This window comes from Lepidochelys olivacea (genome assembly GCF_965140295.1).
Source record: "Lepidochelys olivacea isolate rLepOli2 genome assembly, chromosome: 6".
Lineage (NCBI taxonomy): Eukaryota > Metazoa > Chordata > Testudines > Cheloniidae > Lepidochelys > Lepidochelys olivacea.
In genome coordinates, this window is record NC_140416.1 from 119372339 (window position 1) to 119516517 (window position 144179).

The 144179-nt window shown below is 43.7% G+C and overlaps 1 protein-coding gene across 5 annotated transcripts; it reads right to left on the reverse strand.

Annotated features, from left to right (window-relative positions):
* Positions 1 to 18185: 18185 nt before the first annotated feature.
* On the reverse strand, positions 18186 to 66351 carry TMEM260 (transmembrane protein 260). Of its 5 annotated transcripts, none has more exons than XM_084631277.1 (16): positions 66192 to 66350; positions 56799 to 56830; positions 55893 to 56044; positions 39723 to 39900; positions 36653 to 36766; positions 33887 to 34066; positions 30440 to 30480; positions 29328 to 29411; positions 28741 to 28858; positions 28155 to 28327; positions 27161 to 27332; positions 25093 to 25241; positions 22725 to 22901; positions 21511 to 21564; positions 20910 to 21000; positions 18186 to 19807 (listed from the first exon to the last, which is right to left on the reverse strand). In XM_084631277.1, the coding sequence occupies exons 1-16, from the start codon at positions 66298 to 66300 to the stop codon at positions 19535 to 19537; spliced, it is 2097 nt and encodes a 698-aa protein (XP_084487403.1). In that variant the 5' UTR covers positions 66301 to 66350; the 3' UTR covers positions 18186 to 19534. The 5 variants fall into 5 exon arrangements, with proteins under 5 accessions (XP_084487403.1, XP_084487404.1, XP_084487405.1 ...); XM_084631278.1 differs by lacking the exon at positions 66192 to 66350 and adding an exon at positions 58802 to 58917; XM_084631279.1 differs by lacking the exons at positions 56799 to 56830; positions 66192 to 66350 and adding an exon at positions 44792 to 45005 and having other exon boundaries at positions 55893 to 55995.
* Positions 66352 to 144179: the final 77828 nt, after the last annotated feature.

The following is a 144179-nucleotide window of genomic DNA, read 5'->3' on the forward strand; positions in this document are numbered from 1 at the left end:
CACTCACGCAGATCACTTTCATCTCATTGTTGCCCTTTTCTCCCCCTTGTCTGTCCTTCTGTACTCACTTGTTGCTTCTAATCGTATACATAGACTGTAAACTCTTTGGGGCAGGGACCATCTCTTTGTTACATATAGTCATGGGATCCCCAGGGTGCAGCCTGGGACCGTGGGACCACTGTGCCCCCTTAACTCTCTCCAGCCTGGGCTCTCTCTCACAATGCTTTGCTAGTGACAAGCAGCAAACCCCTCCAGGCCCTGTTATCACTCAGCAAAACAGCATGTGGAGCCCCACACCCAGCTAGATTGCATGAATGCTCCCAGAGCCACTCGTGAATCACACAGAGAAAGGCAACAGCCTAATCCCTCCAGCTCCCAGCACAGTACCTCAGGAATATACCATTTTGCACTGATCAAGATGAGCAGTGAAAATTTATTAACTGGTTCACCACTTCATCAATGGAAAGTGGACATACACCAGCCTTTGCAAACCTGAGCAGATTTACCACACACTTCAGGCAAACTAACTGGTAAAGATAAACAGTAAAACAAATTTATTGACTACAAAAGATAGATTTTAAGTGATTATAAGTCAGGGGTGGTCAAACTTTTTGGCCAAAGGGCCACATCAGGGTTGCAAAACTATATGGAGGGCCGGGTAAGGAAGGCTGTGCCTCCCCAAACAGCCAGGCCACCAACCCCTATCCTCCCCCTCCCACTTCCCATCCCCTGACTGCCCCCCTCAGAAACCCCGACCCATCCAACCCCCCCTGCTCCTTGTCCCCTGACCTCCCCCTCCCAGGACCCCTGCACCTAACCACCCCCTGGGGCCCCACCCCCTACCCCACGCCCCTTCTCCCTGTCCCCTGACTACCCCGACACCTATCCACACCCCCACCCCCTGACAGGCCCCCCTTCCATGCCTATCCAAGCCCCCCTGTTCCCTGACCACCCTCCCCCAGAACCTCTGCCCCATCCAATCGTCCCCCTGCTTCCTCTCCCCTGACTGCCCCCCTGGGACTCCCTGCTCCCTTACCATGCCGGAGCCAGCCACACCGCCACACCGCCCGGAAGGAGCAGTGGACCAGAGCATTGATGGCGCAGTGCGCTGAGGCTGCGGGGGAGGGGAACAGCAGGGGAGGGGCCGGGGACTAGCCTCCCCAGCTGGGAGCTCAGGGGCCGGGCAAGACGGTCCTGTGGGCCGGATGTGGCTCACAGACCATAGTTTGCCCACCTCTGTGATAAGTGATAGGCAAAAAGTCAGAGTTTATTACCAAAAGAAAATAAAACATAAGCACGCAGTCTAAACTCTCAGCCCTATTCGACTGGGCAACATCTAGATTAAGCAATTTTTCTCACCCCAGTGGATATTTCAGTTCATAGTACACAGGTCAGGTTTCACCCTTGAAACCTGGGCCAGTCCCTTCTGTTGGAGTCTTCAGAGTGTCCTTGTTGCTTGCAGCATAAATGGGGGAAGGAGAAAGGCCAAGCATGGGCCCCCTGTGTTCTGTTTTATATTCTTAGTCCCATGTGCTTGGAGAACACAAGTCCAGGCATGTCTGGTGGGCATTGCTGACACAAGTCCAGACAAGGCTGAGCAATTCCCCTGGTGTGGCCTCATGCAGGTGAGTCATTGCATCATAGCTCCCTTGCTGGACAATGGCTGTTGATGGGTTGTTTGACATCCCACCCGGGCGTTGGTTCTTTCCTTGCTGTTGTCTCTGGGGAGCGAATATCTGGCTTATTCCCCAATTTACAGCATGTCTTAGTGACAACCATAGAATCATAGAACATCAGGGTTGGAAGGGACCCCTGAAGGTCATCTAGTCCAACCCCCTGCTCGAAGCAGGACCAATTCCCAGTTAAATCATCCCAGTCAGGGCTTTGTCAAGCCTGACCTTAAAAACCTCTAAGGAAGGAGATTCTACCACCTCCCTAGGTAACGCATTCCAGTGTTTCACCACCCTCTTAGTGAAAAAGTTTTTCCTAATATCCAATCTAAACCTCCCCCACTGCAACTTGAGACCATTACTCCTCGTTCTGTCATCTGCTACCATTGAGAACAGTCTAGAGCCATCCTCTTTGGAACCCCCTTTCAGGTAGTTGAAAGCAGCTATCAAATCCCCCCTCATTCTTCTCTTCTGCAGGCTAAACAATCCCAGCTCCCTCAGCCTCTCCTCATAAGTCATGTGTTCTAGACCCCTAATCATTTTTGTTGCCCTTCGCTGGACTCTCTCCAATTTATCCACATCCTTCTTGTAGTGTGGGGCCCAAAACTGGACACAGTACTCCAGATTGTATTGTATGGTTACTCCACAGTAACCATACAATACAATCTCATACTTTCATATGCATTAAAGATATACATATTTAGAAAGAACAGTGACTTTCAGCGAATCATAACCTTTTCCCTGATACCTCACATGGCCTGCTTTATATGCAATATCACAATTATATACAGATAAGGAATATGGGGATTACAAGATGCTCCTCTAAGGTATAGTATGTCATACATATTTGTATAGCGCCTAGCACTATGGGGCCAGAGTCTCTGGGGGCTACTGAAATACAAATAATGAATAATCGTGACAATCAAACAACAACAGTGACTCTACAAAGGTGTAACTTACTGGGTCTCATTCTCCCCATTCTGTAGCCATTACACCCAATCAACGTGAGTACAAATGCTTGACGTAAAACAGTGGAGAATCTGACTCATAGAAATTAGGCAGCTTCACTTAGTCTCCTGTTAAAAACCATGAACTTTACAACATAATCAAGGTGTGCAGGTTAAATTGATCCTCTGTAGCTTTGTGACTCTAACCCTGCTGCCCTGGCTTATACCTTTTCTTCCATACAACTATCATGACCGGGGAATAAGCAATTTACCAGATGATGCTGTATATTGTCTTCTACCAGTGAAATTAAGTAAAACATACTGTTAGCACAAGTCCAGAGATATTTATGTCTATGACATTCTAATCCACATCCTAAAGATAAGTATGGTTAAGAGATTGGCATTTTGCACTTGGTACACACAACACAATTAAAAACCACAGATTATTTGGTAATTGTTTTAGAACTTTAATTCCAGATGCAGAAGGTTTTTTCACATTGTTCCCATTGGAGGGCTAGGAAGGAGAAGTTTCCCTATGGTGGGTTGCTGGGAAGAAAAAAGGTCTGGCAGTGGAGTGGTTTTCTCCTCCTTGGAGTGCAATTTGGACATAGAAGGGCTTGATTTACTTCTCACCTCTAACTGAAGGGCTATTTGCACAGCCCATTTTCCATGCGATGAAAGCAAAACACTGTGAAGAGCATTTCCAGAAGGAGCCAAGAGTTACTCATCACAGCCTGGAAATGATCAGTACAGAGCCATAATCATTAACCCTCCAAGTGCATGATACCTGGAACTGGAGGGTTTTGAGGTCATGAGAGGGGCATGTCTGGAGTTTGTGGAAGGGTCTCCATCATCCAGCCCAGGTTCAAGTCAGGAGGGGTAGATGAGGAGGTCAGGTAGGGGGGGCTTTCCAAGAACAATTGGGAGGGGCTTGGGTCACTTGGTGGGAATAGCTGAGGTGCCCAGTAGCTACAGACAAGGACATTTGTCGTTAGCACCCAGTGCCATTCTCTGAGGTAGAATATTTTCATCTGCAATCCAATTTACTTGCTTGCAGTGGTCTAGGGGCTAGTAAGGGGACAAAGGTCAGATTTTTACATTTTCTAATTTCTTTAGCCTCATCACCACCACCAACATGCTTAGACAGCACCGAACGCCCATGGCCACATTGTATGTCTTTATTCCAGGCATGTAAAAGCTCCACAGAGTTATTTCTGATCTGGTGCAGCCAGGCTAATTGCGGATGGCCGTGTGACCATTGCCAGTCCATGACTGGGCAGTGTCCCTTCCTGACCTCACATCTAATCTCCAGGGCTCACTGTGCAGGGACTTTGTGTCCAAGATGGGCTGTATGACGAAAAAGTGCCAGCCGGTGGTGACCGACATTGACTTCAATCCTCTTGAGTGGAAAAAGGAAACTGCGGGGAGGGATAGCTCAGTGGTTTGAGCATTGGCCTGCTAAACAGTTGTGAGCTCAATCCTTGAGGGGGCCATTTAGGGATCTGGGGCAAAAATTGGGGATTGGTCCTGCTTTGAGCAGGGGGTTGGACTAGATGACCTCCTGAGGTCCCTTCCAACCCTGATATTCTATGATTGAGGCCAGTTCTTAATAATACATCCCTATTACTGATCAAATCAAACCACCTTACGCCTAGCAGACGTCACCGGCAATGCACTTGAAATGCCTCCAGCCTCCTGATGTCTTGTTTAAGCAACACAGAGTTTCAGATCCATATAAAAAGACTGGAAATACACAGGTTTGATAAATTCGTGCTTTCGTATACAATTTCATCTTCTTTTGTCTCCAGACCCTATACAGGTCCTACATGGCTGAGACTGCTAAACCGATTCTCCTTAGGATGTCTGGCTGGATGTGTCCATTTAATGGCAATTTACTGCCTAGACAAATGAAATCTTGCATTACTTACATGATTTGTCTGGTAGCCCAGATGTCTTGTATCACGACTTTTGCACTGACACTCTGGATATTTGTTTTTGCCCAAGAAATCCTTAGTCCAAGGGCAGCTGCCACACGTTGGAAGCTCTCTAGTGCATCTTTAAGGTCGTTTGTGTCCTGGCCAAACAGGATGACATCATCTGCATGATCCAGGTTGGTAGCTGAACCTACAGTTACAGTATACTAGCATTTCTGGAGACATGGTCAAGGAGCCAATCCATTGTGCGGCAGAACAGCCCTGCTTCACCCTGGATCTTCTGTAAAACCTGTCAGACCTATGGGTCCCTCATCACACCCATCCCTCTGAATCAACATGTAGATCTTGAATTAACCTCAGGAGGATGTTGGGAACACCAGTGCCTCAGAGGTCCTTCCACAGGGCAGCTCTGTCAACAGAATCGACACCCTCAGTCCATGTTAAGGAGAAACTGGGAAACAGCCAAACACAAACTCACAGGCAGGGCCAGATTAACCTTTTGCGGGCCCAGCACCAAACATATTTGTGGGCCTCCATGTAGTTGTTATGGGCCCCTTCTGAGTGTGGGCCCAGCACGACGGTGCCATTGGCACCATAGTAAACCCAGTACTGCTGGAGTGGGGATGAAAACTTTTATTCAGAAACAAAGTAAGATATTTGAAGCCACGCTTGATTGAGAGGTCCACTCAGCCCATAGAGAACAAACTGGGCTAGCATCAGTATACCCAGAATACTCTTGAATTTGGTTTACTTGTGTGGGAGGGGGTTGTTTGTTAGTTTTATCTTTTTTGTGTAAACACTGAGGACCTGCTTGGGGCCCTGAACACAAGTGCTTAATTAGCACATTTATGGGCCATATTAAGCCCGGATGTAGCAGTCAGTTGAGTGGCACCTGCATCTCCCCACCACCATCTCCTCCCCCCAAAGTTGTTTTGTAAATACATTTTTTGAAAGCTAGATTTTCGAGTTTGGTACAATAATGTTTACAAAACTTTTTAAAAAGTTAGTTTCTTCAGCCTATTTCTCACTTTGCCTCACTGTCCCTCATGACTTCAAGTGAATCAGTAAAATTACGGGGGTGGAGTGTGGGGAGGAAAATTGCTGGTGCCCATCTTTTGCAGGGAGAAAGGGCCATTGAGACACACACACACATTTTACCACCAAGGCTACACAATCCATTCTTAAGCCCGTACCCCAACCTTCATAACTGGGCTCTCCTCTCCCCACCCCCTTACTATTCCCCCCACACAATTAACCTCCCCCTTCACACAAGGACTCTCCTCAACCTCCCTGCTACTGCCCATCCCCCACTTTCACCTTAGAACTGTCACCTCCCTCACTTCTACTGAGCCCCCCGCCCCCCCAGAACCAACCCCCATCTTCAACCTGGACTCTTCCCTCCCTCTGCCCTCCACACCCAACCCCCACCTTCAATTCAGACTCTTCCCTCCCTACCTCCCTCTGCCCACCCACACCCAATCCCCACCTTCACACTCCGCTTCTCCTGTCCCTCCTCCCCACAGAGTCACCGCCAGCTGCCCCATTGCACCCGGACTCACCCCACAACTGCCCCTTCCCCCCTGTGCTCTACCCCCTTCGCTCCCCAGAGTGTGGGGCGCAGTTTCTGGGCATTCCCACTGGCAGGGGACACAGCAGCCAGCCCCACCCATCCCAGCTGTCACTGTGCCCCGGCCCCCAGGCACCACAAATAAAGACTCCCCCCCACCTCTCGGCGCAAAGGTGCAGGGTTGAGACGGTGTCCAGGAGCCCACGGCTGGTCATCAGGGTCGCCGGGGTCCGCATGGCAGGAGGCACAGCACCTCTGCTTCCCCCAGCTCCCCTTCACCCCAGGAGAGTGGGGCGACTCAGGGATGGGGGTGGGACTGAGCCAGGAACCCTCACCCCGTGCCCCATGGGAGAGGAGGGTGTGGCAGGATCAGCGCGGGGAACTAGGGATGTAAATAAAAAAAGTAACTGTGTAACTGATTAAAATTGTATCAGTTACACGGTTCAACATTTAACTGGGCGGGGGGGTGCTGCAGCACCCCCATGTTTTATGCAGGGCTCCCCTGCCAGCCCTCGCGCCCCGGGATCCCAGCCCTCGCCACTGGGGACTCTACCGCCCGCTGCCGACTCCACCGCCCGCTGCCACCACCCCAGCCGCCGGCCCTGCGGGTTCTGGGCTTCGGCCAGCAGCAGGGTATAATCGTTAACTGGCAAGCCCAAAGCGAGAAGAGTGATGCTTATCAGTTAACCGGTTACACTTTTACATCCCTACCAGGAACCTGCCCCCTGCACCGTTTCCTCGCTTGGGGTTTTTTTGGTCCGCTCTGCCTGCTTCAACTGGGGCAGCTCGCAGCATGGCATGGGACATCGTGGGACTAGTCGTACAGCTGGCAGCGCAGGTCCTAGGGCCCCAGCAGAGCGCAGCGGTGCATGAATTACACCTCCCAGCACAAACCGCAACACCCAGTTCCGGCTGCACCCTGTGCATTGCACTTCCTGGGCTGCTGAGTGTTTCAGCCCCACTGGGAAGTTGCAGTCGGCCTGTGGCCAGGGCAGGATTAGTTCTTTGGGGGCCCCCATGTCGTCATTATGGGCCCCTTCCACGTGTGGGTCTGGTGCCACGGCGCCACTGTAAACGCAGTGCTGCTCACAGGAAGGGATTGAGACTGGATATGCAGCTTTCACCTCTGCCTGATAGGTTCAATCCAGCCTTGTTTAGTAGTGACCGAAAGCTGTTGCCAACTCATGGTGACCTGCGTGTAATGAGTTTGAGTTCACAGTCCATTTCCTACTGGACAGGGAACAACATCACAGCCTTGCCCCACCACCCCATCCCTGTCAGCACACTCATTAGAGAGGCCAAGGACTGAGCAGACACAAAGGCCTGAGCCCTAGATATAGTCACGTTCAAAGCAGCAGGTTGCGTGGCAGGGTGGTGCAAGTTACACAACTATTGCCCATGTTGTACCAGCTGTTTGTTTATATTGGCCTCATCGCTATGATCTCCGGGTGCATTACGGACTATGCAGCTAACTACTGTCGAGAACAGTGCATTCAGATCAAATCCACTCCCAGCTTCTACCCTCTCTATTCAGGCTTGATGAGCTAAAAACCCTTTGGCAACGTGACCAATTTAAGGAAAAGCCAGAGTGAACAAAAGCATACGATAGGACTTCAATACAAGCCTACATTTAAAGGAAAAAACCTACGTGAACTGCATCCTAAATGCCTTCACACTTGAACCGTGAGAAAGCACAAAAGGCAGATAACTCCAGGGTCCAGAGATGTCCTCCACAAATGTGGTGTCCTCCTTCACTCGGGGCTCCAAAGTGGGAGGAGGCACAAAGAGCTTTCTGGTGGGATCAGAAGGTACAGTAACAGAAGTCACTTTTTGGACAGCCAGGACCCAAGCAATTCAGAAGTTTTTCCTTGCCCATCTTGCTCTTACAGAATGTATGCCATCTGGCTTTCATTCAGAACCATAACTTTCCTCCCATGCCTGGCAAGGTGACCTTAGAATCCAGGTGGAGGTGAGAATCATCAGCATATCTAGGTATAGACACCACACTTATCACCATGGTATCTGAGTATATTCTGCAACTGTAACCCAGAGCAACTCTCAGCCTCCTACTTCGGCTTCACATACACATTAAACAGAAGGTAGCACTGCATATGCGAATCTTAGGGAGTTGGGAGAAATTACCCAATGAAGCTCTTTCAGTCCTCCCCAAAAAGAATAAATGGCACCACTGTAAACCCAGCCCATTCATCCCTGCCAGGTCCTGTGGATGAGTAAAGAGTGAGTGCTTCATAATCAAATATGTCACATGTCACAGAAAGACCTAATAATATGAGCAAGGAGGTCTGAACTCTGTTCATCCCCAGAAGACTGGCAGCCCAAGAAATAAGTGCATTCTCCACAATGAGCCAAGGTCTAATGCTAGACCTTCCCCACTAATCTGCTACAAAAAGGAGAAAGCTGAGACATCAGGAAATTGGCAAGGTTAACAAGAGAAGTTTTCCTGAACAAGAATCTCACCACCATTTGCTTTAGGAGGGTAAACAGCTTGCTCTTATGAAGGGAAGCATGAACAATGTCTACTTATAATGGGTTCAGGCATTCCCCAGAAAGGAGGGGAGGACATCTTGCAGGCAGCTGAGGGAAAAGCTTATTCAGAACATGCTTCTGGAAACTCCTGACGCGTTGAATGAAACTCAGCCAAAGCAAAGGAGCATGGTGACATTACAAGAGAAGGGGTTTCTAGGGCCCACTGTATACCTGGCTGTGGACAGAAGAGGCCTGTGCTGTCCCAGCAGGCTGCATATCCACCTTCACACACCAACGCCAAGCCTTAGCATGTGCCCACCTACGTGAGACAGAAACCACGCAGGTCTATCCCATGGTGATCATGAAACCCATCCCACCCCAAGTCAACACACCACAGTCACCTTCTGCATGGACCCGTGCATCACCAGCACAAAGGGTTTCCAACTCCAAGCAGAGTCACAATTCCTCCTTGCTAGTATCATGGCTCCTAAATTCATTTTATCTCAGGACTCGCATATCCACATGAATCCTCTTTCAAAGTTAGTCTGTGGTCAGGTGTGAACACCCAAGCCTCCTTTTCCCGACTCGCCTTAGGCTGAATCCAGTACCTGCTGGCTAGAACTGCACACTGTTCTGGTGCATAGGTAGGTTCTGGGGCTAAATAGAGGAATGGAGTGTTCAAAGCTGGCAATCTAGCATCTTTCATCAGCACTTAATTCACTAAAAAAAACCCCAATAAGCCACACCAACCCTTAAAAGCTTTAGAGCTGTATTTCTCATGGATGCAATAATACTTACTTACAATATGGACTCTGGCTGCTCTTTATATAACCACTGCTCTTAATCAGCTCAGTATTAGAAGCTCCAACCGGCTCTCATTTGACTTTTTTTATTTTTAAAACACAGATTTACAATCTCTCAGATTCTTCAGTTTTTAAACCACTCTGCAGAGATACTTTAAGAGTCTTATTTAACTCAGACACATTGGAAAATTGCAACCCCTCCCCCCAAAAACAACCCCATAATTGGAAAGCATTGATTTAAATAAATCTAAAACAAAAGAGACTAAAACATGAAAACAGATTTTTGCTATGCAAGTCCAGTGCTAAGCTTGTTTACATGGAATGTTCATTTGCTCCAACGATTCTTTCATTTTATATCTAGAGGAACCGGTAGGGAGCATGTACTTTCAGCGTCTTTTTGAGAAGATTGCTAAGGTGAGCTCTACCTTTAGCAAAACCCCCGCAAGCTTTGCAGTTACAAAAAGGACTTCATGTGTGTTAATTTGGCTTGTTAGAGGATGTCGTTGTTTTCATATCTTTTCCCCCTTCTGATCACTTCTTCATTTGTGAGATAGTTAGGGGGCACTGGACATCATTGTTCGTGTTTTTAAGAACCAGGATCTCCAAATGACATTTTACTATGGAGTACATATTTACTGTATGCTACACTATATAATTTACTTCATGAAAACTATGAGTTGTAGAGTTTAGTTATTCAGAAGACTACATTTCTCTTCAGTTAATACTATTTACTGAATATAATAAAGTACTATATTTAAGGAAAATTTCTATTTTTAAACTAGTGAAGACGACAAATATTTAAACATTTTCTTTCCATGTTTATTGAGGCTTTAATTTAATACTATTACACACTTGTGTTTTTTAAACCCTTAAAATTCTTTTTTCCTTAGAGCATTTTCTCATTTCTTTTCTAATTCAAATATAAATAGCTCAGCCATTCTTTATAGCATAGTATTTGATTTTGGAATTGCAACGATTTACTTTTTTCCAATATTTATTGAGCATCTTGTTATTTTATACATATACATATATACACACACACATATATAAATATATACAAAACAACACACTTTTTCCTGAATAAAATGTGACATACTCCTTTTTCTGCATTCTCCCCATCTCCTAACCTTTTAATATTTATTGAAATTTTCATTTACACTTTCTAAAAAGTCAATTAAAAAAAGAAAAAAAGACCTTGGGAGATTTTTCCTACTAAGGCTTTGAAAGTTTGAATTATATTTAAAAAATAACCAACAAAAATTGCAATAATTCACTGTACTTTAATGATTAAATCCAGCAATTTAACATGGTGGATTTGTAAACATAAAGCTTGCAACAAACGAAAGTCTCCTATGCATTGATAGATCAAAACAAAGTTATAAATCTAAACCCTATATTCTGAATCACATTCCAAAATGTAAATAAGCACACAAGCATGCAGCTACATATTTTTACAAAAGCAATTACAAACAAGTCTTGTCTGATTCTACTAAGTCAGAAATGCACACAATACTGTACTTATCTGTTGTGCCCTCTGCTGGGTAAAGTACACAAGGCAAGTAATATTATTCCTATTAATTTTTGGCATCATCTCTCTGCATCTGCTTTCAGAATGCAAAGCGTGAAATCTGTAGTAGCAGGTTTAATATTTGATCCAGCCAAAAATATTTTTGCTACAAGGACTTACCTTTGGTAGTGTTTTTCCTCCCGCCCTGTTTTGTTTCTTTGCCATCCGGCCTTGTTCACTGTCCAAACCAAAAGATCTGCCACCAAACTCAGTACATGGCAGGACTAATTTCATGCTGTGCAAAATTTATTTAATTTCACATCCTGTAAGAATAATCACTTAGCATAATGCCAATTTAAATATATTTTTATCCGCAAATGCTAATGAAACCACAAAATCCCAAACCATCTTTGGAAAGAATTATGGTATTTAAGGGTCACCCACTCTTCCCAAACAGTGTCTCTCAACAACCCGTGGCTGCACGAAGAATTAAAATGAACTAAACAATGTAACTGTAATTTTAAAAAAATTAAAATCTCAAGGATACAGTAGAATCCCCAGAGTTCTGATAGGTTTCAGAGTAACAGCCGTGTTAGTCTGTATTCGCACAAAGAAAAGGAGGACTTGCGGCACCTTAGAGACTAACCAATTTATTAGAGCATAAGCTTTCGTGAGCTACAGCTCACTTCATCAGATCAGAGTTCTGATGTTTCTAAATAGTATGTTTCCTTTATATGCATTATCAAAGACAAATGCTCTGATGTGGAAGCACTTATGCAAGTGTTTAACTTTACTCATGTGAGTAGTTCCCTGATGTCAATGGAACTTACTCATTTGAGTAAGGTTAATTGTGAGCATCAGCATTTCCAGGATTGGAACATTACAGTAGCTTGCTCTCTTGCATGTTGCAGAGGACAGGAACCAGAGGACCAAACAAGGTTAGATTAGCAGAATCCTAAAACAGAAAGATTCATTACTATGGTGACATCATCAGGTGTAACAGAGAGGGATGAGAGAACCATGTACACAATAAACAGTATTTAGATAGTAAATATGAGTAGTATTAGGCAGTTTGTTTTCTATTCTAGTAGAACAGATAGGTGAATATCTACACCAGTAATGCTAGGTAATGAATTATCTAGGAGTTTGGTAAAGTCATAGTACCCTTTAATGCATAGACAGCATATTATGAGTGGAGTAAAAAAGGATTTTAATTAAAATCTACTTTACTATGGCTACTACCTACCCCGATGTAATAATCTTGCTAGACATTGGATACTACTTTAGTGTTTTTTAAGGAAAATATTCTAAAGCCACGTATTGTCACAGACTCAAATTTACTATACAAATTTGTCAGATCGGCACAGCGGTTATTGTACTGTAGTTTTCCTGGCAGAAAAACAAACAACTGAGGTTAAACTTTAACCAGTTGATTTTTTACATAATATGAAGTCTAAATAGGAAACACTCAGAGAGAGAAGTAATGACAACAACTGAAGAAAAGAACATGTAAATGCATAATGAAAAGTTTCAAAGCAAATCTTAGGAAAAAAAAAAAACAAACCCCTGAACAATTCCAATCATCCCAACATACCACTGTAATGTACTGTTCTAATCTTAAAGCCCACATTCTAAAGTCTCTCACAAAAGGGAGAGATGCATGCCTGTATTTTCTGAAATAATCTCTTTATTTAAAACCAGAATTACTGGTGTTTCAAACTGTCTCAACTGTAAAAATGGGCTTTTCCTACCAAAACCAAACGGAATTCTTCAAAAGAGTTTAAGTGTGGAATTGACTAATCATGGTAATGCAACTGATCAGTTTCCAAGAAAATCAGTTTATGAATGTATGGTTTTTAAAATACATTTTCCCTGCTTCTGAACCGCATCTTTACATCTGTCTGCAAAGTGTTTTTCTGCATGCTGGCAAGAACTAATTCCATATAAAAATGTTTTATGAATTAGCTTATTTCTCCTGTGTTTTAAAATGAAGTAACATCACAAGCCTACATCATAATATCTGGGATGACCTTTATGTTCCTCAACCCCACCAATCATCTTATTCCTCCCCATGCAAAAACATATGTGGGCGAAACATGAGAGTAGATGAAGGTGTTATGAATCACAGATTCACTGATGATCAATATATTCATATCTATACATCAGACAATTTAGTAGCAATACAAAAAGCAAAACTTCAAGATAAGCCCTGTGTTATATTAGGGAAACAAGATTATCTGGCATTAAAAACCACCAATAGAACACATCTGAACCACAACCTCAGCTGATGTAAACTGAGGCAGATCCTTCTCTTCATCTTCGGTCTCTCTCATTTTTTAACAAGTTTTAACTGAAATGTCAAGTTTTTGCATGTAACAAAAAAGTCAAGACATACTAAGACATCCTTTCGGGAGTAGCTATGAACAGTAAAGGGGCTACCTTTTCCTCAGACATCAATTGTAAAGCGCTTTTACATTAAGGCATGAGCTCCTGAATCAAAGTCCAAAGTTAAAAAAAAAAACATACAAAAAATACGAAATGTATCAAAAAAGGTTACAGGTGTGGTGGGGGGGGGGAGGGTTGCTTCTCTTTTATTTATTTATTTGTTTGTTTTCAAGGTTCTCAAAGTTTAGCAGGTCGTTCATACATTTGATCTGCAGCGTTCTCGTGCTTCACCCCTAAGTATCTTGTGGCATATTTAAGAGCATTCATAGGCTTTATAAAGAGAGACCATACTGTGAGAAGGTTGTTTGGATTTGTGTATTGTTTTTCATTCTCTTTGAATCTTAGTAACTCAACTTTAACCAAATGGCTGATTGCAGAAAATTAGGTCTTGCAATTCACACTAATTTCGTTTTAAATTATTTATGACATATACGGACACCAGTCAGACTGGATGCCAACTTTAAAAGTCTGTAACGCCACTGACTTGCCATGAATATGGAGCTTTGAGAGTAGTAAACTCTCCAGATCTGCATTCACGGGGTGGAGTCTGAAACTTGCAAACAGTCACCATTCAGTAATTCTTTTACATCAATAAATCTTGCCCCAAGATTATACGCTGGTTTATTATACAGGGATTAGAAATTAAAAAATAAAAAATCTTACTACAGAATTGCAAAGACACATTTCTTGTGGAAAACTCTTAGCTTATATACACCTCAGACTATCTCCAGGTAGGAACATCGCTCTATGATTGGTGCTTGAATTAGACTTGCCATGCAGATCCAAATTAAACAGACTTTTAGAGGGTACTGACAATGATGTCTTCATTTGATATCATGATCACTGCAGAAGCTTTAGCTGCATGTTTGCTCATGTAATGATGTGCCAAGATCTTGTCCTTTAAATGTTCCCAGAATTCCCTGGAAACATGACTCATTCATTTGTGAGTACAGGCTTTAGAGCTGTTTTGCATTTGTGACAAGTGTCAGGATGAGCAATACGGACAATCCTCCCCCGGCATCTCTTAGTGGGTGCTGCAGTTAACCAGATGTCTTAAAGCAAGCCAGCAACTCATCAGGACTTTTTTGTTCAGATCTAAGCTTGTAAATACCATCCTTAAGGCTGAAGCCTAGTCTGGTAAATTTCCAAAACACACAAGTTAAGTCCTGAAAACCAGAGAAAGGGTTTTGTGCCATAATGCATGACCCTGATGTTTTTCAGGCTGTGCTGGACCATGAGACATTTTTAGTATAAATATAAAAGTATCTGAAACACGGAAACAGTTATTTTCTGTTTGACTTGTGGAGGGAGGAAAACACACCTAAATTAATTCTGTATTTAACACAATCTCTGTTTAAACAAAATATTAGTTTACAGTAAAACACCTAAGTGCCTACAGTTATGGATTGGTTGATTCTAACCCTTTTTATTTGTTTAGTGCAGTGGGGTATGCAGAGGGGTATGCAGAGATCTACCGGGGGTGCACCAACTCCTCTAGATATTTGCCTAGTTTTACAACAGGCTACGTAAAAAGAACTAGCGAAGTCAGTACAAACTAAAATTTCATATAGACAACGACTTGTCTATACTGCTCTGTATACCATACACTGAGATGTAAGTGCAATATTTGTATTCCCATTGATTTATTTTATAATTATATGGTAAAAATGAGAAAGTCGGCAGTTTTTCAGTAATAGTTTGCTGTGACACTTGTATTTTTATGTCTGATTTTGTAAGCAAGTCGTTTTTAAGTCAGGTGATACTTGGGGCTACACAAGACAAACCAGACTCCTGAAAGGGATACAGTAGTCTGGAAAGGTGGAGAGCCACTGGTTTAATGAGATATCACAGTTGTTAGATACGGGGCAATATCCCAAGATCAAAATCATCACTGGGCATATGGAAACTATGCGGTATCATTACACTTCATGTCCTGTATAAATGATTGCAAATGATTGATATCAACTTTTCCACCATATAAAACAATTCCCTGGCCATGGACGTGCGCTGTTTTGAGTGGATAGATGCTTATATTGCATTCATGGCTATTTAATGATAATGCAGACACCCAAAATCCAAGTCAATTTCAGAACAGAATATCCCTCTGTTAGGATTCTGGCACCATGATTATTTTATAAGCAGTGACTGTACATCGTGTAAGCACAGACACGCCCATTTACCAAGTACTTGCTTAACGTTTTACACTGCACTGAACCCTAACAGGTCTGGTTTTGTTTTAAAGTAAACCAAGCATTTTTTGGTTCCTCCCTGTGGAGAAGTTACTTTCAAGTCAGTGAAATTTCTTGGCCCATGATTAAAAGTCTTTGCCAATTAGGACTCAACAACTTCAATTCATTTTTTCTGGTTCAAGATGAGCAGGAGCCTAATAAGGCTGTGATAAAAGGGCAAAAGGCACCGAGAGCCAAAAAGGGATTAATGAGCTCCTCCATTTATTTGTCTTCCTAACAGCTGAACTGTTACAACTATTGACACTCTTCAAAAGGTTCCGCTCTGAACCCTACCCAGACTCTGCAGGCTCCAATGGACATCTTCAAATCCAGAGAATGGAGGGGCAAGAGCTTCCCCTGTGTGATGCCAAAACCAACAAAGCCCCACGGATCAGGTAATGAAACTTCAGCTTTTCCCCCTTTGAGATTTATTTACTGGCAGCTGACAAGGGGCAAATTCAGCTCGAATTGTGTAGTCAAGGCCCTGTCAAGCCTTTAGAGGCACCCTTGTCTTGAAGCACCTTCATGACTGGCATTTCACTCAAAAGCCCTCGGCACTGGTCCTTAACAGCTTATGACATCACAAAGGACACTCCAGACAGATGCCTACATGGCATCCTGCAGCATTTTAAAAGAGAATTAGTGGTTTTAATTATGGTCGTAGTCTGAAAAGGAACCATGCAAGCTCCACAGGAGACCTTTGATCAGACCCTTTTGCTAGTACAATGCCACGGAACTGTGACTATTCCTAGTAAGGGGCCTTTTCTTGCTGAATGACTCACCAGTGATCTTTGAATGCAGACAAGCTTCTAGCCCTCCCTCTTCATTAGTGAGCATTTCTATACAGAGGCCTATATAGTGCTTGGAGTCTAGGAGCTATACAATTGGGGGGAAAAGAATCCCTACAGATTCTGGCCTCTACTTAGGAAGTGCTGAAGGACTTTGAGTGACTTTATTCATTAAAACAGGTTGCTATTAATTAACTGTCATAATAAAATAAAGAACTATTATTTGCATTTCTTAGTGCGCTCCCTTTAGTAATATGTATAAAAGATGCTTGTAACAGAAATGAATTTATAAGAGAAACCCTCAGAAGTCTCCTTTTTTACATTTAGGCAGCAGGAGTCTGGCTAATTATTAGAACCAGTTCTGCAAGAGAACAAATAGAGGTAAAACACACATATGAAAGTAATTAGGAAAATGCAAAATCCTGTTTACTTGGCAACCGATTCATGCAACTGAGACTAACGAAGACTTTATCAGCTTTGCTTGTTTGATAAACTTAGGGTGCCACCTAAGAGGAGCCGATAAAAATTAAACTTCTGCCAGCTTCTCTGAGCATTGCCATTTAGCATGTAGGCTTTGCAACGTTCTCAGAACAATTGCTTTGGGTAAAAGTACCAGCAGACCTAATCCAAATGGTTTTATTAAACGGAATCTTGAAACTTCTGTTGCTTCCGAAGTTTTACCTTCACAGTCTGACATCAGTGATATTTTTCAGCTCTAGATACACACACTATCTATTTCTATCTACCTACATATGCATGCACACATGTATTGGGAGTAGATAATCCAGGGAAATTCCCTCCCAACCCCTTAAAATAGCTGTTTAGTAGCTCCACATTTCCAATAATTTTCCAGCCAGGGAATGTATTTATCTGTGGGAGAATTCTTCTCTGGTCTGCGTTGCTACTTACTAAAATAGAGATGACACTTTATTTTAATCAGATCACAGTTTAAATGTCTGTGTGGCTCTGCTTTTTCCCAAGTAGGCATTAGAATCCACAAAGGCTTCAAATTATTTCAGGGCTATACAGCTAAGACTGGGCATCAAATCAAGATAGAAATTGCCTAACTATATTTGCCTGAACGGATTGTGAATAATATAGGGAACAAAAGCAGTCAAAAAACCAGAGTTTCTAATGTCATCCATTGTGCTGAAGGACGGATCAAGAGAAGGGAGAAGAATGCTTATTTTAAAAGGCTGGTATGTAGGGATGTATGATATACTGTAGTTTTATATGAATGCTTTACTTATACAGTAATTGACAAAATGGAAGGGTACTATCAACCTGAAATCTAGTCAATTGCAAAACAATGAGTTAAAAGCACACCTGAGGACTTCTACATGAAGCCTTAGCTCACGGCAAGCTGAGGTGTAAATCCACCCCACGCTAGCCCGTCATGCACTCAGTGTCTGTCATATGCTAAAAGCTCCCACCTCTCATTTCAAAGTGAGGTAGATCAATGCGGAACAAAGGGAACACAGATCAAAGGAAATTTTTAGTGCGCAGCAGCAGGGTCCACCCGGACACTTGGTGCATGCGCTTAGTGCATTTAGCACCCCAACTTGCTCACAACTAAGTTTTCGTGTAGACAAGCTCTGAGTCACGCTGGCAATTTTTCTGATTTTATAACCACATGTTCCCATTCTTCTCAGTGTTTGCAAATCCCCCACCTCAAACATTGAGCAACTGACTATTCAAAACGTGCTGCCAAATGTACACAGTGACCAAAATGGAAAGAAAGAGAGGAAAATATTTTTCTCTAATATTGTAACGTAACAACTGGAGGGTAAGAACTTTCAGACGGAAGTGTGATCTTTAAGTACTCAGTGTCCATTTAAGCCTTTATGGAATGGAATGAATCTGTTACATTTAAAAACACAGACCAACACATGAAGAATATCTGAGAAATATCAGAGTTCGTAAGTGGAGTAACAGTCCAGAATCACATATGCACAGACAGATATATATATATGGGGCGGAAATCCATATAATAAATTGCAGAGCCATGTGATAAACATATAGTGCACCTTTGACCATTTCTCCTGCACTCTGCTCACTATACAATCTCCACTTCTTCTAAGGTTCCAAACCTCAAAATAGCTTTGATCAGTGGTAATTGAAAAGAAGAAGAAAAAAATATCAACCTGCCACATAAATGTTTCCTCTTTCTCCCCAAAAATTACCTCCACCAAGATTCCATTGTGGGCCAGCGACAGCTTCTCTAAATCTAAAAATATCTCAAGGGCCTGCAAGGCTAGAAACGGGAACATTATAATCACTGGGAAGGTAAAATTCCTACCTTGCCAGTGGGGGCCCAGCACTCAGTTTTAGCCCTTGAAAGACCAAATAAAAAGGAATAAATATCAGTAACAAAATAAAATACAGACCAGCTATTTTAGGTCATTTTTAGACAATTTTATTGGTCCCTTGAGCCTGACACAGTTCGATTCATGGTAACCAACTCACTTGGCTCCATAGGAAAGACGAAAAATAGTTCAGAGAAAATGCTCTAAAACATTCCTAAAACTATTTTTTGTAGCATCTGTGACATCTACAGGATGTGTGAGAGAGTAGTGAGGTGTAAAGGTTTTACCAGAACTCTTTCTGGATAACTTGTGTAACTCAATCATGGCTTCACCCACTATGAATAATGATCCTATATCCCAGACACCCACACACACCCACACGCACTCTTTCTCTAATGGAAGTGTATAATACTGTGCACAAAGATATACAAAATAGAGATATTTTACACAGCTGAAACTCTACAACAGAAAGAACTTTTAGTAGGAAATGAATTTCATATATTTATGAAGTAATTATACATATCAAATAAAATCAATGGACGTATCTACACGCACAGTATTTTGGATTTCCTCACTTTTTTTTCTTTTTTTTAAACACAGTGCTTAATTTGGTAACAAATTTTTTTCTACACAAATCAATGTGAAGGGCGCGCTGGCTACCAGAACTCTTCATCTGGCGACAACTAAAAAAAAGAACAGTGCTACATTTCCATCCAGGAGGCCACTTGATTTCCTTCTGCTATCACGTCTGTCGTATTTAAAAAACCTTCTCATGTTGTTAACTAACAGATTAAATTTTACCTCCCAACTTCAGAATTTTAACACTTCAGAAAGCAGGTCCACAAACGGGTTCTATACAGCCAGCTGCTTCAGATCTTTTTTCATTTTTCTCAGCCCCTGCAGCTCTTTCTTCAGGTGTTTTACAGCCTGCAAAATATCGGCTCGTTGGGGATCATCCTCTGCTTTCGCCGTATAGAGGAGGAAATGTTTAACAGTTTCAGATAACAACACTTCAGGGTCCACATCCACCTTATGCAGACGCAGCATCCTTTCGCAAGCTATTGCATAGTTTTTATGCCAATTGACTGGATGTTTTTTGTGTGAATTGATGATTTCCTTGTACGACTGTAAAAATAAATAAAATATGAAGTGCACACACATTTCTCTCTCTAGTGGCTTTTTCAGAATTTTATAGTGTTAAGAAAACAGACAAGATCAACATCATTTTGATGGCCACAATCTAGAATGGCATGTCTGTGAAATCAATCTAGTAGTAATGCAGAGAAGTATGAGTTGGAATATCATTGGGTGGCAAAAATATGTCATTTACTAGAACTGCTATGTTTTCTTTAGAATGCTGCAAATGAATGATATAACCCCATCCCCTGACATAACATACTTCCCTGAGAGAGTTGTTACACTATGGAAAAAAGATTCAGCTGTAATGCATGGAAAGACATTTACCAATAGTTCAGAAGGTCAGGACATCTTAAACAGGACTTAAGCAGTCCATTGACTTCAATGGGACCATTCACATGCTCCAAAGTTAGGCACATGCTTAGGAATCTGCCTGACAAGGGGACGACTCAAACTCTAAAATGTTACACAGCAGGGAACAATTTAAAGAAAACTATTAATAGTTCATCTCTTGGGTTAAGACGTTCCTCATCTCTACCAACGGAGATTATTAGTTTTGCGAATGTGCATCACTTAATACCGTTACCAATAAGGTACTACCAATGAGCCACTGATGAGGTCACAGCTAATATTTCTAGTGGTGTGAAGTACAGCACAACTTATTTCCAGAACGAAGATTTTAGAATTTTATATATGCTGGCACAGCTGTGCATAGACATGGGGACTAGTGTGCACAGGGAACTTCAGTGCTCAATTGGCATGGGTTAGGAGTACATAATGCGACAAAACAAGGTGCTAGCTAGAGAGAAGATGTTTTGAGCGTCACCTTTATTTGCTAACTGAATGACCATCCAGACATGCTGCTGCAATTGTTTGGGGGCAGGCCTTTAAAGCGGGAAACAGGAATGGATAAAATCTCTGAACAATCCCCTTTTAATTTGCTATATACTTGGATTGGATGAACAAGAACACATCCAGCACTCATGCTATCTAGCTATGTGTATGTGCCCTGGGCACTAACACAGCACTAGAGATAGCTCGCCGACAACAACAACAAAAGGAAAAAAAAAGGTGACAAAAAGTTACCTACGTTGTACGCAAATGTATAAAGTTGGGATTTTATATCTGCAGACACGCTAGCAGTTTCTGCAAGGTCAAAAATAAAGAAGGCTGTTTTCATCCTAGAAAACAGAATAAACTCCATCACGACAATTATAATAATTTTTAAATACAACTAGATCACTTCACATTAATAGGCAAAACCTTCAATATTATCTTATGGAAGATGCAACCACAAAATCCCCTTATAATTGTATATGAAAGCCCACCTCTCCTCCACTTGAAAGTCTGCTGTGATTTACATTTGACACAAATATATTTCCTCACTCTATCTCCAAACTATCCTCTCCTTCATCGAGACATTTACAGCAAAATCCACATTTCTGCAGGACCCCGCAACAGAATTCACTCAGTTCTAACCATTTCATCAAGCTGATGTACAATCCACAGGATGAAGGGAATTTTCCTTATAAGCAAGTCTTCCTCTAGACATTTATTTTTTTCTGAGGGGGAAATACTTCACTTCGCGGCAAAGCAACACCCGTTATTACAGCACCCACTTTGACATGCGTTTCACGGCAACAAATTGAAACCATTAGCCGTGGGTTGCTGGAAAGTGAAGGGAACCTCACCTGGCTTGCCACATCTCTTCATTTGCTACAGCTTCCCAGGAAGATGGATCAAACCTAAAAAATAATTAAAGTGAAATTCAACCTCGCTGCCTACAGCACTGCGTTTCATCCTTTGGACTCCAGGCATATCACCCACTGCACGATCATCTTGCGCTCTATGACAAAACCCCTTCCCCTCCAACTTCTCAGATTATAACTCACCTAGGCAGAAGGAACGGGGCCATGAAGTCTAGGGCACGGCAGCAAGGAATGCAGAATGAACCTGCTCCTGGATAAACCTTATTTTTCTCGCTAGATATAATCTCTTGCTGCTCCTTTTACATGTCTCACAGCGCCCTGACTATTCTCAGCCTGGGCAGCCTGATATAAGCACCCTTTGTAGCTCTGTTTGTGACGCTTTGGGAGTTAGATAAGTGATGTCCTTAATACTCTTGGTCCCTGTGAACAGGGAAAAGAAGATCTGAGCCCAGTGAGTCACAAAACTGGCCTGTGTCTCATATTTTTAACACTGCGGGCATGAAAGAGTAATATAAGCAGGAACTATGGAGATTATAATCTTACACTTTAAAAAAAAACACAATTATTTTATTATTAAATTGGGGAACAGAAGTTGCAATTCAGCACAGCACTTAAGCGTATGTTTAAATGCCATTGACTTCACTGGGATTCAAACATGTGCTTAAGTGATCCACTGAATAGAGATGGACTTAAGGACATGCATTTAAGTGCTCCAGTGACTAGGGGCCTTTGTGCTCTTGAAGACAAGGGATCACAGCACTGACTACAACCGGAAAAGGAGTGAGATGGCTCTTTATAAGAGCCCCTACCCAGCTGTGTGGCTGCCCCATAATTTCGACGTGACGTGCCAACAAATCTATAGTTATGAAATACCCCACCAGTCCTAAAGATCCTCACTAGCCCATTCCCAAGCCTCTCTCCTACAGACACTATCCATCCTGGGGAGTGATGCCACACTCACCATGGTGGAGGAAGACTGTGATGACACCTCTACACCCATTTTCACTTGTGACAGCATCAGTGTTTGAGCCTCTCTGAAGGTGAACAGCTACGAGAATTAACATTGCAGCACACAGCTCCCCCACTGTTTATGCTGGTGGCAGAAGACTAATTAAACAGGAAGACACAGCACAGAGTCCTCATGATTTACGAGGCCAAGACAGACAAATAAGATTTGAAACAGTCGCGCTTCATACCTTCCATAGTCTTCAGTCCAGTTATAGATGTTCCTTGTAAGATGTATCCACTCTCCTGGGTTAAAAACCGTTCCTGAAGAAACCAATTTGTCACAGGAACCCCATGGCCAAAGTGAATGGCTTTTTCTCCAAGTTGAGTCCCCTTCATTAAGTCCTATGCAGGCAAATGCTTCCTTACTGTCAACAAACAGAGAGACTCCGTTATTTGTAAACGCTTCCAGCGTTCACTGCATCGCTCACCACTACAGCGGAAAACAGCTCCTCCCGAGCGTCGCCCAGTACAAAGCACGGCATCTGGGATAAGGCGCAGGCAATGAACCGGGAGAAGATCTGAAGATCTGAAAGAAGTTCAGTGAGTATGTGCTACTTGGGACTGACAAGGAGGGGGGACTGTTGCAACATCCCAGCAGATAATGGCTCCCCTGCCTGGCAGCCATTCGCATCTGCAGCAGTCATGGCGCCAGCGGCAGATGGTTTTGTCCTGAGGCTCCTGTTGGCAGCCGCAGTGACAAACAGGTCATCTGCTGACCTCCAGGCTGGGTAGGTGGGAGAACGGGCCCTGCCGGTGATGGGCTGGGTGATCAGTTGCAGGGATGGGTCTCCCTGACAGTCTTGAAATGGGCAGGACTCGACTAACAGGTGTGTGCGAGAGCGAGGAGGGGGGAACCCCTGTTCCCCTGGCTTGTGTTGGTGGAGGGGGCTCCTTATTCAGTTTCCAGGTGGGGGTCGGGCAGGTGTACACTAGTACATAGAGAGACAGGCTGCAGTAGCTGCAGGACTTCCACTCAGTGGAGCAATACCTTGGCCTGTCTCCTCCTCAGGTGTTCCTGGGGGGCTAACGAAGGAGGGAGGAGTCTACAGGAACAACAACCCCCCTAGAAGAACTGATGTGGGGCAGAAGGGAGCCCAACACACACACACACTGTCTGCTGAGGTTGCGGCAACAGAGGGCGCACTCAGGGAAGGGGCTGCCCAGGGCAGAGTGAATGTAACCCTTTCTATGCCAAAGCGTAGGCAATGACTCCGCCTTCTCCCCATGCAGCTGCGTGTAGGTGTACCTGCCAGTGCTGCGTAATCCACCTCCCCTCCTTCCATTCCATTGAATCTATTAAGGTATTTCTAGCACCCCTACCACTGGGCACCAGATAGTAAACTGGAAGTTATCTTGCAGTCTGTGAGCTCTACAGCTGACCCAGTCAGGCTGAAAGGAGAGTATCTAAGTCTGAAAACACACAGATGCAGACACACACACGCAGAAACAGTTTTTTCCAGAGGTCAACTGTTAAAATACTTACTTACAATATTAAAAAAGGGAAAATTACCAGACCAATATCTTAGGCAAGGCTTTCTATCCCTATCAATTAATGCAGAACAAAACTATTAGAACTTTGGTGTTATGAAACAGCATTAACTGACTTGCTCAGAATTGCAGACGTAGCCTTTGTCAGGACTGAAATCAGAACTCAGGAGTTCCGGGTCCCGGTCCTGTGTCCAGACCACACAGCTCTGTCCTCGAGAACTGCAGCTAGGAGACCTGGCAATTGCACATTCAGCACTATATTGCCTATCCTTATACAACGGTCACCCCTATGTGTGTCACAATCTTTATTCATTAGGTGCACACTGTTATTAGCACAGTGCTGTGGTGTGCACAGCATTTGACTTGCTGGGCTTTGAATATCGAAACCACTGCTGTGTTACACGCCCATCAAGGCCATTTAACTTTAGAAGGGGAGTTTTTGTGGATTAGTCTAATGTTCCATCCAATATTGCACCTCTGGAATGGCTAATACTGGATGCTTCAGAGTGAGGTAAGGAGACCCCTCCAGTGCACATGGCCAACTGGGAACCATCACACCATGGAATGGAAACACATTTCTTCCTGACCACACCTGACAATTGTCTTATGCCTTGAAGCCCTTGCCATGTTTCTCCTGGCTAGTCAAAATGTGGATGCTATTCTTATTCATGTGAGTGTTTAATCCTTTCTTTGCTCTTACTAGGCTATTTTTGTACAATGTTTATTCCTGGAGTACCTTCATTCTATACTACTAAGATGGCTGCAGTGTCATGAAGGGGAAACGACAACAGTTTTCTCTCCACCCGTGGTGATTTCAAGTATGTAGGAGCTTTGCTTTTTTTTAACTGAATTGTGCCAAGATCTTATGAGCAGTCTTTATTAATCACCTTTTATTTTTCCTCCTGAACAATAAAGGTTATAGCTGGACAGTGTTACTTCGGCCTAGACATTCAATTAAATCAGTGGGGGAAGTCAGTGTAGACAAGTGGTCTTTTGGAATGTAATAGCTGCTGCTATGTAAACAATTTTAGGAAAAAAGCTTAAAGGTTTTAGGAAAGAAATGCTTACTGTTTATTTACTTTGAGAAAATGATGGAGATTAAACGTGAGCGCTCCGTCGGGTAATATTCCTTCCACAGGATTCCACCGCCTCCCAGGAAAAGAGATGCCTGGCAAATGCTTAGACATCTTTGGTAAATACCACTCATAAGTCATCATCTACCACAAAAGATAAAGAAAATATTAAAATGATCTAAACTTTAAGACAAAATTCCCCACCCGCACATACACAAAAAAATGTAAGTTTGCACAGATTAAAAAAAAAAATTTGGCTCAAGAGAAAAACCTCTCTGCATGTGTAAATGTATCCACTGACTAGAGATGTGCGAAGAGGCTAAAGTTTGGTTAAACATTAGGCAGCGTATTTTGGTTTTGCAGGCAAATCAAAAAACCTTGCAAAATAGATCATTTTACACATTCAAGGTTTCAGTGCTCATTTGTGACAAAGTGAAATAAGCGATCTCCTTTTCCATGTTAAATAATTCTTTCCTGCTTCTAGGGCTACAAGGGGAATGAAATAAACCCTGCAAACATACCACAGATATAATCATAAAAGGACTCGTTAAGGCAGCTGTATAAAAACTGTACAACTAGGAGCCTGGAAAATCTCACTCACAAGACAGCAAAGGACACAGAGTGCAGGAAAAGAGCCGCAACATTGTACAAAATGCCAAACCCCATCACTGGCATACTATGGTCAGCATCTTGCTTGGGGTGGGGGCCAGGGACCTGCTCCCTTCTTGCAATGCCTTGTGGGGACAGCTGACAGACTTGCTCCCCCTTTTAACATTTTCCAGGTGCCTTTCTGCACCCACGGGAGTCTCTCTCTTTGCTGGCCAGTCACAAGAGGCTTCAGGTCCAGTAACTTCCCAAACAGCACAAATATTGGCTGTAAGTGACATCCGAATATTTTCAGTTATCGATTACTTGGGCAGCCTATTCCCCCTCCACCTCCTGTTGTCTGTGGTGCTGAGAAGAGAGCACCGGAGGTAGAAGCACTGATCAGTGTCCCATCACTGCATCTGCCTCTGACTGAGCTCTTCCTCTTCTCTTCAAGGAAGGGGTATGATGATGTCCTTCTGAGAGCTCTCCTCCTGGGAAACTGGTAGGTGGAAGAAGGGGGGCTGGAGGGGGCAGGAATGGCAAAAGAGGCATGCGGCAAGAGGTACAATCTCACACCAGGGAAGACAGATTGGGCACAAGCGTCGGGGAAAGGAGGAAGCAATCTTTTGCAATAAACGATGAAGCTTCCCATTCAATGGCAGAGCTCCATTGCGGGTGCTGGGTCAGAACCCCTCTGTGAGAGGGCCAATTGCCATGGCTGCTCTCAAGAATCTGCATTTGAGAACATCTCATTGAGCACTTCACCTGCCTCATCAGAATAGCCCCAAACTCTTGTCACAAAAGTAAGTGACCCATGGTCGTGGATTGTGGCTACTTTCTTTGGGGTCCTTTCTGTCATTCCTCTACAAACTGTGCAAGCCCTGATCAATGTTTGAAAGTTACTTGCAGCTAGTCCCAAGGGGAAACCTCACACTGGACAGCTTGTTACCTTGAGAAAATGTATCTTTTTAATTAAATTAAAGTCACATGGCTAACCATGTGGAAACCTCATGGGCCATTGCATAAACACACACACTGATACCGGTATCTCCATATTGACAGGTGAAAAAACACTTTTCTTTTACATTTACAGATGTGCCATATTCTTCTTCACTTCTTCCTCACACCCACTGGCTATTGTGGTACCCTCTTGTTGGCATACATGCTCCACTCTAAGCCAAAAGCACGAGCGATAAAGTTCAAGCGAAACTTCGTGCCACTCTGGAGGAGTGCTGGAGGCACAACCTTGCAACAGAGAAAATGGGCCCTCATGGTTTGAACACGTTTTCTGAGTCAAGCCCAGTCGCTTCAAGTCTCAGAACTTGGAAACTTCAACTAGACCCTGAACGGCAGGAGACTATTTATAAAACAACGTTATAAATCAGAAAAATGAAACATAAGGAAAAAGTGAAAAGCTGAACCTGCATTTGTTTTCTATGACAAAGTTTTGGATTGCCTCCTATGTATTTACCTACCTCCTGATCCACTAATGTGACATCAGGCCTCATTCCCTCACAATAATGAAGGTAACGAAGAGAATTCCCTGGTAGGTCTCCTCTGAGCAAGATTATTGCATCAGGTGGCATGGAGGACAAAAGGTTCCTTGCAAATTTATCGACAACGTAATTGCGGCTTTGGTCACAAATGCTTAACAGAAGAGATCAAAATATAAACATCTTAGAATAGACATTGACGGGAGCTTTAAACAATTTTATTTGATGGGCAGTCAGAAATATAAATGATACCGGCTAGCTATTCAATAGTATTTTTCACCCATAGATCTCAAAGCCTTTTATGACTATCACAATCCCCATTTTACAGATGGGGAAAATGAGACACAAAAGTTGAAGTGACTTGCTCAAGGTCACATAACCATATAACCCATACCAGCGTTTATTAGTTTTAGCTGCAAGTGCCAGTACAATGAAATTCTGATAGTGTCAATTAAAAACCATTTTTCTCGCTTTAAAAAATACCTCAGTGTATTGAGAATCTCAGCATGGGAATATAAAGTCAGCTGGAGAGGGGCAGATTTACACCAGCTGAGGAGGTGGTTGGAGGGACTTGGGTGCTGGGGAGAGGGCCTGCAGGACAGAATGGTGCTTCTCTAGGATGAGTAGGAGGCAAAACAGCACTTGCATGTCAGAAGGTCTTCAAGACACTGCCAAAAAGGCCCTGGACAGCACTGTCTCCAAACCCATCTCTGGATGTGGCCTTTGACCTGCGACCTTCCTTCCCCAAAGCCAGCAAAGAAAACAGCCCCCAGGCCTTTTACTGCCTTTGTACGCCCTCTGAGCCCATCCAAGGAATCACCCCAATTCCTCCACCCCATTGCCAAAAATTGGCCTTTTAAAGTTTGATAAGCATTTGAGAATTGAGCAGTATGGTTAGGGCCACTACAAATCCGAGATGCATGCGGTAACAGGGCCACGAGGTCCCGTCAAGAAGTATTTCTGGGGTATTTGTTACCTGTAATTGGCATAAATTTGACTAGTAACAAGAGCAGCGGCGGAAAGCCACTCCACGCACTGCAGCACACGGTTGTTCTCAAGCACTGTATTTCCGACGGAGACAAGAGAGGCCAGTCCTAGTCCCGCTAGAACAGCAACCACTGCATTGCTCTGCATCCAAAATCGTTCCACCTATGGCTCAAAACACAGCGAGATTGGACCCAGCTGACAGGCATGTCGTTATTATTTATTTGTATGTGGCAGAGCTCACAGTGGGCTCAGCACTTTCCAAGTTCCCAGACAGGATAGTCTCTGCTTGGAGGTGCTCACAGATAAAGGGCAGACAGAGATTAAGGAAGAGGAACAAGAAACAGGGACTTTTTATTTAAATACAGGTCACCTCGCTTCAAACATACATTTCTAGACAACCACCTCTTCATATTTCACACATTTTATAAGAAAGTACACTACTTATTTGTATTTCTTACTAAGTTTTATGTGGCACTGTCTAGACCTGCACCCTCTGATGAAATAAAGATAGATAAGGGTAGCCCACTGAACATGATAGGTGCCTCTTTATAAAATTAATATAACACAAAACTTACCACGCCCATAAAAAGTGGTTTTGTAATATCCAAATTTGCCCTCCAAGCAAAGAATAACGAATAAATGCAGAGCATTCCAGTAAATAGGCATATCATTGAAGACTTCTCCAGCTTAGCCCTAAAAGAAACAACATAGCATTCCACTGAAAATGATTAAAAGGAGAACAGAAAAGTAATACTTATCTTGAAAAAGCAATATATGTATATTTAAGACAATGAATTGGCCTCTAGATAAACTCAGTCCTGCCATGAGTGCAGGGGACTGGACTAGATGACCTCTCGAGATCCCTTCCAGTCCTATGATTCTCTTTTATTACTAAAGATAAAAGTTCTCTCTTTTCAAAGTGCACCACCAATGGAAGGATTCCAGAGCTACACATTAAACACTAAGTTTAATTTAGAAGAATCACTAGGTCATCAGCAACAAGTAAAGTTTGTCTAATTAAGGCACAGCAGCAGCAGATTCTCTGAAAGTGGGCACTGTAATTAAAAATGGTCGGTACTGGCACAGTGCTGAAAAATGTTACTCTAAACTATCATTCAGCTGATAACCAAAGACAGAATAGAGCATATTCACTCTGACTTACTGCATTCCTGTACGTAGCCACGCCACAATCGCAAGGGCTGGGACAGTAAAGGAAAGTTCTGTTTTCATGTGTGTTACCTGCGAACTATGGAGAAATCAATGGTTATTTCATCCCCCCAAATCACAGTTGGCACAAAATATTGGTGACAATACAGCATAAGCACAGTGTCATGGATTCCTGTTGCGCTGTGATACAGCTGTATGAAATTGCAACCAAGATGTTTTGTATTTCAAAAAGTGGAACGAACATCATTTCAGTTGACGCATCCCACCATCGGGGGACAGAGAGAAAAGGAGAAACACTGTCGTTTCCTGCCTTTCTCTGATTCATTTCATTATACAGCGCAGTGCCCATCCATTTGTCTGGGTGCGTCTCAAAAATGCAGAAGAGTGCCTTTAACCTCTCACACCACCATCTCCTCACTACAGAGGAAGGCAAATCAGAACAAAGCTCAGTTCCTTATGGCTGGCTGACACCAAAGCTACTCTGGGCTAAGCCTGCTCTAGCTCTCAACTAGCTGCCCTGCTCTTGATGACGGCGACTGGTGAGTGGCGGAATCGTGATTTGCGCATTGTAGCGATGAGCTCTTCTTACCTGGGATGGGTGGGTGCAGCAACCACAGGTTACTGGAGCCCTCAAGCTGAAGTAGCTGCCAGAGAAATAGCTCTCCTGCCATTGCAGAGGCTGGTGGTAAAATTACTCCCTTTGCAGGGCACTCCAGCACCCAGCCTAGATACTTGGACTGCGTGAAGCAAACGGAATTTAGCCCTTCCTGCTCCGGAACAGCACTTTCTGACTTACACAGCATATACCACGTCTGCTCGGCAGCAGGAAAAAATACCAGCGTCCCACTGAGTAGGCATCCACCCTCTTCCTTTGGTATTTTTATTTAATAGAGAATTAATGTCAACAGCTGTCATGTGCATCATCCCAGGGCCAAAGCTGGGCCTAGACACACATGCCAACATGGCCACATGCTTTCTAGACATCCCCTGCCCAAGCTATGAAGTCCATAAACTCAGCACTTTAGGAAAGGAATAATTATTACAAAGAATAATTGAGGGAACAGGGATGACCCCACAACTTCGGGGTGCGTTAAAGTTTTTACTCACAGCAACATCTCTCTCATAGTGGATCCTGTCTCTGATTTGGCCTAGACACAAAAGTTAGAAAAAACATATGCTTAGACTGTGCACTGTTTGCAATGCTGCCTGTGTTTTCACTGTGTAGGTGCAGAGTGCTTAGTACAATGGGGCCCCAACTGGAGCCTCTGGGCATGACCATAATACAAATAATAGTGATGATCTTATATTTTTGAAGACAAAACTCTAGTGGAAGTTTTGCTGTGATATAATCTTCCAGCAGTTTACATTCCTTTTGACATCCAGTTATAAATTGTACTGTATTTCATGCATGCAATAAGAACTTTCTTCATTTCAAATACTACAACATTACTGTTTCTTCCACCCTTTCAGAAACATATTATACACCTTAGCAGAATCTTAACTGCATCCTAGGTCTGCTTTGTGACTGTCCTGACAGTCTGTGTCGTACGTGGGTGTTGTCCCGTGTCTTAAAATACACAGAAGCCATTCACAGACAGTAAAAATATCAGCTCAAATGGGAAATTTGTTACTAAATGATCTATTTTCTGGGACTTACACCTCCCCCAATTTGAGATATTTGGGCTGCACTTCTCTTCCTGAATACTGGCAGCAGCTTGTGTTTGTCCACGTGTGCTGAGGGCTTGGCCATGCCCCTTCTTCCCTCCTGCCACCCCGTACAAAGCTGCACAGAAGTCCGGGATTCTTAGCAGCAGAGAAGAGTAAACTCTTCACAAAAGCACTTTATTCAATTGTATTAACTACATACATGGACCTGAGAAGAGGCTATTGCAGATGTACCAACAGAAACTACCTCGCCTACGTACGTAGTCGGGGAGAGAACAGTCCCAAAAAGGAAATAACCACCTAACAGACTTTCCATTCTAGACCCCAATCCCCACCCTCCTAATATGAGATATTCAGGATGTCATGAGCAGTGAGGAAAAGCTAACAGAAGAAGAAATAAATAGGACAGGAAAAAGATTCTCCTCTTCCCTACAATTAGCAGTATTTATTTTGGCATCTCTGCTTGGAACGATTTCCTGCTGGAGGATGCTGCTGCTGAAGACTGGACATCAAGCCTCTAGTGTTTTATAAAAGGTGTTAGTGGTTGAGTGCATGGTAGCTTTGTTGGTTTTCTCTGTGGGGGATGATGGCCTTCCTGCTCCGGGTGATGCAGTGGAAATGTGCTGAATGGGTTAAATCTCTTTCTAGAACTAATTTCTATGCAGCTGAATATGTATTGATTCAGCACTTGATCCACCCAGCTATGGAGGATTTACATGTTTTCAGACCCATACACTGAAACGGAAAAAAAAAATGAATGAAGATGACATTCTCCTGAAGTGGCTAGTTCTACTTAGATAAATGGTAGCAGCTCCTTTTTCATCTACCAGGCTTTTTCGTTTGAGTGTTGAGACTTTGGGATAAATGAAGGAAGAAAGCTTTCCTGTGAGCTATGGAAGAAAGAGTTTATCTTGGTAAAAAAAATTACACTGGAGCCCGAAGAATGACCTCACCCCTTGCGGAATCATGGAATCAAGCAAGGATCATGCTTTCCAAGAGCAGAGGTTCTAGAGAATCTTTTTGTCAACATGATTATGACGAGCGAGCACATCTTTACGGAGAGAAACCACAGGAAAAAGGATGCTATCAGCTCAAAAGGAGTGTTATCTAGAACTCATAACACTGTGGTCTGGCCCCAGGTCAGGAAAATAAGCCTGACTTTTTGGCTGGATACACGTTATCCTTCAGTAGCCTTGAACAAGCAGGTGACTACCAGACACTTGGATGTGCCAGCGGTTTTGATATTGTGCAGAGCTGAGATGTGGGAGGGTCTTAAGTTCAAAACTAGGCCATCATGTGAGAAACATAAGAAACCCAGAAGAGCTGGAACACTGTTTTGGGGGGTTTTTTTTCCCCTTTTTTTTGTGGAATGTGTGTTTTATTTTTTTTTAAAACACATCATTGTGTTCAGTTTTACACCAGGCTTCCCATTTGGTACTTGCTGTATCAAGTAGTAAGTTACAGATGTCCCACTTGTGGTTTGTTTCAGAATCTAGACAACTATTATAGTTTTATTCATCAGCCTGTTGTACTGTTCCCTTCTCGGAAACATAGATACATCCAAGAATTTTCTGATATCCTTGTTCTTGACTGTTGTGGCCTGCTGGATGAAGGCAGCTATTCCTAACTTGACATAAATAAGAGGATCTTGTTCAGTCTCTTGCCATCTATGAAGGGGTGGGAGGCCTGAAGGAGGCTTCCAGAGTATGTATCACCCTGGGTGAGGATTCTATCTTGGCTAGGCTAAGCTGCCAGATGCAGGTAACCCGTGGTGTAGGAGCAGGCCATGGGGTAAGTTGACCGGGGCTCAATTCCTGGGTGTCCAACTTGAGATGGCTTAAAGGGGCCTGATTTTCAGAAGATGGTTGTTGACAGAGTAGATCTGAGGGAAAGCTGAAGAAGCCTCCAAGTCCCTTCTGAAGGTAGCTTCTATCTTCCTACCTGCAAGATCTCTGGTGAATAAACTACATTCGTCAAGCATTACAGCCTTTGCCAGAAACACTGCACCTACGCTGTCCTTCGGTAAGGTTGTAGTGGTATTCTTTATAGCAAGGATGGAGCTTGTACCAAAAAGCTGTGATGAAGCTACTGTGCACATTGGACTTTTCTACACAGAATCTTTGGGTTCTGGGACCCTATGGAGTTTGCCAAATGAGACATTAGTTTCCCACTCTTCTCTATTTACTTTTGTGAAGGAGGCATGAATGCAGGGATGATAACCAACCACTCTCTTCTTGCTGCCAGAGGCAGAGAACCTGATGCAAGGATGGAAGGGGCCTGGCCAAGCCCCAAAGCTCCATGGACAAGTATGAACTAACTCCTGTATTTGCAGGAAGAGGGGCACAGTCAAAATGTTTCAGACTGGGGGAGAGGTCAAGAACCAAAAAACTCCTTTCATTTTATGTAACATTTATACTAAGAAATACATTAGAAGTACATTCTTTTATAAATAAAATGAATGAATGAAAACTGCTTGTGACACTTTTTAAACAGCTGAAATTTCCCCCAAGTTTTACAATTAAAAACCAACACAACTGAAGCTGTGTAATTTGACTTAAGACAGGGTCATTTAAAATTTACTTTTTAACCTTTCTTAACTATTGTTTATTCTTCATGCCAATACACACTGGTAACAGGACTGCAACTGAATGTACTTGTACATTTTCCAATAAATAACTGTATCCCGAATAGCATGAAGGTAGATTAAATTATTTTTCTACTCTCCAAGCCACCTTAGCGATCCCAAGAAACAAGCTCAGGAATAAAGTGCTAGAAGGTTAACATTTTACGTCAATTCTCCTACAGGACACTGACCTAAATGAATGCAAAGGCTTTGCTGTTGCATAACTTCAAGAAGACTTTTCTCTTTTAGAAAATGACCCTATTTACCAGACTGAATGTCCCATATTCTTCCCTGAGAAAGTGGGTCAAAAATCCTTGAAAAGTCGTCTGGTCTCCCCAGGTCCAACGTGCTTGATTTAGGTAGGACGAGGCAGGCAGATAGAGATAAGGCAGCAAACCAGCCAAGAAGCATAAGCCCAACTTCATCAAATGGCCAAAGGACAATTCCTGCACCAAAATGTGTCATATTGCACAACAATGTTTATTTTAGTTTAATCACACTGGAACTTCAAGAACAGATAAAGAAAAACATCAAATATATTTACACAGAGTTGATCTCTCAATTTATAGTAAGTCCCTACAAAATGCTATGTTAAACCTTACAATTTTGTGGATTACTAGGAAACTGCATCAAACTGATCTCCTTTGCATGGCAGGGTGAAATTTAAGTGAAGCAAATAATATTAGCTAGGACTCATGAGTATCATATGCATTGCATCTTTTACATTTAAATCATGTCATGACATGCATAGATGGCTGAAGCACTGCAAGGCTCAGATAACCCACTTTCCAGTGATTAAGAGTTGGCTGGTATTCCATCTGGCAAAAAAAAAAAAAAAAAGCTGTTCCCATGTAACCGCTTACATCATCATCAGGAGTCCGTTCTGCCATTTACTTTATCATGATCACACCGGCTAAACTGGGTCACTCAACTTCAGGGGTGGGATTTTGAAAACGCCTAAGGGAGTTAGGCATGCAAGACTTTCAAATGGACTGCTGCTCCTAATTTCTTTAAGCACTTCTGAAAATCCCACTCTTGAATATTTCACACTGCTTTTTTTTGGGGGGGGGGGTCATTCATTACATTTTAGTCAAACAAAAATACTTCCTTTCATATTTGAGTTTATTTGGGAGAGACAGTGTTTAAAACAACCTTCCACATACTGAAATGTAGTTTAAAAGTTGGTGGCTAAAGTTCCTTAAGACTGAGGTGGAGCAATCTCGGAAGACATTTTACTATATCAAATAACTTGTCAATTATAGGGTTTTCTGTCGCCCGGAACACCAGGATATCTAAAGCATTTCCGAGGTACATTGAATCTGCATGGCAAGCTCCCTACTGGAATTCATGGAGCTTTCTATTCTTCACCCACCTCTGGTTTAAAAAAAGGCTTTGCTTAGGGAATTATGTTGATTATAAAATTAAATGGTCATCATGCCAGTTATGGTGGAAACATTTTGGCAAAAAGGGCTTCACAAATCGTGCTGAATATAGTCAGGTTCTGTATCGTTCCTCTAGAAAATGAGCCCCATGGAGCCAGAACATCTTATCCCCAGCTCCCATACATTTCACCCTGGGCTCAGTACGCTGCCTTGTCCCAGAGAAGAACAGCTGTTTTATTGGGTCATGGATACTGATGCAGTCAGGACCTGACCAGTTGACAGCTTTGAAGGTCAGGATCAAGATCTTCAACTGGCAATGGAAGCAAACTGGGAGCCAGTGGAAGGATTGAAGCCACAGCAGTGATGTGCTCACAACATCTGCCTCTTATTGTGCTTTGAGACCTACTGACGAAAAGCACTATGTAGGAGCTGGTCATTATTATTTTTATTGAAGTGGGTCACCACATTTTGTGCAAACTGAAGCATCTGCATTCCATCCATATCCAGGCAGAGGCAATGATTTATAGCAATCCAGTTTGGAAGTGAGAAATGTTTGATCTCTGGCTGGATCCTGACCAAGGAGGAATGTGCAAAGTTTCCTAGCAAGCCGGAGGTGGGAAAACACCACTGATGTTACCTGATTAGTGATACTTAACCATGAGTCTAACAGAATCGTGAGATTTTATACAACTTTGGCAAACAGGGGACTTTGACGGAAAGAGAGGACAGTGTTTCAACTAGTTTTTAAGACAAGCATCACTTTGGTCTTGCCCAGGTTGAGTTTGAGCCAGATGCTTTTCATCTGAAAGCTGATCTTTTGCAGACCTTGTGGCATCCTTGAGATGGTGCTGTTTGCATTTGTGGAAAATGAGATATGCAGTATGGTGTTGCTGATGTATTGTTCACAGCAGAGCCTATGGCATCTCATCCCCCTCTCCAACCAGTTTCAGATAGATGTTGAAGTTGAGTTCTTTTGGAGAGGAATGACTGGAGCCATTTTACTGCTGTGCTGTCTACTCCAGCCATGCCATATGTGTGCAGAGAGGTTGTGCAATACTGAGATGTGAATACCAGGAGAAAGTCAGTACATGGAGACTAGTCCTGTGGGTTAAAAGGATTTCCATGCCACCGTCAGCCACCAGGAGCTCTGAGTTGTGAGGGCCAGACTGCTCCTACACTTCTCTGATCTCAAGGGAGTACAGTCACCATCAATTTTATCTACTCTTCTGTCTGAGGAAGGTCATTTTACACACAGAATATGCTCATAATTCCACACACTCGGAACTTCCACCACTCTGCTCATCACAGTACTAACAATGCTCTAGCTACATTGTAGATGGTCAGAAGACAGGGTCCCTGTCCCAAAGAGTTTACAATAGAAATGGACGGCTCTGAGAATGCTCATGTGACTGACAGCTTCAAAATCCTTCAAAGACATAATCCTCGGCTGGGATGCCAGCCAGATGGATTGTGACTTTACGTTGTCAGTGGATCATGATTGACTAGCTTAGGCTAATCATGAACTGTTGCCATCCATACACACATACTTCAATATAAAATCAGTGTCGGAAGAATTACCATCTACCCTTTGAGTATACTAGAAAAACGACACTCTTTAATATTCAACTCAGCAATAGACAAGTTACCTACCTTCCCTTTGAAAAGTTGGAACAGAACCCATAGTACAATGCACAACACATAAAGCACTATGGTGTGCTGATTGCACAAACTAAGCCCACAGCAAAAGGCACCAACTTTCGATATCTGAAAGGAAGAAAGTACTTACAATTATTCTGAAAAATCTGCAATTTATACACACAGTGAAACTGCATCAATGCTATGCGGGGTATTCTTACAATGGAAAGGCAGCTACCTTGTGTGTAATGTTCAATAAATATTTACAAAGAAAATATCACATATGTCTAGATAGAGGTAAGCTAATTATTTTACTGGAAATCTATAAGAACTATTTCAGACTCTGTTTTTTTACAATGGTTATATCTTGATATCTTTATAGGTAGACAGCATACGCAGATATGTGGTGGTAGTATTTATGTCATACCATGTACATGATGGTAATATCTATATGATAAATTGCAGAGCCAGAGTGATAAGCTGCAGATCCATGTGGTTAACTGCATGTATCATGGACCTCTGATCACCTTACCTACCCACTGTCTACTGGGAGTGCTTCTACCATCCCCAATCTCTCAGCAGCTTCTAACAACCTGCCTTCTTTCCCCCAAACATGCAGTTTCCCCTAAAATTACATTGGTCTGAGGCGCAGCATAAATAATATTCAGTCCTGCACTCGTGACAGGTGTGGGGTCCAATATCTCACAACCCATGAGGGCTAGAAAGAGAACTTTACACTGCTGGAAAAGGGAGATCGCTCATAGTACTGAATATTCCCCAGCAATCAGATTCTAAAATCATGATTTTACTACAGACAGAGAAACTACTTTAGGTTGTTTCAGTGGTTTTAAAGATTTATTGGTGATGATTTTTTTCTCTCCCTCTCAGGCGTGCACAGCTGGCATCAGAGTTTAAATTTAAGCACCTTTGCTTCATGAGCTAAGAGAATTCAAGACAGTACCAATAAAATGCATTAAAACATTTCTAAAATAGTTTTTCTATAAAAAAAAATAGCACATCCAACACATACAGCTTAGACCCAAGATTTTAGTGGGGTTGCTTACGACTACACGACTTTGTTACGTGGCTACCCCAAGCTCCTGCTGATAGAAGACCTTCTCCCATGCCAGAACATCACGTGTTCTGCATGCCCCCAAACATGCCCCACTAAAATCAATGGCAAAACACTTGAGAGTTTCTGCAGCAGCCTCATATGAGCATTGGGTCACCACCTTTAATCTTTGCCCCATGAACCATAAACATTCCCGTTATTTGAATTCACTGTCTACTTATCACCTTTGGTCTTTTTGTCTTACGTTTTGTCTGCAATATATGCCTACCACCAGCCTACTTCTATTCAGTGGGGTGCATCCTCAGCTGGTGAAAACCGTCAGAGATTCACTGAAGTTAATGACGCTACAACAATTTACCAGATGAGGATCTGCCCTATATCATCTGCCCTTCCGCACTCCTCTGACGGGTCAGGCGCTGTCGTCTCTTGCTACTCAGGCACTTTTAACATTGAAAATGGAACCATGGCATGGCTTTCTTTGATAGTCCATTAAAATGGAAGAGATGCGCAAGGCGAATGTTTGCTTTCACTGAGTGATGAAATAATATCAGCACGGATGTGAGTTTCTGTCAATAGTCTAGCATTTTCCTTTGAATATGATTTCCACCATTAACAAAGGATTTTTTTTCATCATTGCAATACTAATACATCTGACATTTTCAAACCTGCTTAACAGGTTTGGACACCCAGACCACATTTTTCAGAAGTCACTAGTGATTTTGGGTGATGAGCTAGAGGTGTCAAATGGGTGGGCCTGAGTCCCAGGAAGTGCTGAGCACCTGCCTTCTAAATACTAACCCCCTTTCCAGTGTACATAGTAGGATACCCAAAAAGTTGAGGCCACCAAAACCATTAGTCACTTTTGAAAGGGCACATCCATTGCATTAGAAAGGTAAGAAACTACTGATATTAAAATAGGAGTTGTGTGCTTTTATTCGTAGAACAAAAAACGTTCATTATTATTAACTTTTTTTATTTTGCATTTTTATCCAAAGCACTTTACAATAGTTAGCTAACGGTACAAACAACATTTGGAAAGATCATTAAGTGGTCCGCTGAGACCCTCAGCAATTTTCAAGTGGTCCGCAGGGAAAAAAAGTTTGAGAACCACTGCGTTTGGCAGCTCTGAAAATGTCAAATGACATCATTGAGGAATTTAGCAGTCAGCGATCCAGAAATGGTAGTAACCAATAAAACAATTGCTCTTTGTGATGTTTAATGCCAAATAAAAAAGCCCTCATCTGTTGCGAACCAGAGAACAGGTATGGTTTGAAGACCATACCATTACAGCAGCACAGAATTAGTCTGAACTTCAAAAATTCTGGGCTACTTTTATTAAAAAAATATTGTATTCAGAGAATTTACAGTGGTCATAAAAAGACAGCTTATAAAAGAAGAATAGATATGATGTCCCCATGCTTAGGGAGAGTGGAGAGAAACATTATCCATTTTTAAAAATTGCTTGAATGTGCCATTTTTATGAAGTATGTAATGTGAAATTTATGGGCGAGATTTTCAAAGCTCTAGGGCTGATCAAAATTTCCCATCCAGACTTTCAATAGAACTTTGGGTTTTCAACTAAACAAGGATTTTTGTGGTTAGTTTCTGGTCTCCATCCAAAATACAGTCTTTTAACTGAAAAATAAGAGCCTGAAAACCAAAAACTTTTCAGCGTTTTGACAAAAAGTTGCACTTTTCTGCAGAAAATTTCAATGAAAGCCATTTTTTTCTTTCATCATAATTTTCCACCCCACCTCCTGAACAGCACTCAATGATGCCAACTTAGACCCTTAGTAAGCGGCCGTATTTTTAGGAGCTTGGCACCTACCTAGTGTGGCCAGAGTCTCAGAAGTGCTCAGCACCCAGTCCTCCCATTCAGAACAATAAACGCTTAGCACTTTTGAAGATCTGGCCCTTAATTTTTAAACCAACCAAAATTATTAAAAACAAACAAGCTCACACACACAACAAATACATTTAAAATCAATATTCACTTTGATCCAAACAGGTTACCTTTGATCTCTCCTTCGCAGTGGCTGCCTCCTCAAAATGTACAGTAAGCATCATCAGCAGCCCCACAAACAGATTGTTTAAGCTAAAAACCTCTGCTGTGATGGACCACTGCCATGTTAGACGAGAAAATGAAAACACCCCCGCAGCAAGGATTCCTCCAGCATATGAGCCAGAAAGCCTGCAAACACAGATAACATGAAATCTTCTTTTCCAACAAAAAGAGCCTACTTCATTGTCCTTTTTTTTTTAAACATACTGTAGCAGCAGAAATTATGACTGGCATCCAGCACCCTTCCAAAACATTATATGGTTAATATGTCGCTTATAATAATTTCCTTGCACAAGATTTCACTTAGGAAGGCCAGTTATTAACCATACTGTACACTATGCAAGGTAGTGAATGCACTTCCCTCAATGACCAATGGCTAGCATGCCACCCACAATAGTTCTTTCAAGCACAGAGGGTAACTTCTAGTATTCGAGTCAGTTTGGAAACCTTGATGAGAGATGACATAGTGGATCATGGCACACCAAGCCAGAGAGTCATGCTTTCAACGAGATACTCTTAGCTGAAAGAATTTTGAGCGACAGTGCAGTCTTAAATTCATCAAGACGCTGGATAAAAAATGGATTATAGATATTCATGACAGTGGGTATTATAACGCTTTCCTATGGGGGAGCTTTTAGTTTCGTAGGGCGGGGGTGGGAAATGAAACACTGAGGGCGCTAAGAAGGAAAAGTGTATTTTGGAGCTGGGAGTGTGGCCAGGAAAGAGAGGAAACAAGTGTGAATCGCAATGAGGAAGCAAACACAAACACACGAAGCACCCAGCATTTGGACGTTTGCAACCTTTTCTGTCAAACCAAGATCCCACGACAGTAACCACTGCCTTTCTGACTTCCAGACTGGATTACTCCATGCACTTCCCATGAAGCTACATTCCGAGACCACGTGGATGCTACAGCTGTTGCAGAAGGCCCATTAGATGGTATTTAGCCCCAAGAAACATATTCCGTCAATTATTCAACAAGTACCCTGGCTTCCTCTCCATTTCTGGGCCAGTTTGTTATTTAATTTGATCTATAAAATCCTGAACTATTCAGAATTTGGCTATCTGGGAGACCTGGCCTCTCACTGAGTCATCATGAAAGTGTTGTCGGGTGACGCACTCAAGCTAACAGTCCCTAAGATTTACGGGGTGGCAGCAGGGCATTCTCAGGAGAAGACTCTTGTCCCAGAAATTCACTTTCCGAGCTGGTGTGACTAAGCCAGAGTTTATTGCCTTTCAGAGCATAGTGTAATGCTCATCTCGTTGCTCAGGATTCTGTCAGAGAGGACGGCTGTTAGTTTATTTGGGGGATTGTCATCTCTCTGCCACTCCCACTTATATTTTGTTTTTTAAACTTTCTGCATGTCCCTTAAGATGGGGACTTGGAACATTTGATAAGTTAACAAAAGAAAGAGATTTCACCAAGCTGTACATTGTTGTTAAAGGTCTACTGTAGCCTCTGATACTGACATGGCTTGAATCAAGTCATTGGTTATTCAACCTCAATTGTTTCGCTTGTTAATGACTGCAAAATACATCGACGCAATGTTTGCTTCCTAAATATTTATTTTAAAATAGTAACATTGAGATGAGTGGGGGGGCACCCCCTCTCCATTCCCTCACTGATATAAAAGAGAGGGAGCAGCTGGCAGAACATTCTCTACACAGGCTTCTTTCCTCTGAGATGCTCTCCCTCCCCTGGTCTGAAGCAGCCCAAACCCATTAACCTTAGCGAACGCTGCAAAGCCAAAGGATTTGAGCAGGCTCAGACAGTTGGGGTGGAAGCTTTAAGCCACAGTGGACCAATAAAAGATGGGAGGCAGTGTGGTCTAGTGACTAGAGCGCTGCACAGGGACGCAGGAGACCTGGGCTCTATTCTTGACTCTGCCACTGGTTTTGGTGGCTGACCTTGGGCAAGTCACATCACCCCACCCCACCCCACCTGTGCCTCAGTTTCCCCATCAGAAAAATGGGGATAACAATAGTCACCTCCTGTGTAAAGTGCTTTCAGCCCCATGGATAAAATGTGCCGTAAGAGCTTGGTATTATCATCTACTCACTGCTGATTGGTTGGAGGGGGGGGAAAGAGAAGCACTGTTGTTGCTTTGACTTACTGTGTAACTCTTTTATTGGGTTTTAAATAAATAAGGGCCCTCACAGCTCCTTTCTTCAGCATGGAATCCAAAATCGAAACACAGAAAAGTCCAGATCTGTTTGTTTCATTTAACAATTGCCCCCTTCTCTCCCAGACCACAAGACTCCACAGTTAAACAAACTTGAAAAAAATCCAGATTTTGTCCCAAAATAGATTTCATCATAAAATGTGCTCCCGAAGGGGGGATCTCCCCTCCCTGAGAGAAGATACTTCCATGAACATATCCAGTAAATTGATTCCTGAAATTGGTAGGGAAATAAAATCAGACACTACCATAATTTCGATTTGCAGGAATAGTACAACAAGGCCTTGATCCTGAACCATTGCAATCAACAGGAGCTCTCCCGCTGCTTTCAGTGGATCAGGCTTGAAATGTTTGCAATCGGAACAACTGGTAACATTTAGTGGGAAGGGGAGAGAGCTGGCTCAAAGGGACGATGCAAACTGAATTCAAATCCTTGCTTTGCTCACAGGGGAATGTGAATTTGATCTGACCCAGTATCCCCATCACAACATTACCATGCAACCTGGCATGGCCGCTGAGAGAGGCAGAGAACAGGAATGGCAGCAGGTTGTTTTACACCCCAGGACTGAGAAACACTGGCACAACTGGCTGAAGCTTGCATAATCCTGCTGGCATTGTGCTGGGCTCCTGACAATTAGATCAAACTTCACTGATAGTATTTGCGCTCCTGAAGATTTTACATGCTACCTAATCCATGCAAAGTATTTACTGTAAGTGCCAAATGCAGGGCTTTTTTTGTTTAATACTCAAAATCATTTAAGGGCCAACCTAGTAACACTTTTATTGTGAGTATCACAGCTGCACGGCAGAGCCACAGTCATGGGCCATGCTTACAACCTCAGCACTACAGATTTGGGCATCAAGCTTCAAAGGGGATATTCTAAAACAGTGGCTCTGAACCTTTCCAGACTACTGTATCCCTTTCTGATTTGTCCTGTGTACCCCCAAGTTTCACCTGACTTAGAAACCACTTGCCTACAAAATCAGACATAAAAATACAAGCGTCACCGCACACTATTACTGAAAAATTGCTGGACTTTCTCATTTTGACCACATAATAATAAAATAAATGGGAATATAAATATTGCACTTACATTTCAGTGTGTAATATACAGAGCAATATAAATAAGTCATTGTCTGTATGAAATGTTAGTTTGTACTGACTTCGCTAGTACTTTTTATGTATCCTGTTGTAAAACTAGGCAAATATCCAGATGAGTTGATGTATCCCCCAGAAGATCTCTGTGTACCCCTAGGGTACGCACAGCCCTGGTTGAGAATCTCTGATCTAAAACATAAAAATAAGATTTTAAAATCCCACCTTGACAGTGGTTTTTTAAACTAAACTCAGATTGTGACTATGGAGGGTTATACATGCCTCGGGAAGAGAGATGCAGAGCCTGTAAGGAGGCTCTTTCTGGGCTGTAGAAGCTAACGGGAATGGAAATCACGAAGTCCTGAAATAACCCTGATGGCTAGTTAAATGCACTCACCCATTCATGACCCTATTGTGCAAGGTCACCCTGTCACAACTGACGAATGTGGGCATAGCAATCATGCCTCCTTAGAGTGGATGCATGCTCAACCTGGCTCCTTCCATAGGCATTTTGGAACTGCATTTCACCACCTCTGCAATGCAGGAACGTTTTTATCACATTAGGCTGAGACTGTCAGAAGCCTGAGGGAGTCAGGCACCCAAATCCCAGTGAAAGTCCGTGGAGATGGAGGCTTAACACTGGCCCTTTTGAAAATTACAGGTTTAAAATATTATAACGCTCAGCTCTGATATAGCACTTTTTATCTAGATCTCACAGCACTTCATGAAGGAAGGTCAGTATCACTATAACCATTTTAGTGATGGGAAACAGCAATAGTAGCTGCTGAACTTCCTATGTGCAAGACACTTCTAAATATGTTCCCACGCAGCTCAAAGATGTTCTTGAAGAAAAAGAAAGGTGAATCCATACTAACTAGAAAATAAGTAGATGAATGTGGACACATTTACTTATTGTCTTCCTGGCCACAGAAAATTCAGTGTAGATTTCAAGATGGGTTGGTTGGAACTGGCCATACAATTTGTTGCATACGGTGTTTGTTCGGGTCCTTTGATTGGCTGAGTCTATCTCACGTAACCAGGAGGTGCAGCACAAGCTATCTGAACTGTTTATTTGATGCTGACAGCTATGTCTTTCTATAAAATTCTCATATACATACCCAGGTCTGTACCTCTGTGGAACAGTGCCCAGGCCAGTCACTGTGGTAACTATTTTTTTACTTGTCTCTTACAAACTAGGAAGAAAATATCTATTCTGAACATGTAGAAAAGTCCCCTGTGCACAATAGTTGAATCTCAAGGGAAGATATATATGTATTTTAGGGCAAATGCCATCACACCTACAAGACTAACTACTGCACCCTTACCTAAATCACCAAAGTAGTGAAAGCAATTTTAAGGTGAGGTTCCGACTCTGAAAAATAACTCCTTAAACATGGCACTATGGGTTTCCATATCAGGTATGCTCTGTTTCTAGTTGCCATCCATGCAAACTCAATATGAGTTCCCTTCCTGGTCAAGTTCAGGTTCTGCAGGCCAAATTCTGCTTTCAGGGACACCTAGGTAACTGCACTCTCTTTAGACTATGCACCAGGTAACACGTGTGTAATTCCACTGATTTCAAGTGGTTTGCACAAGTGTAACTGACTGTTGCTTTGTAAACGATCCCGTTGATAATGCACTAGAAAGAGTCTAGAAAAACTGATTTTTGTCACTGAAGTAGGCAGACATGACCTGATACACACAGAGAACTGATCTGTTCAGCAGAAAAGGAGTTTTCTCACACCTTTTGTCTGTCTTGCCCATTTGGGTCCCAGTCCTGCAATGAGGTCCATGTGGGTACACCCTTGCAGAGCTCTATTGATGTCAATGGAGTTCCACACAGGGGCAAGAGGGTCTGCCTACTGTGAGATCTATGCACGATCAGGGTCTTCAGTAGTCAGCTGCTATGTATGTAGGAGCACCCAGCACCATGGGGACCTGTTTGGAGCCTCTAGACACTATTATAATACAAAATACAATAAATGATAACAACAACAACAGAAAGGTGCCATTTTACATAATTACTTTTTACAGTGAAACAGCAATTTAAAATCCTTAACAGATAAAATGCAATTCTCTTAGTACTCACAGTAATTAATCATTAAGGTATTCTACCACCAATAATGTAATACAATTGCAGGAGTCCTTTGACAGACACACAAACATGGTACTAAACAAAGTTGAACTCTTCTCTATGAACTTTGACTGTGCAATTCTGATAGACCCATCTGGAAGCACTGACTCACTGGATGTCATCACATGGACAATGGGCAGAAACACCTGGCAAAGGTTTCGGCCCTGAGGACTCCCTGATTTTGCTTTCCTCCCCAAAAACTCAAGTGATGTGGCAGTCAGAGTGGAAGAGGAATGATAAGGGGGAACATTACAGAAATTAAACAAACCAAAGGTAGCGCCTACTCCTCAACCAACCTCCCCGCAACCCAATGGGGTTGAAAAAGTTGTAAGAGCAGGAGGTTCTGATCCAGCAACATTGCTAAACAGTGTCTCTACGTACTCTTGGCTGGATCTTTCTAAAATTCTCATTTCTTTCTCCCTCCAAAGAAATAGCCTTCTAAACCACTATAGAATCTTTTCTGAGAATTCAAGCCATAAGATAACCCTGTGCTATACACTTCTGAATGTAAAACAAAGACTGAGACAAATTTCCCATCATATTTATTTACCAATTTATTCTCATTTTATAAGCAATAGGTCCTTCCTTGGAAGAAACTTCAATGCTGTGTTAAAACCTACATGAGATTAAACAATTCCCCGTTTCCAGGTAGACAAAAAAATCTAAAACTTTATTCTACTTTATGGAATAAGACTTAGGCAGTGGCTGTTAAACCCAAATGTTAGAGGCTTATCCTAGATTGTGAAGGGTGGAGCAGGATACTGTCCTTTTTTCCCTTTATCTGAACAGCACCAAGCACAATAGGGCCTTGACCTTTGATTGGGGTCCCTAGCTTTTACTGCAATAAAAACAAAAACAGCTTTTACTTTCTATTCTAAAGTTCATGATTCCTCATTTAGAATAGATTTGATTTTTCCAAAAGCTGAAACAAGCCTTAACATGCTTAGCAGCTTCTAGGATGGATATGATTCTTAGTTCAGAACGTGCCTCAGTATACACGTGGTTAGAAACACAGGATAGCAAAGACCAGGGTAAGGATTCCCATCTGAGTCACTAAGCATTAGTGTCCAATGTATCAGTAATACTTTGAAATAAGTGATACCGAAGCAAACCCCATAGGGATTTTATGGGAGGCAATGAAGACTTGATTTTCAAAAGGGATGAGCACCGAACAGCTCCCTAGCCAATCAGCTAGAGACAGACTTGGGAGAGCAAGACTGCTGGAGACAGACGTTTAGAGCATCACACTTGACAAATTCCCTGCCATCGATGCACCTCGGTCCCTCCTGTTCTCCCCTTGTGGCACACAATAGTTTAGTCTCCTCAGGGCTCTAACACTTGGTTTAATTCTGGTTGTTGGTCTGGGTACAGGGGTGGCTGGGTGGTGTTTAGAGGCCTGTGATATACAGCAGGCCAAACTAGATGATCTGATGGTTCCTTCTGGGCTGAAACTCTATGACTAATGAATGCAAAGTAGCACAGACAGAACAGACAGACCCAGGAGATGTGCGTTTAAGTGGCTCTCTATAAGAAATGTTCCTTGCCCACCTCCCTAGATTTATTAGCCTTTTCTCTCCTATTTACCTCTTTCGTTTTTCCTTTCAACCACAAAGGAGCAAGGGCATGCACCTGCAACTCACCTCCATAGAACCAGAAAGGGCTGGGGAAATAAGGAGAGAGAGTGGAACCTAAAGGCTTCAAAGCCAAAACTTTTGCCACCACATAACTGCAGCATCTTCCTTTCTGACATTGGTCGCTAATGACCCAAAGGTCTAGAGGAGTGTATCATGAGGAAGTTCCCTAATTCTAACAGATGCAAGGCCTGAATATATTAACAGCAGACAATGAGCTTCTCTCCTCAATTAAAATATTTGGACCATCATTCTTTTAATCACCACCTTTTTCTTCAGTGCTTCTTTCTAAAAAAAGGTTTATATTCTTTTCCCGATGATTAGTAAAAATGGAAGCAACTCAAAAGTGCTCACGCTTATTTTAACTACGTTATGTATTTCAATAATAAAATATAAGTACTTTAAAAGCAAATAAAAGTGAAATACGAGTTTAGAAATTCTTTTCTTTTCGCAATAATAGCGATTATACAAAACCAGCTCTTCTGTTTGAGTGTCTGCTACATGCATCTTCTAACCACATTTACTTTCTGAAAAAAATCAAGTTTCTACAGCTCTTAGCACTGAATAGCCAAAACAGATACTATAGGGAATACTATATTCGACAGCATTCTTCCTTGAGTATCTTCAGTTGAATTGCCACTTAAGTTCTGACCGCAGAATCTATTGCTCAGGAAGAAGTAAAAGGCAGAGAGTACACAGCTTGAGTTTCACATTCCAGGTTGAATCTTCAGGGCTGACACTCAGAAAAAAATATCTTTTGACATATAAATAACACAAATGAAAGAGAAGCACAATGACACTTTTGTAGTCACTTTAACTATAATCACAGGTTTTAAAATGAAAAGTTTTCCATAACATAACTTAGCATTGAAAAAAAAACATAATTACCATAAATTAGAGAAATAAGAAATTAAAATTTAGTCTGAGTGATCTGTCATCAGAATTTGTTATTGTTATTCAATGGGGTTTGTGGGGGGTGTTGTGGCAGTAGTGATGGTTGTTTTTAGTTTTTGTTTTGTTTTCTTGATTGTCCACATTAAATACCCTTAAACTTGTCCAACCCACAGAACAATTTTCAGCCAGGTCAACAATATAAAGGATCACCAAAAGAGACTCTATGGTACTGAATTCCTTCCCCCCTTCCTGATCCAATGCTTGATTCAGCAAGGTCAAAGGAAGAACCACTTCAAGCTGGCAGAGCACACTGCTAGCAGCAAAGGTTAACATCACAAAACAGATGAACCAACTCTTACAGAGTTTCCTCACTGCCCTCCACATACCCTCTACTTCTTTATCTTGTAAGGCTGCTGGTCACTGGAGGGGTGGAAAGGACTTCTTTGTATTCAACCAAGAACCTCAGACCCCCAACCATTTTTGTTATTTTTGTTGCGGGCAGCACTAGTATAATGGTGATAGATAGATGGGACTGGACAATGAACTCCTCTATTTAGAACAGGTAAAAATAAGGGCGGTGGCATTGTAAGTTTCTCAGCATTGCGCTAACATTTCTCGTCTCCAGAGATGAGCAGGTAGTTTAATCCCGACACGAATTCAAACCTTAGCATCTGCTGACACTGCCAATAAAAATACTGTGATGGTGGTTTTCAACCTGTGACACATTAACGTCAGCCACTGCCTCAGAGAGTAAATCATAATGTAGGACCTAAGGGACAGATTAATGTCCTCAATATGCACAAGAGACACCCACTGACAGCACTAGGAACTCCGGGTGGAATCCTGGCCCCAGTGAATGAGAGTTTTGTCAGCAGGGTCAGGATTTCACCTTCCGTGCACCAATCAAGGGAAATTCAGTTCCCAAAACAACACTCAACTCAGGTTATTTCCATTATTGGCCACCAAAAGGAAAAGTACAGCTATTTTAAAAGCAGACACACAAACCCTAATGGACAGCGTATGCCCAAAAGGCACTGCCCCACTTGAGACAATAGCTTATGACATGAAGAGTGATAAGAGAGGAGTCTTACACACAGCATCCCCAACTTCCTTGTGTCCATGTAACTAACTGGTGCTTAAAGCCAGTTAACCTGTCCTCTCCAAAACAATCTGATTAGCTTGCCTGCTGGGCTACTCCGTGCAAAATGTTGTAAAATACACAGCTAATAGCTTTGAGTTGCAATAATGGAAAACAGTTGGGTAAACTCAATGGTTGGTCCTACTCCAACTTAAAAATGGCCAGACCAAGCTCAACATTTGTAATAAAAAAGACAAGACACCCTGGGACTAGAGTATTTTATTCCAATTTCTTAGAATCTAAAGTCGTCAGGGCAGAGAGCAGGTCTTTGGAGATGTTTGTACAATGGGGGTCAGATATTATGGTGGAGACACTTGTGTGCTGAAGTGACAGGGGCAATATAAATTCCTAGATTAGGGGTTTGCAAACTTTTCCATAATGGAACCTATCAACCAAACCCTCATCCCTATCTAACAATATTTGACGGGTAGGGTGGTTATGGTAGAACGCCCATGACCTAGATAGGTGGGAAGTATCTTCTAGCTGCTACTGCAACATGAATATTCAACAAGAACTTTCAGCCTGAAATGAATGTTTTTAATGCAGGTATGTCTACATACCATGGAAGACAAGCCTTTATTATGCAAATCTTAACAGAAAATTAGTTTTAGTTATGTCAATGGGCTTTATTGTACTATTCGTAGAGAGAGGACGAGACAAACCGCTACTACCATAGGCCCTGATCCTGCAATTGCATTGTCACTGGGACTCTGCAGGGGCAGAATGATCTGCCTGCATGGATCTGATCACAGGATTGTGGCCTGAGGGGCCCGATCTCGCAGACTTTTGTAATCAGTAGTAAATGGTTGCAGATCAGGCCTACAGGTAAGGACTAGTTTGCACTAAACTGTTCATATCCCAAGGACTTTAATTCAGAAAAAGTCTTTGAAGTATATAATTATTAACACAAAAATACCTGTTTATTACAGCTATAAACTTTCAAAGAAGTAAGGCAGATGAATGCTTAAAATCAATGGCTTGACACAAACTATACTGAAGCAACTTAATGAGCAGCATTAACCAAAACAGTACAATACTCTGCACATATGCTGAACTTCATAAAGAAAAATATTTCACCGTTAATAGCTTTCTATTATACAAGTTATAAGAACAGTATTTCAAGTCACTAAAATTCAGAGGGGAATTGCTTTCTTTATGTCTTTGTAAACAGCAAGGGCATATTAGTTATGATCTATTATTTGATTAATAAATTTTTAAAAAAATCTTTAGAAAATGTACATTTATCACTGCAACCATAATAAGTGGTGTCTGGTTCCAATGGCAGAAACTCTGTAGGAAACAGATTTAGCAATTTAAATGTTTTATAAGTTTTTGTAATTGAAGAAACTTTTCATAATCTGACATTTGTTAAAACCACTTATTAGAAATTATGCAGCACAGTAGCTGTGGAAATATGAGCTCGCTTCACAATTATAAAGTCAGCCTATGTAGCCCTTTCCTATTGTATGAAGTGGCATAAACCCCACGGCGGCCTATCAGCTAACTGGCAGGCAGGGGGCTGCTCTATTCAAAGTGAGAGATACAAGCTGCAGGGCAAAAACCTGGCAGCTCCCATCTGACCCCACAATCCCCTACTGGTGACAGCTCCAAGCTCCATAGCAAATTAGGCCTTCTCATATTACAATTGGAGAAGACAGATTCCATTAGCAGTATCTGAAATTGAGTGGAGAGCTGCACTGTTATCAGACTTGACTCATAAGCACTGCTATTAATCAGAGCTATGATAGCATTTATATATTTCAAGCTATCTGCTGCCGCTGTGATATTCTGCTACAAAGGGTTGATGGGACTTAGGAAAGTGAACAATAGAGCTTTCTGGGAAAAGCAGAGTAAATCAAGAAAGTCTATGACTTCCGCACATTCTGAAGGGATTGCGGTTTACATAAATTTTCTCCCAATTGGAGATTGAGCTCTTCCTCATCTTACACATGGGATTTAGTTGTCACTCAATGGTAACAGCTGTGAAAAGGTGAAGCGGCCCACCGCTCAGAATATTGCCTTCGCTTTTAAAGCAATTAACCCATGAACAGGAGGATACCTGGTGATATCAAAGGGATTAAGCTAGGCAGTGCATTATTAACATTTCCTTGAACTAATTCTAACTCTGACTAGCTGTCAGAAAAGACTCTTCAGTCTTTAAAAAAAAAAAAAAAAAGGAGTTTTGCCCTGCTTTTTTCTTCAGAATGAAGCACAGCTATTTGAGCCTAATGTGCCTACTTTATAACAAAATGCAAATGAACAAATCGGTTAATGTCCTTAAACAGCCTGAACTCAATGCAATTTTATAACAAGTATGAGAAAAAAATATATGATCAATTAGCCAGGGGTCATGGTAGATAGTCTTCTAAAAGGAAATTAATACTTGAGTACTTTCCATTCTACTATCCCTATTAAAACTCGGTAACTACTTGTTACTTATGCATAGCTGCTTTGGAAATTGTGAAGATCTTCATATTATGCTACAATATCAATGATCTAAAATAATCTCTAATCTGGAAAATCCAAATATACCTTAGTCAGAAGATTCCTCATTCTCTAAGGTACTGTATTTTAATTTTCTGTTCTTTGCTGAATACGTCAGTGGTCAAGAATGTAACAATTGAAAAAAATTAGGCTTTCTGACTTACTCCAGATTAATAAACTAAATTTCTGCATTATAGCTGTGGAATATTTAAAGTCGCCCCGGATCCCTATACTACCTGTAATGGAAACGTTGATAAGTCAATTTGTCTGAAAATGAACATAATCAAAATGTAAATGTGTAAAATGCTCTAAAATATAATTTCATCAGCTCAGTGTACTGAGGGTCAATGTAGTAAAGGAACCTTTATCTCTCTACTGTATATGGCTGCTTAGTTTCTATGCTTTTGGGTTAACTTTGACGTGCAATAAGGGTACACTTCTCTCTTACACTTAGGTCTCCTTTCAACTTCATCGAAAACGTTCAACTCCCCAGTGACTATTCCTGCTGGAGCAAAACTGATATGTGAAGCACCCAGGGGGCGGAGGGAGGGGTTCCCCAACAGTTGATGGCCTTACGGCTCTGTTTTTGTTTTAAAGAAGCAACATATTCTGATAACAAAACTGCAAGATAACTTTCACACAGTTTTTGCTTCTGCCTCCTGCTATTAACCACACAAAGAGAGCACAACAAATATCACAAACTTTGCTAACTTTCCAACTCACAAGATTTGCAAGACTTCTTCTCCAACTAGAGACCACAAGTCCAGAACATAAAATATGGTGCAATAAACCTCAGAGTGTTTAATATATTAGGTTCCATCTACACACTACAAAGATGATTTCATAATAAAGTGTTACTTTTTTAGGGAGGGCGCTTTGTCTCAGATTTTTATTTATGATCACAGTTTCTTACAGCATGAATTATTTTGGAAAAATTTCACATTATTCTAACTTTTGACATATATTTTGAAGCACTAGCTGAAAAAACCCTCAGCTGCTCAGTTTTACATGAGAGTTAATGCAGATTTTCTCTTTTTAATAGCTTAAATGAACTTCACATAGTGCAACATCACTTCAGAATGAAGCTGCAAAACTTAAAAGAGACACTTTTGAAACAATGACTTTTACTCTAACACTGTGACTGCAAGTATAACTGCTTCTCTAAAGACTACTACACACTAAATATGCTAGTCAATATAGGTAATTAAAATACCCAACTATGAAATGAATACATAGAAAATATATACCTAAAGCAATGAAATGCATAATATTGAACTTCTCTCTGCAATAGAGAATGCATCTTCTATGCAAAAAAATTACACTTTGGAAATCATATTATGCAAACACAAAAGATTTTTTTGTAAAATGAATAAATATTAACTTAAAAGAATCATTAATTCTTTCTACATACTGAAATTATAATATAGTTTTTCAGTATCACAAAGCAAAAATTAATGAATTATTGACTTCTATTATCAACAGTCTAACTAAAGAATTCTTTCTAAATGCCACCTTATGGACCTTAAAAGCAGTATGTTAAGAAATGTAAAGAGAAAAAAACGATATTTTGTAATTGTAGCTCTAAAGAGTAAGCTGCTCATTCAGTAAAAGTCTTGCTTACTGAAAACAGCTTTTTACATCAACACATTTCAAGTGGCCTTTGTTTTAAGAAACAAAATCTGTGGTAAAAAAGAAACAGGAGTTCTTTATATCTATCCCAGCAGTCAGTAGAGAGAACACCATGTGAACAATTACCTGGTCGAAGTATAAATCTGTTTAAAGAATAAATGTACTGAACACCATTCAACACTAATCCTGTATGTACTGTAATGTCCTCTTAAATAAGAAAGAATGCCACTATTCAGAGACTCAAAAGCCTCTCATTAAACATGAAAATAAATTGTTCTGACCTGTGAATGAATAAACTCGTGAAATATCTCAAACAAATGCCTGACAAAGGAATAACCCGGATAAAGGAATACATTTCCAGTACACATATGCCGGAAAATAACAAAACACAACAAAAATTAAAAAAACAATGCTTCACTGTAGTGGATGTATAAGCAAGCGTGCCCTGCTGGTGGTTTTGCGTTCACAGAAGAAAGGTTTTTAGAGGTTAAGTTCAGGTCACACGACAAATGAAATTGTAACAACCCAACTGACATTGTATAATGTCTTCTTCCACTCAATCAATAGGGCACTGTTAGTCCTATTTCCATAGAGATGGCTTGCTCCTTTCTGAAGGGTGCCTATTGTTTGAGGAGAGAGATTTGCCACTTGAACTGCGTTGTTCCCAAAGGATACATACTTCATCAATTATTTGTATTCTTAACATCTACATATTTTCATATTAACATCTGCAGCATACATACAGCAAGCATGAGCACTTAGCTGTTTTTCTCTTGACCCTGACAGGTTTTCAGAAGCCCCTGAACAATCAGCTAAATTATAATTAAGGCACAAAGATGTATAAGGATTTGATACACTGTTTTAGAGAGCTCAAGGTGTCTAGAAACCTGGTTAAAAAAAATGCAACAACCCATAAAATTTTAAAGCTTCTAAAGTAGATTGTGCCCGTACATTTTCAGAAAAATGTACAAATGTGTAACAGACCCAGACAGTAACAGCTTTTTTGTTAAATAAATGTCTTTAAGCACTAAGAACTGATTTAATAAAACACCACCAAACCATACTTTTGAAATATATTTGACACACAACGCCTCAAAATATACTTTATCAGTTGGCACTGCTGAGCTTACATGATGTTAACAAAGATAGCATATTATTAAGAGTTATGAAAAGCTACTTCAGAGCCAGAAAAGATTATGGCCGATTGTTGACTTGACCATTTCAAGGGATTCTTGCTGCTCTTTTAAATAAGTTTTAAATATGACTGAATGAACCAATTTAATTTTAGAATCCCTGGTTTTCCTTTAAGAGTAAAAAACACCCAAAACTAGTTTGCCATTTTAATATTGCTTTCCTGTAAGAAAACTTTTTTTAAGTTGCGGGGGGAAACGGGGGAATTACAAGGCTTCATAGGCCAAGTTTCAGCACATAACAGATGTCTGAGTTATAAACTAAGAACCAGGGAAGACCATTAATGACAGCGTAATAATAGGAGCTATAATAATGATCAAAAAGATTTAGAGCATGAAAGAAAGTGTTGTTCTTGCTAATTAATTCAAGCATTATGATGTTTTGTGCCCTGACACTGTGCATGGTGCTGTACATAAAAGAAATTAGAATACTTCCTGCCCTGAAAGTTTACACTCTAAATATACTGTTACAAACTGAGAGTCTTTTAACTGGAGACATTAACTAGATTTATTATTAGTTAAGGATAAAAATGAAGGAGCTAAATTTTATTTATTCACTATTATAGAGAACTATCTAGCACATAATATAGCTAAAGATATTTCAATCTATAGACGTACACTTCGGGGTACAGTATGAAATCATGTATGAAGGACCATGTTTGGTTTTAAGGTACATATCTTATGTTAAAATATCAATTTCTCTTTAATAAAAGAGAGCTTGTCAAACAACGGGGGCCATTCCTGTGTGGAGCTGAGAGCTCTCAACACTGACTGAAGTTTGTCAGAGTTCAGGATATTCCAGCTCCCGGAGGCTCAAGTCCATTGTTAATTTCCTTATACATATTTTAAGTGACATTTTGTGCTTCCACTCAAAGAACGTATTAAAAATTCTGATATGATTTGGTAACATTTTCAAGTCATGAAGTATGCCCTATTTTTCTCTGTAAAAGAGAATTAGAAATTGTTTATATCTTTTTCCATAATCCTCTCCAATATGGGTCAGGCTAAGGTTAAGAGTAGAGGGAACTACCACATCAAAGACAACCAGGGTTAACAAAATCCAAAACCATGTGCAATTCCAGTTGTCTTCTTGTTACAAGGTTAGAGGTCTAGAGAAAATGGAGAGGTTAGAAGGTTCTGATTCTCCTGCAGACTGCAATGCTTACAGTGGGAGAAAGCAGCAAACCACTGCGATAGATACAGCAGCCAATATTGATCTTTGCTGTTCACATTTTCCTTCTTGCATGTATTCTGAATTAAAATGAATATCCATTACAGTGATGTAACTAGAATGCAGCACAAGTATAAAGACAAATCAGGTACCAGAGACAGGCATCTGCCCATAACCGCTAACATAAACAATTAAATTAAATTTACAGTTTACCAATAGGTGAAGCTCATCTTGCTAATCTAAATGGACCATCTGCATCTTTATATAATGACAAACTTCATTAGTTCTGGTTAGTTAATCTGATCAGTGATTTGTAATAATGAGACTGAAAAACTTGTCAATCCTTTTTAAGAAGAGTGCTGGGTTTTTTTAAAGAAACTTTTGTGAAGGGACCTAGGCCAAATTTAGATTAAACTATGGCTAGTTTAATCAGATGAATCTATTACAGTTCAAAACTTAAGGGAGAAAATTATGGTTAAAAAGGCCCAGAGGTATTGCTGGTTAATCTAACCCACTTTCTGAGATGTGGAAGAGAGCTGAGAGAAAAAAAGAATAATACTAGCAACTACTTTACCTGAAAACTGTATAATAAAGCAAAGATGCTGCAGCTGCTCCCAATAAGCCACAGAAAAGATTTACTCGGTAGGCAATGGAACCAAAAGGGAATAGACCAATCACCAGTTTGGCCAGCAGAGTGAACAAAGGGTAACCAGGAGGATGGGCAACCTATGGACAAACCAGTAATAGGTTCACAAAGTTTCCATACAGCTGAAGTAAAGATAGCAATGACATTCTAACTGAGAAGTATCTTCTTTATTAGCCTGGTATTATACACTATGGTCTATCATCAATAACTAGGGTCTTTGAACAGAAGCTTCTCTGTAACAATCTTTTTGTGCCAATTTTAACTTAGCAAATATTTTCTTTAGTAGATTTTGCCACACAAATCACCCATAATAATGACTCACTTAGAAAAGAGGTGACACATTTCATTATGATTTCTTAAACTGCTTGTTGTATGGGGTCACAGTACATTAGGGTCATTCAAAAGGCTGTTTTTAAAAAAGCAAATTCTGAACTATTTTATTGGTTAGCAAGTTGAAAGACCACACTGCTATCGGATTACCACCATGCTGACAGTCCTAAGGTCTTGCCTAAAGGGATCATGCACCATAATAAAGTTTATTAAATAATAAAACTTATTAAAATTGTTAACCCGATTTATTTTATTCTCCCCAGCTTATACAAAATTTGGGTTGATAATAAGCCAGCTACTGTATATACAGTAAAGCCTTTGCTTTATAATTTAGTTTAATTGGATTTAAAACTTGAAGTAAATTGTCGCGTGCTGTACTTATAAGTTAGTAAAAACTGTGGTTTGAAAATAAATTAATCTACTTTACTCCATGCTTAATTAAACTTCCTTAATTCCTAAAACTGTTAATGAGAGCATTGATTAAACAATAAAACTAATACTTACTCCAAGCTCATATGCGGCTGTGATCAGCTCCCCTGTGAAAAAATAATGTAAAACCAATAATTACTATTAGGAAATGACACTCCTCCAAAGTTTTCAAAATCCAAATGCTTGCATTGGGGTTTTGCATTAATTTGACTGGATAAAACTGTAAATCTGTAGAGATTTAACAGCATGAAATTTTCTAAGAATATTTTCTCCCTCTGATGTCGTTGCACAAAATATCTATTGTATGTTTTTTCGCAAGACTCTTACGGACAGATATGTGAAGGTGTAGGTAGGCTGCATTAAAGAATGGCCTGATACATTCAAGTTACAAGCATTATTTAAAAAGAAAAAATTAAACCGAGACTGCTTGTTTCAATAACTTTCAAGAAAAATAGCATTACAGTTTGTATAGTTTATACTGCATTGTTTCTTAACAACCTGGTTATTTCTCATGAAAAAATACGGCTTTATATTTTTAAATAGGGCAAAAATAATCTGTGTGCATGTATGCCTGGGTCAGTTTATTCAGGAGACCAGCTATAACCTGGTGCAATTTGACTTTGCATCATTATTTATTTAAAAAGTGACCCTTGTTCCTGCTAGGGGATATTAGACTCAGCCGACATCTTCATTATATAATATAATTTAGATTTTATATTCCGTTTGTATTTCCTGTGATTTAAAAAAAAAGCCAAGAAAGAATTGTGTTAGTGTAATAATACTTAGCATTTCTACAGTGCTTTACATCATTAAAGAATTTTACAAACATTATGCAGTCATATATATTAAATATATTCAACACACATAAATACATTTAAATAACATGAAGGCAACAACACAAGTAGTCCCGAAATTCAAAGTTAATGCTGATATTCTATCACTAAATGGAACATCAAGAATTTAAGTCACCTTGGATAGTTTGCTGCCTGACATTCTAAATCAGTGATGTGATCCTGCCTTGAATTTCTATTCCCTTTCTTAAATGGACAGCTGCAGTCTCACTGTTGTACTGAATATTACTGGTCATTATTATTACTATTATTATAGACATTTTAAGGTGCTTGTGCAGTATTTTAAGGTGCAGTATGTATGGCCAAATGATACATGATACAGACATAATATGAATTGCATTGCTCCTTGCCATATAAATGGCTAAGTGTATGTTACAACAGTATGCTTTTTCATTTGCAAATAATTCTAAAACAGAGATCAGAATTATAAAAGAAGTTTTTAAAAAACATCCAGTTACAGTGCACAATTAGGAAAGAGGTGATAGTCAAGTTACACTTCCTGTTAGTCACTGATGTCAAATCAGGGATCTCATCTAGAGCATTTGAGAAACCCCAGAGCCAGCCCCTGATAGCATAAAAATCTTCTGGCTCTTGGTTTTGTAGTGATATGAAGTAAGTGCTATTTTTATTACTACTCTATTTTAGGAAAGTTTCCATGCAACCTATGATCTACAAAAACATAGTTTGGATTTGGAATTTACTCATCCCCAAATGTAATTTAATCCATAATGGCTACGGCAGTTCTGAGGTATTAGAAATCCAGGGAAGCCGGCAGGGCTTGGTTCTGCATGAAAATGAGCAACTCAGAAGAACTGAGCATTCTTGCTACCCAGAGCATACTCAATAGGGTGCACACCTCACTGCAACTTGCTAAGCCAGGGTTGTCTCTTTTCTTCTGCAGAGAATTAGGTAGAGCTGGGAGTGGGTTTAGAGACCTGGGGTGGAATCCGGAACTAACAGGAGTTTTGCCATTGACTTCAGTGGCAACAGGATTTCACCACTTGTACTTAAGTGTGAATCCATAAATTTAGGTTCAAACGCCAGCAGTTTTTTGTTCCATAAAAGTTACTAGAGATCTCACCAGGCTGAAACTCCTCCTAGGTGCATGCTCAGCAACACGACTAAGACGTTCTGGAAAGCACAGTGCAAACCCCAGTACAGACAGTCTAGACAGCACTGGCCATAAGCGATCGTAACCACAGCCTGAGGCACGTTAGCAAAGCAAACCTCTGTAATTTGTTCCAAGTGATTCCCCGATTTTGACTATGACCATCATCTAAGGTGCTCCTTGTTTTCCTTTGCAAACAGAAATGTATGAACACCTGCAGCACACTGCGTCCTGGAAAGCAGGCATGAGGATCAAAATTAGCAACTACTGTGAATGTGGAAAAAGGTCACATTAATAAAGGAACCCCTGAATCAGGCTTCCTGCCACTTTAAAAGCGCTGTGATAACTGCATACCGGCACAGTTGCTAAGGAAGCTGAATTATCCAGACTTCAACTTGTTGGATTAACAGCAGGTAAAACCAGGCTCAGAGTTGGATGTTGCCAATTTTTGCACTCACCTGTAGCCAAAGCCACAGCCCGCAGGACTGAGCCAAGAACAGGGCAGCGTCTGAAACAACATCACGGACTGTATCTAAGAGATGGCTAGGGACTCAATTAAATCTTTCTAGGATATTGGGTAATTTGTTTAAAATACCTATTATTGACAAGAAAGATTATGCACTACTATGTTGATAAATATTACTATGGTATTGATCCCTACTGTGGATAAGGACATCAAGACAATATGTACGTAAACTACCAAGAAAAGTTGTGTGAAAAGTTAGAGGATGTATAGCATTGTCAATTTTCAAGCATTACGACACAGCTTTTTAAAAAGTGTTTACCGGAACAAATACCAAAACCTCTAAAATGCTTTAGGCACCAACCTTCATTTGAAAAATGAAACAATACAAAAGAGACAAAGAAAGTGCTGCTACAATCTTGATGAACTACGAGGGGTATCAGAGTAGCAGCCGTGTTAGTCTGTATCTGCAAAAAGAAAAGGAAGCCTTGTGGCACCTGAGAGACTAACAAATTCTTGACGTCTGATTTGTGTCCATTTATGTAAAAGAATAAATGGACACAAATCAGACGTTAAGAATTATAACATTCAAAAATCAGTCGGAGAACACGTCAATCTCTCCGGTCACTCGATTACAGACTTAAAAGTGGCAATTCTTCAACAAAAAAACTTCAAAAACAGACTCCAACGAGAGACTGCTGAATTGGAATTAATTTGCAAGCTGGATACAATTAATTTAGGCTTGAATAAAGACGGGGAGTGGATGTGTCATTACACAAAGTAAAACTATTTCTCCATGTTTATTTCCCCCCCTCCATGCCCCACCACTGTCCTCACACGTTCTTGTCAACTGCTGGAAATGGCCCACCTTGATTATAACTACAAAAGATTTCCCCCACCACCACCACCACCCCCGCTCTTCTGCTGGTAAAAGCTCACCTTATCTGATCACTCTTGTGTATGGTAACACCCATTGTCTCATGTTCTCTGTGTATATAAAATCTCCCCACTGTATTTTCCACTACATGCGTCCGATGAAGTGAGCTGTAGCTCATGAAAGCTTACGCTCAAATAAATTGGTTAGTCTCTAAGGTGCCACAAATACTCCTTTTCTTTTTACTAGGGGTATGTGATTTGTCGGTCTGCACACAGGACAAGGAGCCAGGAACAACTGGATTCTAATCTGGCCTCTGACCCTGCCTAATTTTATGACCTTGAGTGAATCATCAGCCACTTAATCTCTCTTCCTCAGTTTCCTTGGCCATCTGTAAAATGTGGATAATAATTACCTACCTCACAACCATGCTGTGGGCATTAGTGTTTACAAAACACTAAGTATTATTATTACATAACAGGGTACATGTGACACTGATATAAAATCAGGACATGAACATGAGATTGACTTTAAAAACACGGTGTGTCTTGAGGCTCAGAATGTAGGGTGCTGCTGTCTGAAACAGAGAGAAAAGTTCTTTTCAACTTGAGTTTATTTGATCCATTTTAAGCTGGTTCAATGTCTGCAGATGTTTTTGAATTAACTGTAAATTTTATTCTCCCTCTTTTTTTATTATTATTATACCAGCAATGGCAAAACACTATGAGAAAGATGCCACTGAAAAGATCTACATCATTCCTGGTATTTACATTTTACGATTACAACACTTTAAGGACAATTTTTAAAAAATATAGTGTTTCGAAAATATTGGGCTGTCTTTCAAAACTATGTATGATTGTAGACACCAATCCTGCAAATACTTAAGCACTTGTGCAACTTTACTTACATGAGTAGTCCCATTGACTTCAGTGGAACTACTCTCATGACTAAAGTTAAGTGCTTGCAGGATCAGGGTCTTAGAGCCCAGATGCTCAGAGACAAAATTTACAAAGGACTTGTTTGTCCAGGGGTGGGGGAAGGGAACTGACCTGGTCCTTAAGCGGAAGTGCTTATCACGACTATAGTACTGCATTTATTGATTCAATACGCTTTAGTTTATCGCTATCAGCCACTGTTTTGGAAGGAAAAAACCTGATCCTCCCAGTGGGATGTGGTGTGGAAGTGCTGGGACCCTAGATGCACCTATTCAAATATTTTAAGCAGAAGCCCGTGTAGAAGGCTAGGAAGAGCTGAGTTGGAAATGACCTGGCCTCAACAAGATCCAGCCGCAAAGCCCCAAAAGACACGGATGGTGTAACTGATTCAGAATGAAATGGAAAGAACAAGGGAAGAAGAGACACTATCAGGCAGACTACCAGAGGGACATGCCACAGGAACACATCTCACATTAACTGCCACATCTAAGGCATGGTCTAGCTCCCCTGACAGGGTGGTTCAGAGTCTCTGTGACTGCTCAAGCCCCACAACACATGCAAAGACTGTCACTTATGTCTTTGTCTTACTCACAACCTCAAGTGGAATCTATTACAGACCGCCTTTTAGGAATCTCTCTTGCAGTGTACCAAAGGCAATTCTCTGAACCGAAAGCAGGCATTTCCCTGCGGCTCTCTTGGTGGCAACACTCTTCTTATTAAAGTTCGGGGCTTCTTATGATCAGAGTCAGCCAATCATGCTAAACTAGGCAGCGGTGCTGTGACACATCATAGCACAGTAGCACCCATAATACGGGAAGTTATTATGAGCAGAATTGTGGTAGTACCTACAGACCCCAATCACAGACCAAGTCCCCATCGTATTAGGCGCTGTACAAACACAGAACAAAAAGATAACGCCTGTCGTGAGGCATTAACACTATAAAAATATCACCAACATAAAAAGACATGGGGTGGATAAAATAAATACAACACACAAGGAAACAGGTCTAAGGGATGAAGAACACACGCCTTGTTGTTTCTTGGGTTTTGCTGCTGTTGTTTTTGATATGCTCTAACCCATCAGACGTAATCAACACCCAAAGAACTAAACTCACTTTAATCAAATTCCGGTCAAATCAGGAAGCAGTATTGTAGAATCGTAGAAGTGTAGAAGCGTCTATCCCCCTGCACTGAGGCAGGACTAAGTAAACCTAGCCCACCCTGGACAGGTGTTCGTCTGATTCTTAAAAACCTCCAGTGATAAAGATTCCACAATCACCCTAGATAACCTATTCCACTACTTAACTATCCCTATAGTTAGGAAGATTTTCCTAATGTCTAACCTAAATCTTCCTTGCTACAGATTAAGCTGATTACTTCTTGTCATTCCTTCAGTAGACATGGAGAGCATGTATATCACATTTGTTAAATTTATTTGCATCCTGGATACAAAAAACTGAGCAAGATCACAATCAAAACAGCACAGAACTGTTCCAAAAACTGTAAACATGCATTATAGCTATGACCCACAGGCACTGTCTAAGGTAATACAGGTATGTATCCCATCAGGAATTATTTTAGAAGATGAAAAGGTTATTATTGTAAATATATTATTAATTCCAGATTAACATAGAATATGGTTAAAATATGGAAACAGGCAAAGGAAGATGCTTAAAATTAAAATAAAAAATGTTAAACTGAATGAGGAGTCATCAAGATGTGCCAGAGCTAGCCAATGAAATGAGACAGTTACCCCATTTGTCTCTCCCTTCACGCTCCCATTGTCTGCTGAATTCACTTCTTCCATCTTGTTTTAAATATAGTTTGTAAACTCTTTGGGGCCAGGGACTATCTTTTACTCTGTGACTATACAGCATTTAGCACCACAGGGGCCCAGCCGTCATTGGAGCCTCTAAGTATTGGTATAATAATAATTACAGCCCTGCAGCCAGGTTACTTACAAGGCATGCAATGTACCTGGGGACCCAAATGTGCACTTTATTAGGAAGATTTTTGTGAAGTGAAACAATTCTGTTTTGCACTGTCCTTAAATCAAGTACCTATCACTTGAAACATTATTCAACTTTGTATTAGGGTATACACGGTTATGCTAAGAATATATTACCTTAAACTTACAATACTGCCAATAAAAAGGAGTACTTGTGGCACCTTAGACACTAACAAATTTATTTGAGCATAAGCTTTCGTGAGCATAAGCAAAAGCATAAGCTTTTCTAAGGTGCCACAAGTACTCCTGTTCTTTTCGTAGATACAGAATAACACGGCTGCTACACTGAAATACTGCCAATGTAAAACATCAACATATTACACAGGAAATATTGTACTTTGCATAACTATCAACCGACTGTTAAAGAAATCCAAGATAATTGACCACAAGTCTAGGGGAAAAAAATTGAAAAAGTATAATTTAAGATGAAAATTAAAATATAGCTCTAATGGGTTTTCATTTCTAAAATTACTTTCTCTAATTAAATCCTAATTTCCAACAAGGGGCAATGTCAGTTTAAACAGAGACGAGAAACATCTTAGATGCAGAGGTGAAGAGGCAAAGCATTGAATAAACTGCTCAGCTCTTTTGGGGGCTGGGAAAGAGAAAGCAACTTAGTCTGTAAGTACCGTTAGGTAATTAATACACCATCCGACACACACAAACTCAAACTGCAGCTGTACAGGCAACATGCTAACCAGAAGTTTAAGCAGGACCAGCCTTACAATTTGCAAGTTCCCCAAGGAACTGGAGGAGAGATGACATTTTCCCTTCCTATTGGCAGAAGAAGAGTGAGTTTGTTTCCCATTTTCCCCCAGTTATACTACTAGAAGGACAAATCAGCCTAGTCAATACACTGCCATGTCAAATATAGCCGGACACACGCTCAAAAGAGTAAGAGCCCAAGCAGTCCCATATTGCTTGCAACACTGGCTGGTCTTGGACACAAATTGTCCCCCCAAGGCTGCTTTCTAAATCCCTCATTGAAAGGCAGGACACAGACACAACACATGTCACAAAACCGGACGCCACATGAAATCAGCATGGTTGGGGTGTGGCTCCAAAATAAATCTCAGGGAGTAAACTGAGGTCCCTAGAGATTTCAGGAAGCTTCTCCACTGCAGTAGAGCACAGCAATTGGGCACAGAGGAAGCGACCACCCCCGACCCTGAGACCCCATCCCTGGAGTGGAGGGAGCATGAGGCAGGAGATGCAGATGGACAGGCTACAAAGCGGCCGGACAGCAGTCTTCTTAAGACTGGTTACCGCTCATTACTGCATGGCTATGGGAGCGCAGGGGATGGGCATGGGAGGGCTCCTGGACCTGTTAGGGAGACAGCCCGTATACTCTTCTCAATTCTCACTTGCTGGGGTGAGACTCTCCTCATTCATTCCCTCCCCAAGTCTCTCCCAGGGGGAAAGGGTCGTGGGAGCTGCACAGGGTCCTCTGCTTGGTGTCCCTCTGTAGAACCCTGACTTTGAACCTCTGACTCAGACTCCCTGCCTGTTTTCTCATTTGTTGTGCCTCAAAATCAGCTGATCCCTCTGTTCTCTTTTGGCCCTTCCTCTCTGAAGAGGGGCAGGCCCTTCTGATTTGGTAGCTAGATCGTCAATGGCAATCCATAGAATCATAGGACTGGACGGGACTCAAGAGGTCATCCAATGATGGAAATTTTGCAACCTCCCTAGGCAATTTATTCCAGTGCTTAACTACCTTGACCATTAGGAAGTTTTTTCCTAATGTCCAACCTAACTGCCCTTGCTGCAATTTAGGCCCATAGCTTCTTGTCCTATCCTCAGAGGTTAAGAAGAACAATTTTTCTCCCTCCTCTTTGTAACAACCTTTTATGTACTTGAAAACTGTTATAATGTCCCCTCTTAGGCTTCTCTTCTCCAGACTAAACAAACCCAATTTTTTCAATCTTCCCTCATAGGTCATGTTTTCTAGACCTTTAATCATTTTTGTTGCTCTTCTCTGGACTCTCTGCAATTTGTCCACATCCTTTCTGAAATGTGGCACCCAGAACTGGACACAATACTCCAGTTAAGGCCTAATCAGCACGGAGTAGAGCAGAAGAATTACTCCTCGTGTCTTGCTTACAATATTCATGTTAATACATCCCAGAATGATGTTTGCTTTTTTTTTTACAATGGTGTTACATTGTTGACTCATATTTAGCTAATGATCCTCCATGACCCCCAGATCTCTTTCTACAGTACTCCTTCCTAGGTTGTCCTTTCCCATTTTGTATGTGTGTGTCTGACAGTTCCTTCCCAGGGGAGCGTTTTGCATTTGTCCTTATTGAATTTCATCCTGTTTACTTCAGACCATTTCTCCAGCTTGTCCAGATCATTTTGAATTTTAAACCTATCCTCCAAGGCCCTTGCAACCCCTCCAAGCTTGGTATTATAAGCTTTATAAGCGTACTCTCTACGCCACTATCTAAATCATTGATGAAGCTACTGAACAGAACCGGACCCAGAACTGATCCCTGCGGGATGCCACCCTGCGGGACCCCACCAGCCCGACCGTGAATTACTAATAACTGTTCTCTGGGAACGGTTTTCCAACCAGTTCCGCACACATCCATCTAGAAAACAAGGGACCATCCAGAGTTTTCTGCTTGGTGTCCCCATCCAGAACCCTGATTTTGACCCTTTGACTTCACTCCCCTTCCTGGTTTTGCACTGGCTGCCCCCAGTACTTCACTGTCCTCCGAAGTCTCTCGCTCTCCGCTCTGGATTGAGGGGGGAGCCTGGGCCTGCCCTTCCCAGAACCCAAACAGACCCGGCGGGAGAAGGGGGACGGCTGTACAGAAAAGCATCCCTGGGGGGGCTGTTTGTGCTTGGCCGGCACCCCCTTCGCGGACGGGGGTGTGTGTGGGGGGGGGGGTAGTTCAGTCTCTCCCCCTGGAGATCTAGGGCGGCGAGGGGGGGCAGAGCCGCTGCACTGTCACCGCCCCCGCGGTGTGGGTACCCGGCCGCGCACCGCAGGCGGGGGGAGCCCGGCCTCGGACAGTGACGAGACGGGCTGGACGCGGGCACCGCGGCCTGCGGAGCGGGGCAGGAGCCATGGCCCAGCTGCAGCCCCCGGACAGCGCGGGGCCGGGGCGGGTCCCAGCCCCGTCTCCCCCGCAGGGCGAAGCGGCTCGCGGGCCCGGACGCTGCCGGCGGGGCGCGGGGGGAGGGTCCCTGCGCCGGGGTCGCGGGGGCGGCCTGGGTACTTTACCCGAGTCTCCCCCGGGCACGGACGGCGGCAGCGTGGCCGCGTACGCGGCAGCCACGGCAGCGCCCAGCGCCCCGGCGAAGCCACCGGCTCCGCGGCGCTGGGGGCCCATGTGCAGCCTCCGGGCAGGCGGCCCCCCGCTCCTTCCGGGAGAGCCGCGGGGCGGGGCGGGCGGTACCACTGCCGCAGGCCGCGCGGGGGGGGGGAGGCCCGCAGCGGGGCAAAGGGCAGGCGCTGTGGTCCGCCCCTGGCGTGCTTTCCCTCCCCCCCCCCGTGTTGGTACATTCGGAAAGGGTGCGGAGGAGGGGGCGCCGCTGTCTCCCTGGGCCACGCGCTCCCTGCGGTGGGGAGACGCACTACGGGCGGGAGAAACCACTGAGTGGGGGGGGCCTGGAGAAACCACTGCGGAGGGGGAGGATTGAGGAGGCTGGAGCAGGGAGGAAGGAGATGAGGCGGGAAGACAGACTGGAGGGAAGGAGGGGGGGAAGGGGCACAAGGAGAGAGTGGGGGAGGAGAGAGTGATTGGGGGAGGGGCACAAGGAGAGAGTGGGGAGGGGAAAGCGGCTGGGGGAGGGGCACAAGGAGAGAGTGGGCAGGGGAAAGAGGCTGGGGAGGGGCACAAGGAGAGAGTGGGGCAGAGGAAAGCGGCTGGGGGAGGGGCACAAGGAGAGAGTGGGGCAGAGGAAAGCGGCTGGGGGAGGGGCACAAGGAGAGAGTGGGCAGGGGAAAGAGGCTGGGGGAGGGGCACAAGGAGAGAGTGGGCAGGGGAAAGAGGTTGGGGGAGGGGCACAAGGAGAGAGTGGGGAGGGGAAAGCGGCTGGGGGAAGGGCACAAGGAGAGAGTGGGGAGGGGAAAGAGGTTGGGGGAGGGGCACAAGGAGAGAGTGGGGAGGGGAAAGAGGCTGGGGAGGGGCACAAGGAGAGAGTGGGGAGGGGAAAGAGGTTGGGGGAGGGGCACAAGGAGAGAGTGGGGAGGGGAAAGAGGCTGGGGAGGGGCACAAGGAGAGAGTGGGGAGGGGAAAGAGGCTGGGGAGGGGCACAAGGAGAGAGTGGGGAGGGGAAAGAGGCTGGGGGAGGGGCACAAGGAGAGAGTGGGGAGGGGAAAGAGGCTGGGGGAGGGGCACAAGGAGAGAGTGGGGAGGGGAAAGAGGCTGGGGAGGGGCACAAGGAGAGAGTGGGGAGGGGAAAGAGGCTGGGGGAGGGGCACAAGGAGAGAGTGGGGAGGGGAAAGAGGCTGGGGGAGGGGCACAAGGAGAGAGTGGGGAGGGGAAAGAGGCTGGGGAGGGGCACAAGGAGAGAGTGGGGAGGGGAAAGAGGCTGGGGGAGGGGCACAAGGAGAGAGTGGGGAGGGGAAAGAGGCTGGGGGAGGGGCACAAGGAGAGAGTGGGGAGGGGAAAGAGGCTGGGGGAGGGGCACAAGGAGAGAGTGGGGAGGGGAAAGAGGCTGGGGGAGGGGCACAAGGAGAGAGTGGGGAGGGGAAAGCGGCTGGGGGAGGGGCACAAGGAGAGAGTGGGGAGGGGAAAGCGGCTGGGGGAGGGGCACAAGGAGAGAGTGGGGAGGGGAAAGCGGCTGGGGGAGGGGCACAAGGAGAGAGTGGGGAGGGGAAAGCGGCTGGGGGAGGGGCACAAGGAGAGAGTGGGGAGGGGAAAGCGGCTGGGGGAAGGGCACAAGGAGAGAGTGGGGAGGGGAAAGAGGCTGGGGAGGGGCACAAGGAGAGAGTGGGGAGGGGAAAGAGGCTGGGGGAGGGGCACAAGGAGAGAGTGGGGCAGGGGAAAGAGGCTGGGGGAGGGGCACAAGGAGAGAGTGGGGCAGGGGAAAGAGGCTGGGGGGGCACAAGGAGAGAGTGGGGAGGGGAAAGAGGCTGGGGGAGGGGCACAAGGAGAGAGTGGGGAGGGGAGACCGACCAGGGAGGAGCACAAGGAGAGAGGGGAGGGAAAGAGACTGGGGGAGAGGCACAAGGAGAGAGTGGGGGAGGGGAGAGCGACTGGGCAGGGAGACAAAGAGCTAGGGGAGCTCAGGACTAGGCAGGGCAAAGGGTGGGGATGCATGGGGAGTGCTGTGGGTACCGGTCTGGTCCAGTCAGGCTCAGCTGTCACCTCCTCACCCCATCTCCTCCTCTGTGGCTTGTCTGGCCCTGCCCCTGGCACATGTACCTGGCTGCTGGGCAGCTCCTCACAGCTGCTTTGCCAGCCCTCATGCTGCAGGCTGAGCTGAGCCCTGATTTACACCTGGGTGTGCCCAGCTGACAATGCCACAGGCCTTCCCCTCACCCGCAGCGACAGGATCATCGGAAGCACCATTCCTGCGGCTGTTAGAGCCTGCTGCTCCCTCCACTGCAGCTCCTGTCAGTCACCGGTTCCTCATTGTCCTGCTGGCACAACCCTAGCTCATGTTCCGCTCCTTTCCTGCCTGGCTAATCTCCTCCCTGCTGGGCCACTCCTCTCCCATCTTCAGTAGGAGCAAAACAAAGCTGCCATGAGCATCACCCTTTCACCACTCTGATCACATCTCTCTCCCTCCCCCTATTATTATTAATGGCAGAAGAGGGGGTATGTAGGGCAAATTCAACAGCATAGTAGACAGCTGCACCCATATGGGGGTGGTTTGCTTGCAGTTGGCCCTGGTGCCTCACTCATCTCGCACTAGTGGCTTCAAGCAGCTGCAAGTGCACTGTCGTGTCATCACCCCTGGCACCTTGCCTCAGCTTGGCATGCGAAATCTAGTAGAGGTAACTAGCTGGGGCAACAACAAATGAAGGACACGACAGGTTCTCCAAGTGCATGCCCAGGAGTCGTGGTCAAACATTAGACCATAGAAACCAAAAGAAGAATGGAAAAGACTATTTGGCCCCCTTGTCGTTGAGCTGACGGATGGGGATTAAAGAAAAAGAAAGGCAAATGGAACCATTAAATTCATCTGGTCTGAGTTCCTGCATAGCACGGTCCATGGAACCTCGCCCCGTAATCTCTGCATCAAGCCCGTAGCTTCTGTTTGAGCGACATCATAAATGTTAATATGTACAGTGTTGGCACCTAGGTTTCCAAGTGATGGATTAAGGCCCCGTTGTGCTAGGTGCCGTACAAACACAACACGCTTTTCAGTCTTTGTACAGACTTCTTTTGGTTTTCTGCATAACTTACAAATTCCTCCTGAATTTTTAAAGTGCTCTGGAGCTCTGATTCTGCCTATACCACAACGTGATTCCTTCCCACAAGCCCTTCCATTCCCAAGCTTGTCCCCAAAGATCTCATCTTCCTATCTTTGTCTTCTTTCCCCAGCCTGATTTCATACTTTTTATGATGCCGCTTAATATTGGAACATACTCCCAAATAACATACACTAAGGGTACCCCCATTACTTCCTCCTTCAAATCTCTTTTGGAAACACCTGCTCCATGAAGTTTATCTCTCTTACTGCCCCCTACCATTCTGGTTGTTATACGTACAGTTCATGACCTTAGACAGACAAGATAGGCTCCTCTCATCTGACATGCACCTGTGTAAATCAGGAGTAAAATCAATGATGTTGCACTACTATTAGGGGGTGGACAATCAGGGCCTTAGAGCAAAGTTTCTGTTATGTGGTTTTTGTTTTGATCATCTTACTCACTGAACAGTTAAGGTGCTATACAAATAATAAGAATTTATGCCCTGAATGGACGTACGTTGTAAAACGCTGATCAAGGAAAGGATTGCAGGCTACAGTGTACAGAATATTAAAAACACCAGCTCACCGTGTGGTAGTTGTTAGGGAAAGTAAATAGAATACTGAGATGTATCGATAGAAGAATAAAACACATCTGCAGAAATCATTATGGGATTGTACAAAAGACTGGTGAGGACATACCTGGAGTATTGAGGCAGATTAAAGAAGGGCTTTTGAATACAAATGTAAAAGGTATAGACGAGGGTAACAAGGATGATAAACAGTCTTATGGATTATATCTAAGTGGAGACGTTGGGAAAATTAGGTTTGCATTCATTAAAAAAAGAGATTAAGGATGGACATGAATGAAATATTGTGTATCAAATTCTGAGGGGCACAAAGAAGGTGTATACTGCAAGAATATTTTAGAGCATAACCAGCTCGAAAACAAGAGGACATGAATTGAAACGAAGAAAGGTATTCAGGGAATTTAGGAGATATTTCTTTACACAGCATAACTGGTGTGCAGAGACAGCAAAAGAAGCTGCCACTTTACCATATTCAAACAGAAGTTAGGTTGTTAGAGGGAACCAGTATTTCAGGATATAAACACTGGCTGAGTAAGATGATGGGACCAAATGGCTGCCTTCCCTCTACAAGTGTTACTCCTTGGTCACCAAGTGTGTTTCAACATATTGAATTCCTTGGCCTGTTTCAGATGTTAGTGGATGAGGCTCATTGGGAAGAAGGAAAAAGTAAGTCGCAGTCCTCAGCCAACCATTGTCACTATGGTAATGAGAGCAAACATTGTTCTTGCACACATTGTGCCTGCTAAAATGTAATGTTAGCAGCAAAGTGAATGGTCAGTTTGCTTATGTATACAGGTGGGGGTGAGGCTCTCTCGCAGAAGTGTTTTGGGTTTTTTTGATTCCTTTGTATTTAACTTGGAAAAGGCATCAACCGACAATGTTAATCATGAGTGATTACATTACTACCACACCATCAATATTTAGGTGTACAGTAGGACAGTGGTTCTCAGCCAGGGGTCCGAGGCCCCCTGTGGGGCCATGAACAGGTTTCAGGGGGAGCTGCCAAGTAGGGCCGGCATTAGACTTGCTGGGGCCAGTGGCAGAAAGCTGAAGCCCTGCTGCATGGGGTTGAAGCCCAGGGCTCTGAGCCCCGCCACCCACGGCTGAAGCCGAAGCCTGAGTCATGTAGCTTCATGGGGGCCCCATGGGATGAAGCCCCAGGCAATTGCCCTGCTTGCTACACCCTAACAGTCACCCTGGCTTTTATATGCAGAAAACCAGTTCTTGTGGCATGCGGGGCCGTGGAGTTTTATAGCATGTTGGGGGCGGGCCTCAGAAAAAGAAAGGTTGAGAACCCCTACAGTCGGATATGGTGAGGACAAACTGTTCTTTAATTGTCCTGTAAGTTATATTTGTCATGCAAAAGCTACCGCGTTTAGAGCACCAGTAACAAGGTACGTTGATCCAGCATTGGAGGGAAGGCTCGTAGAAGCCTTTATCTTACTGAATAAATACTACATTTTCAAGGGCAAACATATCTTCACTATTGGCACATGCAGTTTGGAGAGTGGCTTTACATTTTGATTCAGAAAACCAAAATGTGATGATCAATGACATTTGACTTTGTGCCTGATCTTTCACTTTTTTCTCAGACATCACTTCCACTGAGGTCAATAGGAGTTTTACCAGAGCAAGATTTGCAGGACTGAACCCTCTATTTTCATTTTGATCAATGCTATGAGCTATGGAATTTTTACCAGTGCATTTTGTTTGTGCACAGAATAATGTTCCTGAACCAACATTATTATTAGTTCATCTGAATAACCTTGAACTCATCTCATTGTCCCTGAACAACTCAAGCCAGCCCCCTGGATTTTAGGGACATTTAGATTTGAACTTTGGAGCATGAATCTATTTCTACTAAAAAGAATACTCAAATAAAAAGCACAAAGACAACTGAAAACCTTTCCAGATATGTCCTCGTGCTGTACACATTGGTAAAAATTCTGGATGTAGCACTAGAGCATACTCTAGTGGTAGGTAAGCAAAGTAAATCCTTCTGGTTGTGTACAGTTTGAATGCTATATTGGTAATGGAATGCGTTCTGTGTTGAACAGGAGGGTAATTCCTTTTATTTCTCCTGTTACAATAAAGCACCTTTGTACTTTTCTCTCAGCATATTAGGAAATATCCAAGGCAAAAAGAAAGTAAACAGGAATGTGTAAAGTAATTTAAAACCCAGCTTGAGAACACATCTCCAAACATGGCTATGTACTTAGTTCTTTTTATCAGGGTCTCTTGCAGATTTACTCATGAAAGACACAGTTTAGAAGAGGCAGGAGATAGAAAGGAAAGAGTAATACTTAAAGCAAATTCTGTTCACCCATGGCAGTGTCATTACAAAGTTGAATGAGCACAATTATTGAAAATAAACAAAAACAATGGACCAGAACCAGTTTTACATAAGAAAATACTGAAATGCTATTCAATTAGTCCAAAGCTTTAGTTAAACCTTTTCTTTTGCCCATCAGTTGATAACGTTAATACAGAAAGCACTCAACTGCTGTACTTGTGTAATAATCAGCATCCATTTAATGACCTTACATATAGACGCATTCAACAAAGCTTCAATATTGTTATCATTGGACTGGTGCAAGAATTTAAGTAGCAAAATTTAACTAGCCAGTCCATTTTTAATTGTTAACCGTATCCTTATATAATAAAAGCACCTTCTAGTGAACAATTGTAACACTATAAATTAACATTGCTTATTTAAACAAGACATTTAACATTCTGTGGTACTGATACAGAAAATACAGGACTGTTTTAAAAGAACTAAAGAGATTATTATCTTTGAGTTTAATTTGTTTCAATAAGCATCAATTTTGCAGATCAGATAACACATGTGACTGACAACTATTTTGACATGCTGCAAGTTGTACCTGACCTAAAAGCAACCGATTGACTGAAGAAATGTGTGGTTGAAATGTCTCAGCAAGCATCATTCTGACCTCACCCACAAGAAGCTGTCTTTGATCTTGGGTCCCAATCCTGCAAACACTGATGCATGTGTTTGGCTTTGCATGAGCTTCATTGGCCTCAATGGGACTACTCATGTTGTCAGATGCCACTGGTGTGGTGCTCTGCTCTATCCAATGTTGATAACAGTCGGCTGCGTGAGTGTGTTCCCTCTGTGTGCTGCCCCAGCTCTGCACAGATAGCTGACACAGCAGACCCCGAGAGAACCCTCAATGACCACAGACTCCGATAAGGTACGAAGGCACCCAGTCAGGTTTATTGCCAAACGAAACACAGTCTCTAGCTCCCCGGATCAGATGTCTACAGTTCTGCTAGTACATATGTGCTCCCTGACAATGGACACAGCTCAGTCAGTGGCGGGACACCCCACTGCCCCTTAGGCTGGACAAAGACACCGCCCCAGGGATGCATTCTTAAACACAAGTTACACATGACTCCTGACATCTTGAGGTGCAACCCCTCTACGTAGCAAGATAGAACCCCTCTACTGAGTAAGATGCCGCCTCTCACCTTGTACATGTTGGTTTGAACAGAACAACTCTATCCATCATATTACCCTTTTGCCCCTGTCTTTAGGATGGGTCCGCCTGTTCTTTGTTATCTCTGTGTAATGTGCAAGTATCGGAGTGTTCTGGTATCGTCCTGGCATATGTTTGTATTTCTAGTGTCCAGTACCTTTTAGGTATGTGTATTTTTGCAACATCAGCCCTTTCTTTGCCAGCTTCTGTGAGCAGGGCCTGCCTCTGGCTCACAGCTTAACTTTGCTTTGTGTTAGCAAAGTCTTGACCATTACTTTAGCTCAGGCCTTAGGCCTCATACTGGGCCTCTGATACAAGGGTTTATGTTTCAGGGCCTCATCTTACTACAACTCGTATGTGTAAAACTAAGAGCACACAACAGTGTTTGCAGGACTGGGGTCTAGTTTGTTATATATGTTTTGTGATATTTCAATAAGCAATTTAAACCTCCTCCTACAACATGAAATAGGTTAACCTTATTTCTCTAGAGGCAAATTTTATTTTCCATACATTTGCAACTTCATAAAATCCACTTCATGGCCTTCTTGTTGTGTACTACAAATGACTTCTTGTGTGCAGCTCTTTACATGTATCTCAATTAGGGGCCTGATTTTCAGTGGTGCGGAGCTGTCACAGTTCTCATTGGCTCAGCTGGAGTTTTGAAAGCTCAACATTTCTGAAAATCAGGCCCTAAATTTTTACACATGATTTCTGTAGCCATGTGTAACTTAGTTTTTTCTGCATGCCTTAGTTAAATAATTTAGGGCCCGATCCTGGTGTCTGATCTACTCAGACAGAGCCCCATTAACTTCACGGGCACTCCGTATGGGCTTAAGCATGTGCCCACATAGATCAGGTTGCAGGATCGTGGTCTTCGATGGCAAAAGAACTGACCATTTCCAGCTGCAACAAATAAGATCTAGTCGTTCTCAACCAGGGATACACGTACCCCATGGCGTATGCAGAGGCCTTCCAGCGAGTACATCAACTCATCTAGATATTTGCCTGGTTTTACAACAGGCTACATAAAAAGTACTAGCAAAGTCAGTGCAAACTAAAATTTCCTACAGACAGTGACTTAATAAGTGCAATATTTCTATTCCAATTGATTTACTTTATAATGATATGGTAAAAATAAGAAAGTAAGCAATTTTTCTGTAATAGTGTGCTGTGACACACTTGTATTTTTATGTCCAATTTTGTAAACAAGTAGTTTTTAAGTGAGGTGAAACTTGGGGCTATGCAAGACAAATCAGACTCCTGAAAGGGGTACAGTTTTCTGGAAAGGTTGAGAGCCACTGATCTAATGAACTAAGCAAGATTATTGGAAATAGATACCTAAAATCCCCATAATCCTCAAGCGGCCAAACCCTGCTTGCTTTACTCATGTGAGTAGTTCCATTGAAGCGCGAGTGGGACAATTCACACAAGTAAGAGTTTATCACAGTATAATTAGCCACTCTTTCTTACCAGGTTTCAGAGTGGTAGCCGTGTTAGTCTGTATAAGCAAAAACAACGAGGAGTCCTTGTGGCACCTTAGAGACTAACAAATTTATTTGGGCATAAGCTTTCGTGGGCTAAAACCCATTACAAAAACTAATTTCTCCCTGCTGATACTCACACCTTCTTGTCAACTGTTTGAAATGGGCTACCTTGATTATATTGGCCTCATTAGCACTACAAAAGTGATTTTTTTCTTCCCTGGGTATTCACCCCTTCTTGTCAACTATTGAGAATAGCCCACTTCCACCTTAATTGAATTGGCTCGTTAGCACTGACTCCCCACTTGGTAAGACAACTCCCATCTTTTCATGTGCTGTGTATTTATACCTGCCTACTGTATTTTCCACTCCATGCATCTGATGAAGTGGGTTTTAGCCCACAAAAGTTTATGCCCAAATCAATTTGTTAGTCTCTAAAGGTGCCACAACGACTCCTTGTTGTTCTTTCTTACCAGATTCAATGGAGCAATGCCAGTTTATAGCAGCTGAGGATCTGGCCCAGAAATTTAATATTATGTTAGTTAGATAGATAAATGCAATTATTTTCAAAAGATCCCCAATTCTTCTGATCTGCTCTTTATGGGTGAAATTCATACCCGTTCAAAGAATCAGTACCTAAGCCCCCAAAACAGGGTGAAGTAGGATTTCAGTGGTACATTAGCCTTGTGCTGATACTCCACACAGGGAGTGAGTTTCATCCAGTGTCGACAGTTACATTCTCTCAAGAATCATTCTCCCCTAGAATCATAAGGTTAGAAGGGACTGCAAGGGTTGTCTAGTCTAATCCCCTGCCACGATGTAGGATTTGTTGTGTCTAAACCATCCAAGACAAATGGCTCCAGCCTCCTTTTGAAAACCTCCCGTGAAGGAGATTCCACAACTTCCTGAGGCATCTGTGCCATTGTCCTACTGTTCTTACAGTTAGGAAGTTTTTTCTGAGATTTAATCTAAATCTGCTATGCTGCTGTTTGAACGCATTGCCTTTTGTCCTGTCCTCTGTGGCAAAAGAGAACAACTTTTCTCCATCTTTTTATGGCAGCCTTTCAAGTATTTGAAGACTGCTATCATATCCCCCCTTAATCTCCTCTTTTCCAAACTAAACATACCCAGTTCCTTCAGCTTTTGCTGACATGGCTTCTTTCCATCCCTTTGATCATTTTTGTTGCTTGCCTCTGGATCCTTTCCAGTTTCTCCACACTCTTTCTATACATTGTGACCAAAATTGGACACAGTACTCTAGCTGAGGCCTAACCAGCGCCAAGTAGAGTGGTATTATCACCTCCCATGACTTTCATGCTATGCCTCTGTTAATGCAACCCAAAACTGCATTTGCTTGTTTTGCAACAGCATCACATTGTTGACTCATGATGAGGTTGTGATCCACCACAACTCCCAGATCCTTCTCAGCAGGGCTGCTGCCAAGCCAGTGTTCCCCCATTCTATAGTTGTGCATTTTGTTTCATTACCCTAAGTGTAGCACCTTACATTTGTCTTTATTAAATTTCAGTTTGTCTACTTGTGTTTATTGCTGTCTTTGCCGGACCCGCTTCTACATTTACTCACCATATTTGTGCTGTGTTCTGGTTGAGTTTAAAACCCTGATCCTACAATTGCAGGTTCAGTGCCTTAGATCAGTGTTTCCCAAACTTGGGATGTCGCTTGTGCAGGGAAAGCCCCTGGCGGGCCGGGCCGGTTTGTTTACCTGCCGCGTCCGCAGGTTCGGCCGATCGCGGCTCCCACTGACCGCGGTTCGCCGCTGCAGGCCAATGGGGGCTGCGGGAAGCAACAGTCGGTACGTCCCTCGGCCTGCGCCGCTTCCCGCAGCCCCCATTGGCCTGTAGCAGTGAACCGTGGCCAATGGGAGCCAAGATCTGCCGAACCTGCGGATGCGGCAGGTAAACAAACCGGCCCGGCCCCACAGGGGCTTTCCCTGAACAAGCAGCTTCCCAAGTTTGGGAACCACTGCCTTAGATTGTAAAGCTTCTCCTGGCTTACTATCTTGTCTGTTACCTGCTTGGAAAGTCCTGGAGCTTCAGAGTCAATTCAATAAAATCTGAGTCCTCCATCAAAGCCATTATATTTGACACCTTCCCTTGCTGCAAAGCCAATGATTATTTCTTCTAACTTCTTCCCCAAAACATCCTGTCATATTAAGGTTCATGGCCAGGATCATATGGAGTAGGAAATGTATCCAAATCTGGTGTATGTACTTGTGGAGAGTGTAAAGAACAGTGGGTAGCATTTTTCTGTTTAGCATGAGGATGATGTGGGAGACTTCTTATCAACACCACCGAGATCTTAGCACAAAGCATCCGATAGCCTATAAACCATGCACTCTGAAGTACGAGAAGCAAAACTTTCCACTAACACTGCAAACTGTCCCATGCGAGAATAGGAGTCCTATGACCTTAGGGTCCCCTTCAGCTGCAGGCTTGTCAGCTTTGTCCCAAGAGCCTTGGGGGACTACATTTCTAGAAATATAGGCAGTGATGCCAGCTCTGCCTATAGTCAAGGTTGCCTGAGACTTCCCCCTGGAAGTCCCTGTTCTCAGTTGCTTATAACTTCATCAAACTTGAATCGTTTTGGCTGAAATGTTCCATGCCAGGTATCCATCTCAGGCTCTTTTTGGAAAGCTTAAGCTAAAACAGCACAGCTGCTTCTGAGAGTGAGGATAGAGACAAATACCTGTTTTTGCCCTTGTTAACACTCTTATAACATTTTGTTGGGATGCTCTAGTGTCTCCATCTTTTGAAGCAGGGACTTGGAATTTGGTGGGGAAGGTCCCCGCTGTCAGAGATGAGCCTTTTGCTCTCCCCACGTGAAAACTTGTGCAAGTTAAATGCCTCCAAAAACAAACAAACAAACAAACAAAAAAACCCCAACCCCCCACTTCAATTTGCACGTGTTCGACACACCCATATTGGAGTTTGGCAGCCACATTCCCTGAAGATACCAGCTGCAGCAAGCGTACGCCAACCCCTATGCACCACCTCAACAGAGTGATCAAGCATGCTCCGACCCAAGGCTGCAAGGTCTGTGCAGGACTCTCCCTGTAATTGCTCCTCTCGGCAATCAGAGAGCTGCTGGGGCACTGGAACCAGGAAACGAGAGCAGGGAGACTGTCTTTCCTGTGCTGTTAATGATCCCCCTGCTGGTGCCCAGGCAGCAAGAAGGGGAAGTAGAAAGTGCCTGATATAATGAAGATGGGTGAGAAATGGGGGAGGGGATGGACAAGGGGGAAGGGGCAGGGGGCAGGAGCAAGTAGATGGGGATGGAGAAGGAGAGGGGCGGCAGATAAGAGCAGTGTGGGACAGGTGCTGGGTGGGCTGGACTTAAGGAGATTGGGATAAAAGCAGAGGGGACCATGCAGGTGTCATGGGGCAGAAAGGTATATCCACTAAAAGCTAACCCCCTCCAAAACCTGGAATTGACCCCAGGAGACTGGCGTTTCTACATTCCTCTGTTGTCAGCAAATAGCTGTGACAATCGCTGGCAAAGCTGATGTCTCAGTCCCCTCTAGTGGCTGGTCCACATAGAGGATAACAGTATACTACTACAGTACCAGTTATTTGGTTAGGTCGAGCTGCAGAGGTCCGTGCTGTAGATCTAAAGACGGGGTACAGCGTCTGCTACAGACCACCAGCTCACACTAGGGAACAGCATGACCACTCTCCTACACACCTATCTATAATGTGCAGGGAAAAGAAATTGCATGATCACAGGAGACTTCAATTTGAGTGACATAATCCGGAGGTCTCATGCTGCCAGCACTAAAACACCCTTGGAATTTGTAACTATTAAATATGACAATTTACTAACTCAAAAAAGTGTTGCAGTCAACACGGGGGGATTCTTTATTAGATCTTGTCCTAACTGATTAAGAGGAACTAATCAGTAATCACAGAACTAAAAATTAATGGTAGTGTAGGTACAAATGGCCATGACTTGATCACATATATCATGTGCAAGCAAAATAAAGTCCAGACCAGCCATATATATACTTGGTGCTTCAGTAGGGCCAATTTCACAAAGCGGACAACAATGATGAGGCAAATCAGCTGGGAGGAAGAATTTAATCAGAAAAATGTGAATGATAATTGGGAATCATGTAAGAATTCCTTACTAGATGCCCCAACAGCCATAATCCAACAACTGAGGAAGAAGTCCTGCTGGTTAAAAAAAATCCTGGTTTAGAGGGGAAGTGAAGGCAGCTATAATTTTTTTTTAAAATGTAACAAATGGAAGAAAAGGGAATTTGATAGTAAATAATATAAATCAGAAGTTAGAAATGGTAGAAAATTGGTAAGGGAAGCAAAGGGACATACAGAGAACCGTATGACCAGCAGAGTTAAGGATAAGAAGGAGATTTTAAATATATTAGGAACAAAAAGGATAATGATAGTGGCATTAGTCCATTACTAGATGGAAGTGGTAGAATTATCAATAAAAATGTGGAAAAGGCAAAAGCGATCAATAAATATTTCTGTTCTGTATTTGGGAAAAACACATGGTGTAGTCTCATCATACAGTGATGATAACACTCATTCCATTCCACTGGTATTTCAGGAGGATGTTAAATGGAAACTGTCAAAGTCAGACATTTTTAAATTAGCAGGTCCAGATAATTTGAATCTAAGAGTTTTTAAAGAGCTGGCTGAGAAGCTTCTTGGACCATTAATGTTGATTTTCAATAAATCTTGGAGCACTAACGAAGTTTTCCAGAAGAGTGGAAAAAAGTTAAATATAATGTTGTGCCAATTTTTAAAAGGAGTAAATGGGATGTCCCAGGTAGTCATACACCAAATCTGGAGAGTAACTCAACCAAAGTCAGTGAATTACACCTGATTTATGCTAGTGTAACTGAAGGCAGAATTTGGTCCCTAGCATTTAGTTATTTTCTGCACCAGCAGTTCCAGCATTTGAAAAATGAGATTCCTTTTTCTCATTTTGGCTTGTGAGGACCCAGAATATACCATGGCACAAAAAGCAGAGGAGGTGAAGTTAGCAGCTCTTAAATTATAAGTAACAGCAGTTCAGGTGCTTTATCATAAGCAGACTTTGAATGGACTCCTCTCTCACATAACACCGTGAGGCCGTCCTAGCCTGGGTTCTTAAATGCAGGTGGAAGCGGCTTCCATATTAATGAATACCGTGTTTGGTCTCCAAGGCTACGTCTACACTCCCCTGAATGACATAAGTTACCCTGACAGAAGCGCTTGTGTGCACAGTGCTATGTTGATGGGAGAGCTTCTTCCACTGACCTAGCTTCTGCCGCTCGCGGAGGTGGTTTTATTTATTATCTCTCCCACCTTCACCGTACACGCTACAGTGGCACAGCTGCATCGGTACAGCCCCAGCACTGTACGTATAGACATGACTTTAGGTTCATTACTTAACCTAGACACAAATCATAATGGTATTTCCTTTTGCTATGCTTGAAATAACTGCTCTAGGAAATACCCCCATCTCCTGCAAAGGCCTTGGTTCCTGGCTTTATGCTAAAGGTTCTTTTAATGGCATACTTGTTAACACCTATGTGATGATAGAGAGGAGCCATTGTATTGTTATGTTACATAAAAACTTGCTAAAAGAATGTTAAGGTTGAAAAGTCAAGTACTCAAAAACTTAGGAAATGCCAGGGTTAAGGTTTCCTGAAACAGTCTTTAATTACCTGATCACATACTATTTTTTTTCCCCACAGGAACCCGGCCTCATTCAATGCACAAGATGGATGGTTATCGCTGACTGGGCACCTATTCAATATTTTGTTTTATCCTCATTGTTCAATGTGTGGCCCCAGGCCTTATTTACTGCTCACTATTCAAACCCTGCTCTGAGTATAGAATTATTAATTTCCTCGTGGGCTTTTCTATGGTGTTCTATACGGTAACATCCAAGAGCTTCGCGGCCATTAATTAATTCATCTTCACAACATCCCTGTGGTGTGAGAGGGGGGTACTATCCCCATTTCTCAGATACACACAATTAGTGATCACCTGTTGAGAGTATGGTTTAAGTCTCCTGCCTAGCATCACATAAGAACTCTGTCACAGCTTCATTAACTACGGATCGCTAATAGGGAAGGGGTCCTCTGGGAAAAATAGTATGTGATTATGTAAAGACAGTATCACAATATATTTGTATAAGGGAGTGAATTAAGGTTGCACTGGCAACCTTAATTCTGGCACTTCCTAAGTTTTGAGGGTTTGACTTTTCAATCTTAACAGGTTATTGTGTGATTTCCTATTTAAAAACAAACAACATGAAAAAAACAGAATGTCAGTTTCAGAGAGTTAAGGCCAAAAGGGACCAACAGATCATCTAATATGACCTCCTGTATACAAGTCATTAGGCCATACCCAGATACCCCTATATTAAGCCCAAATACTTAAATAGCCCAAATTTCTATCTTCCGGTGGCTACTGAAACCAATCTGAGAGATTTTAATAGGCTCTAAAAGTCTGGTCGGCAGCGCAGCAGGGCTAAGGCAGGCTCCCTACCTGCCCTGGATCTGTGCAGCTCCCGGAAACAACCAGCATATCCAGCTCCTAGGCACAGCAGCAGCCAGGGGGTCTCTGCATGCTGCCCCACCCTGAACGCTGACTCCGCAGCTCCCATTGGCCAGAAACCATGGCCAATAGAAGCTGCGGGGGTGGTGCGTGCAAGCAGACGCAGCGCACAGAGCCACCTGGCCGCCCCTGAGCCAAGGAGCTGGACATGTCGGTTGCTTCCAGGAGCTGCCCACGGTAAGCACTGCCCGGCCGGAGCCCACACCCCTCACCCTCTCCTGCACCCCAACTCCCTGCCCCAGCCCTGAGTCCCCTCCCGCACCCAAACACCCTACACCCCCCTCCTACACCCCAACCCCCTGCCCCAGGATCAGCCCGGAGCCCCCTCCCACACTCTGAACCCCTCGACCCCACCCCCCAGCCCAGAGCCTGCACCCCCTCCTGCATCCCAACCCCCTGCCCCAGCCCGGTGAAAGTGAGTGAGGATGGGGGAGAGCGAGCGACAGAGGGAGGGGAGATGGAGTGAGGAGGGGGGCAGGGCCTCAGAGAAGGGACGGGGTAGGGGCATGGCCTCAGGGAAGTGGCTGGGCAGGGGGTGGGGCAAGGGTGTTTGGATTTGTGCGATTAGACAGTTGGGAACCCTAATTCCCTTGCAGAAGCCACAGTGCGTGTATAGTTGTGAGTGAGACATTAGATAGAAGAAACACAACATGGGTGTCACGATCTAGAATGATAGACCCCCTACTAGACATCCCCATCACAGGGGTAGCTATGGTGCAAGTGGTGTAATCATGCTGAGGCCCATGAGGTTCTAGGGGCCCAACCAGCAGTGGGTCCCTCCAAACCTCCGCTAATGCTAAGCCCCTCCAAACCTCTGCTAATGCTCCCTGCTGCAGCCCTGGGACCAGGCTGTGGTGGGGGTCAGAGCTCCTAGGGGTGGCCCAGGCTCAGGGCTCCTTTGGGCTCCAGCTGGGGCTCGGGGCTGCTCCGGGTGCTGAGAGCGGGGGGAGGAAGGGGGGCAGAAGGGGTGGAGCAGGGGGCTAGCCTCCCTGAATGGGGAGTGCACGTGCGGCCCATGGATGTCCATGTAAAATCTACAGGAGCCTTTTATGAACCCATCTACACAGTTATCTAATAGGTTCTCATTAGCTAACAACAATATCAGAAAAACTGTGAAAGAAACCTTTTAAAATGTATTTAACATTAGTGCACAAATAGCTTGGAAACATTAGCCCTTCAGTTCTGGGGGATAGGGGATTGCTATTATCCCCATTTTGCAGATGGGGAACAGAGAGACAAAGTGACTTGCACAGGGTCACGAAGGAAGTCTGTGGCAAAGAAAAGAATTGAACCTAGATTCCCCTAGCTCCCAAATCACAGGATCATCTTTCCTCACTGATCTCAAAGCACTTTATAAAGATGACAAATATAATGATCCCATTTCACAGATGAGGAAACAGAGAGGTGCAGAGACTTTCCCAAGGCTACTCAGCACACCAGTGGCAGAATACAACCCAGGTCTCCGGAGACCAAGAGCAGTGCTCACTCCACTAGGCTGCACTGACTCCAGGTAAGCATCTATTGACTCTAATTTGCCCCGTGGGAGTGAAGAGCACAGCCTTGTGCAGATCAGGCTCACATTTACCTGTTCTCCAGTTAAAACTGGACAAACATCAACAGGCATATCGTGCCAGAGGGAATGGGGAACATTAATTCTCCTAGAACATAATTTTTAAAAAAATGAGAAACAACTGGAGCAAAAACTTTACTATTTCCCAATAGGAGACCTTTTAAATTTAGAGCAGAGAATTCCAGATTAATTCCTCAGTTACCAGATCGATTTCTTATGAGCTGAAGCAGAGCACTGGGACAGCCGTACAGCCTTATGGCTATCAGAGGTTCTTCTGTTGGTCATCTGATCACAGAAAAAGACAGTGCCATAAAGTCCATGGGGCCTGATTCTCCTCTGAGACCACTGCAGCCCAGCTGTGATGCCACTGAAGTTACACAGGTGTAAAAGCTTGCAGAGGTGAGAGGAGCATAAGACCCCCATGTCTCTAGCTGCAAGCAGCCTCTTTAATTCTTTGCCTCTATAATCAGTTTTAAAATGGCCATCAAATCTTCCCTTTGCCTCTAATTGAAAAAGTGATGTCAGCAATAATCTGCTGCCCCTGTTTATCTCCATATATTTGGACAGTTTCTGCTAATGCAGTGTTTCATAAACATATGTTCTAACACACATACAAAAAGAGAAAGTCCCCAACTCCCTGTACCAGTTATGGAGCCTAAATGCTTTAAATATTACTTTTAATACTAATGTCAGATTATTAAAAACATAATCCAGTCTACTGATTGGACCTCATGTAAGCAGGAGGATAAGAGGGTTTCTAGCCATGCATTAACACATTTCATGTAGAGCAAAGCCACTTTCTTCCCACTAAAACATAAGGTCATGAACTAATAGGAGCTGTACCTCAAGTGAGGTTTTTTTACTATTATTATTATTATATATAAATAGTTTAGTGAAAGTTAATCTGTCAAATGGACGAATATTTGTTGTGCTGTAGCAGAGCAAACAAGAAATAACTGTAATTTATGTAAAATTTTGCTCTTTTGCTCTTAAAGACCCATCCGGGCTCTTAAAAACATGTATGTTTAAATAGAACAGCGACCAACACTAAGAAGCACTCAGCCCAAAGCAGCTTTATTTAAATATGTTGTAAGAGACTAAAATAAAGTAAGCTACCTAAATCTCTCAAAGATGGACTGATAAAGGGAGAAGGGCTCTGACCCCAGATGCTTTTCTCCCTCCTGAAAGGGAGTTGTTGCCCTTTTTCTTTTTAATTCTCTTCCACCTCTTTCGTTTTCCCTGACTTTCTCTCTCTCCCTAGGGACTAGCCCATACATCTGTTTCTGCCCAAGCAAATGCCCGCTCTCCTGGACTGTTTGGCAGAGAAGGCTGGGGGGGGGGGCAGCGTTATTGGCATCCTTGTCCTAGCGCCTGAGCTTGTCACCTCTCCATTCTGCTCGGCGTCTGCCAGCCTAGCGCCTGGCAACCTGAGCATGCCCTCGGGCCTGGTTGTTTTCCTAATTCCCAGGGCAGTGGGCTGCGGTGGTTCCAAAGACTAGCTCACTGCTCCCATGTCCTTCGAATTGAAACATGAGAGTGATTTGGAGAACTGGAGCAGCTGGTAATACTGTATGTACCCAGAAAGGGTCTATTTTGTATGGGAAACGCCATTTTAAAACAGACAAAATGCACAACTTTCTGAAGGTCGCTAAGGCCAGCTGATTGACCCAATTACAGCTCATTTAGTTGCTTAACCAGGGCTTCAGAGACTGGCAGAGGTTTCTGAAGCTGAGGCCTTGGCTCATGGAAGCAAAGCTGTCTCTCGCTCCCTCTGCTTAAAGGACTTGCTTCTAACTGGTCTACTGAATGGCTCCAGCACCCAGGTCCATTCTGTTCTCCTGAGTCAGTTGCTGGGGGAGAAGGGGGGCACTGGGTGGAAGGAACACCTGGGGTCAGGGTGAGCAAAGAGGGATTTAGCTGCTCATGTTGGTGCCCTGCGGGAGCTGGCCCTGCAGTTTCCAGCCACTGCCAGTGCTTTAAGCTTCATAAACAGGCACCTGCAACCAAAACGAGATTTACAGCAAATAAATTTTGTACATTCAGAAAGGGGGGAAGAAGTCTCCACAGATGCACAGAAGCAGCATAATGCACATATGCTTATTACAGTTTGAGTTCAGATTGAAAGATAGGTTACTTGCATGCAGGATAGGAGGGGAAAAACTAGACCACCCCCATTCCCTCCCCTGTAATGTCCCTCATTACAAAGGTCCTTTTTAGCTTAGATGCATCAGAGATCATTTTTATTATCAGCTTTTCCCTATGGACCTTTTCTATGTTAAGGCTCATACTAACAGTAAGGCAGGATGGCCCTGTGATTAGGCACTAGCTTAGTACTTGGGAGACCTGCAGTCAAGTCCCTGCTCTGCCACAGCCTCTCTGTGTGACCCTGGGCAAGTCACTTAGTCTCACCATGCCTCAGTTTCCCACCTGCACTATGGAGATTAATCTCCCAATATCTATGTGAAGTTAAGATTTTGAGGCACTCAGATACGATGGTAACATGGACAGTATAAGTAGACTTAGATAGAGACTTAAGGAGGGCTCATTTTCAGTCTCAGGTAAAATGCTGCTTTGTAAAGAAAGGCAGGACTTTATAAATAATAATAAATAATAATAATTGTGCCCACATATCTATTCAGGGGACACCATCACAGAGCCTAATAACATCAGCCACACTATCAGAGGCTCGTTCACCTGCACATCCACCAATGTGATATATGCCATCATGTGCCAGCAATGCCCCTCTGCCATGTAGATTGGTCAAACTGGACAGTCTCTACGTAAAAGAATAAATGGACACAAATCAGATGTCAAGAATTATGACATTCATAAACCAGTCGGAGAACACTTCAATCTCTCTGGTCACGCGATTACAGACATGAAAGTTGCTATATTACAACAAAAAAACTTCAAATCCAGACTCCAGCGAGAAACTGTTGAATTGGAATTCATTTGCAAATTGGATACAATTAACTTAGGCTTGAATAGAGACTGGGAGTGGCTAAGTCATTATACAAGGTAACCTATTTCCCCTTGTTTTTTCCTACCCCCCCCCCCGCCCCAGACATTCCTGTTAAACCCTGGATTTGTGCTGGAAATGACCCACCTTGATTATCATACACATTGTAAGGAGAGTGGTCACTTTAGATAAGCTATTACCAGCAGGAGAGTGGGTTTGTGTGTGGGGGGGAGAGGGGGGGAGAAAAACTGGGTTTGTGCTGGAAATGGCCCAACTTGATTATCATACACATTGTAAGGAGAGTGATCACTTTAGATAAGCTATTACCAGCAGGAGAGTGGGGTGGGAGGAGGTATTTTTTCATGCTTTGTGTGTATATAAAAAGATCTTCAACACTTTCCACAGTATGCATCCGATGAAGTGAGCTGTAGCTAACGAAAGCTTATGCTCAAATAAATTGGTTAGTCTCTAAGGTGCCACAAGTACTCCTTTTCTTTTTGCGAATACAGACTAACACGGCTGTTACTCTGAAACCTGTCATAAATAATAAGATGCTCCTGTGTTTAAGCACCGGACTAGGACTCAGGAGAGCTGGGTTCTATTCCTGGCTCCTCTGCAGGTTCCCCCTGAAACCTTGGCACAGTCACTTTTGTTCTCTGTGCCCCATTTGCACCCTGGCTACGTCTACATTGCAGCTGGGAGCGAGCCTCCCAGCCCAGGAAGACAGCTTCGTGCTAGCTTCCCATGAGCTAGAGTGCGAAAAAGAGCAGGGTGGACCCCGCGGCCCGGAGGGCAGCTCAGGCTAGCCACCCGAGCGTGGACCCAGGGGATCGGCCAGGGTTGGACTTGGGCGGCGAGGCCCCAAGCGCCTCCCATGCTGCAACATCCACACTACTATTTTTAGCACGCTAGCTCAAGGGGAGCTAGTGTGAGTCTGTCCTCCCAGGCTCCTAGGCACTGTAGATCTACCCTGAGTGTACACACGGTGCTAATACCAACTGTATTGGTCTGTACAGAGTGCTTTCAGACCTTGCACGGGACATGCCATGAAAAGCATTCTTAAAGGTTTTGATTTAGTAGCATTTCATTTGCAAGTCGTGACATGTCCTGGAATGGACAAACAGCAACTCCCCGCCTCCACCAATCACAGAGTTCTCTCATCTCAAGGCGGCAGCAGGAAACGGATAAAAGTTGGGCAAAATGCAGCCACTGCACGTTTCCAACTTCGTTGCTCAACCGGACGAAGGCATTTCACTCAAGGTTGCCAGGTCTCCTGACCTTGTTGTCACTGGCTGGTGTTCGATGGCCTACTGCCAGCTCCCACAAGGAAGAGCACAGAGTCTGGGCAAAGCAAAACTTGTCTCTTGTCACCACTATGGACAGTCAGAGACAGACGCAGGAGTGGCGAAAAGCTTCCTAAAACTGGCGGGGGGGAGCCCCTGGAGCCCAAACTGTGGCCCTGCCCCCTGCTCTGCCCCTGCTTCCCAAGCCTCTGCCCTCACACCACCCCTTCCCCTGAGCCCCCGCAGCAGCTCCTTCTCCCCAAGGCCCTGTCCCACATCGCCTCTTCCACCCAAGACCGCTCCTCCTGCTCACTCCTCTCTGCCCCCCGTTGCTTGCCCTTACAGCCCCCCCATTCTGGTGCCCTTGGGCAGACTCACTCAACAAGAAACATAATTTGAATTTTCAGCAGATGCCCAGCTCCAGAGAGCCATGCTACCGATAACTTTACAGAAGAGCCATTCAGAATACAGAAAAAAAGCTTAAAGCGATTAATTCCCTACAACAGGGCCAGATGTTGCCACTTGCACGCATAGTGACACCAACGGCACTGCTCACAGATTACGTACTACTCACTGGGGGGAGCAAAGGCTGCTTGCCATGCAGCTCGATTTACAGGCCATAGAGTACAGTAGATTTTTTGTTGTTGTGATAAGAATCAGAAACAGCAATATAGATAAGTGCCTTGAAATATCTTCTTAGAGGCCCAAATCCTGAATTCTTTACTTAGTCCTTATTTATTTTTAAAATTAATCACGTTTATTGGAATCCTGCCTATGGACAGCCCGAGAATGGGGCCCCATTGTTCTAGGCACTGCATAGACAGAGAGACGGTCCGGGCTCCTTACAATCTAAATAGCCAAGACAGATACAGGTTAGGAGAGAGGGGTATAACATACAATTTAACTCAGGCAAAACTCCTATTGACCAGTTAAGGATTCAATCCAGAGATTTTAGCACATTTTCCCCTGAAGAGTAGTTTATAATGCACGTATCCATGCACAGTGCTAAAGTTTTGAGTATTTTTTTTTCTTTTTTTGGAGGGAGAAGGGGACTTTGGGATATGTACAGAATTCATGAAGTTCCAGCAAACAATCACTTTTTTATAATCATTGTACATTTTTCCAAGCAACTTTTAAATTGTAGCTCAATAAGTTTAGCTGCGGGTATCCCTAGCTGAGTGAATGGCTGAACTTACCATTTATACACCATCCTTTAGGAGCTATGAATTGTACTTTGGCCTTGGTCCGAGCCAATTCCTTTTGAACGCAGTGGAAGGATTCATTGTTTTCAATGAGGGTTGGGTCAGGCCCTAAGGTCCAGTTCCTCAAAGGCATTTAAGACATCTAATTACCATTGGACTCAATTGAGTTAGGAGTTAGGCACCTAAACCCCTTTGAGGAACTAGGCCTAAGTTAATACCCAAACTGGCCGCCCATGTATGCTACACTCAGCATCTGACTGATTCTTGGGAGAGCCAACTCCACACTCCAGCCTCTTTTTGTGGTGCTAGGTATCCATCTGTCCATTGTACCGATGGATCCACCTCCACAAATGGTCATTGAGGTTTACCTTCTATGGAAAGTTCCCAGGGCAAGGAAAGAGAGCTAAGGACAATGCATAAGCCAAACACAACTGCCACCCAAGCGATGAGGTAGCAACAGGTTGGGATATGAAGTGGGAGATGGTGGGTTCCAATCACCAGGCCATGGAAGGTTGAGCATCTAGTGCAAAATATGCTATGATGGTCCGAGGGCAGCGATTCATACATTTGTGAGCTCCAGGCTGGGCTACTGAAATGCACTGGCCCAGATTCAGTGCTACTTCTCCTGAGAGATGGGGCCCGGATTGTGCAGCCTGGGAGATAGTGGGGAGAAAGAGGTCTTTATGCCGTGTTTGCACTGCGTGGATCGAAGCTGCTGCAGAGGCCCAGATGGTTCCTGGAATAAGTTACAGCGGCCCTTGGGGTTATTTTATAGACACCTGTCCCTGTCTGGCCATGGGCTGCTTTGCAGCCCGGAATCTCCATATCACCAAGCACTCCCTTCTGTGCATGGCCCCACCGTCTGTTTGACGGGAGAGCAGAGTAGAGTGTCAACCCCGTTCTGCACCGGCATGGGTGGAATTCTCCCTGACCCCTTGCAATGAAATTAGAGCCCCTATACGGCTGGAAGAGTGTATGGGACCCAAGTCATCTCTTTTGCATATGAGAATGATAGTGCTTGTTCTCAAAAAGCTCCAGCTAGTGGGAAGTGCAGCAGCCCACCTGCTAAACAACATGTGTGCACATCTCACTTCTCACCAGTGCTCCAGTCACGGCGCTCGCTACCTACTGAACACCAGAGCTGGTGCGAAGTTCTGGCCCCTTCCTTCAGAGTCCCCGGTGGGATGGGGCTAGGCCACCTACCCAGCCATCTCTTTCCATGACCTCCCACAGCTCCTACATTCTGCAGGAATGAGGGAGTTATCAGCTGTACAGCTGGGGCAGGACACGGAGCTCTCTCCATGGCTTGCTTTCCACAGGCATCAGAACTCCCAGTGCTTTCAGCACTTACCTCTATGGCTTAGCTTTCCCACTGGAATAATCCTACCCATTTGCCCCTCACAGGTAAGGCAAGAGGAGAGACCCAAATACAGAGTGATGGGGAGTACAGTATATGTTGGCTAAGGTATTTTTAAGGTAAGGCACTCGGATGCAATGGTGATAAGCACAGTATGGATGGACACATGGCATAGAATCATAGAATATCAGGGTTGGAAGGGACCTCAGGAGGTCATCTAGTCCAACCCCCTGCTCAAAAGCAGGACCCATACCCAATTAAATCATCCCAGCCAGGGCTTTGTCAAGCCTGACCTTAAAAACGTCTAAGGAAGGAGATTCCACCACCTCCCTAGGCAACGCATTCCAGTGTTTCACCACCCTCCTAGTGAAAAAGTTTTTCCTAATATCCAAAAAAGGGTCCAGGCACTGCATGGGTCCAGGCACTGCAACTGCACAGCAAATTGATACCCATTCATTTCCATAGTGCACAGTCCCAAACTCCCAAACTCCCAAACTCAATTCAGCCCAAAGAGAAGTGTCACCAGGAATGGAAGGACAGAAAACACCAGGGGAAAAGGAACAATAACAATCACATGAAAACACAAGCTGTTAAGTTTAAAACATTAACAAATTTGGAAATGTATCCTATTCAGCAGATCAGTGAATATTGAAATGAAATGGGGCCAGAAGCTAATTATATGGAAATATGTCTATTTGCACATTGCACTGGAAGGCAAAGCAGAGAGCACATCAAATATAGCTTCACAACTGACAAGAATATTAAGTTTCCTGTCATTTTCCCAGCTCAGCTACCTTTCTCAGCATGCATTCTGGACTAGTTCCTATTAAGGTGAGAACAGAATCAAACTCATTAATTGTCTGCATTTTAGATATGATAAGAATTTAGTAGCTGGTGTTAATTAAACTACAAAACAACTCTTCTTGCTGTGGTGTGCATTCCAAGTTGGAGCAATTAATTCACTCACTTACACTGATCAAGATTTAATTACCATCACTTTGTGCAATTACTCCATAATTAAAGTAATTTGGTTCATTCCACTTGCTGACAGTGTCATTGAACAGCCATTCATACTACCAAAAGAAGTGATAATTAACTTATAGAACAGCTCAAGGCAGTTTTACGCAGTGCAGTTCACTTTTTGTTATCCCTGAATGTACCTGTGCCAGAGAAAGAAACACCACAGAATACAGACGGAAGACCTATTAAAGGATCTGGTGGTTTTATTTAAAATAAGACTCATGTACTCTAACAGATCCATAGCCACATAGGGCTTCCTGGTTGTCGCTATACTGCAAGTTGTATAATTTAGAATTCCACTGTGACAGTGGGAATAGAACCGACCTTTCTGCTCCATAAATACAGACTTGTCCTGATGGAGCTAAAGGAGACTCTTTGTTAGGTATGGGATACACGTACAGATGTCACCTCGGCTCCAACCGCTAAGAAAAACCAGGCTTTGCGTACAAAGAGCTCTCCAGCCATCCAAGGAAGACAGACAATCCTTGCTGGAGATTCAATACTTAGAAGACTTGAAAGAGCATTTTACAAGGGACAGGTGGACAAGGTGGACAGGGATGATGTTCTGCCTTCCTGGAACCAAGACATGAGACATCACTTTAAGATTGTATAGGCTTCTGAAGTTGACTGCCAAGGATCCACTGGTGATGGTTCACATTGGCACTAACGACACTGCATCATGGGATATCTCACAGATAGTAGATGACTTCAGGGAACTTGGAAGAATGCTGAAGAAGTCCAAGCTATCTTCTCAGAGATCCTTCCTGTCTCCTGAGCAAAGGAAGGCAGAAGAGACTGGAAGTGAACGACTGGTTAGGTAAAGGATGGAAGGTAGAGGGTTTGGGTTTTGTAGAACATTGATTCACCTTCTATGATGAGAGGGGGCTGCGTAGTTTGGATGGCCTCCATCTCAGGAGAAGGGGGCCAATTCCCTGGGGACAGGCTGGTTAGAGTACTCAGGAGGGTGTTAAACTAATATCAAGAAGGGAGGGTAAAAAGAGGGAAAATATGAGCCCTCAGCATGAAATTCAGATGTTGAGAACAAAATTAATCAAGGAATCAAAAGACATGAAGAGAAGAAATTCTGGAAAACGTGTTTCAGCTAACATGGGAGAATTCTTTATTAGACCTTGTCTGAATAGGAAAAAAAAGATCTGATCACAGAACTAAAAATTAAGGGTAGTTTAGGGAAAGTGATCATGATTTGATTACATTTACAGTGTGCAAACAGAATAAAGTCCAGACCAGTAATCGTGTGTGTGCACACACACACAGAGCTTTAATAGGGCCAGTTTCACAAAGTCAAAAACAATTATGAGCCAAACTAGCTGGCAGGAAAGATTTAATCAGAAAAATGTGAATGATAATTAGGAAACTTAAGAATACCTTACTAGATGCCCCAAAAGCCATAATCCAGCAATCAAGAAAGAAGGCTGTAATGGTTAAAAAGAAACCAAATGTGTGCAATTTACAGCCGTTATAACCCTATTACGTCTACACAAGTGTGAGTGCTTCACAAGTTGCCAATAGGTCTAATTGTTATTAAAATATCACTGACTGTCTCAAGGTTTAAAGAGTTTACTCAGACCATTTATACTAGGAAATACAATGATAGGTAGTAAAGATATCACATATGTGCTGTGCTTAAAATAGATGATGATAACATAGACAATGAGATATGGCACACAAGTATTTCCATATGTACCAATGAGTATTTTAAATAAAGAACAAATTCTAGTTTGTTAGTGTTACTGGGAAATTTCTTTCAGATCCAATTTCGTGCTTGAAAATTCTGGAAAATGTTTGCTTGCAGGAATATTCCCTGAGACACAGAATTTTGAGTAACTTCTGTAGAATATTTTCAGAAAAATTACGCTTATTCAATCGAGGAACAGAAAAATACCATGTGATGTGTGCATCCAGCCAAAATTGCTCAAATTTTAAATATCAAATATTCGCTACAAACAGCTCTTGAACAAGCTACAGACCAGAAATTATGCAGAGATAATAAGAACATAAGAATGGCCGTATTGGGTCAGACCAAAGGTCCATCTAGCCCAGTATCCTGTCTTCCGACAGTGGCCAATGCCAGGTGCCCCAGAGGGAATGAGCAGAACAGGTAATCATCAAGTGATCCATCCCCTGTCGCCCATTCCCAGCTTCTGGCAAACAGGCTAGGGACACCATCCCTGCCCATCCTGGCTAATAGCCATTGATGGACCTATCTCCCATGAACTTATCTAATTCTTACTTGAACCGTGTTATAGTCTTGATTTTGAACAACAAATAAGTTCAAGAAAATGGCAAACTATTCATGGAGAATTCACAAGTGTCAAGTAAATTATTCATTGCAATTTATTTTCCTAGCCCCAGTATACTGTGCATATCATTGTACCTAAGCAGGATCCTGGAGGATCGGAGCTCATGTTATGCACCAACAAAATTTGCAGATATCAAGAAATCTGCGACACAATGGTCCATGTGAGCCTATTTCAGATTCGAAATAGCCAGACAACCTATCTTCGGTCTCACTAAGTGTCTGTCTACACTATCGCACTTAATGGTATTTAGAGCTATTTTCAAACATTCAAATAGATTTCTAACTAGAGCTCTGTATAAGCTTAAACTCTTGTCTCTCACCAACAGAATTTGGTCCAATAAAAGATATTATCTCATCCATCTTCTCTCTCTGGTATCCATATCTAACACAGCTAGAAACCACATTCAGAAACTGTGCCATACTATAGATTACTGGGTGCCTGTAGCTTTATGAACTGTGACAATTTCTTCAGTGCTTTGCACATATTAGTTTTGGAGCTTGCTGTCTCAGTGGCAGAATTCAAAATGGGGCAGCTGGAAGTGACCTCTGACCCTTGGCATGGTCTGCATGGCGGCTAGAACACACACACAAAAAAAAGGAGGACTTGTGGCACCTTAGAGACTAACCAATTTATTTGAGCATGAGCTTTCGTGAGCTACAGCTCACTTCATCGGATGCTCAAATAAATTGGTTCGTCTCTAAGGTGCCACAGGCACTCCTTTTCTTTTTGCGAATACAGACTAACACGGCTGTTACTCCAGAACACCCACAGCCTCCCAGTCTGCCCATTTTGAGTCATGTGTTGATGTTATTGTCTTGTGACCTCATTTTTTTGTTATATAGTTAGCCATTTTGTTTTCTGGTCAGGCGTGATGGCTTAGTAGGTGTGTGGTGACCATATGGACTAGCTGCTAGTGTCGGGCTAAGGTGCTGGGTGTGGCTGAAGAGTTCAAAGGGTCACTCCTCACGTAGCAATGCTGGGTGCTGAATGCTGACCAGAACCCAGAGCTGCATGCAGCAGCCAGGCGCAGGTTTCTGGTTTGCATGCTGTGAAGTGTTTACTTAGCACACGTTCTTCTTGCCTGAATGGGAAGATCATCACAGAAACACAACTACTCATAGAAGGGCAAACAGTCTGACTTCACTGATACCGGCTGCTCAGTAAAACACCTGTTCACAATGGGCAGGGAAACCAAGCTATAATGATAACAAGTGCATTGGCGGAGAAGTGCAGAAGCATGTTTAGAACATGCTTGTTGCTAGCATAACACGGCTCAAGCTGTCATGTGGTCAGGACATAAATAACAGCCAAAAGGACAATCTCCTTTTATTTCAACAGGCAATGCAAAATTTTCTGAGAGATCCTAGTTATAGAGAACATTATTCTCAGACTTTTACCATTTATACAGTATGAGGGAAAAAAGCTGGTATTTTAGCAGAGCTCACAAAACAATTATGTGTTAGCCTTCTGTTGGCTGAGCACTAGCCATGTCAGTATTATCTCTACACAGAGGCAAAAAAAATGAGTTTCCCTTCAATGAAAAAAGACATTTATTTTTAAGCTTCTAAAAGGGTATTACAAAAGAATGAAAAGCAAAAAAAAAAACGACCCCAAAATAAAAACTGATTAGCAGCATCGTTTAAAAATAGTCAGCAACATAATGCAACATGTGGCCATTAATTCATGCTAACCTTGCACACCTGAATACCATTAATTCATCAAAACTAATAACATTAATTCTTTCAAAAATGAGATTAAAGACAGGCACCCCTTGCAGTCATAATCTGTGACTGATGGCACTAAAATGAAACCTACAGTATACAGGGCTACCAACAGAGATTTCAGAATCTAATAAATCGCAGCTAACAACCAATACATGAATCCTCCAGACAATGTACATTATCTTTAAGGAAGCGTGTACTTGCATACCAAAGAAAGCAAAACAAAACAAAAGACTCTTATGATTTATCCAACTAATTATTTGTTTTCATAAGAAAATTCCTCCATTCAGACTTAACTAAATCAGTAAGAACAGTACAATGTTTAGGACACACTGAAATCACTAATCTGACCTCTCAGTCCTCATCCTCAAAGGACATCTGCACAACCCCTTCAAAAGAGGCAAACTTAAATTCATACCTACTCTAGACACCAAAAGTCAAGGACTTAAAGACCCTGGATTTTTGGCTCATTACAACACCCACTAACTCTCCTTTGTCCTGCAACTGTAAAGATATTAACTGTCCAATTCACCATGAATGATCTCCGGCAACATGTGTTTAAACTCCTTATCTGTTCCACCTTGTATTTAGCGGTGACGTTCGAGAACCTTTCCCAGACCTGAAGGAGACCTCTATGTGTGAGCTCAAAAGCTTGTCTCTCTCACCATCAGATGTTGGTCCAATAGAAGATATTACCTCACCAGCTGGGTTGGGAGCTTAATGGAAGTCTTTAAGCCATGGAAAAGGTGCAGAACAGGTAGTGATAGTATAAACTATGCAGTGCAGTTTTCATCTCTAGGGAGTGAGAATGTAGTTTAGTATCCCAGCCCATTCATTTATTTGAACTTTATTTTTATATAAAATATAAACACATACACAAGATGGAAACAGCATATAAATAACAAAATTCAACATTCATTATTTGCAAAACTGGGGGGGGGAACTGAACCCGTAGAGGTCATGCGGGACATCAATTATTAAAGTGACTAAATAGATAAATAAGTGAGAACATAACCTTTGAGTATTGGACACTGATACTGTATATACTAACTGCAAAAGCGTGAATAGTTTCATGTGTGACCAGACAGCCTCATTTTTTCCCAAGTGTTTCTATTCAACAGTCATTCTTACCATTAAGGCGGTAGTAGAAAGCTCATTAAGCCAGTCTGTGTATGAGGGAGGAACTGCAAATTTCCATTTTTCTCAAAACAGTTCTTTTGGCCACTAATCCATTTCTTAATGTTAACTGGTAATAACAAAAATACACAAGGTTGGAGGAGGAGAAATTGCAACACAAAGTTTTTGAGAGAGCTCCAGAAGACATGCATTTTTTGCCAGGCATAGAGGATGTGTGAAAGGTTGGCATGTGGCTGTTTGCATCTCCAGTATTTGCTGCGTGTTGCCAATCTAGCTGTAAACAAATGTTCTGGAGTCCAGTAGTACCTATTAAATATCTTGTTCTGGAAGAATCTTTCACATTAAGCCAGATATCCTCCTAGATTTCTATTGTGATAATAAAGCTAAGTTCTTTTCTCCATTTTTCTTTAAGGTAGAGACTGAGAGGGAAATGCAAAGCATTAAGCCATCTATAAGTAATTCCTACAAAGAGATTTTTGTTTCCATATTTCTTAACATATTCTTCTAGAGACGAGAGAGTTGAAACAGATCAATTATCCCCTACCTTGAATGAATCCTTGAGCATAGCCACTGAAAGAAGGAACTGAGAGACAGTGGTAGCTGATATTTGTTACACGTGTAATCAAAGGATGCCAGCCTATCATCTTGTATTATATCTTTAATTTTTGATAAATCCTTTTTTCCATCCAAATTGTCTTCAGCGTGCAATTGGCCTTGATCCTGAGGCATGGGTTATGCCATAGTGGTATGAGCAGAGTTAGTAAGACTGGATGCTGTAATCATGTTAACGGGTTACAGGATGACCCATGTAGATGCAAAGACTGGATATTTCCTTAAAGGTGTAGGTAGCCGCTTAGGGTATATAAAAGAAGAGAGGAACCAAACGGCATAGTTAAGCTTTTTCTGGTCTCAAACCAGGCCGGTGTGTATACAGAGAGCTACTGGAGGGGAACCACCTTACAACAGGACATATTTGGAATGCTAGATAATATAGATACAAATTGAGCAACCCCCTACCTCCAGTTGCCCAAGATTTTTTTAAGGGTCTTGTGTGACAAGGGAGGCTGTTTTTTATCCCATATAAATTGCATGATAAGCCTATTTGAGCAAAAAACGAGAGAGCAACATTGAAAGGCAATAGGCTAATAATATAGAATCAGTCTTGGGCAGATATTTATTTTGGCTATTTCTATTCTCCCCAGGAAGGATAGAGGGAGGAGACACTACCTCTCTACGTCCTTGGAAATATCTTTTAATATATAGTCCCTATTCATAGAAACAATTTTGGGAAGATTAGGACAAATCTGAACACCTAATAAGTTATTTCCGTGCATATTTGACATGGAAAATACTGAAACTGAGAAGGATCTGATCTTTTGGATATATCCTTTGCTTGTGATTAATTCCAGTTAATGCAAAAACCAGAGATCTTTCCAAAAGTATCAGCTACATTTAATAATGACTGGATTGATGAGGATGGATTAGTCAATAGTACAAAAATGTCATCAGCATATAAATTGATTTTGTACTGTTTATAGTCACACTTTCAATGGCTGAGTGCTGACATATATACATTGCCATCAGTTCAAGAAAGAGATTAAAAAGGAGGGTCGAGAAGGGACAGCCCTATTATATCCATCTTTCTAGTTGAAAAGTGGGAGAAATAATTCCGTTAGTTGATAGTGAAGGGAGGAGAGAGTTGTATAATACACTAGCCCAATTCACGAATATTGGTCCAAATCCTTTTTTTTTTTGTTTTAGAACAGCCGTTAGGTAAGGCCATTCAACCCTATCAAAGGCTTTCTCTGCATCTAGAGATAAGACTGTGGAGGGAACATCTGACATCTGAGCTTGCTGAATCCAGTGAGTGATTTTTTTAGTATTATCAACAGCCAATCTGCCTGTAACGAAACTAGTCCTATCTGCACGTATAACTGATGGGATGATGGTGTTCAGTCATGTTGCTAAAATTTTTGCAATTATTTTGCAATCTGTGTTCAACAGAAATATGGGGTGGAAGCTGTCACAGTTCTGACAATTTTTGTTCTTCTTTAATATGAAAGTAATTCAAATAGTTCTCATGTCACGAGACTTTTTTGGGATGTTTCAGTGAAGACATGAAGTCTCATGTCACGAGACTTTTTTGGGATGTTTCAGTGAAGACCTTTGAAAGAATAGAAGACAGGGCCTTGTCAGAATTCTTCCTCCCCACCCCCCCACCCCCCATTTCCTGTTTGATCTTGTTTTGAAAGTGTTGTGCATAAACAACACTTGTTCTGAAGTTAAAGGTAGGCCTTCAATGAAATGATCAGACGTATTAGAGTCAAAGTGGTTGTCTGATCTAATAAAGCTTGACGGAATGGCTTAAATTATTTGTATCTATTGGTTCAAGAATGGCACTCCTGTCTTCTTGTAATATGGAAGAAATGTTATTGTTGTCTAGTTCCATCTTAAGTCTCCTGGAAAGAAGTTTACCTGCTTTATCTACCCATTCATAATATCTTTGATCCTGTTGAGTGTAAATTTGACTTGGCTGGATAAGCATTCATTATATATATATATGACCCTGGTTAGAGAACATAGCTTTTTCATTATTTGGGTCATTATCTTGTGTGTTCTTTGTAACTCATCTATTTCTTTGGCCAGAGAGTCTAGTAACTTGAGTCTCTCCTTTTGGGGGGCACGCTTTATGCATTCACCCTCTACAGTAGCTTTCAGTGCTTCCCAAAAGATGGTATCTGAGGTATCTGAGTGCCTATTTTCTTGTATGAAGTTAGAAATGTCTGAATCAACTGTGGAACAAAAGTTTGCATCTTTTAGTAGCAGAGTGTTCAGCTTCCACCTAGAAGATTTTAATGATGTGTAACTAGTGTCTATGGTAAGTATAATTGGAGCATGATCTGAAATCCTCAACAGTTGCTCCGAGGCATGCTGGAATCAGGTCTGAACAAACAAGAAAAAAGTCAATACTGTAATAAGATGTATAAATATAGTAAGATGTAAAAATATGTATAGTCGCACTCCTTGTGGTGTCAGTCTCCACATATCTTTTAAATCAAGTTCATTCATTAATAATGAGGGATAGGCTATTGTGTTTTGAGATCTGGGTCTCATGTGATTGGATTTCTCCAAATATCCGTCTAGTGCTGTATTCCAATCATCTGCCAGTATTACAGGAATGTCTTTCTTATTAGAAAGAATGTCTGTAATGTCTTTGAAAAACTCAGAATTACCTCCACTTGGATGGTAAATGCTTCCCAGCCCATTTAGTCCTTTGCCTCTGCTGAAACTGTCAAGATTAAGATGCCAAATAGTGCCTAACTGGGGCTGTGGATGTGAATACATGTCTATTGGGAACTGGTTGAAGCTCCCAAACTCATTTGACATATTTCAGAGTAACAGCCGTGTTAGTATGTATTCGCAAAAAGAAAAGGAGTACTTGTGGCACCTTAGCGACTAACCAATTTATTTGAGCATAAGCTTTCATGAGCTAGCTGTAGCTCACGAAAGCTTATGCTCAAATAAATTGGTTAGTCTCTAAGGTGCCACAAGTACTCCTTTTCATTTGACATAGATCACCACACTGCCATCAGGTGGCAACAACTTTCAGTCATTACCAACCTGGGCTGGATCTTTAACTGGCAAAATAGAAAGGAAGGTCTCCAGTGGTGCAATCCAAAACCCAAGTCAATTGAAAAATTCCCACTGACTTCAATGGGCTTTGGGTCAGGCCCTATGTCCCTTTACCAGGTTCTCCACATTCATAGACTCACTAGATTTGAAGCCCAGAAAGGCCCACTGTGATGGTCTGTTCTGACCTTCTGCACAGTACAGACCATGGAATGTCCAATTCAAAGTGTATTTTCCTTTTAATGCTAAAGTCTAAATTCTAGTAGGGAGTTGGCAATTACTACGGCATGAAGAAAACATGCCATACATAATTTTATACACATTTGTATCAGCTATTTTCAGATATAGCTCTTTGCTGAACTACCCAAACTTACCCTGTACACTTCATCTCTCCCTCTTTGCCCCTTAGCTGCTACCTCCTCTAGTGTCCTGCCTTGTGAGTCAGAGGTGATGTGTGGTGGTGGGACATGTGGCATTACGTGACCTCCCAAAGTTGCTGTTTGGTTTGTACTGAGCATGCTCACATGGACTGAGCTTGCTAAGTAATATCTGCTGCCCTCACTCTGTCTTCCCCCTGCCCCTCATTATTGGCAGGTATGCCATCTCTGCTTGCGATTAGTTAAGGCCTTGATCCTGCAAACATTTAACACAAGTGCGTTACTTTATTCTCATGAATAATCCCATTGCAGTCAAGGAGAGTGTTTGTGCGCTTGAGTACAGGACGTCCCCTCAGCCTGTTTTGCAAACTGGAGTGACTGCAAGGGTGTAGCTTGGACTTCCCATCTACTGTACCTGAGCACCTCATCTGCTCCATCATAGAGCGGAGCAGTCTCTCTCCAATTCTCATTACTTGTACTTCAGGCCCCAGGTCTACATGAGTGATGACAGGATGCTATTTTGCTAGATATTTATAGTATTTGCTGTAGTAGATTAGTGTCTCACAATATTTAATGTATTTATCCTCAGCATTCCTGCGTGGTAGGTACGTGTAGATACGAACCTAAGAATGGCCATTCTGGGTCAGACCAGTGGTCCATCTAGCCCAGTGTCCTGTCTCTGACAGTGGCCAATGCCAGGTGCTTCAGAGGGAATGAACAGAACAGTGCAATTTCAAGTGATCCATCCCCTGTCGTCAAGTCTCAGCTTCTGACAGTTGGAGGTTTAGGGTCACCCAGGGTATGGCGTTGCCTCCAGAAGCGACACCTGACTGCGGATAGTGTGTGTGTGGGGTGCAAATGAAAGGCTCTGTGGGGGCACATGTCCGCATCACTCGTTGCCTCTGCTTCTCCCCCGGAAACTTGATACGTATGTCGACAACATACACTAGCAACTACCTGTTCCTCCTCCTGCTCTCTGTCCTGTGGCTGCCCAGCCCCTTGCTGTGCTTGCAGGCATCCCTCCCAGCCCGGACTAGCTCCAATCAATTTAGCAAGTGTTCAAAACAAGACCAACACAAGGGACAACACAGTTGGGCTGCATCGTCCCCCATTCGCCCTCAGGGTGGGTGGCGCCAGGGTGGGATGGAGCTTGGCACTGGATCATCTCCGTTAATGAGAAGTTAGAGAATTATCAGTCACTTTTTTTTGGAGGGAGGAATATGACACCCCAATTTGCCATCTCCTTAATAGGCACATTGGGGGCTGCTGTTGGGGCTGCATTTGAGCAGCAGCAGCAGGGTCCTCCCACCCTTTCTCACTTCCTCCCCCCTCCGCCTGCTCCCATCAGTCACCCCCAGGGCTCTTGGGCTGGATGGGCTCCACCTGGGTGGCCTGGCACTGAGCACCACATCACAGTTCCTCTTCCCGATCCCTAAGATGCCCCCCGACTCCCCACAGTGAGTGGTCTGCAAAGCAGGCCACGGGAAGCGCTGGGGCTCCCGCAGCAGGGAAGGAGAAGCTGCCCCATGTAGCAGGGCGGGAAGGGGGAGCTCAACCCACAGCCAATCACCCTGCTGCTTCCCCCCTCCCCACTCTAAAGGTCAAACAGTGCATGATGCTGCCAGGGGGAGCCGCTACCTCCTTGCTGCTGGGTGTCCTGGCAAGAGGCATCCTGAGAAATCAGGGAGGGGGCATGACCCTGCTTGCTCCTGCATGCATCGCCTCCTGTTGCCTCCCTGACCATCTCAGCTAATAGCCATTGATGGACCTTTCATCCATGAATTTATCTAATTATTTTTTTAACCCAGTTATATTTTTGGCCTTCACAACATCCCCTGGCAAGGAGTTCCACAGGTTGACTGTCCATTGTGTGAAGAAGTGCAAGCAGTTCACGGCCCTCAGGGTCTGTCAACACTGCATTAAAACCCCTGTAGCTGGCCCATGCCAGCTGATTCAGGCCTGCAGGGTCCCAGAGTCCAGCCTGAGCATCTACACTGCAATTTTACAGCCCTGCAGCCTGAGCCCAAGCCTGCTGCAGGTGTTTTATTGCAGTGTAGACATACCCACAGAGACACAGTACAGGCTCTTGAGGTCAGAGAGGCTGAAGGGGCGGAGCGAAGGGAGCTAGAAAAGACTTTCAGGGGGGTACAATAGAGCAGTCCCACCCAGAGTCTGACAGTCTGTGTACGGTTAAGGAGGAGGAAAGTCTCAGGGAAGGAAAGCATCAAGATGGAGCAGAGGGAAACAATCCCATAGTTGGGACCCTCCTTCCAGCTGATGTGATGGTGTCCCCTCGCACTAAGGATACCCTTGCTGGGGAGGAAACGCCAGTTACTAGGAAGACCCAGGTAGCAGCAGAGGGGGATTAAATTCTTAGAAATAGAGATAGCTGGGCTTATGATGACTGGGGAACAGCAAGGGGAGTTGCTGGCTGGATGCAAAGGTTGCAGATCTCATGAGCCATCTAGACAGATTTACATGCAGTGCTGGGGAGAAGCTGGTGGTTGAGGTACAAGTAGATACCAATGACATAGGGAAAGGTAGGGGAGAGGTCCTGGATGCCAAATTTAGCCTGCTAGGTAAGAGATTAAAGGCCAGATAGGAAACTGAGTCACAGCCACTTGCCCTAGGGCACACATGAAGCCTTTGGGCAGCACGGAATTGAACCCAGCTCTCACAAGAACAAGGCTAGTGTCCCAGCTATTGGACTATCCTTCCTCTCAGTGCCAGTCTCCTGTACGAACTGGTCTTTAGTACAGGACCTTTTCCTTTCTACTCCCCTCCATTGAAAAATAAATAGCTGGTTCTTACCGAGCTTTTAGCTCCTTTCTGGAGGACGTAGCATCAGACAAACATCCTCGCCCAAGGTTCTGTTTTATTGTGACAAGAACTTGGCTAAACTTGCCTGCGATAGTCTGCTGATTGTCCCAAGACAGTGTAGTGTGGCACTCAGAACAATGAAGCAACAGCGATTCAAGAAGTAAACGAGGCACAAGTAGAAACTGTGAGAAGAGCAGGAGTACAGAGGGGCTGAAGTTAGACCCCAGAACAGCCCTTCCTTTTCAGGTAAGTTACTATTTAAATATGACTTTTTCATCCAGCGCATATTGTTGCAGGAGACAGATTTCCTTAACAATGGTGGCTTTTATTAAATGAAGTAAGTGTGAGTGCATTGTAAATATTCAATACGTAGCTACTTTCATCAATGCAGGTGTCATTTTCAGGCTCTAAAATAACTCAGGCCATGATCCTAGATATGGATTTGCGTGCACAGATCTAGTCTCCCAGGCTGAGTCTCGTTGACTTCAATGGGACGCTGCTCAGCAGCAAGAATGCTCACATGGAGATCTGTTCACACAATCAGGGGCCATGGCACAGCTCCTCAGAGGTAATTAGGTACCTACCTCCCATTAAAATCAATTATTTCAAAGGCAGTTAGGTACCTAATTACCTTTGAGGATCTGGGCCTATATTATCATCTCCACAAAATGAGGTCTATTTATATGCATAATTCACTAACAGTACTTAACATCATAGAATATCAGGGACCGCAGGAGGTCATCTAGTCCAACCCGCTGCTCAAAGCAAGACCAATCCCCAATTTTTGCCCCAATCCCTAAATGGCCCCCTCAAGGATTGAACTCACAACCCTGGGTTTAGCAGGCCAATACTCAAACCACTGAGCTATCCCTCATCAATGTGCCTAATATCAATCCTCTCCATGCTATGGGTGGTGGTTTGGGAAAATGTATTTGCAGTGAATCTGTGACAGTAAAACCTCAGATTAAGCCTACTGGTTAGGTCCTGGGCTAGTTTCCAGTCAAGCCAGGAAGATCTTCTTTATGGAGGGCGAACCAGAGGATGGAATTTATTAGAATAATGTAGTTGATTCAGAGATTCTGAGGGCAGATGGGATCATTGTGATCATCTGGTCTAACCTCCTATACAACACAGGCCAGAGAACTCCCCCAAGAATAATTCCTGTTTGACCTAGAGCCGATCTTTTAGAAAAACATCCCAGCCTGGCTTTAAAAGTTGCCTGTGACGGAGAATCTACCATGACCGCTGGGAAATTGTTCCAATGAGTTAACTCCCCTCACAGTTAAAAAATTGCAGCTTATTTCCAGTCTGAATTTGTCTAGCTTCAACTTCCAGCCACTGCCTCTTTTCATACCTTTTTCTGCTAGATTGAAGAATGCATTACCAAATATTTGTTCACCATGTAAGTACTTAAAACCTGAAATCATGTGACATCCCCCCCGGAAACCCCCCCAATCTTCCTTTTGTTAGACTCAAGGAGCTCAGTCTATTTAGTTTATCAGTATAAGGCATGTTTTCCAATCATTCTCATGGCTTTTCTCTGAACCTTTTATCAACATCCTTCTTGAATTGTGGACACCAGAACTGGTTACACAGTTGAGAGATCACATGCAAGGGAGGGGGAAAGCAAGTGACACACTTACGGCACATCCAGGCAAATTGCCGTTATCCATTCTCATACATAAACAGTTTTAAACTATTCAGCTACTAAATATGACTTATTATCAGGATACAGTAAGTTGAGTATACAGGCTCAAGTTGCTTTTTGGATCCAGGATCATTTCTTTGTTTGGGTAAATTTCTTCTGTAATTACCTCCTGTGTAACCCAACATGGATTAGGGTGAAAAATTGCTCATAATAACTGAACAGTAGAACTGAGGCAAAGTTGTCTAAAAAACCAGCACTTAACAGATTGTGGTCTATTACATGGGTTCCCAGTAAAATGCCACATATTGCCAACAGAAGTACCCAGAAGGCTTATAAATATAGCCAAAGGAGAGTATGGATTATTAGCTCCTCCACTCAAATTATTTCAGAAGCTTAACAAACTGTCAGGATGTGCATTAGCACTAGTATGACATTTCGCCAAGACTCCTACACTAATGGACATGGTTCAGAAAGGAGACAAGAACATAGTCACCCAGCAGATGTTTTTTAAAATCCTGTGTTACTAATGGAGAAGTGATAGAATGATTTTTAAGCCATTTTAATCAACTGCATTTTCACTTGTAAGCCTGTCGAACGGTCTACCAATAGCTATCAGGGGAGTCTCCGTCCACTCAACACATGGAAAATTCAATCCGTTACACTGAACCTTTACATAAGAGAGTCAAAACAGAACTTTTCTGCACCTGCTTCCATCCTCTTGCGGTACCTACTATCTCTGGGCCAAATGAATTCTGCCCTCAGGTGTGTATGCACAGGTTCTGCCAAAGTCAATTGGAGTTGCAAGAATATGTGAGCTTTAAGTCATTGCTTTGTTTTAATCCGTGAAAAAAATGGAAGTGCAATTGTGTGTGTGCACATGCATGTATACATAAATGTATCCATGCATTCACTGTTAGAAATATATATCCCACACACGCGGCAGTATGTGAATATTTAAGTCAGTAGAGTTTTTTCTGCCCTATTAGAGAACTCTTGTTCTCATTGCCTTTTAAAGACCGACCAATTTTAGTGAAATTTAGAAAAAGTCTTTGGATCCCATTAGAATGGAATCATAGAATCATAGAACATCAGGGTTGGAAGGGACCCCAGAAGGTCATCTAGTCCAACCCCCTGCTCAAAGCAGGACCAATTCCCAGTTAAATCATCCCAGCCAGGGCTTTGTCAAGCCTGACCTTAAAAACCTCTAAGGAAGGAGATTCTACCACCTCCCTAGGTAACGCATTCCAGTGTTTCACCACCCTCTTAGTGAAAAAGTTTTTCCTAATATCCAATCTAAACCTCCCCCACTGCAACTTGAGACCATTACTCCTCGTTCTGTCATCTGCTACCACTGAGAACAGTCTAGAGCCATCCTCTTTGGAACCCCCTTTCAGGTAGTTGAAAGCAGCTATCAAATCCCCCCTCATTCTTCTCTTCTGCAGGCTAAACAATCCCAGCTCCCTCAGCCTCTCCTCATAACTCATGTGTTCCAGACCCCTAATCATTTTTGTTGCTCTTGGATGGTAAACCAATATAGGAAAGAACAACGTCAGTCACAATAATTCAGGGGATTTATAGTTCATGTGTAGAATTCTGTCCAGGATTAGATATAGCATTGAAACTGGCACAGAATTCAATGTCTTCTACGTATTTTTTCCTTCTAATGTATTAGCAGTTCAATGCCTCCTCTACTGCTATCCTTGGTTTTCTGTTTGATAGTAGCTCTCATTGTAACTTCACCAACCCACTCTTCATGCATAACCCTATGGTGGGCTGTGATATTACTTGACTGTGTGGCATCTTTTCACTTCCTATTGACTGGTTGTGTACTTCCCTTGCGTTAATCCCTTGTTAATGGACACTTTCTTTGAGCCAGCTGAGATCTGAGTTACGTTGGCTTTGTGGTTCTGGCAGATTTTATTACTTTGATATCTTTGTTTTCATTATTTTGAGATGTGGGGATTTTGTTTGTTTCATTTAGATTGATTCTCCCAGTCAGAGACAGGCTAGCCTCCCACTGTTTGTGTTTGTATTTGATCTAGGAACAGTAGGAGGGAATCCTCTGGCTGCAAATATTTTAGTTCTACACTTCATCTGGGAAAGCCAGAATAAGAGACATCATCCACTGCTTTTGCCACTGAAAATAGATGGAGGTTGCTTTAAATATTAGCCAACAGGCCAGCTCCTTGTCATTTAAGCAGAGTCTTAATGTTGGCTTGCATGGTCACAGGCTCATTTCCAAGACAAAGCGACTCTCCAACGAGCTAACCCTATTGTGATCTGTGTTAGAGCCACTAAAATTTCTCCTCACGAGTACTTGCAGGTGAAACTATTTTAAACAAACAAAAAATAAGTGTTGTCCAATCTTTTAAAAAGCGTGAATTCAGTGAAAATGGGGATATTCTCTTTTTTGTGAATTAGGCCAAATTAGAAATTCTCCCCTTTCTCAGTAAAGTGATTGTTTTTCCCTTTGCAAACTCCACCTCTCATTTTCACTCAATAATGTCCAGCTCTTGCCAAAAACAAATGATTATCCCCCCATAGGTTGCAATTTCTATGTTTGGGGTAAGAAGGGTGCTCATGGTTGATGGTTCATAGCTCATACGACAATTTATAAAATGGCTGCAGATCTATTGAAGTAATTGATGTGGCAACACAGTGATTTGGGAGCACAGAAAGGTACCAGTAGTGACTGATATCCTCCCTGGACCAATATTTGCCACTCTGTCAGGTGGAAGTTTATATTTACCTGGCCCAGAATCAAATTACATCTGCTGGTACCATCTAGTGGCGAAAGTTAGGTATTATACCAGCTGGCTACATAAAAGTGTTCCGGTGAAATAATGGGCCAGATATTCTGGGAGTATAAACTGGCATAGCGCAAAGGAGTTACTGATCTGCACCCACTGAAGAGCTGGCCCATTGAATTGAAGTATATCTTTATGAGTACTCTCCCTCTCCTCCAAGTGAAAGAAGAATGAACTTGTGACTAAGACACTTGATGGTGCAAGGAGCCCTTGATTCTAGTCTCCTTGTGTGGTCTTGGTCAAGCTACTTAAACACTTGATACCTCAGTTTACTTAGTTGTAAGATAGTGATAATTCTGCTTCCCTGTCTCACAAGGGTGCTGAGTTGCTGGAGTAACTGATCATGCCGAGGCTAGCTGAGATTCTGAGACGGAAGGTATTTATTATTATAGCTATCTGGTCAGATTCTCCACTGCACTCAGTTTCTGCTGAACACAGCAGAGTGAGGGGACACTGGGGTGAGCGTTAGGCCTTCTTGATTCTCTGCTCCAACTGGGGCACTGGTGCAGATTAAAATTGAATCCTTCCAAGCCTGCCTAATCAATGTCACTTTTACCATACACAAGCCAGTGCATTAAAAAATATTTCCATCAATATTCAACTTTTACAGATGATAGGCACCACAAGAAAAATGCTGATTGAGAATTTAGGGTTTGATTTAAGGGTATTTACTTTGTATATTTTGACATCCGAAGTTGACAATTTACAGATTATAAAGCTTTAACTTTTTGAATTTCAATGTTAGTCATTAAATAATTAAGGAGATGCCAGTGCGGGGTCTGGAATGCAGCACACAGGGCCAGGCAGTGACTCCTCCTGAATATTAAGAAAAAACATGCATGAAAGAAGAATTTGCTTGTTAATTCTCGTGTATCTCTTGGGGATGCTGGCGGGTGGATTTTGCCTTCAGGCTGCTACAGTTCAACTGGAGACCAATTTCTGTGAGAGGGTGTTACTTACGGAGTGTGGTTTTGTTTGTTTGTTTGTTGCGACCATTGATTTCTGCATTTAAAGCCAATTAACAAAAAAAGTCCAAAATTTGTGCCCCCAGTTTTGTACCTGCAAAACCCCCACATTGACATATGCAAATCAGGTGAGAGGTTTCATGACCTGAAGTGTCTTCTATCTGGGCAACAATGTGAACCCAAATCTTGATGCCAAGTCGTGTGCCCATGGAACTTTGGCCCACTATTGCTGTTTTGTTATGGTTAGTTTTGATTGTCCCTGGGTTTAAGTTTTCATATGGAACAGTAACTGATTTTTCTCTTAAAGGGGATAAAGGAAAATTATTCTGACTTATTAAATATATCTGCACTTCACAGGCTCACCTTCCCCTCCTGTTAAGTCTGTTGTTGTGAGCTGATGACACCTTATTTTTCCCATCCACCCTTCAATGTTACATGCCCCATTCCCATCAATACTTGTCAATTGCAGATTTGCTGGGGCTCAGGCATGTTATGAGGCTTCAGAAACACAAAACTCCAGTTTAGCAAAGGCATTAGCAGCCCAGGAGGGGGGAAAGATGTTCGTTGGGAACACACCGATGTGGCTAGTGATTTGCACAATTCCTGGTATTTACATACATTTTGAATTCAGCGCTACAGGCTGGCTTTATGCCACTGAAGCCAGCATCTGAGCCATTTGTTCTGCACAGCTATGTTTGTTAAAGTCTAGAGGAAAAATCCCCTTTAAAGCCTCAGTTTTCCTGGTCGGGTGGAAGACTGTGTGTCAGAGAGAGACTAGAATGAGAGCATTTGTTATGCTAAGTGAAATATGCTGCATTCAAACTTTGTAGCATAATCTGGTGATGCACAGCCATGGCAAGTGATCAGTGGCCCAAACCCAGATGGTACTGAGTGGAACGGCCACTGGCTCTTTCGCCAGTTAACAGGAAGCAGAGAGCGAACATGTTCCTAGTGCATTGTGAAGCTGCTGTCATGAAGGATGAGCATGCCAAAGCAAGCCAGCAAATTCAAGGAGTTTGTTACACTCCTGATGTGCCCCAGGGAGCAGCGTCCAACAGAGAGAACCCCTAGTGGAAAGAAGATCCCACAAGAGAGTTCAGCAAGGCGGGAGGTCTCCCACAGGGTCCATAGCCCAGAGGTGGTGGAGAAAGGCAGCAGTATGAGGAGGCAGAACATTGCCTGTTCTATGGATTGTGTATTAATTACTTAAGAATTCCCAGTTACCTCTGAGGTTTGATAGGTTCTTGTCCCAAGATCAGGCCCAGTATTATTGTTCAGGTGGGAACTCCTGTGTGCATGGCTGCAAACACCCACACTTAGGAAAACCCTTCTGAAGTTGTCATAGTTTTATTAATACAGGTAGCAAAGTCACAAACACTCTAACCTAGCAAGGTAGGTAGAGAGAATACAGAAGGTACACCTGAACATCCATACACTCACACCATCCCTTGACTAATATTTCAGGTTGTTCTGCATCACCTTCCTCATCACCACCCCCAGTGGTTGTTATTCTGGCACCTCCCAACGGCTACATCTCTCCCTCTCCAACCACACAGGCTGGGATGCAACTTTTATAATGTTTACACTGATGCCACTGTGCCTAACGCATATTTAGTAAGGGTTTCGCCCCTCTTACTTGCATTTTCTAACCCTACTAATGTTGGGATGTCTTTCACCTATAGGTTAGTATATTAATGATCTCAGTTTATTATTGTATGTCCATTTGTTGGCAAGGCAAGTTTGTGGTTATGCATCTGTGGATGTTCCTCCTATCCTAAAAATATCCAAAAGCTGGTATCTTCCCATTGTGGAGAGGCTTCACTGCAGAGGATGTGAGGGAGATTCCCACACTTAAGCCACTAATGCATCCGATGAAGTGAGCTGTAGCTCACGAAAGCTTATGCTCAAATAAATTAGCCCCTGGTTAGTCTCTAAGGTGCCACAAGTACTCCTTTTCTTTTTGCGAATACAGACTAACACGGCTGCTACTCTGAAACCTCTTTTTAGGTGACAAATCTGAGGAATTGTCTCAGATTGAAGTGTCAACGGAGGAAGTTTTGAAACAAATTGATAAATTCAACAGTAATAAGTCACCAGGACCAGATGGTATTCACCCTAGAGTTCTAAAGGAAACCCAAATATGAAAATTGCAGAACTTCTAACTATGGTATGTAACCTATCACTTAAATCAGGTTCTGTATCAGATGACTGGAAGATAGCTAATGTGATTAAGATTTTTAAAAAAAGGTTTCAGAGCGGATCCTGGCACTTACAGGCCAGTCAGCCTGACTTCAGTATTAGGCAAAATTGGTTGAAAGCTAAGTAAAAAAAAGACAGAATCGTCAGACACAGATGAACATGATTTATTGGGGAAGAGTCAACCAGGCTTTTGTAAAGGGAAATCATACCTCACAAGTCCAATAGAATTCTCTGAGGGAGTCAACAAACCTGTGGAAAAGGGTGATCTGATGGATATAGTATACTTGGACTTTCAGAAAGCCTTTGACAAGGTCCCTCACCGAAGGCTCTTATGCAAAATAAGCAGTCATGGGATAAAAGGAAAGGTCCTTTCATGGATCAGTAACTGGTTAAAAAGACAGGAAACAAAGGGTAGGAATAAATGATCAGTTTTCAGAATGGAGAGAGGTAAATAGTGGTGTCCCCCAGGGATCTGTACTGGGACCAGTGCTGTTCAGATTAATAAATGATCTGGAAAAAAGGGAAAACAGTAAGGTTGCAGATGATACAAAATTACTCAAGATAGTTAAATCCAAAGCATACTGCAAAGAGTTACAAAGGGATCCTACAAAACTGAGTGACTGGGCAATAAAATGGAGGATGAAATTCAATGTTGTGTGATACAGCATGGCCAGAAGGCAGCAGGAGAGTGATATAGTAGAGATATGTAAGTCCCAGGATGAGGAGAAGCCTTATTCCCTGTAGAGGGAAGAAAGGTTTCTATAGATTAATTAAAAGCACCTGAAGCCAATTAGCGCACCTGAAGCTAGTCACCTGATAAAAAACCCTGCTTCAATCAACCAGGGGAAGGAGTTGGAGCAGAGAGCAGTTTGGAGAAGTGCCATGGCTGGATAGAAGACCAAGACCCTAGGTAAAGAGACACCCGACTTGTGCAGAGAGAGAGGGCAGGGAGCCCCACAAGCTGAAGGGCAGGAGAGGGAAGTAGCTCAGGGGAAGGAAGCACTAGTTCAAGTGATTTACCACTATCCCTGGGGCCCCTGGGCTGGGACCCGGAGTAGAGGGCGGGCCTGGGTCCCTCCCTCTCCACTACCCTTCTCTGGGTTACTAGTGGGACAGTAGATACCCTAGTTCAGGGGCAGGAAACGGCACCCTGAACCCGCCCCCCAAGAAGAGGAAGCGCGGGACCCATCACAATTGTAACGGCAATTTGCCACAGTTAATAAATGCAAAGTAATGCACACTAGAAAACATAACCCCAACTGTACATACCAAATGATGGGGTCTAAATTAGCTGTGACCACTCAAGACAGATCTTGGAGTCAATGTAGCTAGTTCTCTGAAAACACCCACTCAATGTGCAGCGGCAGTCAAAAAACTAACCGAATGCTAGGAACAATTGGGATAGATAATAAGACTGAAAAGATCATAATGCCACTATATAAATCCATGGTAAACCCACCCCTTCAATACTGCATGCAGTTCTGGCTGCCCAGTCTCAAAAGAGATATTAGAAATGGAAAAGTTACAGACAAGGGCAACAAAAATCATTAAGGGTATGGCACAGCTTCCATACAAGGAGAGATTAATAAGACTGGGACTGTTCAGATTAGAGAAGAGCTGACTAAAGGGGATATGATAGAGGCCTATAAAGTCATTAATGGAGTGGAGAAAGCCAATAAGAAAGTGCTACCCCTTTGTATAACACAAGTACCAGGGGTCACCCAATGAAATTAATAGGCAGTAGGTTTAAAAAAATACAAACAAACAAAAGGAAGTACTTTTTCACACAATGCAGTCACCCAGTGGAACTCATTGCCAGGGGGTGTTGTGAATGCCAAAAGTATAACTAGGTTCAAAAAAGAATTAGTTACCTTCAAGGAGGATAGCTCCATCAATGGCTGTTAGCCCAGATGATCAGGGATGCAACCCCATGCCCTTGGGTCCCTAAGCCTCTGACTCCCAGGTGCTTGGACTGGATGAATCACTTGATAATTGCCCTGTTCTGCTCATTCCATTTGAAGCACCTGGCATTGGCTGCTGTTGGAAGACAGGAAACTGGGCTAGATGGACCAATTTTCTGACCCACTATGGCCGTTCTTATGTTAATATTCTATGGTTACCTGGTATTATTTTCCCCAGAAATCCCCTAAAACTAATATTCCCAGTTCCCCAGTAACTCAGCCACTGTTGGGTAACTCACTCATACATACAAAGGCCTCAGTCTAACTGCTCAAGCAGTTAGATGTCTTACAGGATGTCTTACAGGATGTAAGAGTAGATGTCTTACAGGATGTAGGCCTGTAGGTTTCTTGCATTACTGCTACATAAAATACCATTTAGCTAGCTCCATGGGCTACAGACTAGGACTGTTGATTAATTGCAGTTAACTCACATGCTTAACTCAAAAAAATTAATAGTGATTAATCGCAACATTAATCACACTATTGAACAGTAGAATACCAATTGAAATTTATTAAATATTTTGGATGTTTTTCTACATTTTCATATAGTATTCTGTGTTATAATTGAAATCAAAGTGTATACTTTTTATTACAAATATTTGCACTGTAAAAATGATAAACAAAAGAAATAGTATTTTTCAATTCACCTCATACAAGTACTGTAGTGAAATCTCTTTGTCGTGAAAGTGCAGTTTACAAATGTAGAATTTTTTTTGTTACATAGCTACACCCAAAAACAAAACAGTGTAAAACTTCAGAGCCTACAAGTCCACTCAGTCCTACTTCTTCTTCAGTCAATCGCTAAAACAAACAAGTTTGTTTACATTTACAGGAGATAATGCTGCCCTCTTCTTGTTTATAATGTCACCAGGAAGTGAGAACAGGCATTTGCATGGCAGTTTTGTAGCTGGCATTGCAAGGTATTTATGTGCCAAATATGCTAAACATTCGGACGTCCCTTCATGCTTCAGACACCTTTCCAGAGGACATGCTTCCATGCTGATGATGCTCGTTTTAAAAAAAAAAAATGCATTAGTTACATTTGTGACTGAACTCCTTGGGAGAGAATTGTATGTCCCCTTGCTCTGTTTTACCCACATTCTGCCATATAGTTCATGTTCTAGCAGTCTCGGATGATGACTCAGCAGCACATGTTGTTCATTTTAAGAACACTTTCACTGCAGATTTCACAAAACGCAAAGAAGGTACCATTGTGAGATTTCTAAAGATAGCTACAGCTCTTGACCCAAGATTTAAGAATCTGAAGTGCCTTCCAAAATCTGAGAGGGACGAGGTGTGGAGCATGCTTTCAGAAGTCTTAAAAAAGTAACACTCTGATGTTTAAACTACAGAACCCGAACCACCAAAAAAGAAAATCAGCCTTCTGCTGGTGGCATCTGACTCAGATAATGAAAGTGAACCTGCGTTGCTCCGCACTGCTTTGGATCGTTATCAAGCAGAACCCATGCTCAGCAGGGATGCATGTCCTCTGGAATGGTGGCTGAAGATGAAGGGATATATGAATCTTTAGTGCATCTGGCACGTAAATATCTTGTGTCACCGGCTACAACAGTGCCATGAGAACGCCTGTTCTCACTTTCAGGTGACATTGTAAACAAGAAGCGGCAGCATTATCTCCTGCAAATGTAAACAAACTTGTTTGCCTGAGTGATTGGCTGAACAAGAAGTAGGACTGAGTAGACTTGCAGGCTCTAAAATTTTACATTGTTTTATTTTTGAACGCAGTTTTTCATACATAATTCTACATTTTTAAGTTCAACCTCATGATAAAGAGATTGCACCACAGTACTTATATTAGGTGAACTGAAAAATACTATTTCTTTTGTTTTTTACAGCGCAAATACTTATATTGATTTTTTATTACAAGGTGAGCACTGTACACTTTGTATTCTATGTTGTAATTGAAATCAGTATATTTGAAAATGTAGAAAACATCAAAAATATTTAAATAAATGCTATTCTGTTATTATTTAACAGTGCAATTAATCACGATTAATTTTTTTAATTGCTTGACAGCCCTACTACAGACCCAACAGCGGTAAGGAAAGCTATAAGACATGTAGGAACTCCAGGTGATATCTCTTAAGGGTTCAGTGCACAGCAAGGGTATACCCACCAAGCTGGTAGCCATACAGATAGAAAACGTGAACTCAAAGGTGGGTTGTGAAGGTCAAGCAAAGGCCTCAGAGGGAAGAGAAAGGTGTAGATAAGGGGTCAGATCTTCCAGACCAGACCTTCTCCTGGCATATCTCAGAGGAGTGGAGGGGAAGAGAGCAGGCTGTACAACTTTGATCTAGCTCTGTGATCCTCAGGCCATTGGGCACTAGTCCAGTCTCAAGGGACCACTTAGAGCAGTTGCAGGTCTGCTTTAAATTATGCCAGCTGCAGCAGCCTCCATAGGGTAACAGCAGCAATCAAGGAATTGCCAGAGTTCAGCGGCATTCTGGCTATGTTCCTTATGCCCGGGAAGTGGGGGGGAGATGGTGTAGAGTCTCCTGAAGATTCCACTGATGTAGGAGGAGAGGAGAAATGTAGGTGTGATCAGAGTGATGCAGGATTTTGACAGCAAGGAGGAAGAACACTAATCTGATGTGGAACTGGAGAGGAATCCAATGAAGGAATTCTGCAAGAAGAGCAGAATCGACCAGCGATGAGAGCTAAGATTTAGGATGTCATTTGGGGCAGAGGGAGGCTGCAGAGCTCAGTTGCTGTTGCTCTTGCCAGGAGAATTACAAAGGAGATGAGATTGTCTAGTCAGCAGTGGCGTGTGAAGCTCTGCTCTACCTGTTGTGTGAAGCCGTGTATTAGGTCCCACAAGGATTTGCTTTGACTTACTGAAGGTCTTCTGTACTGATTGAGCATAACATGAACCCTGACTAATAAAATGTTCTATTCCATGCATACAGGGCCTGATATGCCACCCTTACTCTCCTTGAGGAGCAGTATTTTACTTCTACACGGAGTCCCATGGAAATCCAATGGACTCCTTCAAGTCAATACTACTGAGAGCACTGGTGGTAGACACTGGTCCACAGTTAAGAATATTTGAAAAGAAGATCTTCTAAGAATTCAGACCTGATGATCAGAGATTATGGACCGATTCGTTAGCTGGTGCAACCTGACATAACTGTATCAACTTCAATGGAGCGACAGTGATTTACGCCAGCTGAGAATCTGGCCCTCTTTCTTTCAGAATGTAATGCAAGACAGCATATGAGATAACTACTCCCAAGTGCAATATGTTGTTTTAGTAGTGAGCACTTTACCTTTGCTCCATTTTGCTCTCTGCACCCACGCCTCAAAATATAGAGTTAAAACATCTGATATTTTGATGCTTAATGATAAAAGTTACATCTGTCACAGTGACCTTTCGGTTAAACAGCAATAGCCAATTTTAATAAAAACAGCCATGAAATAATAGGATTAATCTAATGCAGCTGCCATTTCATCTTGCTCTAAGTGAATTGAAGTTCTCAGTTGGGGCACCCCACACTCTTACATGTGTGAAACACTGATACCCACAACATCAATCACCCCTCCCTTTCTCCTCCTGAGACTGTGAGTGACAGGAAAAGGCAGCTCACTGTCAGGAAGATAATCCCGCTCCAAGTCATGGATACAGGTGATGGAGTTCAGGAGGGTTTGGGTCTTTGCATTTCTTTAAAAACAATAAGCTTTCTACACTTCCTGCAAGCCTGTGGTTGAGAGAAGCAAGTTTGGCCTCTGTGAATGTAGAAATCCACTGTAATTGTCAAGGCTGACATTTTTATCTATAAAATTTAACAGGGTGCTATTCTCGGACTAGCATCCCACAATAGACTGAGGCTAGGTGCAAAGCATCTGAGCCTTGATCGAGCAAAGCACATGGATCTCCATCCTTAGAGGTTTTTAAGGCCCGGCTTGACAAAGCCCTGGCTGGGATGATTTAGTTGGGGTTGGTCCTGCTTTAAGCAGGGGGTTGGACTAGGTGACCTTCCACCCCTAATCTTCTATGATTCTATGAGCACATGCTTAACTTTAAGCAAAAGGGGTGATCCCACTGAAACCAATGGGATTACTTAAGTGCTTTGCTGACCAAGGCCTTAGGCATAATTGGGAAGTATAATATCATCTCACTCTTCTCTTGCTACCTCTGTTGGTTAGAAGTACAACTAAGGCCCTGTCTACATTTAAGCTTGCAACGGCACAGCTGTAAGATCACTCGTGTAGCCACACTATGCTGACGGGAAAGAGCTTTCCCATCAATATAATAAAACCAGCTCAACGAGCAGCAGTCTAGCATTTACGTCAGCAAAACTTTGGTCACTCAAAGGTGTGAAAAAAACCATCCTCCCAAGTGACATAAGTTTTGCCGGTATTACATGGCCTAAGTTATAGTGGGTGGTTAGAAACTCCAAGGGCGACTTGTCTGTTCCTTCTGGCCAAAGGTTGTAGCTACCACATGAGGCATGTTTGACAGAGGGAGAAGTGAGAGGACTCAAAGAAGTAAAACAATGGCATTCCTTTCCACCCCCAAACTAGTTAATTACTCAGCAAGAGGAGGAAAATGAAGTGTCTTAAGTTAACTTTGGAGTTTCTTGATGTTTTGAAACTTCATAAAACCCAGCTGTCATACCTATATGGCAGAGCACCTTTGGAAACCCTTTCCAAGTTACAGCCAGGCACGGCTATTGTCCAGCTTGTGCAGTTCTACAGAGGAGTGACCCAATTTAGAAGATTGATTTCCTTCCACAGCTCCCACTGCTTTCCCCAGAGCCCCTTTTTAAAAGAGTCAAGTACATGCATCTCCCCTTTCGCTCTAGACACCTGATCTCTAAGGCTGGGTATCTCTCTTCAACACAGAAGAGTCTAAGGTACCATTAAAAGAAAAGGAAGACTTGTGGCACCTTAGAAACTAACAAATTTATTTGAGCATAAGCTTTCGTGAGCTACAAGCTACAGCTCTGTAGCTCACGAAAGCTTATGCTCAAATAAATTTGTTAGTCTCTAAGGTGCCACAAGTCCTCCTTTTCTTTTTGTGGATACAGACTAACACGGCTGCTACTCTGAAACCTAAGGTACCATTGTCCAGTTCTACTGCTGTCCTCCAGGACTGTGTCTACTTCTTCAACTCATTTGTCCTTTACAAGGTGCCGTGATTTAAGAACGGGTGTTAAATCTTCTGCAACAATCAATTCAAATGTACAAGTTTGGCTATTCAAATTACTTTCCCAAAAGTACTTTAAAATGCATTAAGTTATTAATTGCCTGCTGGCACTTTAATCAAATGGGGAAATTGACATAGCCAGAGGCATGTATTTTTGTGGAAAGGAAATTTATTTAAGAAGAAACAGCAGCTCTTACTGCTTAATTTAAACTGAGAAAACTGTGGAAAATCAACTGCTATGGAAAATTAATAAAACATTTCCAGCTGCAAACAGTGACTAATTGTACAAGATGAAGACTGCCTGGAATTAATAACTTGCAATCTTCTGTATGAAGAACCCCCCACTAGTTCAATTTACTGGGAGATTAAATTACTTCTAAGTTTGCCATATTAAAACAGAACATGAATAAAATGTTAGTGAAAGTGCATCTATTATTTACTGTCTGTGATATGGATATAATTATTTCCAAACAACCACAATGTGACGTGACCAGCAATATTTAAATTACTCTCTAGCAAATGTAGTCATACGACCTCGGTTCCTATAAAAACAGCCCAAATGGGCTTCTACAGATGGCACTTCCCTGCCACAGTGGATTATTTGCTGCCTTCTGAAGTGTGATGCTCAGCGTCCACGTCTCACTTGTTCTTTTAGCACTAAGTCTGATCTTACAGCACTTTCCCAAAGCCTTTACCTCATGTGAACTTACAAGCTCATTTGCTTGGACTGATTTTAAAACAGTAGCTAGCGGATTCCACGGAACAGAGGGGAAAAAATAATGCAAATATAAGCATTAAAGGCTTCAGATACTGTATGGAATAATCAGAAAAATGTTTTTCCTACCTGAATGGGTTCATTGCTGAAAGAGCCCCAGAAAGCTCACCGGCGGAGATAGCAAGCTCGCACTATCTCTTGAAAAGCTTGCCAAGTTCAAGGGGTGCATAAGCCTATTTTGTAGGAGCAGAACATCATGAGGGAAAGGGCAAATAAAGCAAGGCAAGAGGATTTAAAAAAAAATATAGGATTTTAAAATAGTCTAGGAAATCCAGGAGACATAAAGGCCATTTGATTCAAGAGATCTCAGGTGCTACATGTAAACCACAAAGTACCCTAGGATATAGAGGGGTCGGGAGAGTGACTCCCCGAATTGTTCATCCTTTCAAAGGTAAGCGTTGAACTCATATTTAGTCACTTGCTCTTGGATATTGAATGCAAAGGAACTTGTCTAATACATAGTCTAAGTGTAGGAGTTTTAAGTGCATAGTTTGGGGATTGCCATAAAGTTACAAACAGTTGCTCTGGGTATTCTATTAGCATCGAGCGATGCCAACTCTGTAGTGCTAGGCCGGGGTGGGCAAACTTTTTGGCCCGCAGGCCACATCGGGGTTGCGAAACTGAGTGGAGGGCCGGGTAGGGAAGGCTGTGCCTCCCCAAACAGCCTGGCCCCTGCAACTCCCCCTCCCCATCCCACTTCCTGCCCCCTGACTGCCCCCCTCAGAACCTCTGCCCCACCCAACCCCACTGCTCCTTGTCCCCTAACTGCCCCCCCGGGACCCCACCCCCATCCAAACCCCCCTTCTCCCTGCCACCTGACTGCCCTGACCCCTATCCACGTCCCCGCCCCCCGACTGGCCCCTGACAAGCCCCCCGGGACTCCCACCCCTATCCAACCCCCCCGTTTCCCATCCACTGATCGCCCCCCCTCCGGACCTCCACCCCATCCAATTGCCCCCTGCTCCCTGTCCCCTGACTGCCCCCCGGACCCCCTGCCCTTTATCCAACCCCCCGCTCCTTGCCCCCTTACCAGGCCGCTCAGACTGGCAGGAGCTCGCAGCCCCACCCCCGGCCGGAGTCAGCCACGCCGCCCAGAGCGTTGGCAGCGCGGCAAGCTGGGGCTGCGGGGGAGGGGGGACAGCTGGGGAGGGGCCAGGAGCTCAAGGGCCGGGCAGGATGGTCGCGCGGGCCGTAGTTTGCCCACCTTTGTGCTAGGTGCTGCATAGACACTCATTAAGAGTCAGTTCCTGCCCCAAAGAGTTTCCATTCTAAGCACACAAAGGGAGGGAAAAAGTGAGTATTACTTCCCCCTTTGTATACATGGAAAACTGAGGCTCAAAAAGAACAGGAGGACTTGTGGCACCTTAGAGACTAACACATTTATTAGACCATAAGCTTTCATGGGCTACAGCTCACTTCATCAGATGCATGCAGTGGAAAATACCATACACATTGTAACAAGAGTGATCAGGTAAGGTGAGCTATTACCAGCAGGAGAGAGAGAGAGAGAGAAAAACCTTTTGTAGTGATAATCAAGGTGGGCCGTTTCCAGCAGTTGACAAGAAAGTGTGAGGAACAGTGGCTGGGGCGGGGGGGGGGGAAGTAAACATGGGGAAATAGTTTTACTTTGTGTAATGACACATCCACTCCCAGTCTTTATTCAAGCCTAATGTAATGGTGTCCAGTTTGCAACTTAATTCCAATTCAGCAGTTTCTCACTGGAGTCTGTTTTTGAAGGTTTTTTGTTGAAGAATTGCCGCTTTTAGGTCTGTAATTGAGTGACGAGAGAGATTGAAGTGTTCTCCAACTGGTTTTTGAATGTTATAATTCTTGACGTCTGATTTGTGCCCATTTATTCTTTTACGTAGAGACTGTCCGGTTTGGCCAATGTACATGGCAGAGGGGCATTGCTGGCACATATCACATTGGTAGATGTGCAGGTGAACGAGCCTCTGATAGTGTGGCTGATGTGATTAGGCCCTATGATGGTGTCCCCTTAATAGATATGTGGACACAGTTGGCAACGGGCTTTGTTGCAAGGATAGGTTCCTGGGTTAGTGGTTCTGTTGTGTGGTGTGTGGTTGCTGGTGAGTATTTGCTTGAGGCTGGGGGGCTGTCTGTAAGCAAGGACTGGCCTGTCTCCCAAGATCTGTGAGAGTGTTGGGTCGACCTTCAGGATAGGTTGTAGATCCTTGATGATGCGTTGGAGAGGTTTTAGTTGGGGGCTGAAGGTGACGGCTAGTGGCGTTCTGTTGTTTTCTTTGTTGGGCCTGTCCTGTAGTAGGTGACTTCTGGGTACTCCTCTGGTTCTGTCAATCTGTTTCTTCACTTCAGCAGGTGGGTATTGTAGTTGTAAGAATGCTTGATAGAGATCTTATACGTGTTTGTCTCTGTCTGAGGGCATTGCAGCCTGGCTCACCATTACTTGAAAACAACAGCTGTAAGTGTTACGTTTGCAGCAGACGCACAATGTGTTAGAAACGAAACACATAGACTCTTCCTGCAAGGTTGCAATGTAGCACTACTTTATTTCTGAGAATCCAGAAATCTAACAACCCAATACAGAGAGAGATGAAGCAGGCTGCTCCCTAAGACACAGAGCCACAACTCCCTTACTTTGCTCCAGACTGGCTGTTCGATAGCTGAAGATCCGGATTGCACATTTCCCTAGCAGCCTGCAAGCAGGACCAGGAAATCCCTTACAAGCTTAAACTCATAGCTTGTCATTTTAAGCATTATTTACAATACGCCACAGAAAGCTGGTGAATAAGTCACCATGTAGACTTTACTGATTCTCCTGATTTTGTTTTTTGGCCAGCAGAAGTGGAAGGACAGTGAGTGTCCACATTGCCAAGGAGCTGGGGACCCCTCTGGATTATTTAATGATTAAAAAGCACCCATTCCATGGCCTGCAATTTATTATGAAAAAATAAACAATTGCGGACTGTCACTTAAGAACAATGGGCCAGGCCCTCCACTGGTGTAAATAGACATTGCTATTGAAGTCAATGGAGCTGTGGCAGTTTACACCAGTGAGGGGACTGGCCCATGCACTCAGGGGAGGGGGCAGAAGTGGGGCAGAGTGGAGCGGGGGCGGGGCCTTGGAAGGGGTGGAGCTAGGGATTGAGCACCCCCGGGGCAAGAAGGAATCAGCACCTGTGCCGGCTAGCCCTCAAGTGCCTTTGGCCACAGCGCAGCACCCTATCCCACCCAACCCTAACCCCTCTGGCCCTAGCCAGGAACTGATCTGCTTTGGCCCTGCAGCTCTTTTTATCTGAGCCTGCTGGGCTCCGATTGGTGCTTCCATGAGACCTCTCTAGGCAGACCTGGAGGATCCACCTTTGCTGCTCCTTTCCTGGGGTGAGGTGTAGTAGGACCATGGGGCCTCTTGTAGGGAGCCACCAAGGCCAGATACACCCCATCACAGGCCCCAATTCCAGAGAACACTTAAGCTCATGCCTATCCCTATTTAGCAATGCATGTAAACACTGTGCTTAAGCCCCATTGACCTTAGCGGGACATAAAGACCTATGTAAGTGCTCTGCTGAATAAGCATGCTTTCCTGAATTGGGGCCTACCAGAAGGAATGGGAAGGAGGGAGATACTACAGTGATATGCAGTATACAATAGCTAAGGTAGTTAGAGAGAATTCAAAGTCACTTATATAGCGCTTTGTCTTCAAAGCACTGTACAAACATCAATCAATCTTAATCAACTAGTAGGGTGGGGTTACATTAGTGCAATTAACCAAAGCTGTCTGGGCAACAGCTTTAACTCTCTGCAACCAAATGGGAACTATTTCTTCTCTTGTTTAAATTTTCTGAGTAGCATCTGCACAAGAATATCCAGGGGTCACTGATCTCATCTCTGAAGAGGATATATATTCTATCTATATCTACACATCCTCGTTATATAGGGCTAATCCTTTTAAAATCCTGCCAAAGTTTTTGAGGTCCAGTGTCTCTTGTGGCGGTGAGTTTCCCAGGTGAAATTTGCATTGCATTAATAAGTTATTTCTTGTTAGTTTTAAGTCTGTTGCCTTTTGATTTCATTGCATGTCCCTTTGCCCTTTACTAGAAAGGGTCAGAAGGGTTTACCTGGCCATGTCCCCACTTATTCATCTCGTCAAACGCAAGTCCCAACCTTTGCAGTCGTCTCCTTCTAAGGAACGTGGTCCATGCAGCTCATCATTTTCAACCACCAATCTCTGGACGTTTAAGCTGGAGCTGTGAGCTTCCCACTTTATGGAATGTTTACAGCTTTACAAAATGGTGAAACTCTTTGCCATGTTTGGTAGCTGGTTTTCATTTTGTGAAGCATCATGATGAACAATGCTATGAGCACATTATAACTCCTGATTTACTGAGCATGCAAAAGTCGTTTCACACAGAGGTGTAATAGCAACTGCTCATTTTCGGTTTGGAACTACTCAGGATCTCAGGTGTATGAATAAGTAGAAGATTTGCTCAAATACCCAGAGCCGCATATAAGTTTCATGATCTGCCAAAAAGCATCCACTGTGTATTCTTAGCAATAATATATTAACACCTTGGGGCCCGGAAAACAATCAGGGCCTCATAGTATGAGACATCCCAGCCCCAAAGATCTTATGGTCTCAATAGACAAGATAGAGAGGGCAGGAGAAGACACAGAGGCGGGAAGTGATTTGCTCCAGGTCATAGAGCAGTTCAGTAACAGAGCTGGGAAAAGAACCCAGGTCCCAAACCAGTGCCCTAGTCCCTGCTGCCTCACAAATGATCAAGGTTATTGCTGCCACAGAATATCAAGAATTATTGACAGGTTTCAGAGGAGCAGCCATGTTCGTCTGTATCCGCAAAAAGAACAGGAGGACATGTGGCACTGTAGAGACTAACAAATTTATTTGAGCATAAGCATCTGATGAAGTGGGCTGTAGCTCATGAAAGCTGATGCTCAGATAACTTTGTTAGTCTCTATGGTGCCATTTTTGGTGACACAGCAATACAAAATCTTCAAGAATTATGTAGAAAATGGCCAAATAAGTGGTTTATAACGGGGTCTCCTGGGTCCCCATGTGGACCAAGGGCACCAGCCACTGCATTTCTAATATGCAATTAAAAATACATCTTATTTTAGTGATGAAAGATCTAATTATTTCCTGACTCCTAATCTTGTGTCCATATAAAATGGAAATCAATCATGGTGAGAACCAGGCTTTTGCAGTGTGGTACCAAGCCTTGTGTACTATAACCAGAGTAATTATCATCATTGGTCATTATATAATAATCCATTCTACTCTGCCCACAAATAAATTAGTCATAGCTAAGATCAGTGAGGTTAATATACAGTACGTGCATGGATCGGAAAGTTTCCCAAAGACATTTTCACATTTCAGTAATTGAGTGTGTCACATTTAATTGCAACACTATGCAGAACTAGAAACCTTTCCTCTTGATGTCAGATTAGAGCTGATTGCATAATTACATTACCTGGATAATTAAATAGAAATTTAGTAGCCGCAGAATCGTACAATATTGTGGTTTCATTTTCTAATAGAATTAGTCTGCCTTTGGTGTCGAATGCTCTCAAAGAAACAGATCTAATTACTTAGTGACACCACATTAAATTCTCAGGCCCTTTCTCGCAAAGCAATGGCATAGGTAGGTCCACGTTTTTAAAAAATAGCATTCAAAACACCTCCTTTGCCTCATTCTGGCAGTTTGGGTTACAGAACGGAGAGTTGGCCACGACTCCTGGGTTATCTCCATCTCCCTGCCGGTGCAGGGTTGTTCCCTGTGGTAGATTCTCAGGAGTTTGGTCTGGTCTCCTTTTAAATGGCTCAGGCCCCAATTCAGCAAGCTACTTATGGATGTGATTAACTGAAAGCACCTGAGTTCCTCCTTAGAAGCATCCTGCTGAGTCAAGGCCTCAGATGGTACGGGTTCCACGACAGATGGTAGAGGTTACTCATAACAACACTACTCACTACCCGGTTCAAAATAGCCGACCAATAGCATCTGCAGATATTGCCAGGTTCCTGGGTTGCAGCCACATCAAAACGCAACACTGCCTGGCATCACATTGTCCTATTTCACGCAGGGATGGTCATTAACTCACACAAGTGGCGAGTTCAGAAAGCAATGAAATACCAGCACCAATCCCAACAACAGGGTTTAATTCGAGTGAGTCCAGGGCACTACCATGTGCAACTGAGTTCTAAGACTATGTCCGCGCTTCGATCTGGGGTGCGATTCCCAGCTGATCAGAAGCCTGCTAGCTTGTTGTGAGCTCGCAGGAGTATGTCTCTCGGGCAGGGAGTCACACCTTCAGCTCAAAGCACAGAGAGGATCTTGCTCGATTCCCCTATGGTCACCGGCCAGGGTTTTTTTTTTTTCTTTTTAATACACTTTTGATTTTTGACCTGAAGTTAGTTTAATTGACCAAAACAGCCCCTGGAGAGTGGAATTATCCTAACCTAGACTGCTTGCCGGCTGACAGATGCTTCACCCCTGTGGACAGGTGGTGAGTGCTCTGTCCAACCCAAGACCCATAGCACAGGGGTTTGCATTTCCATTTACTTTCTGATGAGCTGCCATATATTGCAGGGTGTGGCACGAGCATCCAGGAGAAGGGAAGCATTGGGTCTGAGCAGGTTTCCACCACTTTTGGGCCTTGGTTGGCTTAAAAAGAGCAGCAGCTTTTTAAGAAAAGATGTTTTGCTCTGCCAAGAGCGAGGAGGGCTGCAAGCGACTGGCTTCCTGCGGGTGATATCCGTGACTGATCCTGATCCAGCCTCCTCACACCCCACACTCTGCTGTTCACAGGTGGCTCAGGCAGCTGGCTCATTTGGCTTCCATGAGCATCTCTCAGCTCCAGCAAGTACCCCCATTCCTCCTTTCCTCTCAGTACAGAACTCACACCCTCCCTATCTCACCTCTACCCAGCCCAGTACCCACACTTCCCCTTCCCCCCACCCCAGCAGGCCCAGCCCTCTGCATCACCCTCAGCCAGCCAGCACCTACCCCCTTTCTCTCCATCCCTCCAGCAAGCCCACACTGGCTCCCCAGCGCTCAGCCTCAGCCAGCGCACACGCACCACCAATAAGAAACATTCTGCTGGCTAAATGCATCCTCAGTTGCATCCGAGCAGCAGCTTTGCACGGGTGTAATGGATTGACACTTGGTTAACAGCTCTTTTGGGGTTGCAGGAGAAGGACCAGGCTCCGGCCTACTCTTCCAAAGCTGGTGTGACGGCCACCGCCTTGGCTGACAGACCGGGGGTTGAACCAGAGGCCTCAAAGTATGAATGGCTACAGCAGGAGCTGCTATAGCTTGAGCTAAACCTTCAGAGCTAGTGCTGTAAGACTCCTGTCCTCTGTAGACCAGGCACAGAGGGGCCTCAATCACACTGACCTGTGGGTTACTCTGGCTCTGCACACTGACAGCTGCATCTGGCTCACTAAAGACAGCAACGCTGACTCACGGGAGCAGAACAGTGGAGCAAGCAAGTGCCCTTTGGTCTTTCCGCTCAGGAAAGCTCAGCTCCGAACGTTCACCCTCGAACCCGAAAGCAAAGCAGAACTGCACCGCCCTCCCCCACAGCACTTCCCGTCGCCATACGTGGGTGACGAAAGGCTGGAAGGCGGCAGAGCGTCATGGAACGAGATGCCATGTGCATCTTCCTGGGGAAAAAAAAAAAAGAGAGACTGGGAAAAAGCAGTGGACCCCCTAAACCGCAAGCTCTTGCCCTGCAGAGGACTGTTGGAGCCCAGAACCCCTCCACGGCACACTCGTCCTACCTCTTCGTACCAAGTCAAGCAAATTGAAAGCCACAGAGGGGTGTATCCCAAGGCATGTTGTAAATCCACTTCCTTTGCCAGAACAAGAACAAATTCCAGCTTTGAAGTTTTCCCATCTTGTTACAAAGGGAATGTCTTTTGTTTAATCCATTTTAGCCTTTAATGCCTGACCTGGACCAATCCGGTTGGGTAGAATTACACAGTGCTCACACCGATGTTCCACTAACCTCCAGGGAATCTTTTCCCGGCCTCGCTGGTGTGAGAATCTCAGCAATAATCAGCATCTCGACTTTAGCCCACGAGTTACTTTGAACTAACAAACCGTCCTGTTATGGGAGGGGGTGGGGCGATAGCAAACAGGGTTAATCAGCTCGGGGTGCTCTTTTCACCTGGCATTTATAACAGACCATTGCCCAGTGTTCAAAGAATTAAAAAAATGTAACTCTGTCTGTGCTGGCCTGGTTATGCCACGTCTCTCGTCAGCCACGTGAGGCTCCATGGAGGGACAGGTCCTGCCGGCCTTGCTCACTCTATGGTGCAACTCGAGCCATTGAAATCGATGCAAGGGGCAGGAGCTGGGGGGGGGGGGCATGGGGAAAGCGAGGGTGGGCATGTGGGTGTGAAGTCGATGGGGCTGCTCACAGAGCAACACACTACGCAGCCAGCGTGAATGGGTCGGGGAGTCCGGCACAGCGTGGTGAGTGCAGCAGAAAAACCCTGGGGCACATAAAGGGACATTAAAGTGGTCACCTGCTCACCCTTCACCGAGCTTTTCAGGCCTCTAGGCACTCTCTGATACACAGGTTGCTGACCATCTAGGCAGCCGTGGCCACATTACTCCGTTTCCTAGGGTATATCTGCACTACGAAAACCAGACTGGCATTGCTGCGTCACCAGAGCTATGCCACCATAACCCTGTAGCGTAGACACAGCCTACACTGACAGGTTTCAGGACAGGAACGCCACCTCCCACAGCCACAATAGCGAGGCTGACGGACGTATTCTTCCGTCAGCAAAGCTGCGTCTACACTGGGAGTTAGGCTGGCATACCGACGTCACTCAGGGGTGTGTGGATTGTTCCCACCCCTGGCCAATGTAGCTGTAAGAGTTGTTAGAGGAGAGCAGGCCACAGTCAAAGGGAGAAGGAGATAAATAGCACCTCTTTTTGTCCTTCAGCAAGATGACTCACCATTTCTCACTGATCCGGGCTCCCACCCTCACCTTTTCAAGGTGTTCTCCCCGACGCTAGCTACAAGCAAAGAGCTATGTGTCCATCTAGCCATAGGCACAGCCTATCCTTCCATTTCAGGGGCACAGACTCTCCAAGCTGCTCCCTAGATCGGGGCAGTTTGCGTCATTTTCACACGGCATAACTGATCAATAAGATGTGGCTGAAGAGATCGTTGTCAGGGAGAGGTGGGTAAGAAAGGCTGCAGTTAATAGAAGGACTTTCGCTCCCACCGATCTCTTTTTTTAATCCTTGTTGCCGGCACCATTCATTCCCATCAAAGAGCCAAGAATTTATGAGCAGCTGGAAGCTGGCAAAGACATGGGCAGCGACACTCGGAATGTGATCGCCACGTAGACACATGCCGTAGCGTGACAAAGGGAAAAGGTGCACATGGTTAGCTCCTCCCACCCCTTTAACTATGACCCACTCCACTTTAAAGCTGAGTTCTAAGTGGCTACAGAAAAGGTGTGCCCTCAGGTCCACTCAGATGGAGGTGAAAACCCCATTCAGAAAGCAGCGCTGTATATCTGAAATTTGTTTTTCTCTCTAATAATTAGTTAAAGGGATTTACGCCACAGTATTTAAGGATCTACTGTATACTGGGCATTGCTGGCAGATTAAACTATCCATGCTGACTTATATTTATGTTTAAAGGCTGTTACTTTGCCTCATTCTCCAAAAGCAACATTCCACTGCTTCCCTGCATTGTTGCTTTTGGACTGGAAACACCTGGCTTCTTCCACGAGTGCTTTCCAGGCCACACAAGGACTCCGCCAGGTCCGACTGAGTATGGGCTCTGACGGGTCACAGCAGATGGCGGTATGGATGAAGGCTATTATTATTACTGAGACTAAGAGTAGAATGGAGTAGTGGGACAGACAGTGATGCCACAATCCTAAGGTTCTACGGTGCTCATATGGCCCCCTGATCACTGCAGTGTCTGAGCACCTTAATGTATTTATCCGCACAACACCCTTTGAGGCAGGGCAGTGCTATTATCCCCATTGTACAGATGGGGAACTGAGGCATAGAGAGGGTAAGAGGCTTACCCAGGATCACACAGGAAGACTGTGGTAGAGCAAGGACTTGAATCCAGGTCCTAGGCTAGTACCCTAACCACTGGACTTTCCATCCCAGCCTTGAGAGGAATGATTGGCTGGACGTCGTTAATGATGAATCCTGGTCATGTGCCACCTGAGGTACACTGCACATACACTAAGAAGATTAAGGTTTTTTAACCAGTGTTGTTTAATTTGGCCCCGTAGTACATTCCAGACGGCTAGTGTACTTCATGTGCCAGCTATCCTGCATGGCTGGACCACTAATACCATCGCTGATCAAGCGGGAATGGACTCTTAGTAAAATTAAACAACTAAGCGTTTGAGTGCGACTCGGACCATGGCCATTGAAGTGCAGTGCCTGAGAGCTGGCTGGCCACCCAACGCGATCTACTGAGCACCAGGCACACGGCAGCACACTGTACCTGCTCCAGTCACACCTCACTATTTCAAGTGATAGCGTAGGACAAAACGCCGCAGCAGGATTTACGACCACGCTTTGCTTAGTGTAGCACTTTCTGCAAGGGGCTGCATTTGATCATTTCCATGCTAGAGCACCAAATAAATAATGAAATATCAGGTTTCAAAATTCTGTGTGTTGAAGTATTTATGTTGGGTGAGAAGCCTAGTGTGAAAAATATTTTTATGGTGAAAATAACTAGTTCTACAGTAGATTAGCAGGTGGCCACATTTGGCATATTACCTGTCCTCTCTGCTGTATGGGATAGTCCCCAACAGATCCACCAGCTTCTATTTACTTATTTTTTTTAAAAAAGGACGTATCTTCAGTGTCAATGCAACAAAGCTGATCTTTACCAGCTGAAGCGCGAGATCGGTATTTCTGAAGATACAATTTGACATCAATGCCCCTTTCCTAAACCACTGTGTTAGCCATAAGGTGACACTTCTAGACATCCTCTGGGACTGTGTAAAGAAGAAAATGTCTTCTGTTGCCTTGTATGAGATTGATATGGTTTGAAATGAGTAAACCTCCATTCGCCCTAGAAATAACTCTACAAATCGTTAGGGTCAATGCTTCTGCATTTATCAAAATGAGCTTTTATCTGAATTTGCATCTCAAAAAAGACAGCAAGTCAGTTTATCAATTTTAATTCTGGCATTGCTCTAGATACTGGAATAAATGTAGTAGCCAATCAAAGGCCTGCATTCAAAATACATCCATTGTAACCTGCTGGCTTGTTTAAAAATGCTCTCCCCCCACCTAGTTCCTACCTAAATGCCTATTAGATTAATGTTTAAAATCCATTTCAATTCATCATGGGTGGTTTTGTGAAAGGACACTGGTTTCATCATTGTAATTAGATGATTTATTGCCCCCTAGTGGTGACACATGCAGGATAGAGATGTTGTATGAAGCTGTGATTTAAATTGGATGATCCTTTCAAGAGTGTGCGAATGTGAAATAAAAGGTGGAATTATTAATACTATTAGAGAACAGTGCTATATACAAGCTACATATAAACTGTGCTAGGAGTGGGATTAACCGAATCTTCCTGTCAGCAGGTGTGATTGCAGATTTCTGTGGTGTCTGTCCCTATATACCTCTGTGGAAAAACAACATAGCCAAAGAGACATCAGCGGAGGTGGGGAGTTGGCCCAGCATGCACTAAAATGGGACTACATGACTGTCTGGGTAGGCAGAGCCCTTTCTCAAGGTGCTGGGAGACCTTCCTGTGAATCTTTGAATAGGATCCTATGATAAAAGAGACAACAGAAACAAAGCACCTTTCGTACTTTGAATGCATTTGAGGGAGCGAGCTCAGATAGGTGGAGCTTGGCCGAGTTAAGAGGTGCTTACCTAGCACAGTGATAAGCACTTCATAAAACCCTAATATTAGATTATCGGATTGTCTATGTTACAGTGGAAATCGATGCAGGAAATTACTACAAGTGTTTGATCAGTTGAATTCCAGCCACGCAACTGCTCATGCTCACCGCTGCAAAGAAGTGTGGTATTGCTAAGTAATTTCCATTTTCCAGGAAATGTGGTGAAATATTTCTGAAAAAGTTAGATTCTATTTTTTTTTTTTAACAACTGGATGCAATAAAATGAATGATTTCTAGATTTTCTACACACACTTTTCTCCTTTTCCATTCCATAGCTTTTCAAAACATCTCCAGCTTTGGAAATGTTACAGAGCAGTAAAAGGAAAGTGAAACAGTGAGGAAAACCTCCACTCCAGACAGCATGTGTTCCAGTGTAGTCCATGGCATTAAAAGGAAAAAGAGGAGAAAAGAGGATGGAAGTTCCATTTCACCAAGGATGTCAAGATTTCCAAATGTGGCTTCTAAATTCTCAATCAAGGAATTTTGTTGTTGTTGTTTCGGGTCAAAAGGTTTCATTCAGACTTTTTATAATTTTGCACTACATTAATAAATAATATAATACAATGTTTAAAAAATGAAACAAAAATTCATTTCACAATGAAAAAGCAATGAAAAAAACATTTCATTCCAAAAATGTCCATGTCAGAATTTCCCTCCTGGGTTTTCTTCCAGAATGAATATCCAGCAACATAAAGCTGATTTTGCAAAGCATTTCAGTTTCGACAGACTCACTTATTATGACAGGATATTATTCCATAGAAATTTCTCTGAAAATACCCCCCAAAAATGAAAATTCTAATTTTAAAAAATTTGGAGTTTGATGAAAAACTAGAAAAATTTTAAATAGCTTTTTCATTTGGAAAAAAAGTCATTTTCCCACAAAAAAAGTTTTGAATGGAAAATTGTGACCATCTCTACTTTCCTGCCTAAACCACTATAGCAAAAGGCAGTGGCAATCCTGTAAACAGGAGCTCAGTTCCAACTTGCCTTCTCCCTTGCCTTGCTTAGGTTTACAGGGGAACATTTTGTCACAGTTAGGACAACTGGACCTGTATTTCCCCTGGGTGGTCTAACAAGGACATCCATTTCTAGGCTCCTGGCTCCTTAGGCCTCCCCTGTTTTGTGCAGAGACCCACATCTCTCTCCCTCCTGACTGGCATTTTCAAGGCTGTACAGCTCCCTGCCTACCTTGTGAATTCCCCAGCAAGTCAGACTGCCTAAGCAGGCCTGCTTTGCTTTCTCCTCAGAGGCTATAAACAGAACAATTGCCCACAGCTATAAATTATCCCACAGCTCTTTCTAAGCAAGCACATTTATTTTTAAGGCAAAAGTGTTACAGAGAAAACATATTAAAAACAATAAAAGAACCTACCCACAGGCTAATAAGCTTACAAGAGATCATTCCAGGTTCAACCAGGGCTCTGGCAGGTGTCAGTCCTTCAAACCCTTCCTCAAGGATTCCCCCTTGGACAGAAGGTCCTGTCCATTTGCTGGATCAGAAAGCCAGCTGAGAGTCCATTTAAACTTTATCCAAAATACTTTTCTTTGGCTCTTCAAAACCCAATTTGAACCAGCCCATGCAAGGCTCTCCAGATGAGGGTACCTTCCTGGAGGTGTTACAACCTGAGACAATTTGCCTAATCACCCCCTCTGGTCATTTCTCAGAAGACTGTGGTCAACCTCTCCCTTGTGGAATCACAGACAAGCTCTCTATAATACATAAACATTTGCATTTTTAATACAAGGAACTCCTAAGAGTCTTAAACCTAATTCAGTAGGGTTTAACTTAATTCAATAAGGTTTGTTCAGGATATTGCAAGAAATTGCGGTATCTGTCAAACACATAACTACATATGACCCTCTGGTGAGTGTATGTTACAGGTCCACTTAGTGGCTGATCCACAGAGAATACGAGTCTATTACAGCCCCAGCTAGAGTATCTTGGCTTGTTAGTTCAAGTTGGAGCAATTTATGCTTTTAGCCCTGGAGGTTGCCAGTTCAGTCCTTAGGGCATCGGCCAAAATGGCAGCTGTCTCACACAGACAAACTTGCACCAGCTTAATTGAAGGGCTTGTATATAAACAGTTTTTGTAACACTTGAACTACACCAACTAGAAACCAGTACAGTTATATTTGTACAACTCTTTGCAATGGGCACAGTTATACCTATCTAAAAAGGTGCTTATGCTCACATAGTATCTAACTACTGTATCTTGTACCTAGCTATTATATAGATCTAACCATTTTGGTGATCATCCTGCTACCTGAAGGGTGGGGGAAGGGCCCTGGGGTGGCACCAAGCATCCTTTCAGTCAGGTGCTTGGCTGGTTGGTTGTGGCTCACATGCTCCAGTTCTAACGGCGCACCTTATGTGGGGTCAGGAAGGAATTTCCCCCCAGGTCAGATCGGCAGTGACCTGGGGCGGGGGTTGCCTTCCTCTGCAGCATGTGGGTGCAGGTCATTTGCCAGGATTATCTGGGTGTCTCACACTTAATCATTTCCCAGACATTGCAGGGGCGTCAGGTGCACTTCGGTCCCTCCTAGTCTCTGCCTGGGGCTCATAATAGTCTAGTCTCCTGTGGGCTGTTAGTCTCATTTTGGTTGCTGGGCTGAGTGTGCAGATGCTGGGTGGCCTGGAGAGGCAGGAGGTCAGACCAGAAGAGCTGGTACTCTCCCAGTCTCGTTTCCACTAGGGCCCACGTGCCCTCTCTTGAGCCTAACCGGGGGTCAACTGACCCGTCACAGGTTCACTGGCCTCTTCGGGTTTGTCGACACTGCAATTAAAAACCTGAGGCTGGCCCATGCCAACTGACTCGGACTTGGGCTACAGGGCTGTTTAACTGTGATGTACACACTTAGGCTGGGCTGGAGCCCGGGCTCTAGGATCCTGGGAGGTGGGAGGGTCCCAGAGCTCAGGCTGCTGCCAGAGCCCAGACGTCTACATCGCTATTAAACAGCCCCACAGCCCAAGCCCTGTGAGCCTGAGTCAGCTGGCACAGGCCAGCTCCGGGTGTCTAGTCTCAGACAGACCCTTCAAGGACGAGTGTCGCCCCTTGGCAGTGTTTCTGCATTTGGTGTGTGCGTGAGAATCGATCCTATGAACATTTTGGAAATCTTGAAAAAAAATTCCTAGTCTGCGAAGGGACGCAACCAGGAACCTTTTGACATTTTGTGCAAAAGAACAGAGAGACGGACACCCCACACACATACACACTCTAGAATAGCCAGGGCACTCCGCTGGCATGTGGGTTCAATCCCTGCTCCAAATCAGGAACTTGAAAAAGTCCCATTAGGCCTGAGGGTGAAAGTAAAAGCTAAACTTGACTAGGTGGTAAAACTAGACCTTCTTAAGCAACTGCACTCACCAGCTAATGGGTCCAGGATGTCATTGTAATAAAACCACAAGAAGGTGTAAGCACCCAACAGCTGAGGGGTCAGGTAAGCTTCAAAATGTCAGCGTTTCAGCTATGCCCAGAAGCCCCAGGATTTTGCCTGGTCTGACTAATGTACAAAGTGCAAAACTCTGCTCCTTGAGCTCCCCGTTTGATAGATGAAAATGTAAGTGACTTCCCTTCAGGGCAGCCTTACCCCCAGAGGTGCAACAAAGCATCATGCCCCAGACCTCTGAGGCTGTTGATGGGGTGGAATTGTCAGTGGCCAGTTGTTCTACAGTGTGCCAGAGGAAAGAACCTTGAATCACCCAAGAACAAGTGTCCGATCAGGCTGAGTGAGCCTAGTTATGCAGGACACTTACTTGGGGTCAAAGGTGTTCAATCTGACCCAATAAAAGTGGAACCAATTGCACGAATGGAAAGACCCCCAAAGCAAGGAGAACTTACATAAATTCATGGCCGTGTCACAGATGCAAAGATTTTAAGGCCAGAAGGGGACCACGATGATCATAGAATCATAGATTAGGGTTGGAAGAGCCCTTAGGAGGTCATCTAGCCCAAACCCCTGCTCAAATGATCATCAGGTCTAAGCTCCTACGTAACGCAGGCCAGAGTATTTCCCCAAGAAGCTCCTGCATCCAGCCCATAGATTCTGGCTGAGCTAGAGCATAGCTTTTAAAAAGATAGCCCATCTTGATTTAAAGACTTCAAGTGATGCAGAACCAATCACATCCCTATATAAATTGTTCCAATAGTTAAACTGCCCTCACAGTAAAAAAAAAAAAAAAAAAAAAAAAAAGTTTCTTATTTCTAGCCTAAATTTGTCTAGCTTCAGCTTCCAGCCACTGGAGCTTATTATGCCTTTGTCTGAAACTTAAAGAACCTTCTACTATCAGAAATCTTCTCCCCATGTATGTACCTATACAGGGTGATCCAGACACCTCTTACGCTTTTCTCTGATAAGCTAAGTAACTCAGCCTCTCACTGTAAGGCAGGTTTTCTAGACCTCAGATCATTCCTGTAGCTCTTTGCTGAACCCTTTCTGACTTGTCAACAGCCTCACTAAAGTGTGGACATCAGAATGGACACAGTGTTCCAGAAGTGGGCTCATTAAGGCCGTATACAGTGGTAATACCAGCTCCCTGCTGCCACTCGCTATTCCCCAACTTAGACATCCAAGGATTGCATTTGCTTTCTTAGCCACCGCATCGCACCGCATGCTCGTGTTCAGCTGGTTTTCACCATGACCCTGTAGTTATTTTCTGAGTCATGGTCTTTCTAAACAGTCCCCACCTTAAACAAGCCCCACCTATTTGGGTCCTAGTTATACAATCTTGCACTTAGTGTATTATTCAAGTGGGCCCAGCTTACCACACACTCCAGATCATTCTGTAGCTCTGACTTGTCATAGAAATACAGGGCTGGAAAGGAGTTTGAGAGGTCATCTAGTCCAGCCCCCTACATTGAGGCAGGACCAAACAAACCTAGACCATCCCTGACAGGTTTTTGTCCAACCTGTTCTTAAAAACTTCTGCAGCCTCCCTTGGAAGCCTATTCCAGATTTTAACCACCCTGATAGTTAAATCTCCCTTGCTGCAGATTAAGCCCATTATCTCTTGTCCTATCTCCAGTGGACAGAGAGAACAACTGATCACTGTCCTCTTTCGAACAGCCCTTAGCATATTTGGAGACTTATCAGGTACCCCCTCAGTCTTCTTCTCTCAAGACTAAACATGCCCAGTTTTTTTAACCTTTCCTCATAGACTTTCTAAACTTATCATTTTTGTTACTCGCCTCTGGACTCTCTCCAATTTGTCCACATCTTTCTTAAAGCGTGGCATCTAGAATCGGACACGGTACTCCAGCTGAGGCCTCACGAGTGCCAAGTAGAGAGGGACAGTTACCGCTCATATCTTACATACAATACTCCTATTAATACAGCCAAGAATGATATTAGCCTTTTTCACAACTGCTTCATGTTGCCTCATATTCAATTTGTGATCCACTACAAACCCCAGATTCTTTTCGCTATTTACTGCTCCCTCAATTTGTGTCATTGTCAAACTTTATCGACGAGCTGGAAAAAACAAAGTCATTGCTGGTAAAGGTATTGCATCACATTGAGCCAAGAACAGATCCTGTCAGGGCCCCACTATAAATGCCCCAGTTGAATGATGAGTCCCCATTACAACATACGTTTTGAGATCCATCAGTTAGCCAGTTTTTAATCTCATTCAGAATGCTGTTGAGGACAGTACTGAATAGCTTTGGGATGATTAGAGGAAGAAAAGCTTCTGAGAATTAAAGTTGTCACAGAAGCACTAGCACTGAAATACTTTAAGATCTCAGTCAATGTAAACTCACGTGGGACCGTCCTTTTGCAATGCCCTAATCAAAACACAGTGGAGCTAAGCCCAGACTGAAGAAAGAAATACAGTGTTGACAACTGTATCTGGTTGGAAGCTGTTCCAGTAAGATGTTTATGGGAGGAGATTGGTCAAAGTAAAAACAAGCTCTGCTGTAAGCCTTAAACATTACAGAAACCATTGTGCAACCATCACCCAGACTTCAGATAATAGTTGTGAAACGGTAAGGGCACTTTTTAAATGTGGGATACAGGCCCGGAAAGAGTCTCCTTATCCCGGATATGCTTTCAAGAGCACTAATAAATAATGAAAGCTTAAACCCTGTGGCCTGGAGCGCCAGAGGGGAAAGAGCTCTCTATTCCCTCTATTGGTGAAAAGGGAAACATGCAGCCATAAAAAGCTCATTTGCATAAGCTGTCTACCCACAATTCTTCTAGTGATACTTGGGCAGTCTTGTAACTATGCATAATCTTGGATGTTTGGGGGGGTGATGGAGTGGATTCATGGGCTCCCAGAGAGGGAAAAGAGTTCTTACTTTGTGGCAAAGAGCTAACTTGCAAGCATTCAGGACTTTGCCAAAGGTCCACTTCTAAGTGCTCTTTTCTCTCCTCCTGTGGGGAACTGCACAGTGAGAGACAATGCAGACTGAGGACAGTAGCAGAGGTGACTGGATGCTGGGGAGGCCCCGCCTACTCAGTGTCTGAATAAAACTGGGTTTAAACCCTAAACTGGGTTAGGTGGTGACCTCTACAGGCAGGGCCAGTAAGCAGTTCCCTTGGGACTGGAAACAGAGACAGTGGGCCATGCCTATTCTCCAGTACCAATTGTGAGTGGGGTTAAGCGGTGACAGGGTGCGGCCAAAGGGCTATTATCTGTGGGGTATTGTCACCCTCAGGTGAGAAGAGAGTTTAGATGTACTACTGCCACGTTACTGTGTGTGTGTGAGGGGGGGTATTTTACTCTTTATTTGCATATACAGTAACTCCTCACTTAATATTGTAGTTATGTTCCTGAAAAACGCGACTTTAAGCGAAACGATGTTAAGCAAATCCAATTTCCCCATAAGAATGAATGTAAATGGGGGGGTTAGGTTCCAGGGAAATTTTTTTTTTGCCATACAGTACAGTACTATAGTTGGGAGGTGCCCCCGCCTTACCCCACACAGGCACAGCCCACTGGCACTGGAGACACTGAGGCAGGCAAAGAGGCTGACGGTGCTGTCGGCTAGAAGAAACACGTTGCACAGCAGCAGCTTCCCCTACTCTGCAAGTACCAGGGGCGGGGGCTCAACCCTCCGCCCGCCCACTCTCACCCTTAACCCACCTCTTCTTCCCCGCCCCCCTCCCCCTTTACTCCACGCGCCGAGTCCTCGCTCCTTGCCCCTCCCTCCTGAACACCGCAAGCCAGCTGATTGCCATGGGCAGAAGGCGGGGGGAGGAGGGGGAAGGTGCTGATCAGCGGTGTCTGCCGGCGAGTGGGAGGTGCTGGGGGGGGGCATAGGGGAGCTGATGGGGGGCTGCCAGCTGTGGACAAAGGAGGCAGCCAAAAGAAGTTATAGCGAAGCATTGCACAACTTTAAACGGAGCATGTTCTGTAATTGAGGAGGGACGTAAGATCAATACAATGTTAAGCAAGAGGAGTTAAGTGGGGAGTTACTGTATATTCTAGTGCTGAGTTTTCCCAAGTCTGCCAGTGTTCCTTTCGCCTAATAAAGCTTCCCCTGTCTGTGTACACTCCTGGAGTGCTTGCAAGTGGGGAAGAGCTGCTACCTAGGGCTGCCAGGGAGGGGGTGTTTAATTTTCCCAGGTGTCTGGGCGAAGGCCAGAGCAAGTTTAGCCATTAGTGGAGAGGGACTGTAGATATATTGAGCCTGGCCCTTTTCACTGCTGTTACCCATCTGGCAGAAGGGTTACAAAAGCCAGGGGCATTCATGGACATGCACCTGTTCGGATGCAGTTTCTTCAGTGCACAGTTTCCCCATTACGGTTGATTTTCAGCACTAAAGCCGGGTGTCACTAATTAGGTTTAAATATGGTGCGGTTTAAACAGAGAATGAGTATACTGCAAATGTGACTGCTAACCTGGTGGCCAATGCTGGGGACCTGCAGCCCATGAGTCCCTATACCTGGAGGTACAGAGACAGGCTCCATAGCTGGGGCAGTAACAGATCCATATCCTGCATGGGTCAAGAACAGCAGGGGCTGCTCAGCACACACTATCAACAGGTTACAGAAAAGCTCATTGCATGGATCTCAGGCTGACGGCAGGTCACATGCTAGACAAGCCCCAGGGCTTCGTGAGCTGAAAGCATGAGTGTCCAGAGCTTGATCTAAAAAGCAAGCTTCTGTTTCTAGGGGCTGTAATAGACTCTTGTGGATCAAGCACAGAGGGGGACACCAAACATACATTGACCAGTGGGTTACACAAACAGTGCTCCAGGCTCTAGCTGGTGAGTTGTCTCTGGTCAGCCTCTTCGATTTGCTTTTGTAGGCTGTGCCTATAGGTGAGGTGCAAGCTACAGGATGCCAGGACATTTACTACGGTGCTTTGGGAAATTATCCTTATTTACCTGGGGGAAAAAAATCCCCTTTTCCCTGCTTTTAGCATAAAATCATATTCTGTTGCAGTCTTTAGCTTGGTCATTAGATGGTAGCAGTGCCTAGATATTTCTTTGCCAGTTATTGGCTTCAAAGTAACACTGGAAAGAACAGGGTCTTCCATCAACCTAATTTAATTACAGGGATACGCACACATATCTGCAGTTTTAACTCTAAGTCCATGGTAGCGCTGATTTTCCTAAATATCTGTCTATTACAGAGACACCAAATGTCACAGATTTCATGAGTCAGATCAGTGACATCTGCTGTGTTATGGGAGTGCATGAGGGTTAAAGGCTACAGCAGGCCCCCGTCAAACGTCAAACAGTACTTACTACATTAGTTCTGATCTGGTATTTAGACTGTCACATGGGAAGCCTTTCCTATCTAACAGTGCCACACTGTGGAAGGGCCTCGGAGTTCACTCAGATGGTCTCGTTGAGATTGCTCAAGCAGCAATTTTACTTCTTTGTTGGTTGAGGGCCTGAATACAATTGCACACAGACCATCAGGGTCCAGGGAACGGTAGACGCCCACAGACAGCACCGACAGGAGGGGGAGGAGAAGAACCGGTCAGGAATTTTGACGGAGCGCGTTTTGCATCGGAAACGCAGACTTGTCAAAACCGCAACTTTTTGTAGAAATGTGTCAGGTTCGACGGCACTATGGTTGGGAAGGTTTCTAAGGTCCAGGATGGAACTTCTGGTAAAAATACAGGGAGGGAGAGAGAAAGAAGGGCTAGCACATGCATGTCTATGCGCGCTGGGAATCACACCTCCAGGTGCTGTATGGACAACCGTAACCTCGTCCTTTGGTATTTTTCAAGGTCTCAGTTTTGTCTCAATGTGGAATTAAACCAAATGCTGAAACCTTGAAATTTTCCATGAAACAGAATTCTCGTTTTCTGGCCAGCACTAGTGATGGGACATGTCACCTTAATCCTAGAATCCTAGAATATCAGGGTTGGAAGGGACCCCAGAAGGTCATCTAGTCCAACCCCCTGCTCGAAGCAGGACCAATTCCCAGTTAAAAATCCTTCATCCCTCCTCCCAAGCCCGCCGAAATGATGATGCACCAAAAAGAAAGACACTGTGTTGAACAGCATAGTTCAGAGCTAAAATTCACCTCTCATCAAAATAGAGTTGCCAACCCTCCAGTGTTGGCCTGGAGTCTCCCGGAATCAGCATCAATCTCTCGGTGACTGTTGAAAACAATCCAGGAGATTTTAATAGGATATTTTAAGAAAACGCCATTACGTCATGTTGGAAAAAGAAATCTCCCAGAATAGCTTCAGTCAGAGTTGGCCACCCCATGGGCTCATATCAAACCCCATATCAAAGCCAGGTGATGTTCCCGTTTGCGGGGATTCCACCAGCTAGGAAGAGATGAATGGAGGCGGTGGTGGTTTAGGCTAAGACTCAGGCTGGGTTTGAGGCTGAACCAGGGCCAGGGTTTTGGATTTAGATTCAATGGTACCAGAGTCTCACGAATGGTTCACGTGAGATTCCAGTCCCAAAAGACGGAAATTTCAGAAGATTAACGGTCATGAGCTTTCCGGTATCTGCTGGGCATATTACCGGGAGAACCTTAGAACAGCAGAGCTGATGGAGTGAGCATGCTTTGCCTTTGAAGCAGATGCAGCAAATAGCCCCCTTCCAGTTTGAGCTCAGGCCCGGAACCACGGAACAAAAACCAGGTGAGGCAGGTCTGGATCTGGAGAACTAAAAAGTCAGGAACTTGGGGAAGGCAGAACAGGGTTTGCAGTTCTGGACAGTCTTCAAATATTATTGAAAAAGGGGGATGAACTGGAGACAGACATTTGTGGGTGCCCCTAACCCCTCTCCCTGATGAAAGGCAGCATTTCACGGGTCCCAGATTAGCACATGTGGGGGCAGCCTATTCATTCAATAAAATTGTGTAACTGATCACTTAAGTTCTGCAGTGCTTTACACAGGAATGGGCATTCAGGGTGCCTGCACAGATGTCGTGAAACCCACAAATTGCTCCCAGAAGGGCTGTTTCTGTGCCATCTGAAAGCCAAAAAATAAACTGAAAATGCTCATTAAGAAAGCGAGTGGTCAGATGCGCCGGAGTTCAAAAGTCACAACATGTTGCATGACCTTAAAGCAGCTAGATAGGAACTTGACCACAATTTGATGAAAGATTAAGAGGTAAGAGCTTAATCGGTAGCAAACAAGAGGTCCTAATAAGTCTCATAAAGGGAGGTTGGTGGGAACTGGGGAAGATGCCCTACTCAAAAGATATTTTAGATGATGTGGCGTAGTAACATAAATTGGTGCAATACCAAGTAATTCCAAGAGAGGGCACTGCAAGACATTCTTATGTGAGTAAGATATTTTTAAGCCTATGGGGGACATTGTAAGCACCGGGATAAAACGCTCAACTTTTCTGTAGGATTTCCAGAGACTGCCAGGGCAAGATGCTGGAAGAGAAAACACTGGAAATCAGAAAAGTCACAAATTCCATTAGCAACACACTTGTTGTACAGTAGAAAGGACTGAATTCCGGCTTGCAGGTCCAGCTTGCTTTGGTAATAGAGGTGACAAGCTGTTTCATCTGCCAACCTGGCCCAGAAAGTGTAATGGGCACACGCTGGCGGAGACGGTGGAAGGCCCTGGCTTTAAGAGGAGTCAAAATAATATGGAGGGCACATAATAATCACACTTCTTTCCAGAAAGCTTCACAAATACCCTGTGTCTACTTCCCCACTGGTGATGACTGGCAGTCTCTTTAATTGAACAATCAACAAGTGATACCCTTAGCCCTTTGGAGCACGGGCACTTAGGGCTTGATTTCTGAGCTCACTGACAGCGGTGGCTGTCAGACGTCACTAAAATCAATGGTGTCACACCAGGGTAAAAACATGTAATTCTGCCTAGGAGGAACAGCTCCGAGGTGAATGCTACACTGCTGTGTATTTCTGCAGTCACAAAGGAACGATATGCTCAGTGCTGAACCCGGCAATCAAAGAAAGAGTCAAGCTGAACTGTAGCTAAGTTGTTTATTCCCCCTCAAAGTTGGCAGAACTTGGCAGGGGCCAGCCTAGAAAAACTAAAGAGGGGTACTGTGCCAAGCTCCGCCCATAAGCCAAGCTCCGCCTACTCGTGCAGAAATTAGATGCCACTCGCTGTAGGTTGTGCCGGTCTTAAGATAGTTGCCTCCCTTTCTAGTGCTCTTTGATCTTCAGGGAACAAGTCAGCAGTGTTGATATTTAAACTTGTCATTGGGCGTCAGAGTTTGCACCCATTAACGCATGTCAGTCACTTCAGGCTGTCGAGTCACACATCGCTGTATTGGATCACACTGGGAAGGTTTTCTTTACTCAGCAGATTTGTTACAATTATAACTGATGTGGCAAGCCCAGAGGCGCCGGGGCTCTGAACTGCTGCGCCCAGAGTTGTCGGGGCTGTGAACTGCCAGGCCCAGAGGTGCTGGGGCTCTGAATTGCCAGCCCCAGAGCTGCCGGGGCTGTGAACTGCCAGGCCCAGAGGTGCTGGAGCTCAGCCCTGGCACAAATTAAGCACTGATGCTAGGCTCTTAATGAAAGCTTAGCTCCTGGAGCACCAGATGGCAGCCACGAGGGCAAAATGCTGGCTCATCTGCCCACCGAGACCCCTCCCAGCCTGCCCACAGCCCTTTGGTACTTCACTGAGAGCGAGCACGCATCTTGATACAGCTAGAGGGTCACTTTGACTTCAATAGTCTTGTGTCAGTTTACACCAGGGCTGTGTTTGGCCTAGGCCGTGCTGAAGCTAGGCCATGAAGCCAGATGGAAACTCAACCTCCTCAAAGAGGAAGCTGGTTACAAACCACGTCGTTTTTAAGGAGGTGAGGTGAACCCACCAGTGAGTATGGTGGGGAGCAAACACCCCCCCAAAACGGCACCTTTAGGGGCTTTGTTTCTCTAAAAGCATTGGAGAGGAGGGACTCGGCCCTGCAGAACAATGGCTCTGCGTGCTCCCTTGCTGTGGTTTTGAAAGGTTTTAGGAAAAGAAGCAAAAGGGAGTACGAAGTCAGCCGTAACATTTACTACACAAACCCTGCATATTGCACTAGAAGGGAAAAAACCCACCTCCATTGCCAGCAGCATCTTCTGGTGAAGTGAGCACCCAGCACCTGCTAAAGCAACAGCTGGAGATGTGGGAACCATCTCCTAACTCCCATTGGTCGGCATCACCAGAAAGCCGTGTGGTCTAGAGCAGTGGTTCTCAACCGGGGGCACACAGAGGGCTTCCCGGGGTGGGTGGGGGAAGGGGGGTGTATGCCAATTCATCTACATTAGTGTTTCTGAACCTGGGGGGTCACGAGCTCCAGTGGGGTCGTGGGATGGCTTTAGGGGGGGTCGTGGGATGGCTTTAGGGGGGGTCGCAAGCACAGCGCTGGCATTAGGGGGTGGCAAGTAGGGTAAGTGCTTGGGGCGCCACACCACAGGGGGCCCCATGAAGTTAAGTTACATGCTTCAGCTCCGAGTGGCAGGGTTCAGGCCTCGGCCCCGGGCGGCAGGGCTCATGAAAGGGGTACAGTAATCTGGAGAGGTTGAGACCCACTGGTCTAGAGGATCGGGCACTTATCTTGGACTCAGGAGAGTGGTGCCCTAATCCAGAGTTGGCCACCAACCTGCTGCATGACCTTGGCCAATTGTTTTGCCTTTGTGTAAGCTCTCCAGGGCTCATTATGTGTGTATAGGGCCTAGCCCAATGGGCCCCTGGAGTTTAGTTTGGGTATCCAGGTGCTTCCATACTATAACTAATTAATAACCACTGTGCATTCAGAGACATGGGCAAGGGGAGTCATTCCATCAGCTTTTCAGAGCAAACACTAAAGGAGGAGGGGAGAGAGAGATAACCTAGGCGTTGGGAGAGGGCTGCTAGTGAACAGGAAAGCTATTTTGGGTGGGAGATTCTCTTTCCTTGTATTGTCCCTTTCTCCCCTCCCACATCCCTCTGGTTGTATCTCTCTTCCAGCACCTAGTTAGTTTCCTTCCTCTCCTGCACTTGCTGCATGCTAGCCCCAGCAGAGTCAGTGCAATCACTGCCCTGGTCTCTGAAAGGCTCCAGGAGTCCCTGCTTCAGGGATGGGGCTGCCAGTTTTACTGCTGTGTCGTAAGCTGGACAAACTGGTTCTGATCAAATACATTCTGACCCAAATCTCTGCCCCACACTCAACCCAACCCTTGGGTGCTCCGCCAGGCCGTCTGATCCTTCCTCCCCCGTCTGGGGCTGGAAGCAGAAGGGCTGAGAGAGGTGATCTTGCTGGTATTTCCAGCCTTGCCTGAAAGTGGGGGGGGGGGGGGAGAGGCGTGTTCATGAGCTTCCCAGCCCCATTCTCCAGCAGCAGCAGACAGGGGCAAGCTCCTGAACTTTAGGGGGCACCGAGGAAAAACTTTTCAAGTGTTGCCGTGGTGCTGCTGCCGGTCAAATTCCTGCTGGGAATCTCTCCTCTGGCTCCCACGGAGAGATCCAGGGAATCAGGGGCTCGGTG

Excerpts from the sequence above, each read along its gene's own strand:
- TMEM260 (XM_084631277.1), bottom strand. The coding sequence starts at position 66,300 with ATGGGCCCCCAGCGCCGCGGAGCCGGTGGCTTCGCCGGGGCGCTGGGC. Across the intron at positions 56,045-56,798 it reads CAGCCGCATATGAGCTTGGA|GTTGCCCATCCTCCTGGTTA; the intron begins GTAAGTATTAGT and ends GTTTGTCCATAG. Across the intron at positions 39,901-55,892 it reads CTTTATTATACAGTTTTCAG|GCTTTCTGGCTCATATGCTG; the intron begins GTAAAGTAGTTG and ends CTGTGTTTGCAG.